The sequence below is a fragment of the Callithrix jacchus genome, chromosome 5 (assembly GCF_049354715.1).
Source record: "Callithrix jacchus isolate 240 chromosome 5, calJac240_pri, whole genome shotgun sequence".
Classification (NCBI taxonomy): Eukaryota; Metazoa; Chordata; class Mammalia; order Primates; family Cebidae; genus Callithrix; species Callithrix jacchus.
In genome coordinates this window covers 64,266,481-64,409,868 of record NC_133506.1, presented here as the reverse complement: position 1 = coordinate 64,409,868, position 143,388 = coordinate 64,266,481, and the positions used below count along the sequence as shown (strand labels likewise).

Below are 143,388 nucleotides of genomic sequence, written 5' to 3'. Positions count from 1 at the left end.
CTTTGAAGTTGGTGACTTTCGGATGTGGTCTCTGAGTGGGTGTCCTTTTCATTCATGTTGAGGCTGTTTCGTTTTTTAGTTTTCCTTCTGAGAATCAGCCCCCTCTGCTGCAGTACTGCTGGAGGTCCACTCCAGACCCTGATTTCCTGGGAATCTCCCACAGTGGGGCTGCAGAACAGCAAGGATTGCTGCCTGTTTTTTCCTCTGGTAGCTTTGTCCCAGAAGGGTACCCGCCAGATGACAACTAGAACTCTTCTGTATGGGGTGACTCTTTGGATATATACACAGGGGTCAGGGATCCATTGAGGAGGCAGTCTGTTCCCTGTCAGATCTCAAGTGCTGTTCTGGGAGCAATTGGGCAGGGGTATTTAAATCTGCTGCAGTGGAACTCACAACTGCCCCTTTTCCCAGGTGCTCTTTCTTGGGAAGGTGTGGCTTTATTTATAAGTCCCTGACAGGCTGCTGCCTTTTTTCAGAGATGCTCTGTCCATGCAGGAGGAATTCTAGTCACAGTCTGCCTGCAGAGGCATTGTAGAGCTGCCACCGGCTGCTTGCAGCTGCTGTGTAAACTTCTTTGTGCTTTTCTTTACACAGGTAAGATTAAAACTGCCTCGGTAATGACAGACACCCCTCTCCCATGGAGCTCGACCGTCCAGGATCAAGCTCAAACTGCTGTGCTGGCTGCAAAATTACCAAGCCAGTGGGGTTCAGTTTGCTGGTCTCTGTGGGGGTGGGACCTGTGGAGCCAAGTCACCTGGCTCCCTGCCTTCAGCCCTCTTTCTCTCAGCTGTCTCGCAGGTGCTCCAGTAGCCAGTTAAAACGTCTGCTCAGACTTGTGCTGGGAACTCATGGCGCTGGCTGAATCTGCTGCCCAGATTTGCCCTGGAAACCTGTGGCACCTGTTGGCATGTGGGGATCTTCTGGTCTGTGGGCTGCAAAGACTGCAGGGGAAGCGCAGTATCAGAACCAGAGCTCTGGAGTGGCCAGATGTCCCTGATGGCTTCCTTTGGGGGGGGATCCTCTGTCCCATTGCATTTCCTGGGTGAGGCAGTGTCCCACACTGCCTCAATACTGCCTCAGTTTGCCCTCCTTGTGCTACACCCACTGTACAACCAGTGCTATTGAGATGAACCCGGTACCTTGGTTGGAAGTGCGAAGATCACTCACCTTCTAGGTCACTCTCACTGGAAACTGGGTTCTGGAGCTGTTTCTATTCAGCCATCTTGGTGGAAGTCTATTTTATTTTATTTTAAGACAGGGTCCCTCTATGTTGCCCAAGCTGATAGCAAAGTCCTGACCTCAACCAGCCTCCCATCTTGGCCTCCCAAAGACTAGGATTACAGGCATGGAGCACCATGCTTTCATCACCAACTCACATGCTGAATGTTTCACTAGTTCATTTATTGCCTGTTTTACTCTACTAGTGTGAGGGCTACATGAGGAAAGGGCCTTTGTTTATCTCATTCACTGCTGTAGGCAAGTGTCTACAATGTATAAGTTGATTTTTTTTCTTTTAATTTAAATTTTGGGAAGCAGAAGACACCTGAGTGGACTCAGTGGCCGACAGGAAAAGGGAGTGCACCTTTGTGTGCACAAGAATGACAGGGAGACCAAGACAGAGACATGTCAGAGGACAGTTCCTGGAATAGGCTGAGAGAAAGGCAGGGTAAACTGGGAGGTTCCCTCTGGACATCAATTTTTTTTTAAGCTGGCAGGGAGGGAGGAGGTGCATGGGTGGAGAGGAGTGCCTGAAGAAGACCTCATTGGCTTCCATATTCTTCATGAAGTGACAGGTGAGGGGCTTCCTAGGAATAGAGGGCAGGGGAGGAGTGAGTCGAGGCTGTTGATGGTGGGCCTGGCGAAGTGTGCCAGGGAGAAGGGGTGAATGCATAACTGAGGCTGGACTCTGGTCATGACCCTTGCCTTGGCCTCAAGACTCACTAAAAACCAGTCTTCTCTAGTGAGCTGAGATCGCATTACTGCATTCCAGCCTGGAAACAGCGAGACTCCAGCCAAAAAAAAGACCAGCCTCCAGTCCCAATGTGCACAGCTGGACCATAAGCTGCTTCCTGGATGTGCCACCATTACAACTGAACCACAAATCCTGAGTCACCTCCTCCAGAAAGCCTGCCTGGATTCAGTGCCCATCTGACTGGGCTCCCGCAGCACCTAGTCTGCCCCTTCTATGTGACTTGCCTTTGCCTGCCTCTTATCACAGGTGTCTGTGTTCTTACCTGCCTTAGTGTGGGCTCTCAAAGGCAGGGCAAGACTGATCTATTTTAGAGGCTAGAGCAGGTGCCAGCAATGGCTGGGCTCTGCCAGGTCTGGGCAGGCCAGGTTCTCATGCTAGGCAGCAGGCGCTCTTTGTGGGCCCAACTTGGCATGACCACTGCTTCTGAGTGGCCAGGAGCTTCCTGGTAGCAGCCTGGTTCTGTTGGGCTGTTCCTCACTCCCTAGTTCCTTCCTCCCTCCCTCCCTTCCTGGAACCCTTCCCCATGTCCTCAAAATCCTGCTCCAGCACCAGCAGTTCCCTGGTTTTCGGCAGCCTCAGGGAATTCTTCCTTTTCCTTGCTCTAAGTAAGAGGCCTGATCCCCTGGGGACACTGCTGCCTTGCTGGCCCTTCCCTGGGCCTGAGTGGGGTAGGTCCTCCTTGCTTCTCATTGCCTCCCTTTCCCAGCTCATCATCCTTCCCTCCCCCATAAGGACAGTTATGTGCCATAAAACGATGTTTCGGTCAACCCAGACCAAATGTGCAATGGCACTCTCATGAGACTATAATGCAGCTGAAAGATACCTACGGCCCTGCCTAGTGACATAACAAGTTTAAACTGTAACATTGTGGTACAGTTTAAAAAGTACATTTATTAAAAATGATTTGTAATGCTATAGAAAATGAAAGCTAAAATATATAAAAAAAAATGTAGCATAGCCTAAGTGTCCAGTGTTTATAAAATCTACAGTTGTGCACAGTCGTGCCCCAGGACTTCGCCTTCACTCACCACTCACTGACTCACCCAGAGCAGCTTCCAGTCCTGCACGTTCCATTCATGGTAACTGTCCTAGACAAGCGAACTACGTCTAGGTACCATACTGTATTTTCATGTAGTGCCATACTATATTTATAATGTACCTTTCATGATATGTTTAGATGTGCAAATACTCATCATTGCACTACAGTGGCCAGCAGTGTTCACCGCAGGAGCGTGCGCCCAGGTGTGCAGCCTGAGAACAGTAGGCTGTGCCATAGAGCCTGGGTGTGTGGCAGGTACACTACTGAGTTCTGTGTGTGCACACTCTGTGATGTTTGCACAAAGACCAATTGCCCAAGAACAGAGTGACACATGAAGGGAATAAGGATCGAAGCTCCTGTACTCAGATTACACCCAGGGCCACACCCTTATGCACTGAAGACTTAGCTCCCAGTTCATGGGCACTTTCTCCTGCTGGGCGATGCCAATATGCACATAGAGAGCCCTCCTCACACTCTGGCTCTTGGTCCCTTCACCCCTAGAGACCTTGTCTCCACCCTCCGTCAGTCACCACTCCCACCAGTGTATTCTTGCCCTTGTCACTGCAGAAACTGTAGCTCCTCCATATTCCCCATTTGAAACTCCCATTTTGACCACTACTTTCCTTTTTCCAGCTGCTTCCCAACTCCAACACACTTCAGTAACTCCAAACATTCACTTTTGTGTCTCATCACCTTCTTGCAAACTTCCCCTTCTCTCAGCTGAGACGACATGGTCCAACCTGGCTTCCACCCTCTCTAACACCCTCCACTCCCTTGTCCCACTATTGATTGTACTCCCAGGGTTACACCCAGCTCCAATGAAACCTAGCCGCCCACTCCCTCTGCTCCTGCCCCCGGGTGCCTGAGCACAGCCAGAGAGAAACACACATGCCTTCTGGTCTCGCGTGATCATCAAGATCAAACTTCCAGTGGGCTGTGGAGGCTGTCCCACAAACCCACTCATTTCCTGAGTCCATAGATCTGCCAAAATTCTTTATTTTATTTGTTACCTTAACGTATATAACATTCTAAGCATGTTATGAATACTAACTCATTTAATTTTTATAAAACTGTGAATCTGTTCTGTAATAATCACCATTTCATAGCTGAGGACATGGCAGCACAGGAAGAGATGGAGGGACTTTCTGTGTAGCTCAGGCACCCAGCCCCGGAAGTGCTGCCCTGTCCCCAGGCAATAGTATCGTGCCTTCTCCTTCCTCCTTAAACCTCAAAACCTTCTCCAGCCTTCCTTATAGCTGCTGCCTTGCTTCCTATTTCAATTTGAAAATAGAAGCAGTCAAGAGAGAACTTTCCCTGAGTCCCACCCCCACCTCTCCCAGCTGCTTGCCTCTGTGCCTCCTCCCCCACTGTCTGCTGTTACTGTAGCTGGAGTGTCTGCACTCCTGTCAGGGGCGGCTTTTCTCCACGATGTCCACAGCTCCACCCTCAGCTCCTTTCCCAAGTGTCCTCTTTGCACACTGCCCATTTCCACCATTCAACTCTCCCGCATCTCACACCCCACATTTTTTCTCATTCATCATCTGTTCTGCTCTACTAGAGTGAGGGCTGCACAGGGGCAGGGATTCTGTACACCTTATTCACTGCAGATCCCAGCATCTGGAGCAGTACCTGGCACCTAGAAGGTGCTGGTAGTTCATGAAGTCAGTCATTTAATATGCATGCCAGGATCTGGCCTGGTGCTGGGGACACTGGGTGATTCAGACAGGTCCCTGCTTATACCAAGTTCATGGTTCTGTGGGGTAGACAGACATATTACATGGTCCTGTGGGGGAGACAGACGGGAAGTCAGAACCAAGGAGAAGTGAATGTTCTTGCTGAAGCCTCCGATGTGCAGTAGCTCTCTGCTGAGGGTCAGAAAGGAAACAAACAGTCAAAGCCACATACTGGGGAGGCAGGCAAGTGAAGGGCAAGGGAGGGCCACAGCCTTGTGCTCATAGAGAAGAGTTGCATGATGAGCACCTGCCACCTGCCTGAATGCAGGACTTTACACATAGTGGGAATTTAATAAGTCTTGGCAACATGAATTTGAAATATGTACCAAAGGACATACACTCTAAACCCTGAATTAAAAAATCTAAAAGCTAGGCCAAGTGTGGTGGCTCATGCCTACAATCCCAGCACTTTGGGAGGCCAAGGCAGGTGGATCAGCTGACAGCAGGAGTTTGGGACCAGCCTGGCCAACATGGTGAAATCTTGTCTCTACCAAAAATACAAAAATTACCCAGGTGTGATGGTGGGTGCCTGTAATCCCAGCTACTTGGGAGTCTGAGACAGGAGAACTGCTTGAATGCAGGAGGGGAAGGTTGCAGTGAGCCAAGATCGTGCCACTGCACTCCAGCCTGGGCCACAGAGCAAGACTCCATCACAAAAAATATACACAAAATAAAATAAAATACATTTAGAGATCTAAAAGCTAAGTCAGTAATTTCAACAGCCAGCACAAGCACAGATTTGTAAAATAAAAGGTTGAGGTTATAGCAACAGGTGGGAAAGCAAGTGAAGAGAATCAGTGAAGGTCTCAAAGCAGAGCTTCTCACACTTTAATGTACATATGAATCACCTGCAATCTTGTTAAAGTGCATATTCGAATTCAGTAGTTCTGGGGTGGAGTTCAGAGCCTGCGTATCTAACCAGCTTCCAGGTGATGCTGTTATATGGGCCACACTTTGAGTAGCCAGGTCTTAGGAGTGAGTCATGCTTCCATTGCAGGTAATGGTTCTCAAGGCTAGCTGCCCATTAGAATTGCCTGTGGAGCTTTTGACACCTCAGATCAACAGAACCTCTGGATATGGAGTCCAAGCATTGATATTTTGTAATATTCAGTCAAATTCTGAAAACCTCAATTTAAGGGGCAAAAGAGAATGGTATGGTAAATAAAAATGAGGTTGCCCCAAGGATTTAGGACACCTTGAATAAGACTCAGAAGTAGGAAACAGAGGAAGGAGGAAGGTAGGGCTATGCCTGAGAATATAGGGGGACTGTCGTAGAGCAACAGGAGAGCCCCCAGGTATGAACTGTGTAGCTAGCAGAACATTCTAAAGACAACAAATAGAAGATGGCATTTGACCATTCCATGAGCACCTCACTAAAGGACTCTGGGTAGAAGTGTGCTCTGGCACACAAACACAAAAAATTGCCAGTAAACCATGAGCACCAAGACTTAAGTGACTGGAAGATAGGAGATCAGCAGAAAAAGAGTTAAAAAAGTCTACCCACAAATTATCTCAATAAAAGATTTAGCGATATGACACAAAAGGAACAAGTGGATTCAACAATGCAGGGAGGGGGTAAAGCGGGGAGAGGGGTTGCTTTAGTCTGTTACATGGGAATGTAAGGTAAGAAATGGCACACTTGTTCACCAAGGGCATTCTGTCCAGTCCTCCGTTTTAATGGTGGTACCAAGAGATACAGGCATGGAAGACCATGATAGTTATGATAGCTGCGGAAGCATCTGAAGTGATTTAATTAAATTTACAGCTTTACCATCCGTGAATTTATTAAAGTCACTTAAAAAAATCTGCTTTGAAACTATACAATTTCAGAACAACAGATGCCACATAAATCACCTGTTTTCTTTTTGTGACAGGGTCTTGCTCAGTCATCCAGGTTGGTGTGCAGTGGTGCAACCATAGCTCACTGCAGCCTGGAATTCCTGAGTTCAAGCAATCCTCCTGCCTCAGCCTCCTGAGGATATGGAATGACAGGCATTTGCTACCACGACTGATTTTAAAACTTTTGTAGAGATGAGATCTTGCTATGTTACCCAAGCTGGTTTACCACTTGTTATACAAATTATTTTCCTTTTGTTATAAGATAATGCTTAATATTTGAGGAGTTCGTCCAAATTGAGATTAGGTGAATAAATCTTTATCTTAATTATCCATGCTCTTAAATGCTTTGAAGAATATGATTATATATATATATATATATGCTTAGGCTGTATTTCCTGACTAAAGAGTTCTAAAGTTTTACAATATTCATATATGAAAGTGACTCCAATTTCTTGAAAATTTTGTCTTCTGGATGTTTTCTAGTTCAGTTATCTTCGAAGCTGTGGGGAATAGAATGATACACCTCTCACGTTCTCCTCATGGACAGTATTATAATTTCTGCTAGGCTTCTAATAATTTCCAACTGTGGAGGAACGTGGGTGAGGTTTCCCAAGCACCAAAATAATTCTAAGATCCCTCTTCTGGGGCCAGGCGTGGTGGCTCATGACTGTAACCCCAGCACTTTGGGAGGCTGAGGCGGTCAGATCATTTGAGGTCAGGAGTTTGAGACCAGCCCGGCCAACATGGCAAAACTCCATCTTTGCCAAAAATATAAAAATTAGCCAGGCATGGTGGCATGTACCCGCAATCCCAGCTACTTGGGAGGCCGAGGCAGGAGAATCGCTTGAACTAAGGGGGCAGAGGTTGCAGTGAGCCAAGATTGTACCACTGCACTCCAGCCTGGGCAACAGGCTGAGTGAAACTGTGTCTCAAAAAAAATTTTTTTTAAAGAGACATAATTCTCAGGAGTTCTCAAGTAAAAATAATATTGAGGTCACTTAGACATGACCTTGGCCAAAGTGAGGTGGGAGAGGTATGACATGTACTTGTGAGGAATGAAGACAGAAGAAAAATTAGAAGCTGTCATATAAGGATCAAAAGAATCCAAAGAGAAGGAAGAGATAGCACACTTCAAAACAGGAACAAGAAGAGAAACAGTCAGGTGTGATGGCTTACACCTGTAATCCCAGCACTTTGGGAGACTGAGACAGAAGGATTGCTTGAGCCCAGGAGTTTGAGACCAGCTTGAGCAACATGGTGAGACCCTGTCTCTACAAACAATTAAAAGAAAAAAAAAAAGCCAGGCATGGTGGCACACTCCTGTAGTCCCAGTTACTTGTGAGGCTGAGATGGGAGGAAGATAACTAGAGTCTGGGAGGTTGAGGCTGTGGCGAGCTGTCACTGTACCACTGCACTTCAGCTTGGGTGACAGAGTAGATCCTGTGTCAAAAACAAACAAAACGGGAAATAAAGAAATAGGTGATAACAAAAGGTGACTGAGGCAACTGCTTCAAATGCAGGAAATTCAAAGTGGAGAAACAAAGTGGCTGGCAGTGTCAGCAGGAGGTGATGAAGACCAAGTGATACAGTATCCTGGAGCAGTGTACTCAAGGTATGATCTTCGGGCTGCTGCCAGTCCACAAACTGGTATGCTGCTCGTCCTGCTCTTCCACCAGATGGTATAGAAATGGAGAGTGACCTTTGAAACACTTTAGAGAAATCTGGCAGAGTGATTTTATGTCTATTGAATCTAATAATAAAAACTGTAGCCTTGTAATTTATATATCTCTAGTTTATTTTTTCATTTCACTTTTCAGTTTTTATATTTAAAAAAAAAAACAAACCTGGTCCGGCCAGGCACAGTGGCTCATGCCTGTAATCCCAGCACTTTGGGAGGCAGAGGTGGGTGGATCAAAAGGTCAGGAGTTCAAGACCAGCCAGGCCAATATGGTGAAACCCCATCTCTACTAAAAATACAAAAATCAGCTGGGTGTGGTGGTGGGCGCCTGTAATCCTAGCTACTCAGGAGGCTGAGGGAGAAGAATCACTTGAACCTGGGAGGCAGAGCTTGCAGTAAGCTGATATTGTGCCACTGCACTCCAGCCTTGGCAACAGAGTGAGACTCTGTCTCAAAAAAAAAAAAAAAAAAAGCTTAAAGTTTAGGTGAGAAAGTTCTGGAGGAAGGATTTCATCACCAATATTACCACTGTTACTTTTAAATGTAAATCTTTATAAATGCAAAAAACAGGAGCAGTTTCAATGTCCCAACAGTACCAAAAATGGTTATTTAATTAAATTATGATATATCCACTCAAGAAAAACATGCATCCTTACAAATTATAATTACAACATAGAAAAATGCTCATCACAGGCTGGGTTGTAGTGGCTCACACTTGTAATTCCAGCATTTTGCAAGGCTAAGGTGGGTAGATCACTTGAGCTCAGGAATTTAAGACCAGCCTGGGCAATATAGTGAGACCTCATCTCTATAAAAAATAAAAAAAAAAATCAGCCAGGCATGGTAGTATATGCCTGCTGTCCCCCCAGCCACTAGGGAGGCTGCAGTGGGAGGATGGCTTCAGCCCAGGAGGTGGAGGTTACAGTGAGCAGAGATCATGCCATGACACTCCAGCCTGGGTGACAGAACCACAACCTGCATCCAAAAAAAAAAAAAAAAAAATTCATGACAATATTAAGTGTAAAAATAAAATAAAATAAATATTAAGTGAAAAAATAAATTAGAAAATTGCATGAGCTGGGTGATGTGGTGTGAGCCTGCAATCCCAGCTACTCAGGAGGCTGAGGCAGGAGGATTACTTGAACCTAGTGGTTAACAGACAAGTCTGGCAACAGAGTGAGACACTGTCTCAAAAAAGAAAACTGCATGACTATCATGACAATATTTACATAAAGTATTTATACAAATGGCCAAAGACTTGAAAGTAATATGCAAAAATAAATAAATGAATTCTAGATATAGGATTCTGTAATATAGCCCTTTAAAAAATAAATTTAACAAAAACTTCAAATGACTTTATTATAATTTTATTTTATTATTTTATTTATTTATTTTTTGAGACAGAGTCTCACTGTTGATACCCAGACTGGAGTGCAATGGCATGATCTCGGCTCACCGCAACCTCCACCTTCTGGGTTCAAACAATTCTCCTGCCTCAGCCTCCCGAGTAGCTGGGACTACAGGCACGCACCACCATGCCCAGCTAATTTTTGTATTTTTAGTAGAGACGGGGTTTCACCGTGTTGACCAGGATGGTCTCGATCTCTTGACCTCGTGATCCACCCACCTCGGCCTCCCAAAATGCTGGGATTACAGGCGTGAGCCACCATGCCCAGCCTATAATTTTAAAAAATATTAAGTCCTTTGCCTGGGGGTGGTGGCTCATGCCTGTAATCCCAGTACTTTGGGAGGGCAAGGCAGGCAGATCACTTGAGCCATGAGTTCAAGACCAGTATGACCAATATAGCAAAACCCTGTCTCTACTAAAAATACCAAATAAATAAATAAAAGTCCTTAAAAAGTTTATTTTTCCATTTCACTTTTCAGTTTTTGTATTTAAAAACGAACTGGTCTGTCCAGGCACAGCAGCTCATGCCTATAATCCCAGCACTCTGGGAGGCCAAGGTAGCATTTGTCTTCTGCAATGACATGAGTATCTGAGCTCAGATGGTCATCTTTATAAAGCTGTGGGTGTTGTGGCAGTACCAACAGCTATCTGTACCCTCTTAATGGATGGAAACACTGATATAAAGAACCAGTTGTCTAAAACTTCTTATCAAGGCAGTATAGGAATCACAATCACAATCAGGGGTACCAGCTTCCAATTAAGCAATCATATCACTTAACCAAGCTCTAATTCCAGCTTCTTCTGTAAGGAAGGGGTTTGATGGATATGATCTCTTCTTGACTCTTGCTAACAATTCGGGAAGCATTCACTATGTTTTGTTAAGTGAATGGGTAGGAAAAGGGTTTCAAAACAGTGGCAAAGCTCCTGCTCTTAGGAAGCTTATAATCTTTTGGGGTAAAACTTACAAATATGCCACAACTAGAAGACCTTTATTCTCATTTTTATTATTATTCTTTTCGAGGTACAATCCTGCTCTGTTGCCCAGGCTGGAGTGTAGTGGTGAGATCTCAGCTCACTGCAACCTTTCCTCCTGGGTTCAAACAATTCTCCTGCCTCAGCCTCCTGAGTAGTTGGGATTACAGGTGTGCACCATTATGCCCAGTTAATTTTTGTATTTTAAGTAGAGATGGGGTTTCACCGTGTTGGCCAGGCTGGTCTCAAACTCCTGACCTCAAGTGATCTGCCCACCTCAGCTTCCCAAAGTGCCGGGATTACAGGCATGAGCCACTGTACCTGGCCATGGAAGGTAATTACTAATCCAGTAACTAAAGGAATAAGGAATAATCAAAATGGCCTCAGTCAAAAATGCTGACCAAGTTTTGGCAGACAAATCAACCTGTGTCCTATAAAGAGGTGACAGCCGTGGACTGTCCAAGAGGAAGAAAGAAGAACTTCAGGGCTGCATATTCCCCTTGCGTGAAAATAGTACATTGAAGAATGTGGAATGAGAATGGGGGGTTGCAAGTAGGGACACTCGGTGCCAACCCTGGGTATTAGGCTAAAAGTTTTTATTTTTATTTTTATTTTTTATTGCACTTTAGGTTTTGGGGTACATGTGCAGAGCATGCAATACAGTTGCATAGGTACACACATGGCAGTGTGTTTTGTTTGCTTTCTCCCCTTCACCCACATTTGGCATTTCTCCCCAGGCTATCCCTCCCAACCTCCCCCTCCCACTGGCCCGCCCCTTTTCCCCCCAATAGACCCCAGTGTTTAGTACTCCCCTCTCTGTGTCCATGTGTTCTCATTTTTCATCACTCGCCTATGAGTGAGAATATGCGGTGTTTCATTTTCTGTTCTTGTGTCAGTTTGCTGAGAATGATGTTCTCCAGATTCATCCATGTCCCTACAAACGACACAAACTCATCATTTCTGATTGCTGCATAATATTCCATGGTGTATATGTGCCACATTTTACCAATCCAGTCTATCATCAATGGGCATTTGGGTTGATTCCGGGTCTTTGCTATTGTAAACAGTGCTGCAATGAACATTCATGTGCATGTGTCCTTATAGTAGAACGATTTATAGTCCTTTGGATATATACCCAGTAATGGGATTGCTGGGTCAAATGGAATTTCTAATTCTAAGGCCTTGAGGAATCGCCACACTGTCTTCCACAATGGTTGAACTAATTTACACTCCCACCAACAGTGTAAAAGTGTTCCTTTTTCTCCATATCCTCTCCAGCATCTGTTGTCTCCAGATTTTTTAATGATCGCCATTCTAACTGGCGTGAGATGGTATCTCAATGTGGTTTTGATTTGCATCTCTCTGATGACCAGTGACGATGAGCATTTTTTCATATGATTGTTGGCCTCATATATGTCTTCTTTCGTAAAGTGTCTGTTCATATCCCTTGCCCACTTTTGAATGGGCTTGTTTGTTTTTTTCCTGTAAATCTGTTTGAGTTCTTTGTAAATTCTGGATAACAGCCCTTTGTCAGATGGGTAAACTGCAAAAATTTTTTCCCATTCTGTTGGTTGCCGATTCACACTAGAGACTGTTTCTTTTGCTGTGCAGAAGCTGTGGAGTTTCATTAGGTCCCATTTGTCTATTTTGGCTTTTGTTGCCAATGCTTTTGGTGTTTTGGTCATGAAGTCCTTGCCTACTCCTATGTCCTGAATGGTTTTGTCTAGATTTTCTTCTAGGGTTTTTAATGGTGCCAGGTCTTATGTTTAAGTCTTTAATCCATCTGGAGTTAATTTTGGTGTAAGGTGTCAGGAAGGGGTCCAGTTTCTGCTTTCTGCACATGGCTAGCCAGTTTTCCCAGCACCATTTACTGAACAGGGAATCCTTTCCCCATTGCTTGTTTTTGTCAGGTTTATCAAAGATTGTATGGTTGTAGATATGTTGTGTTGCCTCTGATGCCTCTGTTTGGTTCCATTGGTCTACATCTCTGTTTTGGTACCAGTACCATGCTGTTTTGATTACTGTAGCCTTGTAGTATAGTTTGAAATCCGGTAGTGTGATGCCCCCCGCTGTGTTCTTTTGCTTAGAATTGACTTGGCTATGTGGGTTCTCTTTTGGTTCCCTATGAAGTTTATGGTGTTTTTTTCCAGTTCTGTGAAGAAAGTCAATGGTAGCTTGATGGGTATAGCATTGATTCTGTAAATTACTTTGGGCAGTATAGCCATTTTTACAATATTAATTCTTCCTAACCATGAACATGGAATGTTTCTCCATCTGTTTGTGTCCTCTCTGATTTCGTTGAGCAGTGGTTTGTAGTTTTCCTTGAAGAGGTCCCTTACGTTCCTTGTGAGTTGTATTCCAAGGTATTTTATTCTTTTTGTAGCAATTGTGAATGGCAGTTTGTTCTTGATTTGGCTCTCTTTAAGTCTGTTATTGGTGTAGAGGAATGCTTGTGATTTTTGCACATTGATTTTATATCCTAAGACTTTGCTGAAGTTGCTTATCAGTTTCAGGAGTTTTTGGGCTGAGGCGATGGGGTCTTCTAGGTATACTATCATGTCGTCTGCAAATAGAGACAATTTGGCTTTCACCTTTCCTATTTGAATACCCTTTATTTCTTTTTCTTGCCTGATTGCTGTGGCTAGAACTTCCAGTAATATATTGATTGGAGTGGTGACAGAGGGCATCCTTGTCTAGTGCCGGATTTCAAAGGGAATGCTTCCAGTTTTTGCCCATTCAGTATGATATTGGCTGTTGGTTTGTCATAAATAGCTTTTATTACTTTGAGATATGTTCCATCGATACCGAGTTTATTGAGGGTTTTTAGCATAAAGGGCTGTTGAGTTTTGTCAAATGCCTTCTCTGCATCAGTTGAGATAATCATGTGGTTTTTGTTTTTGGTTCTGTTTATGTGGTGAATTACGTTTATAGACTTGCGTATGTTGAACCAGCCTTGCATCCCCGGGATGAATCCTACTTGATCATGATGAATAAGTTTTTTGATTTGCTGTTGCAATCAGCTTGCCAATATTTTATTGAATATTTTTGCATCTATGTTCATCATGGATATTGGCCTGAAGTTTTCTTTTCTTGTTGGGTCTCTGCCGGGTTTTGGTATCAGGATGATATTGGTCTCATAGAATGATTTGGGAAGGATTCCCTCTTTTTGGATTATTTGGAATAGTTTCAGAAGGAATGGTACCAGCTCCTCTTTGTGTGTCTGGTAGAATTCGGCTGTGAACCCATCTGCACCTGGGCTTTTTTTGTGTGGTAGGCTCTTAATTGCTGCCTCGACTTCAGACCTTGTTATTGGTCTATTCATAGTTTTGGCTTCCTCCTGGTTTAGGCTTGGGAGGACACAGGAGTCCAGGAATTTATCCATTTCTTCCAGGTTTACTAGTTTATGTGCATAGAGTTGTTTGTAATATTCTCTGATAATGGTTTGAATTTCTGTGGAATCTGTGGTGATATCCCCTTTATCATTTTTTATTGCATCTATTTGGTTGTTCTCTCTTTTATTTTTAATCTATCTGGCTAGTGGTCTGTCTATTTTGTTGATCTTTTCAAAGAACCAGCTCTTGGATTTATTGATTTTTTGGAGGGTTTTTCGTGTCTCTACCTCCTTCAGTTCAGCTCTGATCTTAGTTATTTCTTGTCTTCTGCTGGGTTTTGAGTTTTTTTGATCTTGCTCCTCTAGCTCTTTCAATTTTGACGATAGGGTGTCAATTTTGGATCTCTCCATTTTTCTCATATGGGCACTTATTGCTATATACTTTCCTCTAGAGACTGCTTTAAATGTGTCCCGGAGATTCTGACATGTTGTGTCTTCGTTCTCATTGGTTTCGAAGAACTTTTTTATTTCTGCCTTCATTTCATTGTTTATCCAGTCAACATTCAAGGGCCAGTTGTTCAGTTTCCATGAAGCTGTGCGGTTCTGGGTTGGTTTCTGCATTCTGAGTTCTAACTTGATTGCACTATGGTCTGAGAGGCTGTTTGTTATGATTTCAGTTGTTTTGCATTTGCTGAGCAGTGCTTTACTTCCAATTATGTGGTCAATTTTAGAGTAGGTGTGATGTGGTGCTGAGAAGAATGTATATTCTGTGGATTTGGGGTGGAGAGTTCTGTAAATGTCTATCCTTTGCTTGCTCCAGGTCTGCGTTCAAGCCCTGCATATTTTTGTTGATTTTCTGTCTGGTTGATCTGTCTAATATTGACAGTGGAGTGTTAAAGTCTCCCACTATTATTGTGTGGGAGTCTAAGTCTCTTTGTAAGTCGTTAAGAACTTGCCTTATGTATCTGGGTGCTCCTGTATTGGGTCCATATATGTTTAGGATCGTTAGCTCTTCTTGTTGTATCGATCCTTTTACCATTATATAATGGCCTTCTTTGTCTCTTTTGATCTTTGTTGCTTTAAAGTCTATTTTATCAGAGATGAGAATTGCAACTCCTGCTTTTGTTTGCTCTCCATTTGCTTGGTAAATCTTCCTCCATCCCTTTATTTTGAGCCTTTGTGTATCCTTGCATGTGAGATGGGTTTCCTGGATACAGCACACTGATGGGTTTTGGATTTTTATCCAATTTGCCAGTCTGTGTCTTTTGATTGGTGCATTTAGTCCATTTACATTTAGGGTTAATATTGTTATGTGTGACTTTGATACTGCCATTTTGATGCTAGCTGGCTGTTTTGCCCGTTAGTTGTTGTAGATTCTTCATTATGTTGATGCTCTTTAGCATTTAGTGTGATTTCGGAATGGCTGGTACTGGTTGTTCCTTTCTATGTGTAGTGCCTCTTTCAGGAGCTCTTGTAAATTTTTGTCACTCAGTGACAAAATCTCTGAGTACTTGCTTGTTCGCAAAGGATTTTATTTTTCCTTCACTTCTGAAGCTCAGTTTGGCTGGATATGAAACTCTGGGTTGAAAGTTCTTTTCTTTAAGAATGTTGAATATTGGCCCCCACTCTATTCTGGCTTGTAGAGTTTCTGCCGAGAGATCTGCTGTGAGTCTGTTGGGCTTCCCTTTGTGGGTGACCCGACCTTTCTCCCTGGCTGCCCTTAGTATTTTCTCCTTTATTTCAACTTTGTTGAATCTGACGATTATGTGCCTTGGGGTTACTCTTCTTGTGAAATATCTTTGTGGTGTTCTCTGTATTTCCTGCAATTGAGTGTTGGCCTGTCTTGCTAGGTGGGGGAAATTTTCCTGGATAATGTCCTCAAGAGTATTTTTCAGCTTGGATTCATTCTCTTTGTCACATTCTGGTACACCTATCAAACGTAGGTTAGGTCTCTTCACATAGTCCCACATTTCTTGGAGACTTTGTTCATTACTTTTTGTGCTTTTTTCTCTGATCTTGTTTTCTCATTTTATTTCATTGAGTTGATCTTCGACTTCTGATATTCTTTCTTCTGCTTGGTCAATTCGGCTATTGAAACTTGTGCATGCTTCGCGAAGTTCTCGTATTGTGTTTTTCAGCTCCTTTAATTCATTCAGATTCCTCTCTAAGGTATCCATTTTTGTTATCATTTCGTCAAATCTTTTTTCAAGGTTCTTAGTTTCTTTGCATTGATTTAAAACATGTTTTTTTAGCTCACAAAAGTTTCTCATTATCTACCTTCTGAAGTCTAATTCCGTCATTTCATCACAGTCATTCTCCATCCAGCTTTGTTCCCTTGCTGGTGAGGAGTTTTGGTTTTTTCTAGGCGGTGAGGTGTTCTGGTTTTGGGTGTTTTCCTTTTTTTTTTTGCACAGGTTTCTTTCCATCTTTGTGGATGTATCCACCTGTCATCTGCGTAGTTGCTGACTTTTCGATTGGGTCTCTGAGTGGACACCCAGATTGTTGATGATGAAGTATTTCTGTTACTTGGTTTTCCTTCTACCAGTCTAGCCCCTTCGCTGTATGACTGCTGAGGTCCACTTCAGGCCCTGCTTGTCTGGGGTGCACCTATAGCATCTGCAGAACAGCGAGGGATGCTACCAGTTACTTTTTCTGCTATCTTTGTCCCAGAATGATGCCTGCCAAATGTCAGTCTTTTGGATATAGTGGGGTCAGGAAGCTGCTTGAGGAGACAGTCTGTACTTTATAGGAGCTCAAGTGCTCACCTGTGAGCTCTGTTGTTCATTCAGGGCTGTTAGTCTGCTATGTTTAATTCTGCTGCAACATAACTCATAAAAAAACCCTTTTTTTCTCAGATGCTCTGTCTGGGGGGAAGGGGTTGGGGCTTTCCTTGTGAGTGTCTGCCTCACTGTCCTGCCCAGCTAGGAGGCAGTCTAGTCACTATTTGCCTGCCGAGGCTCTGCCCTGCTGGTGTGAGGTTCGCCCTATTGCTGCAGGCTCTGCCCTTCTGCTGCGGTCTCCACCCTGTTGCCATGGGCTACGCCCTGCGGCAGAGTCTCTCTGTTGTACCGGGTTGCCTCGGCTACAGCAGGCTGCATCAGCAATGGGCGTGTACCTCAGTAGGGGCTGATTTCCTCGGTAATGGCAGACTCCCCTTCCCCACGGAGCTGTGCTTTAAGAAAACCTCCTCACCGGGAGCGTTTGGAGTCGCCGTTTTGTTTGTCACACTGCGCTACCCCAAACGCTGTGTCCCTGGGATTTTCTGGGCTGGCTCTCTGTCCAAATCCCGTTCAGTCTCAAGTTCAGCCCTCTCAGGTCTCAGTTTGCCGGTTCAACAGGGCACCCTTAACAGTGCGCTTTTGTATGGAGCGCTGTGGAGTGCCTCTGCGCTCCGGTGCGGGCCACAGCCACACCGGCTGCCGGCTACACCAGCCAAGACCTCTGCCTGGCATCCCACGTCTCTTTTATACCTGGGAATTTCCCCATTCTCTGGGCAACTAAGATCCGTCTGGAAATGCATCCCTGACTCACCCCCTCCGCGCATCCAGCAAGAGCTTCCTGGGTTTTTCTCACAGCGCCATCTTGAGTCCTCCCCCAGGCTAAAAGTTTTTTTAAATTATATTTTAAAAGATTTTTTTAAATTGAGACAAGCTTTCACTATGTTGCCCAGGCTGGTCTCAAACCCCTGAGCTCATTGTGCTCCACCTGCCTTGGCCTTTCAAAGTGGTAGGATTACAGGTGTAAGCCACCCTGCCTGACCAATATTAGGCTAAATTTAGATCTTACATGGAAGGAAAGATGGGCAGTAAAGAAGGACTATAAGGAGTTGGTAAGTAACTTAGGCAGAGAAATGAAATAATAAAGTATATATTTTACTTGAGAACACTTCCCAAAATATATTCAGAAAGAAAGAATTATTTCGGATAAAGAAGACTATTTCTGGTGCACAGGGACTCTTCTTTAATACAGTAGTCCTCCTTTATCTGTGGTTTTGCTTTCCATAGTTTCAGTTACCCATGGTCAACTATGGCCCAAACATATTAAATGGAAAATTCCAAAAATAAGCAATTCACAAGTTTTAAATCTTGCACTGTTCTGAACAGTGTGATGAAATCTCACACAATCCTGCTCCTTCTTGCCTGGAAATCATCTGTTTGTCCAGCATATCCATGCTGTCTATGCTACTAACCGGTTAGTCACTTATGAGCCATCTCAGCTGGATGAACTATCATGGTATCTCAGTGCTAGTGTTCAAGTAACCCTTATTTTACTTAACAATGGCTCTAAAGTGCAAGAGTAATGATTCTGACAACTTAGATATATCAAAGAGAAGCCATAAAATGCTTCCTTTTGAGAAAAGGTGAAAATTCTTACATAAGGAAAGAAAAAAAAAATTGTATGCTAAGGTTGATAAGATCTACAGTAGAAATGAATCTTCTGGCCACATAAAGAAATGTAAAGAAGGAAAAAGAGTGGCCAGGCTACGGTGGCTCATGTCTATAATCCCAGCACTTTGGGAGGCCAAGGCAAGGGGATCACCTGATGTCAGGAGTTCGAGACAAGCCTGGACAACATGGTGAAACCCATTATCTACTAAAAACACAAAAATTAGCTGGGCATGGTAGTGGGCACCTGTAATCCCAGCTACTCAGGAGACTGAGGCAGGAGAATCAACTTAACCCAGGAGGCTGAGGTTGCAGTAAGCTGAGATTGCGCCATTGTATTCCAGCCTGGACAACAAGAGCAAAATTCTGTCAAAAAAAAAAAAAAAAAAAAAAAAAAAAGAAAGAAGGAAGGAAGGAAGGGAGGGAGGGAGAGAAAAGAAATGGTCAGGCTGGGCAGGTGGCTCATGGCTGTAATCCCAGCACTTTGGGAGGCTGAGGTGGGCAGATCACAAGGTCAGGAGTTCGAGACCATCCTGGCTAACATGGTGAAAACCCATCTCTAGAAATAATTAAAAAAGAAAAAAGAAAAAGAAAAGAAATGGCCAGCATGAGCACCATTCCATCCAAACTTTGTCCTAGTCACTACACCCGTAGTTATGCTGCCAAAAGGAAAGGCTGTCAAGCATAAGGAAAGGAAATGGTGCTAAGAAACTTCAGAAACCTGCATCTGAAGAAATCTGGTAGAGGAATCAGTAATTGGAAGACAGATACAGATTGCAAACATTATTGTGAGGCCTCCAGGAATCCTTCAGGAGAGGAACCTGTGCGTAAGGTACAATTCCCTACTTCTGACACCCCACAGACTGCCTGCCATGGGGCAAAGCAGCAGCTGGTAAGTTATAAGAGGCCCCAACCCATGGCTTTTTCCACTGAACAAAAGGAAATTTTGTTTCCTGTAAATGTCCCAAGGGAAAGGCAAGGAGTTATGGGAGTTGGGTTTATAAAGCATGACAGTCTCAAATCCTTAACAGTCTTTCCTAATCAGCACTGCCAAATGAATCAAATTTCTCTTGTTGGGGTCAAAATCTAATTGAAAAATATAAATTAGAGCACAATAATTTTCTTTATCATATAGTATTTTCCTTCCTCCCTCACTATAAGTCAAATAACCTTTAGATGAAACATTAACACTAACAATCTGGCTTTTCAGTGAAATCAAATGCAGAATGCTCACTGACCACTGACAAATGGGCTGTGCTGTGCTTATGCTCTCAATTTGGCAGTGACTGAGGAATAAAAATGTCAGTCAAGGAGGCAAGACAAGTTCCTGAAGGAAAGCAAGCTTTGCCTTCAGCTGCCACAATATGACGGGGGCTACTTACATGGTTTCTGTCCTGGGACAGCAGCAATACCCTAAGGCTTTTCATGCTCGAGCTTCTATCCAAAATGTCAATTGCTTTATCAAGATCATCTTGGTTTTTCAGCAGGATGGAGAGCTGTGATACAAGACAGAGAAAAGGGAAATAATATAAAACAGAAGTCTATCTCAATGTTTCACTTTGCAGAAATAAACAAAAAATAAAAATAAGTTTGGAGGAAAATAATCTCATTGGGTACTATGGGGTCTTAAAAGATCTAGTTGAAACTAAAGAGACTTTTTTTTCTCTAATATACAATTCAATAATTTGCAGTACCTTTACATAGTTGTGCAACCATCATCATAATCCAATTTTAAAACATTTCCAAAACTCCAGCAGGATATCTAGTGCCCATTTATGGACTCCTCCTTCCCACCTCCAAACCCAGGCCACCACTACTCTACTTTGTGTCTCTATAGATTTGCCTTTTCTGGACATTTAATTCCATTTAGAATCATACAATTTATACATACTCATTTCAATTCATAAGGATTCAATCTTTTGCATCTAGCCTCTTTCACTTAATGTTTTTTAGTTCATCCATGCTGAACACACCTCAGTACCCGGTTGTGAGATACTTTCTGAGAAGAGCTTCCTCTCCAAAAATACCATGTACTTCAAAGCATCATATCACAAACAGTTATAGCCCCAATATTCTTTTTTTGGGGGGAGGAAGGGAGGAAGGCAGGAAGGGAGGGAAGGAGGAAGGGAGGAAGGCAGAAAGGGAGGGAAGGAGGAAGGGAGGGAGGAAGGAAGGGATGAAGGAAGGAAGGAAGGGAGGAAGGGGGAGGGAGGGAAGGGAAGGAAGGAAATCAAGCAATGAGAAGACATTGCTGACCTGGATCTAGAGGTTTACAAGTTTATTTCTTTTTTTTTTCTTTTTTTTGAGAGAAGGAAAGAAAAAAATGAGTAAAGGAGAGGAAGAAAGAGGAAGAGAAAGAGGGAGGGTGAACGGAAATATTGCTTTATTCTTAAAAAAAATGGGTATTAATAATGGCCAATCAATGTTTCATTTAAACCTATGAGTAGGTGTGATGTGGTATTGACAAGAATGTATATTTTGTGTATTTGAAGTGGAGAGCTCTATAAATATTTATTAAGTTTACTTGTTCTGGATCTGAGTTCAAGTCCTTGATATCCTTATTAATTTTCTGTCTCATTGTGTCTAAGTCTCTATGTATCTGGGTGTTAGGATCGTTAGCTCTTGTTGTTGCATTGATCCTTTTACCACTATATCTTTGTTGCTTTAAAATCTATTTTATCCGCTACGAGAATTGCAACTCCTGCTTTTTATGTATTTATTTATTTATTTTTTCTCTCCATTTGGTTGGTAAATCTTTCTCCATCCCTTTGTTTTGAGTCTTTGTGTATCCTTGCATGTGAAACAGGTCTGGATGTAACATGCCGTTGGGTTTTGGCTGTATCTTTTGATTGGGGGATTTAGTCGATTTAAATTTAGGATTACTGCCATTTGATGTTAACTGGCTGTTTCATCCATTCGTTGATATAAATTCTTCTTTATGTTGGTGCTCTTTACTTTTTGGTATATTTTTAGAAAGGCTAATACTGGTTGTTTCTTTCTGTGTGTAATGCTTCTTTCAGAAGCTCTTGTAAAGCAGGCCTGGTGGTAATAAAATCTCTGAGTTCTTGCTTGTTCATAAAAGATTTTATTTTTCCTTCAGTTGTGAAGCTTAGTTTGGCTGGATATGAAATTCTGGGCTGAAGGTTCTGTTCTTTGAGGATGTTGAATATTGGCCCCCACTCTCTTCTGGCCTGTAGAGTTTCTGCTGAGAGATCTGCTGTAAGTCTGATAGGCTTGCCTTTGTGGGTAACCTGACCTTTCTCTCTGGCTGCCCTTAGTATTTTCTCCTTCATTTCAACCCTGGTGAATCTAATGATTATGTGCCTTGGGGTTGCTCTTCTTGAGGAATATCTTTGTGGTGTTCTCTGTATTACCTGGGGTTGAATATTGACCTGCTTTGCTAGTTTAGGAAAATTTTCCTGAATAATATCCTGAAGGGTATTTTCCAGCTTGGATTCATTCTCTCCGTCACATTCAGGTACACCTATCATACATAAATTTGGTCTTTTCACATAGTCCCACATTTCTTGGAGACTTTGCTCATTCCTTTTTATCCTTTTTTCTCTAATCTTGTCTTCTCGTTTTATTTCATTAAGTTGGACTTCAACCTCTGATATCCTTTCTTCTGCTTGAACAATTCGAGTGTTTAAACCTGTGCATACTTCTCGGAGTTCCTGTATTGTATTCTTCAGTTCCATTAATTCACTTATATTCCTCTCTAAGTTGTCTATTCTCAATAGGATTTCATCAAACCTTTTTTCAAAGTTCTTAGTTTCTTTACATTGGGCTACAACATGTTCTTTTAACTCACAGAAGTTTCTTATTATCCGTTCCCTGAAGCGTGATTCTGTTATTGGGATGCGCTCGTTCTCCATCAAGCCTTGTTCCATTGTTGATGTGGAACTGTGATCATCTTTAGAGGGAGAGGCGTTCTGATTTTGAGTATTCTCAGCCTTTTTACGCTGGTTTCTTCCCATAATTGTAAATTTATCCTCCTGTCGTCTTTGAAATTACCAACTTTCAGATTAGGTCTCTTGAGTGGATGTCCAAGTTGTTAGTTCCCAGGGCCAGAACAGCGGCGTTAAGACTGGTGGTGCTTTTCTGCCCAGGATTCTCCTGTCTGGCTTCCTTCTTGTGTCCGTAATAGGAGACTCTGCCTTCCCGGGGCTCCAAACCTCGGTCAGAAGGGGAACCAGTCTCATTTACTCTGCGCCGAGGTGCCATCACAGCCGCTGCGCTGGCCTCAGGAGTTGTGCTGGGGACCCGTGTGGGTCCTCCAAACCTCGGTCAGAAGGGGAGCCAGCCCTGTTTACTCTGCTCCAAGAGCTGCCGCACCAAGGTGCCAGCAAAACTGCTGCACCGGCCACAACAGTTGTGCTGGCGACCCGTGTGACTCCTCTACTGGGGATCTTCTGCTCCTTGAGCGACCAGAATTTGTCTGAAAGTGTGGCGTCCTCTAGTTCTCTGTGCTTTCACTGAGAGCCGCAATCCTGAGATGTTAGCAATCAGCCATCTTGGATCGTTCCCAAATGTCCTATTCTTTTCCAAATTAAGCATCAGAATCCTGTCCCACTCTATCTCCAATTGCACTGACATTAATAGAACAAGCAGAAAAGGAACAGGACGGGTAGAGGGATGGTCGGAGGATGAAAATTGTTACACAAATAAAAACACAAATTTAGACTGCATAGGATGGTTTAATATCTTTCTGTTTAAGGGCAAAGTCAATGACTAGAACCTGTAAACTACCTCCTCCATTCTCATGGAGGTTTTCCCCCTTTGCTTAGCACTTCTGTCTCCTGTCGCCATATGAAGGACGTGTATGCTTTCCCTTCCGTCATGATTTTAAGTTTCCTGAGGCCTCCCCAGCCATGCTGAACTGTGAGTCAATTAAACAATTAAAGCTTTTTTCTTTATAAATTACCCAGACTTGGGCAGTTTCCTACAGCTGCATGAGAGCAGACTAATACATTCATATGTTTCAATGAAGTATTAAATAGGAGGTCCCTGAGGGTACAAATAAGCTTCACTCACTGCAAAAAGCAGAGCATGTTATGAATATTTCATATTAAGAGATTCACAAAATGCAAAAGTATGCCTCGCCTATGACCTAGCAAATGTCAGATCTTATTGTTATTTGGAGATGGAGTCTCACTCTGTTGCCCAGGCTAGAGTGCAGTGGCACAGTCTCAACTTGCTGCAACCTCCACCTCCTGGGTTCAAGCGATTCTCCTGCCTTAGCCTCCTGAGTAGCTGGGATTACAGGTACATGCCACCACACCCCACTAATTTTTATGTTTTTTTTTTTTAAAGGAGAGACAGGGTTTCACCATATCGGCTGGTCTTGAACTCCTGACGTCAAGTAATCTGCCCACTTTAGCCTACCAAAGTGCTGGGATTACAGGAAAGAGCTACAACGCATGGCCAAATTTTATACATGTATGGTAAACACAAAATCAAGCAAAAGTCCAACTAGTTTATTCAGTTCCCAATTTATAATACAAGATTTTTTTCTGATACAGCATCTTCCTCTGTCACCCAGGCTGGAGTGCGGTGGCTCGATCTCGGTTCACAGCAACCTCCATCTCCCAGGTTAAAGTGATTCTCCTGCCTCAGCCTCTCAAGTAGCTGGGATTACAGCATGAGCCACCATGCCCGACTAATTTTTGTATTTTTTATATAGACAGGGTTTCACTATGTTGCCCAGGTTGGTCTTAAACTCCTGAGCTCAAGCAATCTGCCCACCTCAGGCCTCCCAAAGTGTTGGGATTACAGGCATGAACCACCACGCCTGGCTAAAAACAGTATATATTTAAAATAAAATCTCAAAACTACTTATGGAATGGGGGCATGTTCTGAAAATCATATTACAGTGCAAAATAATTTCTTCCTGGGTGACATTCAAAGTGGGAATAAAAAATAATTGTTGGGAAGGGAGTTAAATAAATTGGAGTAGATGTTAACTTTCAAAAAACCAAGTAGCTGGGCATAGTGGCTCACACCTGTAATCCTAGGAGTCTGAGGCAGAGGATCACCTGAGTCATGAGTTTAAGACCAGCCTGGGCAAAATAATGAGACCCCATCTCTACAAATTTTTTTTTAATTTTGGTGGCACATGCCTGTAGTCCAGTTACTAGGGAGACTGAGGAGGGAGAATCACTTGAACACAGAATGTAGAGGCTACAGTGAGCCATGATTGCACATCACACTCTGGCCTGGGCAACAAAGTGAAACCCTATCTCAAACCAAAAACAAAAGCAAAACCCACAGTGACATATTACTTTACACCTACTAGGATGGCTACTAAGAAAAATAAGAAAATAACAAATGTTGGTAAGAATGGGGGAGAAACTGTAGCCCTCATTGATATGGTTTGGCTGCATCCCCGCCCAAATCCCATCTTGAATTATAGCTCCAATAATCCCCACAAAGGAAAGACTTTAGTGTCATGGCAGGGACCTGGTGGGAGGTAACTGAATCAAGGATGTGGTTACCCCCATCCTGCTGTTCTCCTGATAGTGAGTTCTCATGAGATCTGATGGTTTTATAAGAGGCTTTTCCCACTTTGCTTGGCACTTCTTTCTCCTGTCGCTATGTAAAGGATGTGTTTGTTTTCCCTTCCATTGTGATTGTAAGTTTCCTGAGGCTTCCCCAGCCATACTGAACTGTGAGTAAATTAAACCTCTTTCCTTTATAAATCACCCAATCCTGGGCAGTTTTTACAGCAGAGTGAGAACAGACTAATACACTCATACATTGCTAGTGGGACTGTAAATTTGTGCAACCATTATAGAAAAGCTGGCCAGTTCCTCAAAAAGTTAGAGTTATCTTATGACACAGCAATTCTACTCCTAGTATATACCTTACAGAATTGAAAACATATGTTCATGTAAACACTTGTACACAAACATTCATAGCAGCACTATTTAATCACCAAAAAGTGAAAACAACCCAAATGTCTATCAGTAGATGAACAGATACACAGAATGTGGTGTATCTGTAAATGGAATATTTATTATGCAGTCATAAAATAGAATGAAGTACTGACAACATGCTATAACACAGATGACCCTTGAAAACGTATGCTTAGTGAAAGAAGCCAGATAAAAAAGACACATAGTGTATGATTCCACTTACATGAAATGTTCAGAATAGGCAAATCCAAAGAGACAGAAAGATAAGTGCTTACCAAGAGCTCGGAAGAGGACAGAAAGGGGAATAACTGCTAATGGGTATAGGGTTTCTCTTCGGAGTGATAAAAATGTTCTGCAGACTGGGTGCAGTGGCTTATGACTGTAATCCCAGCACTATGGGAGGCTGAGGCAGGCGTATCTCTTGAGCTCAGGAATTTGAGACCAGCCTGGGCAACATGGCAAAACGCTGTCTCCATAAAAGATACAAAAAAATTAGCTGGGTGTGGTGGTATGTGCCTATAGTCCTAGCTACGTGGCGGGGGCTGAGGTGGGAAGATCGTTTGAGTGCAGGAGGTCAAGGCTGCAGTCAGCCGTGTTTGTGACACTGCACTTCCAGCCTGGGCAACAGAGCAAGACTCTGTCTCAGAAAAAGAAAGAAAATGCTCTGGAATTAGACAGCGGCATTGGTTACACAACTCTATCAGCATACTAAAAACCACTGAATGGTATACTTTAAGAGGATAAATTTTGTATCTCAATAAAGGTATAATTACAAAGACATAAATAAAATAAAATCTCAATAGAGTTTTCATTTGGGATTCTCAGATTCTCACAGTGCAGGGTTTAAAGGGCAAAGAAAAGAAAGGAATTGAGGGATTTTAAATTAATCAAATATAAGTTAGTCAATTCCTGATCATTGACATTAGCAGACATCATTAACATGAGACATGTATGAACTAAAATAAGAACAATGATTTATATTTGGCTTTAGAATATAGAAATATCAGGAATTCTTAATGGAAATACTAACTAAAAAAGACTACTAAATCATCCAGAAAAGTCTTTACTAACCAAAGAACTTTTTTTTTTTTGAGATGGAGTCTCACTCTGTAGCCCAGGCTTGAGCAGTGGTACAATCTCAGCTCACTACAACCTCTGCTTCCCAGGTCCTGGTTCAAGCAATTCTCCTGTCTCAGCTTCCCAAGTAGCTGAGATTACAGGTGTGCACCACCATGACCAGCTAATTGTTTTTGTATTTTTAGAAGAGACGGAGTTTCACCATGTTGGCCAGGCTAGTCTTGAACTCCTGACCTTGTGATCCACCTGCCTTGGCCTCCCAAAGTGATGGGAATACAGGCATGAGCCACTACACCTGGCCAAGAACATCTTATTTAATGGTGATTAGCTAACTGACTTTAGCCTCACTTTCATACACAATTACTAAACCTTGGACTGCACTATGTGAAATTTTTTTAAGTTCTGTGGATTTGACATTTATATTTTGGGGATTCTAATACCTTATATCTAAAATTTGTTAGTTTATATAGTTTGAAATATTTGCATCGGTATTATTAACTAGGGAGTTAGTGACTTCTTTTCCAAATTTTCTGTATTTCTAAAATCTATCCAAAAAACCAAAAGATCAGAGGGTTTTATTTTAGTAAGTTATTTGACAGTAGCTGTATATTTTGTAGGAAGGGGACCAGAGAGTGTTTCAGCAAAAAAATCTCAGCACCTGAAGATTTCACTCCTAAACCACAAAGAAAAATTTTAACTCCTCATCAAATAAAATAAAACTACACAGTGATGATCTGACTCTCAAAGGGTCATGATATTTCCCAGCTTTCTTGTCTTGTAACCCTAACTCAGTTTCCTCAAGGTACACCTTCTTTACTCAGCATAAATACACTGTCTTTCAGACTAGTGCAAAGCACCAGCCTAAGCTAATTGTAGCCTTTAATATTTTTCTTAGAGCTGGGAAAGCAGCCCAGAAACTAATATTCAAAAGAACTCCTTCCTGAGTGATATTCAAAGAAGAAATAAATAAGGACTGTTGGGGTGGAGTGAAGAGGAGGAGGAGTTTAAGAATTTATTGGAGCCGGTGCTAACTTTTGAAACAAATAAGCTCCAATCAGAAGTTAAACTATGAGAGATGAACCCAGCATTTATAACTGTAACAGATGATCTACTCACTGGTTTGTCACACCTCCCTAGCCCCTGCTGAACCCTCTGCTTCTTGTTAAGGCTGTGCTAGGGGCAAAAAAAGATACTCTTACAAAATGAAAAGGAGGCAATATAAGCCCTGTAGACCTAGTATCATACCTTATTCCACCATGGAATATTAGAGCTATTTGAACTGAATAAGTAGGGGGAATGGAGATGGCTGAGTAATCTCCCATGTAGTAAAAAACAGAAATCCTGAAGTTTTTGGAATTAAGAAAAGGGGGTATAGAAAATGAAAACCTGCAAATGATTTTAGAGGAACAAGCTTTAAAAGGCTCTGTTAAACACAGAGAGAAAAGTAGGCATCTGTCTCTCTTGCCCCTGCCCCATCCATCTACTTTCTCACCTCATTGTTCATGTAATGTAAATCAAGAGGTTGTCCAAATACTGTTGTTACCTTGTGTTCCACATCTTCGTATTTCACAGGCCGGCTGAATGCTATAATTCTGAAAAGAAACAGAAAGGCTGGTTAACTGTATACTTAAAATGTAGGGTTTAGAAACAATGGTCTGAATATATTCTTCCTTTCTTCTAAACATAGGATTCTCTGTTTTCTTTCACTCGGTTTGCCTGGTCCCTATTGTTTCCTTTTTCCTCTTCTCTACCTTTACCTTTTCACCCTCTGAGCATCTGTCAGGTTTGACAATGGTACTCATAACTATTGCTCACTCCCAACCATTAATCTACCACTTCAGCTTAGACTCTTCTGCCAATGACAGAAGAGGCCACTAGAAACTATGTTCCAACAATGAGAACATACATACACATGAAGAGGGAACAATACACCCTGGGGATGTTGGGACTTGAGGAGGGAGAGCATCAGGAAGAACAGCTAATGCATGCTGGGCTTAATACATAGGTAGTGGATTGATCAGTGCAGTAAAACACCATTGGACACATATACCTATGTAACAAACCTGCGCATCCTACACATGTACTGCAAAACTTAAAAGTTAAAAGAGAGGGCACTGTAGGACCAACTCAGGATTGCAGCTCCCAGTGAAACCACAGATGGTGAGTGAACGCCGCATTTCCAGATGGATCTTTATTGCCCACAGACCAGGAGATTCCCAGGTTTAGGAGCCCCACAGGCCGCCAGCATGGCTGTCTGGGCTGGCGCAGCTGTTTGGGTCGGGGCTGCAGCGCAGTGGCACTCTGTACAAAATACACTGGTTTGGTTGCCTTGTTAAACTGGCGATTGGAGATTTCAAAAGGCAGATTAGCACATTCATCCGATTAAACAGGACTTAAACAGAAAGCCAGGCCAGGAGATTCCCGGGCAGCAACGTGGTTGCAGCCAGTGCAGTGGGTCGCTGCATGGGAAATCACACAGATCCCAGCGTCCTTTCAGCAGGCGACTGGAACACCTGGAAAAGAGTCAACCCTTCAACTTAAAAAAGAAAAAAAGGGCTGTGAGGCAGGGAGCCAGGTGATCAGGCTCGGCGGGTCCCAGCCCCACAAAAACAAACAAAACAGCAATTGGAAATGCTCGGGGTTGAGAGTTCCACGGCAAGCACAGCTGAACCCAGGACGGTGCAGCTCGGAGGGGGAGGGGTGTCCGCCATTACCGAGGCACTCAACCCCTACGGAGGTACACTGCCATTGCTGACGCACCCTGCCATTGCCAAGGCAACCCACCATAACAGAGAGCGTCTGCCACTACAGAGGCGGGCCATCATCACCATGGCAGCTCTAACCACACCCATATAAACAGGACTACAGGGAATCACACACGGCAACAGGTCAGAGCCCACTGCAGCAGGGCGGAGCCCGGGGCAGTAAGGTGGAGGCCATGGCAACAGGGCAGAGCCCACAGCAGCTCAGCATAGCCACTACAGGCAGGCAGTGATTAGACTGTCTCCTTGCTGGGCAGGACAGTGCAACGGATACTCATAAATAAAGCCCTAACTCCCCGGGATAGAGCACCTGAGGAAAAAAAAGGGGCTTTATGAGATCTGCTGCAGCAGACTTAAACGTACCTGCCTAGCAGCCCTGAATGAACAACAGAGCTCACAGCTCAGCACTTGAGCTCCTATAAAGTACAGACTGTCTCCTCAAGTATAAAGTACAGACAGTCTCCTCAAGCAGCTCCCTGAGCCCCGCATATCCAAAGAGTCACCTCACAAGACTGATATTTGGTGGGCATCATTCAGGGAAAAAGATAGCAGAAGAAGAAATGGGTAACAACCTTTACAGTTCCGCAGCTGCTACAGGTGTACCCCAGGAAAGCAGGGCCTGGAGTGGACCTCAACAGTCCTACAGCAGAGGGACCAGATTGTTAGAAGGAAAACTAAAAAACAGAAATACTTCATCATCAACAATCTGGATGTCCACCCAGAGACCCAATCTGAAAATCAGCAACTACTCCAGACGACAGGTGGATAAATCCACAAAGATGGGAAGAAACCAGCACAAAAAAAAGGAAAACACCCAAAACCAGAACACCTCACCTCCTACAAAGGACCACAACTCCTCATCAGCAAGCGAACAAAGCTGGACGGAGAATGAGTGTGATGAAATGACAGAATCAGACTTCAGAAGGTGGGTAATGAGAAACTTCCGTGAGCTAAAAGAATATGTTCTAACTCAATGCAAAAAAACTAAGAACCTTGAAAAAAGATTTGACGAAATGATAACAAGAATGGACAACTTAGAGAGGAATATGAGTGAATTGAAGGAGCTGAAAAACACAACACGAGAACTTCGCAAAGCATGCACAAGTTTCAACAGCCGAATTGACCAAGCAGAAGAAAGGATATCAGAAGTTGAAGATCAACTCAATGAAATAAAATGAGAAGGCAAGATTAGAGAAAAAAGCACAAAAGAGAATGAACAAAGTCTCCAAGAAATGTGGGACTATGTGAAGAGACCTAATCTACGTTTGATAGGTGTACCTGAATGTGATGAAGAGAATGAATCCAAGCTGGAAAATACTCTTCAGGATATTATCCAGAAAAATTTCCCAAACCTAGCAAGGCAGGCCAATATTCAAGTCCAGGAAATACAGAGAACACCATAAAGATATTCCGCAAGAAGAGTAACCCCAAGGCACATAATCGTCAGATTCATCAGGGTTGAAATGAAGGAGAAAATGCTAAGGGCAGCCAGAGAGAAAGGTCAGGTCACCCACAAAGGGAAGCCCATCAGACTCACAGCAGATCTCTCGGCAGAAACCCTACAAGCCAGAAGAGACTGGGGGCCAACATTCAACATTCTTAAAGAAAAGAACTTTCAACCCAGAATTTCATATCCAGCCAAACTGAGCTTCAGAAGTGAAGGAAAAATAAAATCCTTTGCGAACAAGCAAGTACTCAGAGATTTTGTCACTGAGTGACAAAAATTTACAAGAGCTCCTGAAAGAGGCACTACACATAGAAAGGGACAACCAGTACCAGCCATTCCAAAAACATACCAAATGCTAAAGAGCATCAACAAAATGAAGAATCTGCATCAACTAACGGGCAAAACAGCCAGCTAGCATCAAAATGGCAGTATCAAATTCACACATAACAATATTAACCCTAAATGTAAATGGGCTAAATGCACCAATCAAAAGACACAGACTGGCAAATTGGATAAAAAGCCAAAACCCATCAGTGTGCTGTATCCTGGAAACCCATCTTACATGCAAGGATACACAAAGGCTCAAAATAAAGGGATGGAGGAAGATTTACCAAGCAAATGGAGAGCAAAAAAAAAGCAGGAGTTGCAATTCTCGTCTCCGATAAAATAGACTTTAAAACAACAAAGATCAAAAGAGACAAAGAAGGACATTACATAATGGTAAAAGGATCGATACAACAAGAAGAGCTAATGATCCTAAATATATATGGACCCAATACAGGAGCACCCAGATATATAAGGAAAGTTCTTAACGACTTACACAGAGACTTAGACTCCCACACAATAATAGTGGGAGACTTTAACACTCCACTGTCAATATTAGACAGATCAACCAGACAGAAAATTAACAAGGTTATCCAGGGCTTGAACTCAGACCTGGACCAAGCAAACCCAATAGACATTTACAGAACTCTCCATCCCAAATCCACAGAATATACATTCTTCTCAGCACCACATCACACCTCCTCTAAAATTGACCACATAATTGGAAGTAAAGCACTCCTCGGCAAATGCAACATAACTGAAATCATAACAAACAGTATCTCAGACCATAGTGTAATCAAGTTAGAATTCAGAAACGAACTCAGAACTGCACAGCTTCATGGAAACTGAACAACTGGCTCTTGAATGTTGATTGTATAAACAATGAAATGAAGTCAAAAATAAAGAAGTTCTTCAAAACCAACAAGAACGAAGACACAACATACCAGAATCTCTGGGACACATTTAAAGCAGTCTCCAGAGGAAAATATATAGCAATAAGTGCCCATATGAGAAGAGTGGAGAGATCCAAAATTGACACCCTATCATCAAAATTGAAAGAGCTAGAGGAGCAAGATCAAAAATACTCAAAACCTAGCAGAAGACAAGAAATAACTAAGATCAGAGCAGAACTGAAGGAGGTAGAGACACGAAAAACCTTTCAAAAAATCAATAAATCCAAGAGCTGGTTTTTTGAAAAGATCAACAAAATAGACAGACCACTAGCCAGACTGATAAAAAAGAAAAGAGAGAACAACCAAATAGATGCAATAAAAAATGATAAAGGGGAAATCGCCATAGATTCCACAGAAATTCAAACCATTATCAGAGAATATTACAAACAACTCTATGCACATAAACTAGTAAACCTGGAAGAAATGGATAAATTCCTGGACACCTGTGTCCTCCCAAGCCTAAACCAGGAGGAAGCCAAAACTATGAATAGACCAATAACAGGGTCTGAAGTTGAGGCAGCAATTAAGAGACCACACAAAAAAAGCCCAGGTGCAGATGGGTTCACAGCCAAATTCTACCAGACAAACAAAGAGGAACTGTTACCATTCCTTCTGAAACTATTCCAAATAATCCAAAAAGAGGGAATCCTTCCCAAATCATTCTATGAGACCAATATCATCCTGATACCAAAACCCGGCAGAGACCTAACAAGAAAAGAAAACTTCAGGCCAATATCCATGATGAACATAGATGCAAAAATCTTCAATAAAATATTGGCAAGCCGATTGCAACAGCAAATCAAAAAACTTATTCATCATGATCAAGTAGGATTCATCCCGGGGATGCAAGGCTGGTTCAACATACGCAAGTCTATAAACATAGTTCACCACATAAACAGAACCAAAAACAAAAACCACATGATTATCTAATTGATGCAGAGAAGGCCTTTGACAAATTCAACAGCCATTTATGCTAAAAAGCCTTAATAAACTCGGTATTGATGGAATGTATATCAAAATAATAATAGATATTTATGACAAACCAACAGTTAATATCATACTGAATGGGCAAAAACTGGAAGCATTCCCTTTGAAATCTGGCACTAGACAAGGATGTCCTCTCTCACCACTTCTATTCAATATAGTACTGGAAGTTCTAGCCAGAGCAATTAGGGAAGAAAAAGAAATAAAGGGTATTCAAATAGGAAAGGAGAAAGCCAAATTGTCTCTATTTGCAGACGACATGAAATTATATCTAGAAGACCCCATCGTCTCAGTCCAAAAACTCCTGCAACTGATAAGCAACTTGAGCAAAGTCTCAGGATATAAAATCAATGTGCAAAAATCACGAACATTCCTATACACCAATAACAGACTTAAAGAAAGCCAAATCAAGAATGAACTGCCATTCACAATTGCTACAAAGAGAATAAAATACCTAGGAATACAGCTAACAAGGAACATAAGGGACCTCTTCAAGGAGAACTACAAACCACTGCTCAACGAAATAAGACAGGACAAAAACAGATGGAGAAACATTCCATGTTCATGGCTAGGATATGAACAGATGCTTTACAAAAGAAGACATACATGAGGCCAACAACATATGAAAAAATGCTCATCATCACTGGTCATTAGAGAGATGCAAATCAAAACCACATTGAGATACCATCTCATGCCAGTTACAATGGCGATCATTAAAAAATCTGGAGAGGATGTGGAGAAATAGGAACACTTTTACACTGTTGGTGGGAGTGTAAATTAGTTCAACCATTGTGGAAGACAGTGTGGCGATTCCTCAAGGCCTTAGAATTAGAAATTCCATTTGACCCAGCAATCCCATTACTGGGTATATATCCAAAGGACTATAAATCGTTTTACTATAAGGACACATGCACACGAATGTTCATTGCAGCACTGTTTACAATAGCAAAGACCTGGAACCAACCCAAATGCCCATCAACGATAGACTGGACTGGGAAAATGTGGCACATATACACGATGGAATATTATGCAGCAATCAAAAATGATGAGTTCATGTCCTTTGTAGGAACATGGATGAATCTGGAGAACATCATTCTCAGCAAACTGACACAAGAACAGAAAATGAAATACCACATATTCTCACTCACAGGTGGGTGATGAAAAATGAGAACACATGGACACAGGGAAGGGAATACTACACACTGGGGTCTATTGGGGGGAATAGGGGAGGGACAGCAGGGGGACGGAGTTGGGGAGGGATAGCCTGGGGAGAAATGCCAAATGTGGGTGAAGGGGAGGAAGGCAGCAAAACACACTGCCATGTGTGTACCTATGCAACTATCTTTCATGTTCTGCACATGTACCCCAAAACCTAAAATGCAATTAAAAAAAGAAGTTTGATTGCAATAGCAAAAGACGGAGAAAAGCCTACACATCAATCAATAGGAAATTGGTTAAGAACATTGAACATCTATAGAATGAAATAATCTACACCCAGAAAAGTAAGAGAGTAGACGTTCCTGCACTGATGCAGTCTTTATCCCAAGATTAGGGCTGGGTTAGGATGTTAGAGACCCGAGGAGCTAAAAAGATTAAGGTACCCTGTCCCACCCCACATACATACATACATACATACATATGTCTAAAATTTAAAAAAATAAATCATAAGTACTTTATAAATGTTTAAATATGGGTTTAAAAGTTCATTTAAAATATTTTTATTAAAGTAGAATATCTCTGAAATGATACCCAATCAATGGATATATTAGATTTCTAGGGCTGCTGTAACAAATTACTACACATGTGGTGGTTTCAAATAAGAAAAATTTATTGTCATGCCATTCTGGAAGCAGGACTACTGAAATCAAGGGTCAGCAGATTGCTGTCTTGCCATGGCTCTAGCAGAGAAGACTTCCTTGACTTTTCCAGCTTCTGGTGGCATTTGGCATTCCTTAGCTTGTGTCAACACAACTGCAATCTGTGCTTCCATATTTACATGGCCTTCTTCCCTGGGTCTCTCTGTGTCTTAAATCTCTCTCTTTCTTAAACCTTTCTCTTAAAACACCAGTCATTAAATGTAGGGCCCAGCCTAAACTCAGGATAATCTCATCATGAGATCCTTAGGTTAATTACATCTTTAAAGACCTTATTTCCAAATAAGGAAACATTCACTTATACCAGGGGTTAGGATGGCACATATCTTTTTGGGGCAAAAAGATTGAACCCACTATAATGGATAACAGTGAGTTCCACTGGGAAGGTGGGGGTTCGGGAGTGGGAGATGAAATTTTCACTGTGTATTCTTTTGGACTATTCACATTAAAAAATATCTTCCTTATTTGCAAACTATGCATCAAACAAAGGTCTAATATACAGAATATATAAGAAACTTAAATAATTCTATAAGCAAAAATAACCCTATTAAAAAGTGGGCAAAACACATGAACAGACCTTTCTCAGAAGAAAGAAATACAAGTGGACAGGAAGCATACGAAAAAATACTCATCATCATTAATCAGAGAAATGTAAATAAAAAGCACAATGAGATACCATCTTACACGAGTCAGAAAAGCTATCACTAAAAAGTCAAAAACCAACAGATGCTGGCAAGTCTGCAGAGAAAGGGGAACATGTATACACTGTTGATGGGAATGTAAATTAGTTCACCCACTGTGCAAAGCAATTTAGAGATTTCTCCAAGGTCTCAAAACAGATCTACCGTTCCACACAGCTATCCTATTATTGGGATTTGCCCATCAAAAAGACACATGCACTCATATATTTATTGAGGCACTCTTCACAATAGCAAAGACGTGGAATCAACCTAGGTGCCCATCATTGGCAAATTGGATACAGAAAATGTACATACACACCATGGAATACTACACAGCCATAAGAATTGAAATCATGCCCTTTGCATGGATACAGCTGGAGGTCATTATCCTAAGTGAATTCATGCAGGATCAGAAAATCAACTACTACATGTTTTCACTTATAAATGGGCACTAAACACTGGCTATACATGGATATAAAGAAGGGAGCAATAGACATTGAAAACTACTGGTCTCTGACCAGGACTGCAACCTCTCCTCTGGCCCTGCTGCCTCTGCTGCTCCTCTGTCCCAGGGTCTCCTGAGAATAGGAGGACCAGGGCGGCAACTCCAGGGAGCTGTTGCTTGCCTTTAATTCCAAGGAGGATGGCCCGGCCTATGTGACCTAGTATGTGGCCACCTTCCACCGCTGCACCAGGGTTTGGGTGTGGGGGTGGAAGATGGGGTGAGTGGAGATGGTGCAGATACCATTTCCTCTCTGACCTCAGTCTCTCCTCTGTAAGGGAAAGGTGGGATGAATGTCTTTTAGGACCCTCTGCCCACCTGGCAAATCTTGGTGCAGTCTTGAGGACTGCAGGCCGGGTGGCGGGGGAATGGGGATGGTCAGCCTTTGTGGGTTGCACTGGGGCTCGCTGTTGTACTGTGTGTGGGAAGGTTCACAGGGGTGGGAGACTGAGAGGCACAGACTGGGTGAGCAGAGCATGCTGGTGTTGCCTGCCCCTGTTTCAGACACTTGGTGCCAACTTGGCACAGTGGATGAGAAACTCAAGAGCTGGAGCACGCTCAGGCACCAGGTAGAGAAGCTTGCTCTTACTGTGCCTTCTGACTTGGTGGGGAGACCTGGGCAGTGGATGGTGTGTGGTGGGGTCCAGAAGAGACGGCACCGCCTGAGACTGCTGGGATGGGAGGACGCAGACTACGGGACGACAGGCCATTTCTTCAAGCCACAGAACTCACGCTGTAATGCTGCATCTCTCTGAGTAGAAGAAAATAGCAAGGTAGGGGGAAGAGTCCGGGATATTCTCAAGGCCCAGTGGTGTCCTTGGGGCTCCAGCAGGGAGGGGAGCTTGCTGGTCCAGGACAGAGGAGGCCCTGCCTGTTAGCTCGAATCCCAGAGTCTGCGCCGGGCACCACAACTCACTTGGCACTCTGCTGAGGGCACTGGGGAGGGTTTCGTAAGTAGCTCTTCAGCTCCTGGCCCTGCGGTGGTGGGAGCTCCTGCCTGGAGTTGGGCAGGGGAAGAAGGGCACCGGTTTTCTCCAACTCTAACTTGCCCAGGGCTTGGCTGAAGTTTCCCTTGCCTGGGCTTGGAGAGGGACCTGGGGTGAATCCTGGCTTCACCTCACTAAGCTGTGTGATGCCTGGCAAGTCACTTAACCTCAAGTCTCCATTTCTTTATCTCTAAAACAGAGGGGAGAATCTTCCTGAAGCGTTGTTGTGAAGACTCCATGGCAGTGCATGGGGCATGAAGGGAAAGGGGTTTTGTTGACCACTGAGTCATCTCACTATGTAAGCCCAGGAAGAGATCTCTGGCAGGAGGGAGTCGTGTCCCTGCCTGCAGTGTTCCCTGCTGGTGGCACTCTTTTTGCTCCAAACTGCAGCCTCTACGGCAGAGGGGAAAATCCTGCCACTCACAGCTGCCCACCTGCCCTACTGCTGGTGTGCTCTGGGGCTGCGGAATGTCAGGCCCTTACTCAGCTCGCAGCACCCAGTTCCTTGTTTCCTGAGCCTTTCACCTTCTAGAGGGATGTTGTGGGGGTGTGGCCTGGATAAGAAGGGGCATTTCAAATCACCACTGCCCCAAGACAACTGTCCTGGAAGTAGCGTGTGTGCCTCCAGGGACATGAGTAAGCAGAGGCTGCACTAACTACCTGAACCAAAGACATAAGGCTACTACTTCCCTGGTTTAGCTTTGGAACAGAAACCTGCTTAGTGCTTTTATTCATTAATTTAATGGATATGTTGTGGGAATAGAAATTAGAATGAAATTACTTTTGGCAAGCAGAAAAGGATTTTGGACTATTCTTTTTATTTTAATCATGAGAAATTGGGGGCCAGAGAGAGGAGTTATACCTCTGGGACATTAGAAATAGGCTTCCAGAACTTTCACCGCATTGTAGAGAGTACCCTCCCAATTCACCAGGTTTTCATTGACTGGCGGTATCTTAGATGGGTCTTTGAATCACAAGTGGGAGATCAGCAAATGAAGGTGACACGGGAATTTAGAGGGTAGCATGAACAAAGGTACATAGCTGGGGAAGCCAGAGGTGAAGTGTAAGGAGCACATGTCTGCAATTCCTCATCCATCTTCTGAAATGCAAAATGCTCTAAAAACCCAGAGCGGTTTGCAATGTTCACAACGGTTGTACCTGACCTGAACTTCCATGAGGTTATGTCTGATCTTTATTGACTCCATGTGTGTGATTGTGCATGTTCGTATATTCTGCTGCATGCATTACAGTGGGCATCCCTGGACTCCTCCGAGAAGACTCCCTGATGGCCCATTCCTAGCCTTCCGGTATCCAAGCCAGTTTTGGGTAAAGGGCATGGACCCTGTTCTTCTCTGGTGGGAGTCCGAGGCATACACATACAGAGTTGTGGGAGAAGAGGATGCAGAGATGAGTGGAGGTAGGGCCACAGAGGAGCATGGGGTCTGGACTTGATCCATTAGGCTGTGGGAGCCACTGAAGGTTCTTGAGCAGGTGTGTCTGCTTGAAAACAGTTGGAACAGATAAGAACCAGGACCAAACCAGTCGGCTGTAGACAGTGGCTGCTGTAGTTAGGTTTGTTTGTCCCTGCAAATCACATGTTGAAATGTGATCCCCATTGTTGGTAGAGTGGCCTAATGGGAGGTTTTTGGGTCATAGAGGTGGATTCCTCATGAATGGCTTGGTGCCCTCTTAGCATAGACGACTGAATTATTACTCCGTTACTTCCTGTGAGAACTGGAAACAAGAGTGAGTCTCTGTTGTTAAAAAGAGCCTGGCACCTCCCTCCCTCCTCTTTGCTTCCTATCCTGCCCTGTGATCTCTGCACACACCACCTCCTCTTGGCCTTCTGCCAAGGTTGTTCAGGGCTAAATAGCTACTGTTTGTCAAGTCCTGTGGGACCATGACAGGGATTGACAGGGTCGCTGCCCTTGGGAGCCCTTGGTCTGGGTGGGGAGGCTGACAAGTCTATGCCTTCCGTCAGTCTGCCCGATACCCATGAAACATGTGCCTACTGTGTGCTGTAGAGGTGAAGCTGCAGCAGCCCCAGACCTTTCCCCTGAGCTCACAGGGAATGCTGGCACAGTTGACTGCATGGGGCAGCATGCTTGGCACACTGCGGGGGACACAGAGAAAAAGTCTGCACAGTGCCAGATACAGACAGGAGCCCCACAGGCCAGGGCAGCTTCTCAGCAGAAGCAGCCTGTGGCCCTCGCCAGAAGCAGATACTGGCACCATGCTTCCTATGTGGTCTGCAAAACCATGAGCTAAATAAACCAATTTTCTTCATACATTTCCCAGCCTCAGGTGCTTTCTGTTGCAACACAAAAGGGCTAAGACTTTTGTGTCACTTAGAAGGTCAAGGCTATGTGGCCTTTATTCTTCTTCATGTTTGAGATGGGTTGGCTTTTCTCACTCAGTCATACCTTCTGCCTGCATTTGCAGAGCATCCAGCTGGGAGCTTTACACAACTACCTCTCTAGGCCTTCCCAGCATGCGTGTTCCATGGGTATTGTGGTCCCTACAACACAGAGGAGATATTTGACGTTCAGAGAGGTTGAGTAACTGACACATGGGTACACAGCCAGCAAATATTGGATCTGAGATTCAGGTCCACAATTTCTTGGCTCCAAGGCCTGTGAATTTTTCCCTCTGCATGGCCTTTGGAGGGGGACCAGGGAGGGCATAGAATGGGGAGCAGGTGACTAATTCTGATTAGAGGAGGCAGAGGTGTAGTTTTTGGGCCAAGCCTCCAGGGGTGACCAGGCCTGGGTTGGGCCAATTAGGAGCAAGGTACAAGTGCAGAGGAGAGCCCGTTGTTAAGTGAATCCCACAGCTCAAGTTTTACCTGAATGCCACATTTGGAAGTGCTGGATAAACTATGTTGATGCTAATAGCTGACCTACATGTGTTTTTTATTTGTTTTTGGTCTGCATTTGGCAACTTCTCTTCATAGTCCACTATATTCTGTTGTGAGCCTTTTGTTTTAATTCATATTTGTAAATGGAGATGAAATGAACAGACCCTATACATAGGGTTTGTTGGGTTTTGTTCATTTCATCACTTTTCTCCTCCCTTGGAGCCTGTGTGGTGGTGTGGAAGGAGCAGACCCACCACCTGCAGATGGAGTGTATGCACCCCGCCTGCAGGACCAAGCTGCATGCCAGGGCTGCCTCCCAATTCCTGCGTGTCTTTCATCGCTCCCTTCCAGGTTTCCTTGTGACGATGTAGAATGACAAGCTGGGCCAGGTGAGCCACCTCTCTGGACATGGCACTTCCTGAAAGGGCTGGGCCACCACATATATGCTGGGGACTGTTCTTAGTGTGCTCATTGCTGAAAATCAGGAGACAGCAAACACATACTGAGCATTTTTCAGGTATCATGCATGGTTACTGCTGGCCTTCTGTATAGACTGTCCTTTAAACCTGACTGTGCCCCGATGGCACATCCATCTGCATAGTAAAGATGACAAGACTGAAGTTTAGAAGAGAACAAACAGACAGCGAGGAGTGGAGCTGAGGTCAGACCCAGGGGTCTGCCTATCAGCCCTTGGACTTAGGGCTCATTGGATACTTCACAATAATCTCATGCATCTGCTGCCTGTAAGAACCTGTAGAAACAAGGTCCTGGGTCATCTGGTGGAGCCTGAGTCATTTTGTAAAAGAATGACTGAAGATCTAAAATGCTTTTAAAGCTGCAGCTAACCAGACCCAACTAAGATCTCTTCTTTTGGAAGGATGGCACTTTTGTGTGTGCTTGCATGCGTGTGTGTGTGTGTATGTGTGTGTACGTGTGTACGTGTGTGTGCATGTGTATATGTGTGTACGCGTGTATGTGTATGTGTGTGTACATGTGTGTATCTCTGTGTATGTGTACGTGTATTTGTATGTGTGTTTGTGTGTGTACGTGTCTGTGTGTATGTATGTGTATATGTGTGTACATGTTTGTACATGTGTGTGTATGTGTGTAGTGTGTGTACGTGTGTATATGTGTGTATGTGTGTGTATGTGTAGTGTATGTGTGTATATGCGTGTGTATGTGTGTATGTGTGTGTATGTGTGTGTATGTGTATGTGTGTGTAGTTTATGTGTCTATTTGTGTGTATGTGTAAGTGTGTATATGTGTGTACGTGTGTGTATATGTGTGTGTACGTGTTTGTATCTGTGTGTATGTGTACGTGTATTTGTATGTGTGTGTATTTGTGTGTGTACGTGTCTGTGTGTATTTATGTGTATACGTGTGTGTACATGTTTGTACATTGTGTATGTGTGTAGTGTATGTGTGTATATGTGTGTATGTGTGGTGTACGTGTGTGTATGCATGTGTATATGTGTGTATGTGTATTTGTGTGTACGTGTGTATGTGTGTGTGTACGCGTGTGTAGGTGTATGTGTGTATGTGTGTATGTGTATTTGTGTGTGTATGTGTGTGTGTGTGTGTGTGTGTGTGTGTGGTGAGGGGTCACTTCTCTCTCCTGGCTGTCAGTCACATCTTTGGTGTGGGGGCAGAAAGAGGACTGGATAGTTGAGGACTTTTGTCCTCCCATATCCTCACCCTGGACGAAGTGCTTCGAATGAAAATCTTAAAAGCCTTCTTTGTTTTTGCTTCTGCCCCACCTCCCAGCCCAATCCGTTCCCTCGCCTCTAAGTTGATGACAAGATGCAGTTCTCATTTTCACACTGATTCTCAACATGGCTGGGGTGCTTTTCAGCCTCCTGCAGACACTGAGGCCCAGAGTGGGACAGGCTCTTGCCCGAGGTCACACAGCATGTGACTGGCAGGGTCACAGTTTGACCCACGTCTCCTAGCCCCACTGCTGTCCCATGGCTGAATCAGCTCAGCATCCAGGGGCTGAAAGCTACTGCTTGCCAAGTCCTGTGGGGCCATGATAGGGATTGACAGGGGCTCTGCCCTTGGTCTAGTAGGGGAGACTGACAAGTCAATGCCTTCCATCAGTCTGCTCAACACCCACTAAACAAGGGCCTTCTGTGTGCTGCAGAGGTAAAGATGCAGCAGCCTCAGACACGTTGCCTGAGCTCACAGTGACTGCTGGCACAGTGCACTATGGGGCAGCATGCTTGGCAGGGTACAGGAGACACTGAGAAGGTACCTGCATAGTGCCAGATACAGGCATGAACCCCACAGGCCTGCGCAGCTTCTCAGCAGAGAGGAGGCTAAGTAAAAGGCTGCAGACATTTGACATCCAGAGCCAGGCTTTGGCATCACACCAGCCTTGATTCAAATCTCACCCAGCCCCTTACCAGCTTGTCTAACTTTGGGTGAATCCCTTCACCTGAGCCACTGAGCCTCCATCCTCTATCTGAAAGCCTGGCACAATAATGGGAACAGTCATTTCAGGACCAAATTAGATCTTGAAGTATTTAAGCAATGCTAAAGACAGAAACTCCCTGAGGTGTGGGCAGGTGAAGGAGCCTCTTGGGGTTACTGAGGCATCTAGAGTCTAGCTGTGGCAGGAAGTGTTACCACCTCTAGATCAGAAGTGTAAGGAGTGGAAATTGTTTTCCCTCTGTCTAGCAGGAGCTGGCAGCATGGAGGAGAGGCTGTCCACAGGGTGTCGCCCAGAGTTTGACAGTGGTGGCCCCTGTAAACAGCAGGGAGGGAATGGAGCAGATGCATTGTCATCCCCCAAACTCCTGCTGGTGCCTCACACTGGCTGAGCACAGCTGGAAGCTGCTGGGAGGGCCCCTGGTGCCTCAGTCTGCGGGGTCAGTCTCCTAGCACTGAGCAGAGAAGAGAAGGTGGAAAATGGATCTGGGGACACACAGAATTGCCAGTGCTGTCACATCAAGATTTGGTCATGGAGTCAAGAGCCTGAGTTTCACTCCTTGTCCAGCCTTCCCAGGGCCTTGGCACTGGCTGGCTCCCCAGATGATATGCCAAGTTCAAAATCCTTCCTAAAACAACTGGCTGTGCAGATATCTGAAAGTTCTGTGCTCCCATCCTGATCAAGGTGTCAGAAAACCCCGGGTCCTAGTCTGTCATCCAGTCCCCAAGAGGAAATCTGCCAGGACAAGGTAGGAGGAAGCTGCGCTGAGATGTCAGGATGCGTTTGATCAGGTGGGGCTAAAGCTGTGGCAGTGTTTGCTTCTCTGCTGGGAAACAGCTTGAGAAGAGTCTCCCAGCCTCTATGGCTTCTGCAGGCCATGAAATTTCCCCATGTCATGTAGGGCAAGTAGATTTAGCTCAGCTGATGTGGGGCAGGGCATGGCTGGGGGTTGTACTAGGGATCTGCCCAGTATCATGCAGGATCATCCGCTACAGAGATCATCCACTGCAGGTTCCAGGGGATACTCTGGGCAAAGACTCCTCTGTGCTCTGCTCCTCACCATCTGAGCTAAATTCACTTGCTGTGTCCTGGCCTCTGCTCCCTGTCTTGGTCCCTATCTCACAGTTCTAAAGAACTCAGCATATTCTACTGACCACTTCTTTTCTGTCCCATCCCCACACCCTGCAGCCCTGCTCCCTGCCTTCCTGTGGCCTCATGAATGCAGAAGATCTTACCTGGTCTTCTATTCCACTTTCCAAAAGTTCTTGTTTGCCTCTTCTCCCCACATGGAAGGGCCCAGTGGCCACACTTGCTTTTGGGAGAGGGTACCTCTCTGGGGCAGAGGGACCCCAGGTGGTTGTGACTACCAATGCTCTGCAGACAGGACTGGATCCCTTAATGGACAGACACATCCCTGCCTGGGCTGCCTCCCTACATGCCTTGTCTCCTGTCTCTCCTGCTCCATTTGCCTTCAGGGTGGTTAAGGCTTTCTGGGGCTCCCTGCATGGACCAATCTGTGTGTGCCTTCCAGGCCTTTCCTCCGACCATTCTCTGCCTGGTGTGCCCTGGTTATGGACAGGGATGAAGAGAGGGAAGGAGGGAAAGAGGGAGGAGAGGACAAGGACATTCGCCTTTCCTGCCTGGTCCTCAGAGGTGGCATTTACTGAGTCAGGAATGACTGAGAATAAAGCCGCTCTGAGGAGATCAGGAGTTCTAGGTGGACCATATTGAGTTTCAGATGCTCAAGGTGTGAGTTCTGGAGCTCACTAGAGACAATGCCGCATGGTGCCAGGACTCACATCTCAGGGTGAGCTCAGTCTCCATTCCTTCCAGTGCTTGTGGGGTTTCAGAAAGCCACTTCCCTTTCTGAGCCTCAACTTCCTCAGCTATAAAATGGGCACAGTTACCCCATCCTGTCCTTCTCACTGGTCGTTTTGGGATTCCAATGAGGTGAAGAAGGTATGATCCTTTTACAACTGCAAGGCTGGAAAGCTTCTGAGCTCCTGTCACTGACAGATCAGAGCTCGTGGTTAGGGGTGTAGAGAGGGTGTGTGTTGTGGGCCATCATCCAACAAAGGTTTTGGCAACAGAGGTATAGGGTCTGGCCAGTAGGAGGTGCTAACCCCGTCTAGGCAGCCAGTGGAGAGGTTAGATGGTTTCTGAAGGAAGAACCTGCCTCTCCCCACCCCAGGCCAGGCTTCTCTAGTGGAATCCCAGAGACCCCAGCCTTCTACTCCAGCACCTCGGAGACCTCCCAGAGCTGGTCAATGTCACAAATGGGGAGACACTGGGCAGAGAGGCACTAATCCAAGCAGGAGAGTGAGAAGGCCATGCCCTCCAAAGTCATTTCCCAGTACTGCTCTTACTAAGTACCACACACTCAGGAGCAACAGAAGCTGATTCTCTGTAGTGCTAGAGGCCAGAGCCCGAAATCAAAGGGTCACAAGGGCTGTGCTCTTCCTGGCCCTCAAGGGAAGATTCCTCCTTGCCTCTCCCACCTTCTGGTGGCTGCAAGGCTCCTGTCTCAGCTTCCAGCTTCACATAATCTGCTATGTGTGTGTCGCTCTCCTTTTCATTGTCTCATAAGGACACTTGTCATTGGATTTAGGGCTCATTGGATACTTCAGGATAGTCTCATCTGGGGATTCTTAATCAAACCTGCAAAGACTCTTTTCCAAATAAGGTCACAGACCCAGGGTCTGAGGGTCAGGATGTGAGCATATCTCTCGGGCAGCCACCATTCTATGGCTTGCGGGAAGCAGAGGGTGTGGGATGAACAGGTGTGGAGCCCCTTCTGGAGTCATATCAATGGCTTGGCTGGCGAATGCCCTCTCTAAGCTTCTGGGCTGACCTGGAGCAGGGTGGCAGGGCAGGCTGGCAGCCCCCAGGCAGCTTCTCTAGGTGTGGAGAGGCCACACCGCACAGGGTGACAAGCATGGGCTCTGGAGCTGCCTGTCACTCTCAAACCCGGACTCAGTGCTCTTGTATGAGCTATTGGCCCTCTCTGAGCCTCAGGTTCCCATGCAAATGGAAGGTAATTACAGCTTCCATTGGGTAGTGGGGTTTGGAGGGTTATGTGATCTGTTGCTGTAGTAGCATTTATCTGTATCTTTCTATTGAAAGTAAGGTGCTATGATTTCAACCCTTCTTTCTTCCTTTCTCTTGTTGAACCTTAATTTCCTAAGCACCCCTGTGTGGCAGGCACCATATTAGGTACTGGGGATACCAAGGTGAATGAGACAGATTCTGTCTCTGTCACTCCTGCCTTATTTGGCCCAGTGTCTGGTCACGTCTTCTGTCACTCAGAGGCAAAGGGGGTGTGGCCTGAGACCTTATCCAATCAGTATCGCCGAGATGGGTTCTGACCAATCAGGCTCACACATGGAGAGGACTAACGGCTTCAGGCATATGCCTGGGCAGTCCCCTCTCGCTGTGCCCGGATGTGCAGGTCCCATCGTCACTGCTGTGTCCTCGCTCCTTCAGGCCCAGCCTATGTGGCCCTGTGACCCGCAGGTATTGGGAGATCCATGCGTAAGATGCCAAGGCCTCCTGGAAGCCTAGAAATGGTGAGTTAGCAGGGCATGGTGTCCTAGGAGGGGGCAGGGATGGCTAGAAGTGATTGAAACCGCCTGATGCAGGACCCGGGTTCCCTCAGGCCTCAAGATGGCGGCTGGGCCCACACTGGGACCAGCATCCCGCGTCCCGCGTCCTGTCCCGACCTTGCACGGCGATGTCGCCCTGTCCACAGCCCTTTCTTGCCAGGAGGGCGAGGGTGGGCCAGAGTGTCCCTGGGAGAGCTTCGCCTTGGGATGTGGGGTCCTGCGAAGGGAGCTGTTGTCCAGGGTCCCTTGTCCCTTCTTTCCCTCGTTAAACCTTAAAGGACATCACCACAAAAGTATTAAAGAACTTATTATAGCAATGAGCGGTTCTAGAATCGTCCAGCACCGAGCATGGCTTGTCCAATCAGCTGTCCAGCCAGGTGCACAGGCAGAGAGGACTAGCGCCTTAGGGCATGTGTCCCGGCCTTCGCCTCTCACTGTGCCGGGATCTCCAGGTCCCGTCTTCACTGCTGTGTCCTCTGCTCCTTCAGGCCCAGACTCTGTGGTCCTGTGTTGGAGGTCACAGGAGGGGCTTGAAGGAGAAGGCTTTATAAGGTGCATGAAGATGGAAATACAATTCAGTAATTGATTGGAAACAGTTATGTAGTTGTCTTATCTATACAACTGAGGTGGAAATTTTCTGGTTATGTAATCAGAGGTTAATTGGTGGTTTGTGGTGGGTTAAGCCTGAATTTTGTTTCCCTCTGGTCAGTGGAAGGTGCTAAACCCATCTAGGCAGCCAGTGGACAGGGAGGGGTTAGATGGGCTCTGAAGGAAGAATCTGTCCCACCCCATCCCAGGCCAGGCTTCTCTAGTGGAATTCCAGAGACCCCAACCTTCCACTTCAGCACCTCGGGGACCTCCCAGAGCTGGTCAGTGTCACAAATGGGGAGACACTGGGCAGAGAGGCCCCAGTCCAAAGTGCGGTTCAAGAATCATCCAGCAGTTGCATGTGGAAGTAATTTACAAGAAATACATTTGAGTTAGATTCTGTTTTTTAACTATAGGAACACAGGGCACTAGAAGCTACCTCAGTCTAATTGCCTGCCATTTAATTATTGTAATGCTCCCCAGGGGACTGGTTTTCCCTTTCATTTTCCAAATGTGTCTCAAGCAGGGTCTCAAGTCCAATCCCCTGTACCCCCAGTCTAACTCTGGATTACAATAACATACAAAATTTCCAGATCCTTCTGACATTCCCAGATGCCAATTTCCCCTCTGTGATTAACAAGATTATCAACTGTGTGTCTTTTATTGTACATTTCAGACACAGTATTTTAATTATTTTTTTACAAAGTATTAGATGGAACTTTGTAAAATATTTGTTTTCTGTTTGTAAACATTTCACAGAAAAGCAGAGAATAATCCCCTGATACTACCATAAACAAATCTCTGTGCCTCTCCTTTTATCTTCCTTAGGTGCAGACTTCTTATCAGAAAGCCTTTGGGTTGAGGTTTTCCTTTGAAAACTTGACAGGATGATGTGTTCTCAGCCCCCTCCTGTATTTTCCTGGTTCTGGGCTTCAGTACTATCTGGGGATGGCGTGTGTAGTGCATATCAACCCCTGGGTTATTTCCTCACAGGGAACAACCTGGGAGGTATGGAGTGCAGCATCTCAAGGGAGCAGGTGGAGGCTCTGGGGCTGAGAGGAGTCTCCTGGTATATGATACCTCCAAAAAGCTAACCCCTCAGGACATTCAGTCTTCACTGAACCCAGCTTCCATTTGGTGGAGACACATTGTTAGCCAGCCAATCAAGTGCTGGTTTTCAGGGAAAAAGAGAAAAATGATTCCTGCCTTCTGGATTCTCTTAGCTTTCTGAAAGGAAAAAAAGTATCTCAAAGGACAAGGAAAACCCATCCTAATGAGATGGTGCAAGAACCTGCAAAGTAAAAAGCACCTGGGTCTTTCATCCACTGGGTGTGTGTCCTGGGAGGGTGGTCACTGCGCACATCAGTGAGCAGGATGGGGATGGGAGGATCTCTCAGTTATTGGATGACCTGACTTCACATGTTAGACATATTTGTGTTGCAGTCAGCACTACCATCACCTGGTTTTGTCACCTTGAAAGAATTTGCTCACTTATTTCAACATCAGTTTTAAAACTGTAAATTGCATTTTATTGGTAGAACTTGAAAGGGAAGACAACATTTACAAAGGGCTAAAAGAGGCGAATTCAAGAAAACATTACATACCTAGTCAGGTGTTCCAATTGTTAAAAAAATCTGATTTACCTATTTTCTTTTCTAGAGATAGTTTAGGAAGTGTCTCAGTCTGTTCTTTCTTGGGGGGTGATTTCAAATAAAATCCCAGGGCTTAGTTTTGGGAATGATACCGAGGAAAAGAATAGTGAAAATCCCTCCTCCATTAAGACTGTATGACTTGAATACATTTCCGTAAGAAAATGTGGTAGATTAATTGATGAATGGCATAAATTCATTAAAACATCAGTTCCTTTTTGCAGTGTGAATTTGTGACAGTAGATATCTCTGTCCTATGTCTGTTATCTTAATTTCTGAGCTTAATGCTAAATTTTATTAGATGGACTTGACACCTCCTATAAGTGTCCCTGTGTGACTCATTGTTTTCTAAATGAGTTGTTGTGGAATAATTATATGTGGATTGTCTGAAAGGGATAAATGCTTCTGCTTTTCTTGTGGAGGTAAGAAATGTAAGCGCATTAAAATCCCTTACATATAAACACTGTGTTTAAGTGATTCTGCTGAATTTTTCAAACACTGGATATTTTCTTATTTAAAATTAAATGAAGCCTAACTGGGAAGTTGGAGTCTGATGACCTCAAGCTAAGGCCAATATTGAGTTTGCAATAGGAGGTCATTGGAGGCCCAGTTAGTTCTTCCTGGGGAGCCTCCACTGTAAGTGTCCCAACCTGGTCCTCCAACCATGGAAGAGGGCATTAAACTGAGAGAAGCTAGAGAGGTCTGGGAAACTAGGTATCCAGAGGCAGATGCATTCGGGTTTGGGGTGGAAGGGGATTGAAAGGGTTGTTCTGAGGGTGGACTTGTTATTTTTCTTGGGCTGTTTCTAGACTTTGCCCAATAAAACAAAGTCAGGATTAGGTAAGAAGTTATTTTCAAAGGAGTATTTCAACAGGGGGAAATGCCAACTGTAAGGTATTCGAAGATCTCAAAGGTTAGGCAGACAAGGGCTTTCCTTCACAGGGAAGAACAGACAAGATTAGAATGAAGATTGGAGGGGAAAGTAAGGAGGTAGGATGGCAAAATAGATTCCAGATCAGAGAATGTTTCACCCTAAAGTCAGTGTGTTCTTAGAATGGACATGCAGTGAGGTTGTGTGTTGACTCAGACTGAGGGCAGGACCTTGGGGAGGTTGAGGAACTTAAACAAGTTCAGTGACCTTGGGGAGGGAGAGGAACTTAAACAATATTTATATAAGAAGCATTTGTTTTCACCACTGAAGACAAAATTGTTCAACTGATTCTTTATGAGAAGAAAGATGTAAATTTGCAGAATGTGTGTGTGGCTATGTGACAGGTAAAAAGGGAGAATCATCTAAGTCATAACTGGAGGGGTGTTGTGTTTCTTTTTATTAAGCTGTTCCTGGAGGGCACAATGGATGGGAATGCCATTAATCACAGCTGTTGGCCAGGATTACCTAGGAGCCCCATCTTTCCCCACCACTTTTCTTTGTCCTGTACATCTCTTCCTTTTGTCTCTTCCTAAGTCGTGTCTCTTAATATAAACTGGTATACATAAAGGCAGTGTCTCTCTGAGTTCTGTGAAAAGCTCGATCAAATTATTGAACTGGAAAGGGGATTATGGGAGTTTCCAATTTAGAGGCATTAGCTCAGATATATAGATGGGCCCTCAGGGCTTGTGACTGGTATCTATAGTAAGGGCATTGTGAGGGACTGAGCCCTGAAGTTGGGGCCTATGCTGCCTCTGGATGTTGTCAGAATTGAAATGTAGATGCGAAGTTGGTGTTGGAGAATTGCTTGGTGTTCAGCAAACTCCATAGATTTGGTGTTAGAAGAGCATCAAAGGGGCCTGGGCTTGAGACTCTGGGTGTCTGGGGAAGGGCAGCTCTGCTCTTCTGCACACAGCCTGTCATAAGCACATGATTCTGTATTTGTGGGTCTCCTCCCAGGGAGAGAGGGGACTGAGAACTTAGAGGAAAGGAGTGCTGAGAACAGGTCCTCTCCTCCCACAGCTGCAGTTGCATGATTCCGCCCACTAGGGAACATCCCACTGTGTCTTTTAAAATAGACACACATTTGTTTAGAATAAAGCTCATTTTAAAAGCAGAAAAAACTAGGATTAAATTCAGCAATAAAGAGTGATGATGAGTAAAAGATACTGAGTATCTTTTCTTTGATAGAAAACTGATATCTAATGTGATGACCTAATATTTGGAGGCTGTAGTACTTACATTGCAAAAGCAAGAACAGTCTAGTGCATGAACCAAACAGTGGAATGTGCAGCCGTACCTTACTTTCTGTTTATTTTTTATTTTATTTTTTTTTTTGAGACGGAGTTTCGCTCTTGTTACCCAGGCTGGAGTGCAATGGCGCGATCTCGGCTCACCGCAACCTCCGCCTCCTGGGTTCAGGCAATTCTCCTGCCTCAGCCTCCTGAGTAGCTGGGATTACAGGCACGCACCACCGTGCCCAGCTAATTTTTTGTAATTTTAGTAGAGACGGGGTTTCACCATGTTGACCAAGATGGTCTCGATCTGTTGACCTCGTGATCCACCCGCCTCGGCCTCCCAAAGTGCTGGGATTACAGGCTTGAGCCACCGCGCCCGGCCACTTTCTGTTTATTATGTAAGAACAGTTAGCATAGTTGTGTGTAGTCTTTAGTAGACAACTGCATCCGTGTCAACAGTATCACATACAAAAGTGTGAATATAAGGTCACAATATTTATTTTGGAGAAACTCCTGAAGTAGTAATTTCAATATCAATATTATTTGCTATTTTGAAATATGAAGTATTTTAACTTAAAGTTACAGATAATTTAAAAAATACCACATACATTGCAACTAGTCTATTAAAAATATTTATAATTATTTATATCTACTATCTAAAGAAAATTCACTACCACATTTTTACTGTAGACATTAGTCTGACAAACTGTTTAATTGATCCCATACGTATAATTATATGTCAGCAAGATTTTGGAGTGTGTTCTTTCATTTTACTAAATTAGGAATGCAGCTATTACAGAACAAATAAATGCAGGTGATGCAGCCACCCAAGCATCATAACAGCTCTTCATTAGCATTGTTGTAAGCTCAGATATAATCATCTAGATGAACAAAGTCAGCTTCCAATTCTTCATCAAAAAGTGCTGGTGGAGAGGCTGTGGAGAAAAAGGAACACTTTTACACTGTTGGTGGGAGTGTAAATTAGTTCAACCATTGTGGAAGACAGTGTGGCGATTCCTCAAGGCCTTAGAAATAGAAATTCCATTTGACTCAGCAATCCCATTACGGGGTATATATCCAAAGGACTATAAATCGTTCTACTATAAGGACACATGCACACGAATGTTCATTGCAGCACTGTTTACAATAGCAAAGACCTGGAACCAACCCAAATGCCCATCGATGATAGACTGGACTGGGAAAATGTGGCACATATACACCATGGAATATTATGCAGCCATCAGAAATGATGAGTTTGTGTCGTTTGTAGGGACATGGATGAATCTGGAGAACATCATTCTCAGCAAACTGACACAAGAACAGAAAATGAAACACCGCATATTCTCACTCATAGGCGGGTGATGAAAAATGAGAACACATGGACACAGGGAGGGGAGTACTAAACACTGGGGTCTATTGGGGGGAAAAGGGGAGGGCCAGTGGGAGGGGGAGGTGGGGAGGGATAGCCTGGGGAGAAATGCCAAATGTGGATGAAGGGGAGAAAGGAAGCAAAACACACTGCCATGTGTGTACCTATGCAACTGTCTTGCACGTTCTGCTCATGTACCCCAAAACCTAAAATGCAATAAGAAATTAAAAAAAAAAGTGCTGGTGGAGGTTGTTAGATGTGTTTCAATATAGATGCCCAATCCAATGGCCAGCAGGTGAGAGTTTAGCAGAGACGGAAGAAAAACTTTAAGAAATTATGCTAAGCATATTTTCCCTTTGTTCATAACAATCGCTTCTCATGTCGAGAATGTACTTTAGGTGTTTAAAGGGGAACTGCTTCAGAGGAATATTTTCTGGCCAACTTGACTAATCTCATATCTAACCTGAGTTTTTCTTTAGGATACTTTTCAGCTTCTTTCTTTTCTCCATACTCTCTTCCTCAGAGCGAGAGCTGCTTTCTCTCAAATTCTTTGGGTATCTGTTTCAGAAGGCTTCTTAGTGTCTCTTGGTGCCTTTGAGAGGTGGGCTGTCATAGTGACAAACCTTGGAACTGCTCTATCAAGACTCATGCTGGGAATCTAGCAGTCTTTTTTCTCTGTCACCCTCATAAACAGAAACGGAGGCTGAAACTCCCCTGTTGGCATTATTGGGAAAATAAAATTCTACCCAGGAGTCCTGCAGGCTCTTCTCCTGCAGCTTAGGGGCCCCACTCTATGATGTAGCATTCAGGTGCAGCTGTGACATTTGGAGTTCAAATGGGATATAGGCTGCCAGCTGTGGGTTGTGCCTAATTGGCAGGTAATAGGGGTCAAGAGAGGTCACAGGCTGCCCAGAGAGGGCAAGCAGGGGTACTGCAGGCCAGTGCTCAGGGATAGGGACCCATTGCTTTGAAGTGTAAATAGCCAAGAAGATAACAAATTGTTCAATAGCATCTGTAGGAGAGTCAGGGCCTACCTTCAGCGGGGGTGCCTCCAAGTTGCAAAACTACTTCCTGTCATAAAGATAGGGAAAGTTTATTATTTTTTGAATATGGCCAGTTAGCATACACAGATGCCCACCCCCCATTACCAGGTGAATTTAGGGTGAATTATATATGACAAATGGTGCTGTCAAGTCCTCCACTTGTGGACTAATGATAGTGACCTTCTTTCTATTTTTGCACTCTCATAAGCAGATTGCGTGTGATGCATGTCACATTCTGGTTTATTTGTGTGATACAATAGCTTTTTTTCTGCTCTATTATCATGAAGCTTTTCTGAGGTTTCCCCAATTTTGCTTTTAATTATATTCTCCAAACACTGTCCAGAATTGCCAGACATGATAGAAACATAAAGTTCACACCACACTTCTCGCTGGAGGAGTCTTTACCTCTCAGGCTTGCAGCCAATCCACAATTATGCTACAAAAATCATGTTGCCCCCTAAATACGCAATCATGTCTCTGTGTATGTGATATCTATGGTCCTCCACAGTCACTTTTAGAGAGTTTTCAGACCATATTTATTCATACTCCATTCTACCTCTTTCAGTATCCCCAGTGTTGTCAGACCTGGAACTGATCCAGAGACCACAGGACCCAGGGACCCAATCAGGATGACACAGGTGCATTGAGTAGATATGAGAAGAATCTCAACTTTCTTTTTCCTGTTCTTGTCCAAATGTGCACACATGTGCAAATAACACCCGCTGCTTTCCTACTTATCCAAGACCTAAAAGTGTGCTCAAATTCTGATTTCAGGTCTTGAGATTTGAGAAAAGAGAAAAAATTTTCTTTGACGAACTCAAATATTAGGCCCAAAGAGACATTAAAATGAGGCCACAATCATGTCCTACTGCCTGGAGCTATGCATTCATCTCTTGAAACTGCTTGCTATCGCCACACATAGCTATACATTAACCTAATAATCTCACACTGGACACTACACCCAATACCTATAGCTTAACAGTAGTAATGCTATTTCTGTAAATCAATAAGAATTCCTCACAAGCAACTCTGTCTCAGCCCACGAACTGTCCTTTACTTTTGCCTTTACATATCCACATATAACTGCTGCTAATTGAAGTGTATATTCAGGGCAGCTTGAATCTATGTTCCCAGGTTGCAATATTCAAGCTTTGCCCAAATAAACTACTTCTACAAATGTTGCCTCAGATTTTTCCTTTTCAGTCAACGTATTATTTACAGTGTGCAGCCTCTATGAGGGATTCTCTCCTCTGGTTTTACTGTGCTTGCTGTAACATCAAAGAATGCAGAGTCAGATGGATCCCACCTAGAATCTGCGCCTAAGAGCTGGTCACCATGTGGGATTTTAAAAAACCAGGCTGGACTTTGGATTGAGAATATACAGAAAACCCACAAGAGATGCTTTGTGCATAGTGAGGTCAACATTGACATCTTAAAATTCCCCTTTCAGAGTGTGGCCCTTTGAGCTTTCCAGATCTTGTCCAGTGACCTGCTGCAGATAAGTGGGAGGCTCCTGATGTAAATAGAATTAGAATCTGATGGCAGAAACTATAAGTGTAAACAAACATCTTTAAACCAAAATAAAAATTCCCAACCATCTGAATGGACTCCTCCTCTCAGTCAGAGCATTCCAAAGTAAACCTGAAAAGATTAGTTCCGGCCATGACAGGAAGGGTGGGCAGGTCAGACATGCCTCATTATGCCTTCTTCCCTTGGGAATTCAGAAAAAGCCAACCAACATTAACATCAACACAGACCTTTGGTCTGATAAGAAACATTTACACATATTTGAAGCCTCTGACCAGGAGGCTTCATCTGCATTATAAATCTGTGATCTGCACAACCCCTTATGACCTACACATTGCTTTCTATTGATAATAACTCTTTCAACCAATTGCCAATCAGAAAATTGTTAAATCTACCTATAACCTGGAAGACCTGGAAGACCCTGGTTTGAGTTGTCCTGTGTTTATGGACTGATCCATTGTATATCTCAAATGTATTTGATTGACGTCTCATGTCTCCCTAAAATATGTAAAACCAAGCTGCACCTAGGCCACCTTAGGCACTTGTTCTCCAGGTCCCCTGAGGGCTGTATCACAGGCCATGGTCACTCCTATTTTCCTTATAATAAATCCATTCAAATGCTTTATGAGTTTAACTGTTTTCTTTCACTCTGTTTTTTGAAATATATATTTTATTGCGTTTTAACTTTTGGGGTACATGTGAAGAACATGCAAGATTGTTGCATAAGTACATACATGGCAATGTGGTTTGCTGCCTTCCTCCCCATCACCTATATCTGACATTTCTCCCAATATTATCCCTCCCCAACTCTTTTGCCTCCCCGGCATGAAGCCTACTTGATCATGATGGACAAGCTTTTTGATGTGCTGTTGCAATCGGTTTGCCAGTATTTTATTGAAGATTTTTGCATCTATGTTCATCATGGATATTGGCCTGAAGTTTTCTTTTCTTGTTGAGTCCCTGCTGGGTTTTGGTATCAGGATGATGTTGGTCTCATAAAATGATTTGGGAAGGATTCCTTCTTTTTGGATTGTCTGGAATAGTTTCAGAAGGAGTGGTAGCAGCTCCTCTTTGTATATCTGGTAGAATTTGGCTGTTAAGCCATCTGGACCTGGGCTTTTTTTGGTCGCTAGGCTATTCTGCTGAAACTTCAGTCCTTGTTATTGGTGTATTTAGGGTTTCGACTTCTTCCTGGTTTAGGCTTGGGAGGATGCAACTGTCCAGGAATTTATCCATTTCTTCCAGGTTTCCTGGTTTATGTGCATAGAGTTGTTTGTAGTAATCTCTGATGGTAGTTTGTATTTCTGTGGAATCCGTGGTGATACCCCCTTTATCGTTTTTTATTGCATCTTATTTGATTATTCCCTCTTTTCATTTTTATTAATCTGGCTAGCAGTCTGTCTGTTTTGTTGATCTTTTCAAAAAACCAGCTCTAGGATTTATGATTTTTCCAAGGGTTTTTTGTGTCTCTATCTCCTTCGATTCTGCTCTGATCTTAGTTATTTCTTGTCTTCTGCTAGGTTTTGAGTTTTTTTGATCTTGCTCCTCTAGCTCTTTCAATTTTGATGATAGAGTGTCCATTTTAGATCTTTCCTTGCTTCCCATGTGGGCATTTATTGCTATATATTTTCCTCTAGACAGTGCTTTAAATGTGTGTCCCAGAAATTCTGGTATGTTGTGTCTTTGTTCTCGTTGGTTTTGAAAAATATCTTTATTTCTGCCTTCATTTCATTGTTTATCCAGTCAACATTCAAGAGCCAGTTGTTCGATTTCCACGAAGCTGTGCGGTTCTGAGTTAGTTTCTGAATTCTGAGTTCTAACTTGATTGCACTGTGGTCTGAGAGACTGTTTGTTATGATTTCCATTCTTTTGCATTTGCTGAGGAGTGATTTACTTCCAATTATGTGGTCAATTTTAGAGTAGGTGTGATGTGATGCTGAGAAGAATGTATATTCTGTGGGTTTGGGGTGGAGAGTTCTGTAAATGTCTATCAGGTTTGCTTGGTCCAGGTTTGAGTTCAAGTCCTGGATATCCTTGTTAGTTTTCTGTCTGGTTGATCTGTCTAATATTGACAGTGGAGTGTTAAAGTCTCCCACTATTAGTGTATGGGAGTCTAAGTCTCTTTGTAAGTCATTAAGAACTTGCGTTATGTCTATGGGTGCTCCTGTATTGGGTGCTTGACTGTTTTCTACAACACATCTTAGCAGTGAGGGGTCAATGTCACAAAATAATTAGAGCCATCACCCCAACTACACCTACCTGTAAAATGTGATACTAGGATAGAGTATTCTTGTCCTTCCTCTTCCCTAAGAACTAGCTAATTAGGATGAGTGATATTGCATCCGGATCCAAGTTCTGGAGCTCCAACTGGACGCTTCAATTTTCTATTTAGAGTTAGCTTGTGTCCCTCTTGCCTGGATTACCATGTGGCTATCAGCCCAGGGTCACTGAGAACCCTCTCACAATGGCCTGTGAGTCTTTGAGACATTTGAGGATGTCCTGTGCAGACTTGGGTCAGGCTGACAAGGTTCTGGTTCCATCTCAGAGTAAGATAAGTGAGGCATCCATCATTTCTTTCTTTCCTCATGGAACCAATCTCCTTGGTTGGTACCTGGAGGAGACTTTCTCCAGTTTCTTGGTACTTTGGTGAAAAACAACGAGAAGGTCTGGAGACTCAAACTGATAAACCAATTGTCTCTACTTAATATGCCGTTAGAAAAATAAGTGAAGCAGTCATGTTCCCTACCATCCAGGAACTTTAAGACTGGAGCAACTACATAAATGGCTGAATTCAGCATCATGTGATCAGTACAAGAAAGGAAGTGTGCAGGAGACTTGGGCTTCATTGGGGCCATGTCCCTCATGCTGTTGTGACTTCTGATCTCACCACCTGAAGGGCTATTTGTGCACAGAAGGATTGTGGTTGTTGTTGCTATTTCTAGTGTTTTTACCTTGCTGATAATACGTATTTAGCTTCTAATAAAATATTCCTAGAAAACCCTAAGGGTTTTGGTTAAATTGTTTGGTATTGTATGTTATAAAATAGACAAAGAGGTAGATAAAATAAATGAAAACTACACAAACTCGTATTTAAGTTTCTCTCGGGTAGGCTTAGGAAAGAGAACTGGAGATTCCCCAGGAGCTTTGAGAACATAATTCTACGTAGGACCCCCTCACTGCTCTGGTCTTGTCCAGATTCACCCTATTCTGGGGCCTCATCCAGGCATGGAATCTCTCCTCGCAGAACTGATTAGAGAAGATCAGAGTTTTGGGTGGTGGCTCTTGCTGCCTCTCCAGAGCTTGTGCTTAAAATTTCCTGAAACTCAAACGTAGATAAATGGGAGCAATTAAATTATGTTTTGGAGCCTTAATTTCTTTCTTTTTCGTTGAAACCAGGGCTTGTTGAGACTGGGCTTGTTCCATCCTGCAACCTGTGTTCTATTTTTGCAGATCCAGTAGTTGCTCAACAAGTCACAAGAAAGTAAATACAAACATAACAGTGAAGAATCTCTCAGAACTACACTTTACCCTTCCTTTCTATATTCCTCCTGTCTATATTTATCTTTCATTCTATATATTTTCTTTTCAAAATCAATGATGAGGAAACAGAAAAAGAAATAAAAATTCTGGGCCCTTCGTCTAAATTCTGGGCATTGTTGAACACTTACTCCCCAACTCCCAGGATGTTATGAGGATTAAGTCACATAATGTGAGCTTCCCAGGACAGTGTTCCATGTTGTACTTCTCAGCACATAGTACCTGCTTAACAAACATTTCATCAATGAATGTGTGCATATTATTTTCCAAACGCAGACTTACTTGCTGCTTTTGCCACTCTCCGAATCTTAAAATGCCAGCAAAGAATGTGATCTTTCAAGATGGAGATTGATTGTCTTCATTTGGATCATATATACTGTGACAACAGTGTTGGGTGTATGGGTCTCTGTGCTGTGCGTGCTTTCTCTAGCTGAATGCTGCTAATAGGTCCAGGGGGAGCAACATCAGTATTGACAGGACCTTTCAAAACCTGCAGAATCACATTATATATGGGGGTACTAAGTTTACCAAATGATTTACCTGCACGGTGAAGCTGGAGAGACCGTGCTTGGCTGAGTGGTTCTCAGCCCAGGCTTCTAATTAGGATCATATGGCCAATTTGAAGAAATCCCTTCGTTTGTGCTCTCCCTCAGATTCTGTCTGTTGATCAGGGTTGAAGCATCCATGTTGTTTTAATTAAGTGCTGAGTGTAACTCAGAGGTGAGTCCAGGGTCAAGCACAAGGGGTTCAAGATAGATTCCTGAGAGTTGAATTCAACCTTTGCTCCAGAGAGAGGTCACAGGGCCTCCTCTCTTGGGTTTGGTAGGGAAAAGTCAATACAGCACAGAGTACCATTGCAGCAGCAGAAATTTCTGGCATCTGTGCTAGGTGAAGGCACCTGAGGACAAGAAAAGAGAAACTTACATTTTGATCTTCATGGAGTGGCTCATAGTTCTCAAATGTCTTATGTCGCAAAAGACAGAAGGGGTGGACTTTTTCTGAACATCTAGGTCCTTCTGCCTGTGGTTGTGATTATAGCAGTTGAATAGGTTGTGCTGACACTTATAAAGTCATATTCTCAAGATGCAGATGTGAGTTTTCCCAAGAAACCTGTGAAGGAATTCCAGAGGAGGAACAAGAGGAAGAAATGGCTTGTTCTCAGGTGAATGTGTCTCGAATTGAGCTGTATCCACTCTGTTTCTTGGAATTCCATGTGTTTGGAACTTGCAAACCTTTACTCCTCCAATTAGGTCATTCCTCCTTAATGAATTTGTTTCAACTACTTTTTTCTCTTTTCTTCTAATAGTCAGGAGCTTCTGAAAAAAATGTTTCTTTGCTGTATACCATATACCAAAGCCTTCTCCATATTGTCTTTATCTTGCCTTCTTACATGCCATGCAGAATTCTCACCATGAATTCATGACCCGCAATATTTAAAATATTCCCTTTATGCCTCTGAATGTGGGAAGGTGTGGATATCCAAGATTCCTATTGGAGAAGTGCTGGAATCTTTGTAGATTAGTGAAGAAGGAGAAGATGTACTCTTTAGGTTCCATCTGTGTGCTCCATCAGCTTTATGCAGAAAAGGATTAAGAAAATTCACATTTAAGTGGAATGGCATTTATTGCCCAGATTTGTTTTCAGAACTTTCAGGTTCCAAGAAAAATAATTTGGAGATACTTTCTCTCTTGGATGCTAAGGAAAGACTATTAAGTACACTATTAGAGATTACAGAACATGGGCGCTATCTGTAGCTTGGACTTTTTATAAAATTTATTTTTTGGTGATTAGATTCAGATTATAGCTTACTTGCTTTTTTGGGAGGCCAGTATCACAGCAGTGTCGATGGGTCCTCTGCCTCAGCATAAAATAAAAATTTGTCCTGCTATAGTTGATGTTAATTTCATTCACTTGGATAAAGAGCTCTCTGACAGATTTTTCTGCTATAGAATTAATTATTTTCCCCTTTATAATATACTATCTTGGGAGTATTTACTGGCTGATATGTTTAAACCATCACATTTAATTTGGAAGCTCCCCTATCTTCTTAGATTCTTGTTGCATATGCCTTTCTTTGGAAAATGAAGGCTCTCTTTGTTTCCTGGTCAGAAATACTGGAATAAACACAGGCTCTGTCACTCACTGGATGTGTAACACAACATTCTTCTTAGGCAAGAAACATTAGCATCTCTGGTGAGCTTGTTAGAAATTAAGAAACTCAGGCTTTATCACAGAATGCCTGAAACAAAATCTTCATAACAAGATCTCCAGTCCATCTCTGTGCACATTAAAATTTCAGCAGTACCATCTACCCCACCATGAGTTTTTCATCTGAAAAACATGTACAACTTATTCTGTATGGCATAAATGTAGCAATCAAAATGTACATGTCTGTGTTCATGCTCTTAATTTTATATTTTATTATCCAGAAATGTATACGCTGATACATTGGTGTTACAGATCTTATTCCATACTCTTTACTCAGGAAGAGAATATTTCTATGTTGAAAAATATTTTATTAGGTGACTCTGGTCAGTCACATGAGTCACAACCAGTTCTCTTTTTTCATCTTGTGACAAATTAAGAATCATGCCCATGCCACTTGACAAGTATGTGTTTGTGTACATTTTGTTTTGTTTTTCAGGGACTGTTGACATTCAAGGATGTGGCCATAGAATTCTCTCTGGAGGAGTGGCAATGTCTGGACACTGCTCAGAAGAATTTGTATATGGATGTGATGTTAGAGAACTACAGAAACCTGGTCTTCCTCGGTGAGGATAACTTCAATACGTTATTCCTAATATACCACAAGGGTTTCATTTCCTTTCTTGGTAGTATTTTTTTTTGTCATTTCTGCTTTCCATGAATGAGTTTTAGATTTCTGCCTTCAAGAAAATCTTGGAGATTTGTTGTTGTAGAAAAGAAATTCTCAAAAATACTCCACCTTTACATGCACTTTCCCCTTTCCTGAACTGATCTGTGTCTTTTACTGTAGTTGGTAAATCCAGAAGTTTACTGTCTTAAAATATTGTTGCCCACAGATGAAAATCCAATGGCCACCACGAATTTTTGATTCAGAAATACTGGGTAGTAGAGGTAAAGACCCAGAAATTTAAAACATTTCCTAAATATTTTGGAGGTTCTCCCATGAAACAGGATTTGGGGATTTTCTGGACTTTTATTATGTCCTCTTTTCCCTACTAAACATAGTGCTATGCTGGTAATTGGAAAATCCCAGCAACAGTTATATTACTTTTTTTTTCCTTTTAAAAAAAATTATACTTTAAATTCTGGAGCACATGTGCAGATCTTGCAGGATGCAGGATTGTTGCACAGGTACACACATGCCATGGTGGTTTGCTGCCTCCATCCCCGGTCACCTACATCAAGCATTTCTTCCAATGTTATCCCTCCTCAACCATTCCACCCCTTGCTATCCCCCCCAGCTCTCCAACCCCCAAAAGACCCCAGTGTATGATGTCCCCCTCTCTGTGCTCATGTGTTCTCATTGTCACCCACCTATGAGGGAAAATATGTGGTATTGGTTTTCTGTTCTTGTGTCAGTTTGCCAAGCATGATGGTTTCTAGATTCACCCATGTCCCACAAAGGACATGAACTCATCTTTTTATGGCTGCATAATATTCCATGGTGTATAAATGCCACATTTTCTTCGTCCAGTCTATCATTGATGGGCATCTGGGTTGGTTCCAGGTCTTTGCTATTGTAAGCAGTGCCGCAATGAACATACCTGTGCATGTGTCTTTAAAATAGAATGATTTATAATCCTTTGGATATATACCCAGTAATGGGATTGCTGGGTCAAATGGTATTTCTATTTCTAGATCCTTGAAGAATTGCCACACTGTCTTCCACAATGGTTGAACTAATTTACACTCCCACCAACAGTGTAAGAATATTCCTGTTTCTCCACATCCTCTCCAGCATCTGTGTTGTCTCCAGATTTTTTTTTTTAATTTTTTATTGGATTTTAGGTTTTGGGGTACATGAGCAGAGCATGCAAGACAGTTGCGTAGGTACACACATGGCAGTGTGCTTTGCTTTCCTTTTCCCCTTCACCCACATTTGGCATTTCTCCCCAGGCTATCCCTCCCCACCTCCCCCTCCCACTGGCCCTCCCTTTTTCCCCCCAATAGACCCCAGTGTTTAGTACTCCCCTTTCTGTGTCCATGTGTTCTCATTTTTCATCACCCACCTATGAGTGAGAATATGCAGTGTTTCATTTTCTGTTCTTGTGTCAGTTTGCTGAGGATGATGTTCTCCACATTCATCCATGTCCCTATGAGTCTCCAGATTTTTTAATGATCGCCATTCTAACTGGCGTGACATGGTATCTCAATGTGGTTTTGATTTTCACTTCTCTATTGACCACTGATGATGAGCATTTTTTTCTTTTCCTTCTTTTTTTTTCTTTTTTTTTTTTGAGACAGAGTTTTGCTCTTGTTACCCAGGCTGGAGTGCAATGGCGCGATCTCGGCTCACTGCAACCTCCACCTCCTGGGTTCAGGCAATTCTCCTGCCACAGCCTCCTGAGTAGCTGGGATTACAGGCACATGCCACCATGCCCAGCTAATTTTTTTTTTTTGTATTTTTAGTAGAGACGGGGTTTCACCATGTTGACCAGGATGGTCTCGATCTGTTGACCTCATGATCCACCCGCCTCGGCCTCCCAAGATGAGCATTTTTTTTCATATGTTTGTTGGCCGCATAAATGAATTCTTTAGAAAAGTGTCTGTTATGTCCTTCACCCAGTTTTGGATGGGTTTTTTTTTTTTTTCCATGTAAATCTGCTTTAGTTCTTTGTAGATTCTGGATATTAGGCCTTTGTCAGACATGTAGCTTGAAAAATTTTTTTCCCATTCTGTTGGTTGCCGGTTCACTCTAATGATGGTTTCTTTTGCTGTGCAGAAGTTCTGGAGTTTAATTACATCCCATTTGTCTATTTTGTCTATTTTGGCTTTTGCTGCCAATGCTTTTGGTGTTTTAGTCATGAAGTCCTTGCCTGTGCCTATGTCCTGAATGGTTTTGCCTGGGTTTTTTTCTCCAGTGTTCATGGTTTAGGTCTTTTGTTTAAAATGTTAATCTATCTGGAGTTAATTTTGGTGTAAAGTGAAAGGAAGGGGTCCAGTTTCAGCTTTCTGCACATGGCTAGCCAGTTTTCCCAACACCATTTATTAAACAGGGTACCCTTTCCTCATCGTTTGTTTTTGTCAGGTTTGTCAAAGATCACATGGTTGTAGATGTGTGGCGTTATTTCCAAGGCCTCTGTTCTGTTCCATTGGTCTATATCTCTGTTTTGGTACCAGTACCATGCTGTTTTGATTACTGTAGCATTGTAGTATAGTTTGAAGTCAGGTAGCATGATGTCTGCAGCTTTGTTCTTTTTGCTTAGGATTGTCTGGCCTATGCAGGCTCTTTTTTGGTTCTATACAAAGTTTAAGGTGGTTTTTTCCTATTCTATGAAGAAGGTCACTGGTACCTTGATGGGGATAGCATTGAATCTATAAATTACTTTGGGCTGTATGGCCATTTTCACGATATTGATTCTTCCGAACCATGAGCATGGAATGTTTTTTCATCTCTTTGTGTCCTCTCTTATTTCATTGAGTAGTGGTTTGTAGTTCTCCTTAAAGAGGTCCTTCACATCCTTTGTTAGTTGTATTCCTAGGTATTTTATTCTCTCTGTGGCACTTGTGAATGGAAATTTGCTCATGATTAGGCTTTCTCTTTGTCTGTGTTTGGTGTATAGAGATGCTTGTGATTTTTGCACATTGATTTTGTATCCTGAGACTTTGCTGAAGTTGCTTATTGGCTTAAGGAGATTTGGGACTGATTCTAAATGTACAATCATGTCATCCGCAAATAGAGTTAATTTGGCTTCCTCCTTTCCTATTTGAATACCCTTTATTTCCTTTTCTTGCCTGATTGCTCTGGCTAGAACTTCCAAAACTATGTTGATTAGGAATGATGAGAGAGAGGGCACCCTTTTCTAGTGCCAGTTTTCAAAGGGAATTCTTCCAGTTTTTGCACATTCAGTATGATATTGGCTGTGGGTTTGTTGTAAATAGCTTTTATTATTTTGAGATATGTTCCACGGATACCTAATTTATTGAGAGTTTTTAGCATAAAGAGCTGTTGAATTTTATCGAAGGCCTTCTCTACATCTATTGAGATAATCATGTGGTCTTTGTCTTTTGTTCTGTTTATGTGGTGGATTACATTTATAGACTTGGGTATGTTGAACCAGCCCTGCACCCCTGGGATGAAGCCTACTTGATCATGATGGATAAGCTTTTTGATGTGCCATTGCATTCAGTTTGCCAGTATTTTATTGAAGATTTTTGCATCGATGTTTATCATGAATATTGGCCTGAAGTTTTCTCTTTTAGTTGTGTCTCCGCCAGGTTTTGGTATCAGGATGATATTGGTCTCCTAAATGAGTTAGGGAGGATTCCCTCTTTTTGCATTGTTTGGAATAGTTTCAGGAGGAATGGTAGCAGCACCTCTCTGTATGTCTGGTAGAATTCAGCTGTGAACCTGTCAGGTCCTGGACTTTTTTTGGTGGTAGGCTATTAATTGCTGCCTCGACTTCAGACCTTATTATTGGTCTAGTCAGAATTTCACCTTCTTCCTGGTTTAGTCTTGGGAGGGTGTAAGTGTCCAGGAATTTCTCCATTTCTTCTAGATTTACTGGTTTATGTGGATAGAGTTGTTTGTAGTAATCTCTGATGGTAGTTTGTATTTCTGTGAAATCAATGGTGATATCTCCTTTATCATTTTTCATTGCTTATGTTCAATTCTTCTCTCTTTTCTGTTTTATTAGTCTGACTAGCAGTCTGTCTATTTTGTTGATCCTTTCAAGAAGCCAGCTCCTGGATTTATTGATGTATTGAAGGGTTTTTTGTGCCCCTATCTCCTTCAGTTCTGCTCTGATCTTACTTATTTCTTGTATTCTGCTAGCTTTTGACTTTTTCTGATCTTGCTCCTCTAGCTCTTCAATTTTGAGAATAGGGTGTTGATTTTAGATCTTTCCTCACTTCTCATGTGGGTATTTAGTGCTATAATTTTCCTTCTAGACGCTGCTTTAAATGTATCCCAGAGATTCTGGTATGTTGTGTCTTCGCTCTCCTTTGTTTTGAAGAATATCTTTATTTCTGCCTTTATTTCATCGTTTATCCAGTAGTCCTTCAGGAGCAGGTTGTTCAGTTTCCATGTTGCTGTGTGGTTTTGAGTGACTTTCTTAATCCTGAGTTCTAATTTGGTTTTACTGTGGTCTGAGAGACTGTTTGTTATGATTTCCATTCTTTTGCATCTGCTGAGGAGTGATTTATATCCAATTATGTGGCCAATTTCAGAGTAAGTGCAGTGTGGTGCTGAGAAGAATGTATGTGCTGTGGATTTGGGGTGGAGAGTTCTGTAAATGTCAATTAGGTTCACTATTGATCTGCATTCAAGTCGTAGATGTCCTTGTTAATTTTCTGTCTTGTTGATCTGTCTCATATTGACAGTGGAGTGTTAATAGTATTGTGTGGGAGTCTAAGTCTCTTTGTAGGTCAGTGGGAACTTGCTTCATGTACCTGGGTGCTCCTGTACTGGGTGCATATATATTTAGGATAGTTGGCTCTTCTTGTGGCATTGATCTTTTTACCATTATGTAATGTTCTTTTTTGTGTCTTTTGATCTTCGTTGGTTTAAGGTCCGTTTTTTTCAGGGACTAGAATTGCAACCCCTGCTTTTTTTTGCACTCCATTTGCTTGGTAAATTTTCTGCCATCCCTTTATTTTGAATCTCTGTGTGTGTCTTTGCACGAGAGATGGGTCTCCTGAATACAGCACACTGATGGGTCTTGGCTTTTTATCCAATATTCCTGTCTGTGTCTTTTAATTGGGGCATTTAGCCCATTTACATTTAAGGTTAATATTGTTATGTGTGAACTTGATCCTGCCATTTTGATACTAGCTGGTTGTTTGGCCTGTTAGTTGATGCAGTTTCATCATTGTGTTGTTAGTCTTTACCATTTGGTACATTTTTGCAGTGGCTGGTACTGGTTGTTCCTTTCCATATTTAGTACTTCCATCAGGAGCTCTTGTCAGGTAGATCTGGTGGTGCCAAAATCTCTCAGCAGTTTCTTGTCTGTAAAGGATTTTATTTCTTTTTCACTTATGAAACTTAGTTTGGCTGGATATAAAATTCTGGGTTGAAAGTTCTTTTCTTTAAGGAAGTTGAATATTGGCCCCCACTCTCTTCTGGCTTATAGGGTTTCTGCTGAGAGATTTTCTGTGAGTCTCATGGGCTTTTTTAAATGGGTAACCTGACCTTTCTCTCTGGCTTCCCTTTACATTTTTTCCTTCATTTCAACCCTGGTGAATCTGAGGATTATGTGTCTTGGGGTTGCTCTTCTTGAGGAATATCTTTGTGGTGTTCTCTGTATTTCCTGGATTTGCATATAGGACTGTCTTGCTAGGTTGGGGAAGTTCTCCTGGATAATATCCTGAAGAGTGTTTTCCATCTTGGATTCATTCTTCTCATCACATTCAGGTATGCTGATCAAATGTAGATTATATCTTTTCACATAATCCCATATTTCTTGGAGTTTACATTCATTTCTTTGTATTCTTTTTTCTCTTTTCTTGCCTTTTCATTTTATTTCATTGATTTGATCTTCAGTCTCTGATATCTTTTCTTCTGCTTCATCAACTCATCTATTGAAACTTCTTTATGTCTCATGAAGTTCTCATGCTGTGTTTTTCAGCTTCATCCAGTCATTTATGTTCTTCTCTAAGCTGATTATTCTAGTTAGCATTTCATCTGAACATCTTTTTAAGGTTGTAATTTCTTTGCATTGGGTTAGAACATGTTCCTTTAGCTCAGAGAAGTTTGTTATTACCCACCTTCAATCTCAGTCTCCATCCTATTTTGTTCCCTTGCTGGTGAGGGGTTGTGATCCCTTGGAGGAGGGGAGGCCTTCTTGTCTTTGGTGATTTTATCCTTTTTGTGCTGGTTTCTTCCCATCTTCATGGATTTATCGACCCTTGATCTTTGAAGTTGCTGATTTTGGATGGGACCCCTGAGTGGACGTCCTTTCTGTTGATGTTGAAGCTATTTATTTTTGTTTTGGAGATGCCTTGCCCAGCAAGAAGGGAGTCTAATCACAGTCTGCCTTCAGAGGCACTTCTGGGCTGCCATGGGCTCAGTCTAGCTTCCTCTGGCTTTTGCTTACACAGGTAAGATTAGATCCACCTCGGTAATGGTGGACGCCCTTCTCCCCACTGAGCTCGATGGTGTGGATGCCCTTCTCCTCACTGAGCTCAATTGTCCTTGGTGGAGCTCAAACTGATATGCTGGTTGCAAAACTCTCAAACCAGAGGGTTTCAGATTGCTGGTCTTTGTGGGGGTGGGACCTGCCAAGCCATATCACTTGGCTCCCTGCTTTCAGCTCCCCCTCTTTCTGGGGAGCAGGAAGCTTTGTCTCGCAGGTGCTCCATGCACCAGCAAAAATCTCTGCCCAGGTTTTCACTGACAGCCTGTGGTGCCTGCCAGAGCAGCTGCTCATATCTGTGCTGGTGACTCTCGGTGCTTGTCAGCCTAGTGAGGATCTCCTGGTTTGTGAGTTGTAGAGAACTCGGGAGAAGTATAGCATCTGAACTAGAGTGCTGGCTGGGAGACATCCCCAGTGGCCTCCATTCGGTAGGAGGGGAGTCCTCCAGCCAGTTGCACTTCCCGGGTGAGGCAGCATCCCACCCTGCCTCAGTTTACCCTCCATGGGCTACAACCACTGTCCAGCCAGACCCATTGAGATGAACCTGATACCTTGTTTGGAAGCGCGGAGATGCTCTTGTTGGGAACTGTGCTCTAGAGCTGTTCCTATTCAGCCATCTTGGCAGAAGTCCTTATGCTATGTTACTTTTTAAAATAAAACAGGTATTGCTGTCTCTAAGCCAGAGCTGATCACCTGTCTGGAGGAAAGGAAAGAGCCTTGGAACGTGAAGAGACCTGAGACAGTAGCAGAACACCCAGGTAGGTGAGAATGAATGAAGCAGATGACACAGACAAGAGTTCCAATGTCAATGAGGAAGCCAGACCTTAAAATGTGATTTGGGAGGCCTGTGCTTCAATGGAAAAAGTTTGTGAGAAGCCTGGGTTTCTTTCTCTTATTCTCATGAAGGGGCACCTTCTGTCTCATGCTTTTAAGTTCTTTATGGATTCTACTTTCCTTTAGTGATCGTCCTTCAAGTTTACCTTGAAAGGCAAAGTCATTTTCATGATATGTCCTTACATATCATGAAAGGGACTGCATGATCTGATTGCTTTTTCATTGCCTTTAGAGGCACACAAATATATTTGTTGAGGAACTATGATAAGCCATCTTACATTTCCCTTTTGAATCATGGCTGAAATATGTGAGGATAGTAGTAATATTTGCATTTGGTTTAGAGATTTCAGGAACACCAAGGACAGATATTATGAGTTTTCTGCTTTAATATTTTCTTAACCTGTGGAGGTTTCAAATGTGTTTCTATGGAAATTCATACTTAGTACTTTCATCAGAGTACTAAGCATCTGTGAAAATATTTAAAAATCTGTTGTTTTACTTTACATTTGTTTAGTATGAACCAAATGTGGTCATTTAAACTCTGTATGCCCTAATTCCTCAACTGTAAGATAGTTTAATTTATCTACTTTCTACATTTCTGAAATATGTTATGCCATTAGGGAGCGTAGAACATTGCTGAGCACATATTAGAGTCCCATGTGTGACCTTATTTTTAATAACCATTATTTTGTAATTTTATCTTTAATATAAAGTTTACCAGCACTGTGTCATTCCCGTGTCTGTGTATATGTGTATCTGAATATGTATTGTGGATTTTTTTTACAAATTACAATTGTATAACTATATATTTATTGTGTACAATGTCATGACTTGCTATGTGTATACACTGTGAAATAATTAGTACAATCACATTAATGGACATATCTACTCTTAGTACCTTTTGTTGGGTAATGGAAACACCTGTTTATTGCCTTAGCAAATTTTAAGCATACAAAACATTGTTAAGAATAGTTATGAAGCTATATATTAGATCCTGAAAACTTACTCATCTTATGACTCAAAGTTTGTATCCTTTGAACATTTGTTCATTTTCTTCACCTCCAGTCCCTGGCAGCTACCATTGTACTCTGATTTTATAAGTTCAGCCTTTTCAGATCCCTCATATAAGTGAAAAAAACTGTTTCTCCTTATGTGTCTATCTTATTTTACTTAGCATAATGTCCTTTAGGTTCATCCATGTTGTTGAAATGGCAAGATTTCATTATGTTTTATGGCTGAATAATATTCTATTGTTGGCGGGGTGCAGTGGCTCACGCCTGTAATGCCAGCACTTTGGGAGGCCAAGGTGGGTGAGTCGCGAGGTTAGGAGTTCGAGACCAGCCTGGCCAACATGACGAAACCCTGTCTCTACTAAAAATACAAAATTTAGCTGGGCGTGGTGGGGGTGCCTGTAATCCCAGCTACTTGGATGGCTGAGTCAGGAGAATCACTTGAATCCAGGAGGTGGAGGTTGCAGTCAATTGAGATCATGCCATTGTACTCCAGCCTGGGTGACGAGAGCAAGACTCCATCTCAAAAAAATTTCTATGATCTATTTAGGCCGTATTTTCTTTATCCAGCAAGCATTCATAAACATGTAGGGATTTTCATATCTTTGCAATTGTGAATAATGCAATGAACTTGGGAGTGCAAATGTTTCCTCTAAATGCTTGCTTCTTTTCCCCCTTGATTATATACACAAAAGTGGGATTGCTAGATTGTCTGGCAGCTCTATTTTTAAGATAACATTGACATTGGTTTTTATAATGACTCCACCAATTAAAAACTCTCCAAGAGTATACAGAATATTTTTTCTTCACATTCTTATCAGTAATTGCTATATTTCTTTACACATATATGTGTGTATATATGTGTGTGTGTATATGTGTATGTATATATGCTCATATATAGATGGATATATCTAGACAACTCCATTCCATTCTAACAGATGTGAGGTGATACCTCATTATGATTTTGATTTTCAGTTGCCTGATGATTGGTGATGTTTTCTACATTTTTATATATTTGTTGGCCATTTGTATGTCTTCATTTAAAAATATCAATTCAGTCTTTTTCCTATTTTTCACTTGTGTTATTATTATTATTATTATTATTTTAGCCTTGGATTTGCTTAGTTCCTTATTTTTTGTATATTAGTCTCTTATCATGTATATAGTTTATAAGTATTTTCTCCCATATCATAAATTTCTTATTTTATTTTTCTATTTTCTGTGCAAAAGCCTTTTAGTTTGATACAGTTTTGCTTGTTCATATTTCCTTTCCTTGCTGTACTTTTGGTGTCGAGGCAAAAAAAAAGAAAATATTGCCAAGATGATCAAGGGAATTTCTTCCTATGTTTTAGGATTTTTAAGGATTCATGCTTTATATTTCAGTCTTTAATCCAAGATAATTTTCATATGGTGTAAGAAAAAGAATCTAATTTCAGTATTTTGCTTGTGGGTATCCAGTTTTCCCAGATCCCAGTATTGAAGAGACTATACATTTTGCACTGTGTATTTTTGGTGCACTTGTTCAGGGTTGACCTTATATGCATGGGTTTATTTTTGGGCTCTCCATACTATCCTGTTAGTTTTTGTGTCCATTTTTCTGTGCTTACCATTCCTTTTTTCTTAGTGTAGTCTTCAAATATAGTTTGAAATAATAAAATATGATGTCCTTTTGCTTTGTCTTTTTCCCTCAAGATTACTCTAGCCATTCAAAGTCTATTGTACTTTTATATACATCATAGGATTATGGCGAAAAAATGCCACTGGAATTGTGATAGGGACTTCATTGAATCTATAGATGATGTTGGATAATATGGTACTTTAACAATATTTATTGTTCCAGTCTATAAATGTGGGATATTTTTACATTTACTTGTGTCTTTTTCAGTTTCTTTCATCAATACCTCAATACCTCCTATCTTTCAGTATAAAGATCTTTTACCTCCTTGTTTAAATTCGTTCCTGAGAAATTTATTATTTTAATGCTATTGTAAATGAGATCGTTTTCTTCTTCTTTTTTAATCAGGTAGTTGGATATTAGTGTATGAAACCATAACTGATAATTGTATCTTATATTTTCCTAGTTTATGGAGTACATTTATTAGCTTAGATTTTGGTGTACTATTTATAGTTTTCTGTATATAAGATCATGTCATCTACAAACAGCAACATCTTTTCTTGTCTGCAACTTGAATGCCTTTTAAAAAAATTTTACTTGAGAAATTCTGTCACATACTTGCAGTGCTATGTTAAAATTGACAGTGGGCATGATAGAGCCTTTCATTGGTGTCTGTAAATCTGAAGAAACAATGACCTTTTCACGTTTTAGAAACTGATTTCAGGAGGTAAAGACCTTCTCTTGTTGGTTCCCCCAGGGAATGGGATGCCCTCAGGGTTTGTAGTGAATAGGGGTTGTAGCTGGGTCTCAAGGCTGCTGGGTCTGCCTTCAGTTGCCTTGTTACCAAGGCCTTGGGTGATTGTGATCCCTGTCTTATTCCTGGGCAGACTGGATTTCCTTCAGACTTGGATCTGCAGTGGAGACACAAGGGCAGATGTCTGCAGTGGGGTCTGCATGTGGTGGACCTTATTATCAGAGTGTGGATGAGTGTGTGGCTCCCACTGAGGACCTGGGACAGTTTTCCCAGGTCACTGTGTGGGTTGCTAAATGGGCAGGACTGGCCATGTACTGTGACAAAGGAAGCTAGAACTGAGTCACCAAACTGTTTCAGGGACCACAGTAAAGTCCAGGGTCTGCAGGCCTGCCTCCATGGCTATAAAAAGGGGTCTCCTCCAAGGTCTCTGTACAGACAAGACCACTCCTGGACTGTGCCTGAGTTTCAGATGGTTACAGAGTCTGTTAAGTATTCTCAATGGGATCAAGTTGTGTGGACCATTTCTTGGTCTGTAGCCAAGACCAAGAGTCCTCTTGTTTGCCACCTGAATGAGAGGGCCTGCCTTCCGAAAAGGATGCTTCTCAATCTTGAACTTTAGGAGCGTTTCACAACATTACCCCTGGATCCCAAAAGTTTCTTAAAGGCACTTTTTTGACATGGGGTCTTGCTATCTCTCCAGGCTGGTCTGGAACTCCTGGCCTGAAGCAATCCTTCCGTGTCAACGTATCATTTAGTTGTGATTACAGGTGTGAGCCATGATCACTTTCTCATAAAGACACTTTTGTCAGGGATAACCAACATATTTTTTGTGCCGTGGGATCATATACAAGATGGGCACTGTCTGTTTCAACACTGTACTGAGGTCACTTTCCCTGTATTATTTTCTATTTCAGATTTGTTATTTTGTATTCAGACATTCAGAACAATATGCCAGAATTTACATGTTACACCTGAAGTGAATAAGATAATCACTAGGCACCTCATATATACCAAAATAGTCACTTGTAAACTTTTGACTGCAGGCAAAAAGGAATCATAGGATTTCTGCCCAATTTCTTGAATCTACATCTAAATCTTAATATGATTTATTTGCAGGTATTTATTTTATATATCAGTGACTCTCACTATATTTTACAAAACATATGTAGTTATTTTTATTTAGAAATGTAACACTGTTCTATGCTTCTAAAGGTTAAATTACAGCACTATTATTTTGTGTTAGTATAGCATCAACATATTAAAAACATATTAAAAGTCACCTCTCATGCTTTTAAATGCTCTAATAAATATTTTGTTAGAAACTTTTGTTTATGCTATAGTACGGTTTCTATGAAGTTTTACTGCCATACACTCCATACCAATAATTTAAAATACCTGCTTTCCATGAGTGCACACAGTTGAGAATTGTAGTTATCTAGACAAACACTTTTTAAATCCTCAATGTTGCATTCCCGATTTTATGGGTAAATATTTATTTTGAAATTTCATATTTTTTGTGTAGGGTTTCTGTCATCAGTTTATTGTGCTTGTATTGTTTTAGTTATGTCATAATTTTAGAGAATCTGCAACTCTGCATGTACATTTTAAGTTAGTGTGGGGTTTAATTAAAAGATAAATCAGCCATATGTTTATCAGTTAAGTTGTATGTGTATGTGATTTTATCTGTAAATGTGACCCTAATTTTGGTTATGGCTGATCTTCTGTATTTCTTTTCTTGGTTGATTTATCCTGTTTGGGTGAGTAGTAGTTATTTAAGCTATTTTTCACTTATTTTCACCATGTGTTTAATGAAGATATATTTTCTTTGCACAAGAGAAACATTTTTGTGATTTGAAGGTAATTTTTGGAAAGGCTTATAGTTCTGTATGGCTTTTAAGTTATCTGTTTAAAAAAGTTTAATTGTCATGAACATACAGAGCATAAAATTTGTCATCTTAATTTTTTTAAGTGTATGCTTTATGGCCAGGTGTGGTGGCTCTTGACTGTAATTCCAGCACTTTGGGAAGCTGAGGCAGGAACATTGCTTGAACCCAGGAGTTTGAGACCAGCCTGGCTACATATGGAGAACTGGTCTCTACAACAAATAAGAAAATGTAGCTGGGTGTGGTGGCATGTGCCTCTGATTTCAGATACCTGGGAGGCTGAGGTGAGAGTATCACTTGAGCCTGGAAGTTAGAGACTGCGACTGTGGTTACACCACTGCACTCCAACCAGATTGAGACCCAGTCTTTAAAAAGTGTACATTTCAGTCATGATAAGTATATTCACATTGTTATGCAAAAGGCCTCTAGAATTTTACATTGTGCAAAACTAAAACTCCATACACATTAAGTAACAACTGCCCATTTTACCCTCTCTCCAGCCCTAGACAAACACCCTCCACTCTCTGTTTCTGAGTTTGACTACTTAAGATATCTAATATAAAGGAGATCAGATAGTGTCCATTACTTTGTCACTGGCTTATTTCAGTTGATGTAATATTTTCAAAGTTTATTTTAAAATGTGACAAGACATCCCCTTTTAACAGTGAGTAATATTTCCCTGTGTGTATATGGCACTTTTAAAAAATGTGTTTGTCGGGGGACATAGAGACTGCTTCTGCCTTTCGGTTTCTGTGAATAATGATACAACAAACACACGTTCCAATGTTTTCCAGGTCAGGTGTTGCATATTTGGATATAGATTCACAGGTGGAATTGCTGGATTCTATGATGCTTTCCTTTCTAATATTTTGAGGAACATTCCTAATATTTCTATGAGAGCTACATTATTTTTCAAAGAGTTCATATGGGTTTTAATTTCTTCACATCCTCAACAGATGTCATATTTCTTTTAAAATTTCTAATGGCCAGTCTAATGGCTATGAGGTGATTTTGTTTTGAATTTATCTACAAATTAGTAATTTTAAGCATCCTTTCAAATGCTTTTTGCTGTTTTTATGTCTCTTTTGGAAAAATGTCAGTTCAATCCTTTGCCTATTTTTAAATCAAGTTATTCAATTTGTTGATTTTTATTAATTACTTATGATTTTATTAACTACTATCACATGTGGTTTGCAAATATTTTCACCCATTTCTTAAGTGGCATTGTTATTCCACTAAGCGTTTTCTTTGATATGCAGAAATTTTGAAGTTTAATGTAGTTCAGTTTTTCTGTTCTTTTTTGCTCATGAATTTGATGTCATATCCAAGAAACCAGTATCAAGACCAATGTCATATCTTAGTCCTGAATTTTCTTCTAAGAGTTATATTATTTATATTTTTTAAAGGTTAACTATTTTGTTAAAAAGATTTTTAGTATATGGTCCAAGGAAAGAATCCAACTTAAATTTTTCAGTGTAGATATTCAGTTTTCAGCATTCTTTCTCTTTGTTTGAGTAGCACGTTGTTTTTCTTCTTGTAGCTTCATTCCATTTTGGTCAGAAAACGTACATTGTATGATTTTTGTTATCTTAAATGTAATAAGGCTTGTTATGTGCCTTACCAGAATGTACCAGGCGTGATGAAGAATATGGTGTATTCTGTTACTTGTGACTGGAGAGTTCTGTACGTGTGTGTTAAGTCTAGCTGGTCTACGATAGGGTTTGGATGTTTGTCCTCTCCACATCTCATGTTGAACTGTGACCCCCAGTGTTAGAGGTGGGGTCTAGTGTGAGGCATTTGGGCCATGGGAAAGAATCCCTCATAAATGTCTTGGCACCATCCCTTTGGTAATGAGTGAGTTCTCAGTCTCTTAGTTCACACGAGAGCTGGTTGTTTAAAGGCATTCAGCACCTCTGCCTCGCACATGCTCCCTCTTTCACCGTGTGACATGTTTGGTCCTCCTTTGCCTTCTGCCATGATTCTAAGGTTACTGAGGCCCCCACCAGAAGCAGATGCTTTCACCATGCTTCTTTTATAGTCTGCAGAACTGTGAGCCAAATAAACCTTTCTATAAATTACTCCATCTCAGTTATTCATTTACAATAATGCAAAATAGACTATTAAAGTCTACATTGTTATCCAAGTTTTCTCTTATTTATTTTCTACTTGATCAACATTTCTTTCCTCTAGTTTTATTTTCTGATCAAACTTTAGGATTTTAAAATAAGTTTCTACAAAACAATGTAACATTGGGATTTTTATAGAGATCATTTTGAATTTGTTCACCACTGTGGGTTATATTGACATCTTAACAAAATTAAGTTATTTGACCCTTGAGCAAGAATATGTTGAAGAGTATGTTTAGTTTCCTACTTTGTGGTCTGATTTTTCTATTCATTACTGATTACTGATCTTGATGTTTGCAGTTACTATGTTGTTGTATATTACTTGCTTTGTGTCTGTTAATATTTGCTTCATACATGTGGGAGCCTGATTTTATAGTTGCATATACATATAGATAGTTATAACAGATACAAATTCCTAGTAAGTAGACTCATTTTACCATTATATAATATCAGTCTTTGCCTCTTTTGCATGGATTTTTAAAATTCTGCCTTCAGCCTATGACTAGAGTGAGTCTCTTGTAGATTGTCTATTTTAAAATCTTGTTTGTTTAGCCGTTTTATTTCTTTAAGTAGTTTAAACTGATTATATTGAAACAATTTATTTAAAAAATGAATGTACTACTACTATTTTAGTTCTTATTGTTTTCTCTTTTTCTTGTAGATCTGTTTTCCTTCATCTCCTGTTTGACTGCCTTCATTTTTATGTAGATTTTTTAATGACATGCTTTGATTATTTTCTCATTTTATTTTCCATAGTTTTTTTATTTTATTTTATTTTATTTTATTTTTTATTGGATTTTAGGTTTTGGGGTACATGAGCAGAGCATGCAAGACAGTTGCGTAGGAACACACATGGCAGTGTGCTTTTCTTTCCTTCTCCCCTTCACCCACATTTGGCATTTCTCCCCAGGCTATCCCTCCCCACCTCCCCCTCCCACTGGCCCTCCCCTTTTCCCCCAATAGACCCCAGTGTTTAGTACTCCCCTTTCTGTGTCCATGTGTTCTCATTTTTCATCACCCGCCTATGAGCGAGAATATTCGGTGTTTCATTTTCTGTTCTTGTGTCAGTTTGCTGAGAATGATGTTCTCCAGATTTATCCATGTCCCTACAAAGGACATGAACTCATCGTTTTTGATTGCTGCATAATATTCCATGCTGTATATGTGCCACATTTTCCCAGTCCAGTCTATCATCGATGAGCATTTGGGTTGGTTCCAGGTCTTTGCTATTGTAAACAGTGCTGCTATGAACATTCGTGTGCATGTGTCCTTATAGTAGAACGATTTATAGACCTTTGGATATATACCCAGTAATGGAATTGCTGAGTCAAATGGAATTTCTATTTCTAAGGCCTTGAGGAATCACCACACTGTCTTCCACAATGGTTGAACTAATTTACACTCCCACCAACAGTGTAAAAGTGTTCCTTTTTCTCCACATCCTCTCCAGCATCTGTTGTCTCCAGATTTTTTAATGATTGCCATTCTAACTGGCGTGAGATGGTATCTCAATGTGGTTTTGATTTGCATCTCTCTAATGACCAGTGATGATGAGCATTTTTTCATATGTTTGTTGGCCTCATATATGTCTTCTTTTGTAAAGTGTCTGTTCATATGCTTTGCCCATTTTTGAATGGGCTTGTTTGTTTTTTTCCTGTAAATCTGTTTGAGTTCTTTGTAAATTCTGCATATCAGCCCTTTGTCAGATGGGTAAACTGCAAAAATTTTTTCCCATTCTGTTGGTTGCCGATTCACTCTAGTGACTGTTTCTTTTGCCGTGCAGAAGCTGTGGAGTGATTAGGTCCCATTTGTCTATTTTGGCTTTTGTTGCCAATGCTTTTGGTTCCCAACACCATTTATTAAACAGAGAGTCCTTTCCCCATTGCTTGTTTTTGTCTGGTTTATCAAAGATTGTATGGTTGTAGATATGTTGTGTTGCCCCTGATGCCTCTGTTCTGATCCATTGGTCTATTTCTCTGTTTTGGTACCAGTACCATGCTGTTTTGATTACTGTAGCCTTGTAAAATAGTTTGAAGTCCAGTAGTGTGATGCGTCCTGCTGTGTTCTTTTTGCTTAGGATTGACTTGGCTATGCAGGCTCTCTTTTGTTTCCATATGAAGTTCAAGGTGGTTTTTTCCAGTTCTGTGAAGAAAGTCAATGGTAACTTGATGGGGATAGTGTTGATTCTGTAAATTACTTTGGGCAGTATAGCCATTTTCACGATATTGATTCTTCCTAATCATGAACATGAAATGTTTCTCTATCTGTTTGTGTCCTCTCTTATTTCATTGAGCAGTGGTTTGTAGTTCTCCTTGGAGAGGTCCCTTACGTTCCTTGTAAGTTGTATTCCTAGGTATTTTTGTCTCTTTGTAGCAATTGTAAATGGCAGTTAGTTATTGATTTGGCTTTCTTTAAGTCCATTATTGGTGTAGAGGAATGCTTGTGATATTTGCACATTGATTTTATATCCTGAGACTTTGCTGAAGTTGCTTATCGGTTTCAGGAATTTTGGGGCTGAGGCGATGGGGTCTTCTAGGTATACTATCATGTCGTCTGCAAATAGAGACAATTTGGCTTCCACCTTTCCTATTTGAATACCCTTTATTTCTTTTTCTTGCCTGATTGCTCTGGCTAGAACTTCCAGTACTATATTGAATAGTAGTGGGGAAAGAGGGCATCCTTGTCTAGTGCCGGATTTCAAAGGGAATGCTTCCAGTTTTTGCCCATTCAGTATAATATTGGCTGTTGGTTTGTCATAAATAGCTTTTATTATTTTGAGATACATTCCATCGATACCGAGTTCATTGAGGGTTTTTAGCATAAAGGGCTGTTGAATTTTGTCAAAGGTCTTCTCTGCATCAATTGAGATAATCATGTGCTTTTTGTTTTTGGTTCTGTTTATATGGTGAATTATGTTTATAGACTTGCGTATGTTGAACCAGCCTTGCATCCCCGGGATGAATCCTACTTGATCATGATGAATAAGCTTTTTGATGTGCTGTTGCAGTCAGCTTGCCAATATTATATTGAAGATTTTTGCATCTATGTTCATCATGGATATTGGCCTGAAGTTTTCTTTTCTTGTGGAGTCTCTGCCGGGTTTTCGTATCAGGATGATGTTGGGCTCATAAAATGAATTGGGAAGGATTCCCTCTTTTTGGATTATTTGGAATAGTTTCAGAAGGAATGGTAACAGTTCCTATTTGTGTGTCTGGTAGAATTCGCCTGTGAACCCATCTGGACCTGGGCTTTTTTTGTGTGGTAGGCTCTTAATTGCTGCCTCGACTTCAGACCTTTTTATTGGTCTATTCATAGTTTCAGCTTCCTCCTGGTTTAGGCTTGGGAGGACACAGGAGTCCAGGAATTTATCCATTTCTTCCAGGTTTACTAGTTTATGTGCATAGAGTTGTTTGTAATATTCTCTGATGATGGTTTGAATTTCTGTGGAATCTGTGGTGATTTCCCCTTTCTTGTTTTTTATTTCATCTATTTGGTTGTTCTCTCTTTTCTTTTTTATCAGTCTGGCTAGTGGTCTGTCTATTTTGTTGATCTTTTCAAAAAACTAGCTCTTGGATTTATTGATTTTTGAAGGGTTTTTCGTGTCTCTATCTCCTTCAGTTCTGCTCTGATCTTAGTTATTTCTTGTCTTCTGCTAGGTTTTGAGTTTTTTTTATCTTGCTCCTCTAGTTCTTTCCATTTTGACGATAGGGTGTCAATTTTGGATCTCTCCACTCTTCTCATATGGGCACTTATTGTTATATATTTTCCTCTAGAGACTGCTTTAAATGTGTCCCAGAGATTCTGGTATGTTGTGTCTTCATTCTCGTTGGTTTTGAAGAACTTCTTTATTTCTGCCTTCATTTCATTGTTTATACAATCAACATTCAAGAGCCAGTTGTTCAGTTTCCATGAAGCTGTGCATTTCTGAGTTCGTTTCTGGATTCTGAGTTCTAACTTGATTGCACTATGGTCTGAGAGACTGTTTGTTATGATTTCAGTTGTTTTGCATTTGCTGAGGAGTGCTTTACTTTGATTTATGTGGTCAATTTTAGAGGAGGTGTGATGTGGTGCTGAGAAGAATATATATTCTGTGGATTTGGGGTGGAAAGTTCTGTAAATTTCTATTAGGTTTGCTTGTTCCAGGTCTGAGTTCAAGCCCTGGATATCCTTGTTAATTTTCTGTCTGGTTGATCTGTCTAATATTGACAGTGGAGTGTTAAAGTCTCCCACTATTGTGTGGGAGTCTAAGTCTCTTTGTAAGTCATTCAGTACTTGCCTTATATATCTGGGTGCTCCTGTATTGGGTCCATATATATTTAGGATCGTTAGCTCTTCTTGTTGTATCGATCCTTTTACCATTATGTAATGTCCTTCTTTGTCTCTTTTGATCTTTGTTGCTTAAACTCTATTTTATCAGAGACCAGAATTGCAACTCCTGCTTTTTTTTTTTTTTGCTCTCTATTTGCTTGGTAAATCTTCCTCCATCCCTTTATTTTGAGCGTTTGTGTATCCTTGCATGTGAGATGGGTTTCTAGGATACAGCACACCGATGGGTTTTGGCTTTTTATCCAATTTGCCAGTCTGTGTCTTTTGATTGGTGCATTTAGCCCATTTACATTTAGGGTTAATATTGTTATGTGTGAATTTGATACTGCCATTTTGATGCTAGCTGGCTGTTTTGCCCATTAGTTGATGCAGATTCTTCATTTTGTTCATGCTCTTTAGCATTTGGTATGTTTTTGGAATGGCTGGTGCTAGTTGTCCCTTTCTATGTGTAGTGCCTCTTTCAGGAGCTCTTGTAAAGCAGGCCTGGTGGTGACAGAATCTCTGAGTATTTGCTTGTTCACAAAGGATTTTATTTTTCCTTCACTTATGAAGCTGAGTTTTGCTGGATATGAAATTCCGGGTTGAAAGTTATTTTGTTTAAGGATGTTGAATATTGGCCCCACTCTCTTCTGGCTTGTAGGGTTTCTGCTGAGAGATCTGCTGTGAGTCTGATGGGTTTTCCTTTGTGGGTAACCTGACCTTTCTCTCTGGCTGCCCTTGGCATTTTCTCCTTCATTTCAACCCTGGTGAATCTGACGATTATGTGCCTTGGGGTTGCTCTTCTTGTGGGGTATCTTTATGGTGTTCTCTGTATTTCCTAGACTTGAATATTGGCCTGCCATGCTAGGTTGGGGAAATTTTCCTGGATAATATCCTGAAGAATATTTTCCAGCTTGGTTTCATTCTCTTTGTCACATTCTGGTACACCTATCAAATGTAGGTTAGGTCTCTTCACATAGTCCCACATTTCTTGGAGACTTTGTTCATTCCTTTTGGCACTTTTTTTCTCTAATCTTGCCTTCTCATTTTATTTCATTGAGTTGATCTTCGACTTCTGATATCCTTTCTTCTGCTTGATCAATTCAGCTGTTGAAACTTGTGCATGCAGACCCAACAAGAAAAGGAAACTTCAGGCCAATATCCATGATGAACATAGATGCAAAAATCTTCAATAAAATTTTGGCAAGCTGATTGCAACAGCAAATCAAAAAACTTATCTGTCATGAACAGGTAGGATTCATCCCGGGATGCAAGGCTGGTTCAACATACACAAGTCTATAAACGTAATTCACCACATAAACAGAACCAAAAACAAAAAGCACATGATTATCTCAATTGATGCAGAGGCCTTTGACAAAATTCAACAGCCCTTTATGCTAAAAACCCTCAATAAACTCGGTATCGATGGAAGGTATCTCAAAGTAATAAAAGCTGTTTATGACAAACCAATAGCCAATATCATACTGAATGGGCAAAAACTGGAAGCATTTCGTTTGAAATCCGGCACTAGACAAGGATGCCCTGTTTCCCCACTCCTGTTCAATATAGTACTGGAAGTTCTAGCTAGAGCAATCAGGCAAGAAAAAGAAATAAAGGGTATTCAAATAGGAAAGGTGGAAGCCAAATTGTCTCTATTTGCAGACGACATGATAGTATACCTAGAAGACCCCATCGCCTCAGCCAAAAAACCCCTGAAACTGATAAGCAACTTCAGCAAAGTCTCAGGATATAAAATCAATGTGCAAAAATCACAAGCATTCCTCTACACCAATAACGGACTTAAAGAAAGCCAAAGCAATAACTAACTGCCATTTACAATTGCTACAAAGAGACAAAAATACCTAGGAATACAACTTACAAGGAACGTAAGGGACCTCTTCAAGGAAAACTTCAAATCACTGCTCAACGAAATAAGGGAGGACACAAACATATGGAGAAACATTCCATGTTCATGGTTAGGAAGAATTAATATTGTGAAAACGGCTATACTGCCCAAAGTAATTTACAGAATCAACGCTATCTCCATCAAGTTACCATTGACTTTCTTCACAGAACTGGAAAAAACCACCATGAACTTCATATGGAACCAAAAGAGAGCCCACATAACCAAGTCAATTCTAAGCAAAAAGAACACAACGAGAGGCATCACACTACTGGATTTCAAACTACTACAAGGCTACAGTAATCAAAACAGCATGGTACTGGTGCCAAAACAGAGATATAGACCAATGGAACAGAACAGAGGCATCGGAGGCAACACAACATATCTACAACCATACAGTCTTTGATAAACCTGACAAAAACAAGCAATGGGGAAAGGATTTCCTGTTTAATAAATGGTGTTGGGAAAACTGGCTAGCCATGTGCAGAAAGGAGAAACTGGACCCCTTCCTGACACCTTACACTAAAATTAACTCCAGATTGATTAAAGACTTAAACATAAGACCTGGCACCATAAAAACCCTAGAAGAAAATCCAGGCAAAACCATCCAGGACATAGGAGTAGGCAAGGACTTCATGAACAAAACACCAAAAGCATTGTCAACAAAAGCCAAAATAGACAAATGGGACCTAATGAAACTCCACAGCTTCTGCACGGCAAAAGAAACAGTCACTAGAGTGAATCGGCAACCAACAGAATGGGAAAAATTTTTTGCAGTTTACCCATCTGACAAAGGGCTGATATCCAGAATTTACAAAGAACTCAAACAGATTTACAGGAAAAAAAACAAACAAGCCCATTAAAAAATGGGCAAAGGGTATGAACAGACACTTTACAAAAGAAGACATATATGAGGCCATCAATCATATGAAAAGATGCTCATCATCACTGGTCATCAAAGAGATGCAAATCAAAACCACATTGAGATACCATCTTATGCCAGTTAGAATGGTGATCATTAAAAAATCTGGAGACAACAGATGCTGGAGAAGATGTGGAGAAAAAGGAACACTTTTACACTGTTGGTGGGAGTGTAAATTAGTTCAACCATTGTGTAAGACAGTGTGGCGATTCCTCAAGGCCTTAGAAATAGAAATTCCATTTGACTCAGCAATCCCATTACTGGGTATATATCCAAAGGACTATAAATCGTTCTACTATAAGGACACATGCACACAAATGTTCATTGCAGCACTGTTTACAATAGCAAAGACCTGGAACCAACTCAAATGCCATTTGATGATAGACTGGATTGGGAAAATGTGGCACATATACACCATGGAATATTATGCAGCAATCAGAAATGATGAGTTTGTGTCGTTTGTAGGGACATGGATGAATCTGGAGAACATCATTCTCAGCAAACTGACACAAGAACAGAAACTGAAATACCACATATTCTCACTCATAGGCGGGTGATGAAAAATGAGAACACATGGACACAGGGAGGGGAGTACTAAACACTGGGGTCTACTGGGGGGAAAAGGGGAGGGTCAGTGGCGGGGGAGGTGGGGAGGGATAGCCTGGGGAGAAATGCCAAATGTGGGTGAAGGGGAGAAAGGAAGCAAAACACACTGCCATGTGTGTATCTATGCAACTGTCTTGAATGTTCTGCCCATGTACCCGAAAACCTAAAATGCAATTAAAAAGAAACTTTTGCGTGCTTCACTAAGTTCTCGTGTTGTGTTTTTTAGCTCCTTCAATTCATTCATATTCCTCTCTAAGTTGTCTATTCTTGTTATCATTTCCTCAAACCTTTTTTCAAGGTTCTTAGTTTCTTTGTATTGATTTAGAACATGTTCTTTTAGCTCACGGAATTTTCTCATTACCCACCTTCTGAAGTCTGATTCTGTCATTTCATCACTTTTATTCTCCGTCCAGCTTTGTTCCCTTGCTGGTGAGGAGCTGTGGTCCTTTGTAGGAGGTGAGGTGTTCTGGTTTCGGATGTTTTCCTCTTTTTTGCGCTGGTTTCTTCCCATCTTTGTGGATTTATCCACCTGTCATCTGAGTAGTTGCTGATTTTTCGATTGGGTCTCTGAGTGGAGGCCCAGATCATTGATGATGAAGTATTTCTGTTTCTTAGTTTTCCTTCTAACAGTCTAGCCCCTCTGCTGTAAGACTGCTGAGGTCCACTCCAGGCCCTGCTTGCCAGGGGTACACCTGTAGCAGCTACGGAACAGTGAGGGATGCGGCCAGTTTCTTCTTCTGCTATCTTTGTCCCAGAAAGATGCCCGCCAAATGTCAGTGTGATCAGTCCTTTTTGAGGTGACTCTTTGGGTATATGGGGGTCAGGGAGCTACTTGAGGAGACGGTCTGTACTTTATAGGAGCTCAAGTGCTGAGCTGTGAGCTCCATTGTTCATTCAGGGCTGCTAGGCAACTACGTTTAAGTCTGCTGCAGCAGAACTCATAAAACCCCTTTTTTTCCTCAGATGCTCTGTCTCTGGGAGTTAGGGCTTTATTTATGAGTATCCGTTGCACTGTCCTGCCAAGCTAGGAGGCAGTTTAGTCACTATTTGCCTGCCGAGGCTCTGCCCTGCTGCTGTGGGGTCCACCCTGTTGCCGTGGGATCGGCCCTGCTGACATGGGCTCCTCCCTGTTGGCAGAGTCTCTCTGTTATGGCGGGTTGCCTCGGCAACAGCAGGCTGCATCAGCAATAGGCAAGTACCTCAGGAGGGTCGGAATGTCTCGGTAATGGCAGATGCCCCTCCCCCACCGAGCTGCACTGTCCTGGGTTCAGCTGTGCCCACAGTGAAACTCTCAACCCTGAGCATTTCAAATTGCCGTTTTGTTTGTCCCTGTGGGGGGTGGGACCCGTCGAGCCTGATCACATGGCTCCCTGCCTCAGAGCCCTTTTTTTTTTAAGTTGAACGGTTGACTCTCTCCCAGGTGTTTCAGTTGCCTGCTGAAAGGGCACCGGGATCTGTGTGGTTTCCCATGCAGCTACCCACTGCGCCGGCTCACAGTTCACTTGCCGGGAATCTCCTGGCCTGGCTCACTGTCCAAGTCCCGTTTAATCAGATGAATATGCTAATGTGCCCTCCCAAATCTCAAATTGCCAGTTTAACAGGGCACCCAGACCAGTGCGTTTTGTGTGGCAGCTGCTGCGCTGCTGCGCCACCCAAAACAGCTGCACTAGCCGAGACAGCTGTGCTGGCGTCCCGTGTCTCTCCTACACCTGGGAATTTCCCCATTCTGTGGGCAAGAAAGATCCATCTGGAAATGTGGCGTGAACTGACCCTCTGCGTCTTCACTGAGAGCTGCAATCCTGAGTTGCTTCTATAGCGCCATCTTCCCCCCAGTAGTCATATTTATTTATATTATACTTTAAGTTCTGGTGTTCATGTGCAGATCTTGCAGGATTGTTACATAGGTATACACATGCTATGGTGGTTTGCTGCCTTTATCCCCTTGTCACCTACATTAGGTATTTCTCCTAATGTTATCCCTCTCCAATCTCAGCAGTCCCTGTTATCCCTCCCCTAGCCTCCCACTCCCCTACAGACCCTAGTGTGTGATTTATTCTTTCCTGTGCTCATGTATTCTCATTGTTCAAAACCTGTCTATGAGTGAGAACATATGGTGCTTGGTTTTCTGTTCTTGTGTCAGTTTGCTGAGAATCCTGGTTTCCATATTCATCCATGTCCCTACAAAGGAAAGGAACTCACCCTTTTTGTGGCTACATAGTATTCCATGGTGTATATGTGCCACATTTTTTTTTCCAGAATATCATTCATGGGCATTTGGGTTGGTTCCAGGTCTTTGCTATTGTGAACAGTGCCACAGTGAACATACGTGTGCATGTGTCTTTAAAATAGAATGATTTATAATCCTTTGGGTATATGTCCAGTAATGGGATTGCTGGGTCAAATGGAATTTATATTTCTAGGTCCTTGAGGAATCACCACACTGTCTTCCACAATGGTTGAACTAATTTACACTTTCACCAACAGTTTTAAAGTGTTCCTATTTATCCACATCCTCTCCAGCATCTGTTGTCTCCAGATTTTAAAAAATATATATTTTATTGTATTTTAGGTTTTGGAGTACATGTGAAGAACATGCAAGATTGTTGCATAGGTACATACATGGCAGTGTGGTTTGCTGCCCTCTCCCCATGACCTATATCTGACATTTCTCCCCATGTTATCCCTCCCCAACTCCCCACCCCTCGCTGTCCCTTCCTTAGCTCCCCCCAACAGACCCCAGTGTGTGATGCTTCCTTCCCTGTGTCCATGTGTTCTCACCCACCTATGTTCAATGCCCACCCATTTGATTTTGGGTCAAATGGAATTTCTATTTCTAGGTCCTTGAGGAATCGCCACACTGTCCTCCACGATGGTTGAACTAATTTAAACTCCCACCAAGAGTGTAAAAGTATTCCTATTTCTCCATATCCTCTCCAGCATCTGTTTCCAGATTTTTTAATGATTGCCATTCTAACTGGCATGAGATGGTATCTCAATGTAGTTTTGATTTGCATTTCTCTAATGACCGGTGATCATGAGCATTTTTTCATACGTTTGTTGGCCTCATATATGTCTTCTTTTGTAAAGTGTCCATTCAGGTCCTTTGCCCACTTTTGAATGGGCTTGTTTTTTTCTTGTAAATCTATTTTAGTTATTTGTAGATTCTGGATATTAGCCCTTTGTCAAATGGGTAGATTGCAAAAATTTTTTCCCATTCTGTTGGTTGCTGATTCATTCTAATGACTGTTTCTTTTGCTGTGCAGAAGCTGTGGAGTTTGATTAGGTCCCATTTGTCTATTTTGGCTTTTGTTGCCAATGCTTTTGGTGTTTTTGTCATGAAGTCCTTGCCTATGTCTATGTCCTGGATGGTTTTGCCTAGGTTTTCTTCTAGGGTTTTTATGGTGTTAGGTCTTATGTTTAAGTCTTTAGTCCATCTGGAGTTAATTTTAGTGTAAGGTATCAAGAAGGGGTCCAGTTTCTGCTTTCTGCACATGTCTAGCCAGTTTTCCCAGCACCATTTGTTAAACAGGGAATCCTTTCCCCATTGCCTGTTTTTGTCAGGTTTGTCAAAGATCAGATGGTTGTAGATGTGTGATGTTGCCTCTGATGCCTCTGTTCTGTTCCATTTGTCTATATCTCTGTTTTGATACCAGTATCATGCTGTTTTGATTACTGTAGCATCGTAGTATAGTTTCAAGTCAGGTAGTGTGATGCCTCCAGCTTTGTTCATTGTGCTTAGAATCAATTTGGCTATGTGGGCTCTCCTTTGGTTCCATACGAAGTTTAAAGTGGGTTTTTCCAGTTCTGTGAAGAAGGTCATTGGTAGCTTGATGGGGATAGCATTGAATCTACAAATTACTTTGGGCAGTATGGTCATTTTCATGATACTGATTCTTCTTAACCATGAGCATGGAATGTTTCTCCATCTGTTTGTGTCTTCTCTGATTTCATTGAGCAGTAGTTTGTAGTTCTCCTTGAAGAGGTCCTTTACATTCTTTGTTAGCTGTATTCCTAGGCATTTTTTTCTCTTTGTAGCAACTGTGAATGGCAGTTCCTTCTTTATTTCGCTCTCTTTAAGTCTGTTACTGGTGTATAGGAATGCTTGTGATTTTTACACATTGATTTTGTATCCTGAGACTTTGCTGAAGTTGCTTATCAGTTTCAGGAGGTTTTGGGCTGAGAGGATGGGGTCTTCTAAATATACAATCATATCATCTGCCAATAGAGACAATGAATTCGTCCTCTGCTATTTGAATACCCTTTATTTCTTTTTCTTGCCTGATTGCAGTGGCTAGAACTTCCAATACTGTATTGGATAGGAGTGGTGAGAGAGGGCATCCTTGTCTAGTTCCAGATTTCAAAGGGAATGCTTCCAGTTTTTGCCCATTCAGTATGATATTGGCCATGGGTTTGGGATTTGTTGAAAATAGATTTTATTTAAAATTTTCAGATACGTTCCATCAATACCTAGTTAATTGAGAGTTTTTAACATAAAGCGCTGCTGAATTTTGTCAAAGGCCTTCTCTGCATCTGTTGAGATAATCATGTGGCTTTTGTGTTTGGTTCTCTTTATGTGGTGAAATATGTTTATAGACTTGTGTATGTTGAACCAGCCTTGCATCCCTAGGATGAAGCCTACTTGGTGATGATGGATAAGCTTTTTGATATGCTGTTGCAATCAGTTTACCAGCATTTTTTTGAAGATTTTTGCATCTATGTTCATCATGGATATCGGCCTGAAGTTTTCTTTTCTTGTTGAGTGTCTGTCAGGTTTTAGTATCAGGATGATGTTGATCTTATAAAATGATTTGGGAAGGATTTCATCTTTTTGGAATGTCTGGAATAGTTTCACAAGGAGTGGTACCAGCTCGTCTTTGTATGTCTGGTAGAATTTGAGTGTGAACCCGTCTGGACCTGGGCTTTTTTTTTTTTTTTTTTTTTTTGGTGGGTAGGCTATTAATTCTGCTGAAACTTCAGCCCTTGTTACTGGTATATTTAGGGTTTTGACTTCTTCCTGGTTTAGGCTTGGGAGGATGCAAGTGTCCAGGAATTTATCCATTTCTTCCAGGTTTCCTGGTTTATGTGCATAGAGTTGTTTGTAATAATCTTTGATGGTGGTTTGTATTTCTCTGGCATCTCTGGTGTTAGCCCCTTTATCATTTTTATTGCATCTATTTGATTATTCTCTCTTTTCTTTTTCATTAATCTGGCTAGCAGTCTGTCTGTTTTGTTGATCTTCCCAAAAAAACAGCTCCTGGATTTATTGTTTTTTCCAAGGGTTTTTTGCATCTCTATCTCCTTCAGTTATGCTCTGATCTTAGTTATTTCTTGTCTTCTGCTAGGTTTTGAGTTTTTTGATCTTGCTCCTTTAGCTCTTTCAGTTTTGATGATAGGCTGTCGATTTTAGATCTTTCCTTGCTTCTCATGTGGGCATTTATTGCTGTATATTTTCCTCTGGTCACTGCTTTAAATGTGTCCCAGAGATTCTGGTATGTTGTGTTTGTTCTCGTTTGTTTCAAAGAACATCTTTAGTTCTGCTTTCATTTCATTGTTTATCCAGTCAACATTTAAGAGCCAGTTGTGAGTTTCCATGATGCTGTGCGGTTCTGAGTTAGTTTCTGGATTCTGAGTTCTAACTTGATTGCACTGTGGCCTGAGAGACTGTTATGATTTCCATTCTTTTGCATTTGCTGAGGAGTGATTTACTTCCAATTATGTGGTCAATTTTAGAGTAGGTGTGAAGTGGTGCTGAGAAGAATGTACATCCTGTGGATTTGGGTGCAGAGTTCTGTAAATGTCTATTAGGTTTGCTTGGTCCAGGTCTGAGTTCAAGTTATGGATATCCTTGTGAATTTTCTGTCTCATTGATCTGTCTAATATTGACAATGGAGTGTTAAAGCCTACCACTATTATTGTGTAGGGAGTCTAAGTCTCTTTGTAAGTCATTAAGAAATTGCTTTATGTATCTGGGTGCTCCTGCATTAAGTGCATATATATTTAGGATCATTAGCTCTTCTTGTTATATTGATCCTTTTACCATTATGTAATGTCTTTCTTTGTTTCTTTTGATTTTTGCTTGTTTAGAGTCTATTTTATCAGAGACTAGGATTGCAACTTCTTTTTGTTGCTATCCAGTTGCTTGGTAAATCTTCCTCCATCCCTTTATTTTGAGCCTATGTGTGTCCTTGCATGTGAGTTGGGTTTCCTGGATACAGCACACCAATGGGTTTTGACTTTTTATCCAGTTTGCCATTCTGTCTTTTGATTGGGGCAGTTAGCCATTTACATTTAGGGTTAATGCTGTTATGTGTGAATTTGATCCTGCCATTTTGATGCTAGCTGGTTGTTTTGCCTGTTAGTTGATGCAGTTTCTTCATTGTGTTTACGTTCTTTACCTTTTGGTATGTTTTTGCAGTGGGTGGTACTGGTTGTTTCCTTCCATGTTTAGTGCTTCCTTCAGGAGCTCTTGTAAGGCAAGTCTGGTGGTGATGAAATCACTCAGCAATGGCTTGTCTGTAAAGGTTTTTATTTCTCCTTCACTTATGAAGCTTAGTTTGGCTAGATATGAAATTCTTGGTTGAAAGTTCTTTTTTTTTTTTTAAGAATGTTGAATATTGGCCTCCACTCTCTTCTGGCTTGTAGGATTTCTGCTGAGAGATCTGCTGTGAGTTTGATGGGCTTCCCTTTGTGGGTTACCTGACTTTTTTCTCTGGCTGCCCTTAGCATTTTTTCCTTCATTTCAACTCTGGTGAATCTGCCAATTATGTGCCTTAGGGTTGCTCTTCTTGAGAAATATCTTCATGGTGTTCTCTGTATTTTCTGGATATGAATGCTGGCTTGACGAGGCTGTCTGTCCCTTGTCTGCCTTGCTAGGTTAGGGAAGGTCTCCTGGATAATATCCTGAAGAGTGTTTTCCTGCTTGGATTTATTCCTCTCGTCACATTCAGGTACACTGATCAAGCATGGATTAGGTCTTTCACATAATCCTGTATTTCTTGGAGGCTTCATTGGTTTCTTTTTACTCTTTTTCCTCTTTTCTTTTCTTGCCTTGTTTCATTTCATTGAGTTGATCTTCAATCTCTGATATCCTTTCTTCTGCTTGATCCATTCGGCTTTTAAAACTTGTGTATGCCTCACCAAGTTCTTGTGCTGTGTTTTTAAGCTCCATCCAGTCATTTATGTTCTTCTCTAAATTGGTTATTCTAGTTAGCATTTCATGTAACCTTTCCTCTAGGTTTTTAGTTTGTTTCCATTGGGTTAGAACACGTTCCTTTATCTCAGAGAAGTTTGTTATTACCCACCTTCTGAAGCTTTCTTCTGTCAATTTGCCAAACTTATTCTCCATCCTGTTTTGTTCCGTTGGTGGTGAGGAGTTGTGATCCCTTGGAGGAGGAGAAGAGTCCTGGTCTTTGATGATTTTATTTGTTTTGCACTGGTTTCTTTCCATCTTCATGGATTTGTCTACCTTTGATTTTTGAAGTTGGTGATTTCAGATGGGGTCTCTGAGTGGGCATCCTTTCTGTTGATGCTGAAGCGATTTCCTTTTGTTTTTTAGTTTTCCTCCTAGCAGTCCGGTCCCTCTGCTGTAGGACTGCTGGAGGTCCACTCCAGACCCTGGAAATCACCCGTGGGGGCTGTGGAGCAGCAAGTGTTGCTGCCTGATATTTCCTCTAGTGGCTTCATCCCTGAAGGGTATTCGCCAGATGTCATCTTGAGCTCTCCTATATGAGGCATCTTTTTGGTTATACAGGGATGAGGGAGTTGCTTGAGGAGGCTGTCTGTCCCTTGTCTGCCTGCAGAGGCGCTACTGGGTTGCCAGTGACTCATTCCAGCTGCTGTATTACCTTCTTGTGGCTTTTGTTTACACAGGTATGATTAGAACTGCCTCAGCAATGGCAGACGCCCTTCCCCCCAACAGACTTGACCATCCTGGGTCGAGCTCGAACTGATGTGCTGGCTGCAAAACCCCGAAGTGAGAGGGCTTCAGTTTGCTGATCTTTGTGGGGGTGGGACCTGCCAAGCCGTATCAGCTGTCTCCCTGTTTGCAGCTCTCCCCCTCTTGCCAGGGAGCAGGTAGCTCTGTCCCGCAGGTGCTCTTGGCAATAGTGGAAACTTCCACCCAGATCTGTACTGACAGATGGTGCTGGGCTGGACATGTCTATTGCTTAGATCTGTGCTGGACACGTCTGTCGCTTAGATTTGTGCTGGTAACTCACAGCACTTTCCAGCCCGGCATGAATCTCCTGGTCTGTGGGTTGCAGGGGCTATGGGAGAAGCACAGTATCCGAACCAGAGTGCCAGGGGTGGGGGAAAGTCCTTGATTCTCTGGCCAGTTGCACTTCCTGGGTGAGGCAATGCCCTGCCCTGCCTCTTTTTCCCTTCTTGGGGTGCACCCACTATCCAACCAGTCCCATTGAATTAAACCTGGTACCTCAGTTGGAAATGCAGAGATCACTGACCTTCTGTATCTCTCTCTCTGGGAACTGTGCTCTGGAGCTGTTCCTATTCAGCTCTCTGGGTGGAGGATCCCCTCTCTCCTCTCTTGTTTTGCAATTTTATATTTCTGTCTTTTATACGTTACAGTATGCTTCTTCCCATCAGTTAATTGTTTTTAGTTTATATTTTATATTATAATTCTATTTTGAGATGGAGTATCACTCTGTCACCTAGGCTGCAGTGCTTTGACATGATCTCTGCTCACTGCAAACCCTACCTCCTGGGTTCAACTGATTCTCCTGCCTCAGCTTACCGAGTAGCCGGGATTTCAGGTCTGCACCACCATGCCTGGCTGAATTTTGTATTTTTAGGAGAGACAGGCTTTCACCGTGTTGGCCAGGCTGGTCTCTAACTCCTGACCTCAGGGGATCCTCCCATGACAGACTCCCAAACGGCTGGGATTACAGGCATGATCCACCATGACTGGCCATTTATATTATAATTTTGTAAGGCAATATTCAACTGTACAATTTAAGACAGTGTGAGGCAAAAGTCAAATATGAGTCAGCCATATGTCTGTTCCCAATATAATTAAGTCTGTGTTTATTAGCTTGCATATATACTCCCCCTGTACTGTTTATGACTTGTATATTCTGTTGTTTGGTTGGTTTTTGCTGGTGTTTTATGCTGCCTAGGTGAGTAGTCATAGAAATTATACAAATTTCAATATCTGTTTGTCAACTTAGATTATTTTCGTGTGGGAGAAACACTTGTGATTTGAAGATAATTTTAAAAAGCATCATAGCTCTGTATCTCCTTTATATATTATTATTTATTTCTGAGACAGTCTTGTATTGTTTATTTATTATTTTTTATTGTACTATGGGTTCTGGGGTACATGTGCAGATCATGCAGGATTGTTGCATAGGAACATACATAGCAAGGTGGTTTGCTGCCTTCATCCCCCGTCACCTAAATCTGGTATTTCTCCCCACATTATCCCTCCCCACCCTCCCCACTCCCCGCTGTTCCTCCCCTAGCATCCCTCAACTGACCGCAGTGTGTGATGCTCCCCTCCCTGTGTCCACATGTTCTCATTGTTCAACATCTGCCTATGAGTGAGAACATGCAGTGTTTGGTTTTCTGTTCTTGTGTCAGCTTGCTGATAGTGATGGTTTCCAGATTCATCCACGTCCCTACAAAAGACACAAACTCATTTTGTTACAGCTGCATAGTATTCCATGGTGCATATGTGCCACATTTTCTTTTCTTTTTTTTTTTTAATTTTTTATTGGATTTTAGGTTTTGGGGTACATGAGCAGAGCATGCAAGACAGTTGCGTAGGTACACACATGGCAGTGTGCTTTGCTTTTCTTCTCCCCTTCACCCACATTTGGCATTTCTCCCCAGGCTATCCCTCCCCACCTCCCCCTCCCACTGGCCCTCCCCTTTTCCCCCCAATAGACCCCAGTGTTTAGTACTCCCCTTTCTGTGTCCATGTGTTCTCATTTTTCATCACCCACCTATGAGTGAGAATCTGCGGTGTTTCATTTTCTGTTCTTGTGTCAGTTTGCTGAGGATGATGTTCTCCAGATTCATCCATGTCCCTACAAACGACACAAACTCATCATTTCTGATGGCTGCATAATATTCCATGGTGTATATGTGCCACATTTTTCCAATCCAGTCTATTATCAATGGGCATTTGGGTTGATTCCAGGTCTTTGCTATTGTAAACAGTGCTGCAATGAACATTAGTGTACATGTGTCCTTATAGTAGAACGATTTATAGTCTTTTGGATATATACCCAGTAATGGGATTGCTGGGTCAAATGGAATTTCTATTTCTAAGGCCTTGAGGAATCGCCACACTGTCTTCCACAATGGTTGAACTAATTCACACTCCCACCAACAGTGTAAAAGTGTTCCTATTTCTCCACATCCTCTCCAGCATCTGTTGTCTCCAGATTTTTTAATGATCGCCATTCTAACTGGCGTGAGATGGTATCTCAATGTGGTTTTGATTTGCATCTCTGATGACCAGTGACGATGAGCATTTTTTCATATGATTGTTGGCCTCGTATATGTCTTCTTTCGTAAAGTATCTGTTCATATCCTTTGCCCACTTTCGAATGGGCTTGTTTGTTTTTTTCCTATAAATCTGTTTGAGTTCTTTGTAAATTCTGGATATCAGCCCTTTGTCAGATGGGTAGACTGCGAAAATTTTTTCCCATTCTGTTGGTTGCCGATCCACTCTAGTTACTGTTTCTTTTGCCGTGCAGAAGCTGTGGAGTTTCATTAGGTCCCATTTGTCTATTTTGGCTTTTGTTGCCAATGCTTTTGGTGTTTTGTTCATGAAGTCCTTGCCTACTCCTATGTCCTGGATGGTTTTGCCTAGATTTCCTTCTAGGGTTTATATGGTGCCAGGTCTTACGTTTAAGTCTTTAATCCATCTGGAGTTAATTTTAGTGTAAGGTGTCAGGAAGGGGTCCAGTTTCTGCTTTCTGCACATGGCTAGCCAGTTTTCCCAACACCATTTGTTAAACATGGAATCCTTTCCCCATTGCTTGTTTTTGTCAGGTTTATCAAAGATTGTATAGTTGTATGTATGTTGTGTTGCCTCCGGTGCCTCTGTTTTGTTCCATTGGTCTATATCTCTGTTTTGGTACCAGTACCATGCTGTTTTGATTACTGTAGCCTTGTAGTATAGTTTGAAATCCGGTAGTGTGATGCCCCCCGCTGTGTTCTTTTTGCTTAGAATTGACTTGGCTATGCGGGCTCTCTTTTGGTTCCATATGAAGTTCATGGTGGTTTTTTCCAGTTCTGTGAAGAAAGTCAATGGTAGCTTGATGGGGATAGCGTTGATTCTGTAAATTACTTTGGGCAGTATAGCCATTTTCACGATATTAATTCTTCCTAACCATGAACATGGAATGTTTCTCCATCTGTTTGTGTCCTCTCTGATTTCGTTGAGCAGTGGTTTGTAGTTCTCCTTGAAGAGGTCTCTTATGTTCCTTGTGAGTTGTATTCCAAGGTATTTTATTCTTTTTGTAGCAATTGCGAATGGCAGTTCGCTCTTGATTTGGCTTTCTTTAAGTCTGTTATTGGTGTAGACGAATGCTTGTGATTTTTGTACATTGATTTTATATCCTGAGACTTTGCTGAAGTTGCTTATCAGTTTCAGGAGTTTTTGGGCTGAGGCGATGGGGTCTTCTAGGTACACTATCATGTCGTCTGCAAATAGAGACAATTTGGCTTCCACCTTTCCTATTTGAATACCCTTTATTTCTTTTTCTTGCCTGATTGCTCTGGCTAGAACTTCCAGTACTATATTGAATAGGAGTGGTGAGAGAGGGCATCCTTGTCTAGTGCCAGATTTTAAAGGGAATGCTTCCAGTTTTTGCCCATTCAGTATGATATTGGCTGTTGGTTTGTCGTAAATAGCTTTTATTATTTTGAGATACATTCCATCGATACCGAGTTTATTGAGGGTTTTTAGCATAAAGGGCTGTTGAATTTTGTCAAATGCCTTCTCTGCGTCAATTGAGATAATCATGTGGTTTTTGTTTTTGGTTCTGTTTATGTGGTGAATTACGTTGATAGACTTGCGTATGTTGAACCAGCCTTGCATCCCTGGGATGAATCCTACTTGATCATGATGAATAAGTTTTTTGATTTGCTGTTGCAATCGGCTTGCCAATATTTTATTGAAGACTTTTGCATCTATGTTCATCATGGATATTGGCCTGAAGTTTTCTTTTCTCGTTGGGTCTCTGCCGGGTTTTGGTATCAGGATGATGTTGGTCTCATAAAATGATTTGGGAAGGATTCCCTCTTTTTGGATTGTTTGAAATAGTTTTAGAAGGAATGGTACCAGCTCCTCCTTGTGTGTCTGGTAGAATTCGGCTGTGAACCCGTCTGGACCTGGGCTTTTTTTGTGTGGTAGGCTCTTAATTGCTGCCTCAACTTCAGACCTTGTTATTGGTTTATTCATAGTTTCAGCTTCCTCCTGGTTTAGGCTTGGGAGGACACAGGAGTCCAGGAATTTATCCATTTCTTCCAGGTTTACTAGTTTATGTGCATAGAGTTGTTTGTAATATTCTCTGATGATGGTTTGAATTTCTGTGGAACCTGTGGTGATTTCCCCTTTATCATTTTTTATTGCATCTATTTGGTTGTTCTCTCTTTTATTTTTAATCAATCTGGCAAGTGGTCTGTCTATTTTGTTGATCTTTTCAAAAAGCCAGCTCTTGGATTTATTGATTTTTTGAAGGGTTTTTCATGTCTCAATCTCCTTCAGCTCAGCTCTGATCTTAGTTATTTCTTGTCTTCTGCTGGGTTTTGAGTTTTTTTGATCTTGCTCCTCTAGCTCTTTCAATTTTGACGGCCACATTTTCTTTATCCACTCTATTGTTGATGGACATTTGGGTTGGTTCCAAGTCTTTGCTTTTATGAACAGTGCCACAGTGAACATGCATGTGCATGTGTCAAACGATTTATAATCCTTTGGACATATACCCAGTAATGGGATTGCTGGGTCAAATGGAATTTCTATTTTTAGGTCCTAGAGGAATTGCCACACAGTCTTCCACAATGGTTGAACTAATTTACACTCCCACCAACAGTATAAACGTGTTCCTATTTCTCCACATCCTCTCCAGCATCTGTTGTCTCCAGATTTTTTAATGATCGCCATTCTAACTGGTGTGAGATGGTATCTCAGTGAGGTTTTGATTTGCATTTCTCCAATGACCAGTGATGGTGAGCATTTTTTCATGTTTGTTGGCCTGATACATGTCTTCTTTTGAAAAGTGTCTCTTTCACCCACTTTTGAATGTTTTTTTTTCTTGTAAATCTGTTTTAGTTCTTTGTAGATTCTGGATATTAGCCCTTTGTCAGATGGGTAGATTGAAACATTTTTTCCCATTCTGTTGGTTGCTGGTTCACTCTACTGATAGTTTATTTTGCTGTACAGAAGCTCTGAAGTTTAATTTGATCTCATTTGTCTATTTTGCCTTTTAGTGCCATTGCTGTTGGTGTTTTAGTCATGAAGTCCTTGCCTATGCCTATGGCCTGAATGGTTTTGCCTAGGTTTTCTTCTAGGGTTTTTATGGTGTTAGGTCTAATGGTTATATCTTTAATCCATCTGGTGTTAATTTTAGTATAAGGTGTCAGGAAGGGGTCCAGTTTCTGCTTTCTACACATTGCTAGTCAGTTTCCCAACACCATTTATTGAACAGGGAATCCTTTCCCCATTGCTTTTTTTTTCAGCTTTGTCAAAGATCAGATGATTGTAGATGTGTGGTGTTGCTTCCAAGGCCTCTGTTCTGTTCCATTTGTCTATGTCTCTGTTTTGGTACCAGTAGCATGCAGTTTTGATTACTGTGGCCTTGTAGTATATTTTGAAGTCAGGCAGCGTGATACCTCTAGCTTTGTCTTTGTATTGTTTGTTTGTTTATGAGACAGTCTCATATTACTGATTGTTTGTTTGTTTGTTTGTAGATTTATTGTTTTTGAGATAAAGTCTCACTCTGTTGCCCAGGCTGGAGTCTAGTGGTGCGATCTCAGCTCACTGCACTCTCCACCTCCTGGTTTCAAGCAATTCTTTTGCTTCAGCTCTCTGAGTAGCTGGGACTATAGGCATGTGCCACCACGCCTGGCTAATTTTTTGTATTTTAGTAGAGACTGGGTTTCACTGTGTTTCCTAGCTCAGGCAGTCCTCCCGCCTTGGCCCACCAAAATGCTAGGATGACAGTCATGAGCCACCACGCCTGTTCTATTGTTTATTTTTAATTATCACAAACACATAACTTGAAATTTTCATTCTGAAATATATTTAAATATTCAGTTAATCATGCCAACCAAACTGACATTGTTACACAACATATCTCTAGAATGTTTTCATCTTGCAAAACTAAAACTCAGTACACGTTAAATTACTACCCATTTCCCCCACTGCCTGGCCCTCTACAAACACTACTGTTTTTTCTGTGTCTAATATTGCAACTGATTTAGATATCTCACATAAATGGATTAATACAGTCTGTGTCTTTCTGTGGGTAGCTTATTTTGTTTTGCATAATACCATCGTGATGTATCTTTATTATAGCTGTTAGAATATTTTCTGCTTTAAAAAAAACAAGTAATATGCTGTTATTTTTATATTCCATGTTATATTTATCCATTCATTTGTGGAGGGAAATTCGGGTTGTTCTAATCTATTGGCACTCATTAATAATGCTGTAATCAGTATGGGTGAGCAATAGCACTTCATGTGCTTCATGTGACCATGCATATGAGAGTTTATGTTTGTGCTGCATTATGTTTTATGGGTATAGTTGTTCACCTATATGCCCATACTAGACTGTTTTAATATAGTTTATTATACTTGTTGAAACATTTCCTATTCTTTAAAAACTGAGTAACCTGCCATTATTTTTATATTCTAAATTATATTTATCCATTCATTTAGTGAGGTAATTTGTGTTGCTCTCACCTACTGGCTGTCATTAACAATGCTGTAATTGGTAGGAGTATGCAAATAACTATTCATGTGATCACATATGTGAAAGTTTATATTTGTGCTGCATTATATTTCATTGGCCTAGTTCATTTATGAACACATTTATGCTCATATTAAACTGTTTTAATTGCTGTAGGTTTGTAATTTGTTTTGAAATCAGGGACTGTGATACCTCCAACACTGTTCCCGTTTTTTTTGTTGTTGTTTTTGTTTTTGGGTTTTTTTTTTTTTTTTTTTGAGATGGAGTTTCCCGCTTGTTACCCAGGCTGGAGTGCAATGGTGCGATCTCGGCTCACCGCAACCTCCGCCTCCTGGGTTCAGGCAATTCTCCTGCCTCAGCCTCCTGAACAGCTGGGATTACAGGCACATGCCACTATGCTCAGCTAATTTTTTGTATTTTTAGTAGAGACGGGGTTTCACCATGTTGACCAGGATGGTCTCGATCTCTTGACCTCGTGATCCATCTGCCTCGGCCTCCCAAAGTGCTGGGATTACAGGCTTGAGCCACCGCACCCAGCCACTGTTCCCGTTTTTAAAGATGGTTGGCCACTTCAGTTTGTCTTGAAATTTTATGTGACTTTTGGGTTGTTGTTTCTATTTCTGCAAAAATGGAATGAGACTTTTAAAAGGAATTGCATTGAACCTGTAGATCACATTGGGCAGCGTCGGTGGGCATTTTCCCAATATTAATTATAGCAACTTTTGAACAAGAGAATGTTCAAGCGAGAGTTTCCATGTATTTGTGAATTTTTCACTGTTCTTCTAGTTATTGACTTACACATTCAGTCCATTTTGGTTACAAATAATCTGTAATTTTCTTAACATTTCAATTTTAAGAAACTTTTGACTTCTTTTTGTGGCCCAACAAGTGCCCTGTTGAAGAGAATTTTTATGAGCTATTGAGAAGGGCATGTAACCTCATGTCATTGAGGTGTGATTTCTATGCCTCCATAAGGCATAATTTTCCTATACTGCTCTCAATTCCTCTGCTTTCTTATCAACATTTATTATTTTATTATTCATTACTGAAAGATATTCAAATATTCTTTTACTTATCTGTTGCTTCAAATCTGTTCATATTTGCTTTATATATTTGAGAACCATGTGAGACGACAGACACACACACACATAAATAATGTGTATTATACACACATTTGTCATAGGTTCCAGTGAATGAACCCCTTACTTATTGTTTAATGTCCTTTATGCCTCTTGTGACTTTTGATTTAAAGTATATTTTATAAAATATGATAATTTTTAACTTAAAGTATATTTCTGGTAATATAATTTTGACCTCTCCTGATCTCATTTGATTGGTATCTGCAGAGGATGACTACTTCCATCCTTCCAGTTTTAGTCTCTTTTCATCATTTGATAGAACGTGACTCTTGTAGACAAGCACAGTTGGTTTTGTCTTCTAAATATTTTTATAAATATCTTTATTCAGTGTATGTCTTTTGATTTGGAAGTTTATTCAATCACTATTTAAATAAATTTGTGAAAAAGAAGTACTTACTATTGCTATTTTATTTTGATTTCTTTAGCTTTTTCTTCTTTGTTTTCCTTTGTGTCTTTTTGATATTTATGCTGATATGCTTTCACTGCTTCATTCTTTTCTTTTGTGTATTTATATAGGCATTTTCTCTGTGTATACTTTGGCGATTATATAAAACATAAAGTTACAATAGAATATTTTAATCGCATAAAAATGTAACTTGAGGTGCATACCAAAATTTTTCCTTGTTACATCTGGCCACAACTTCCATGTTACAGATGTTAATTGTATCTTATGTATCCATTGACAGATATTTATGATTATTTCTATGCTTTTATCTTTAAATTTTTAGAGAGTAATTAAAACTTTTGAGCATCATGATGCTAATGCTACAGAATTTTCTTTTGTGTATGTGCACATATTTTTTAGGTAATTACATGTTGTTTTCTAGTATAATTTTTTTTCAATGAAAGTGATTCTTTATGTTAGTTTTCATGTGTGTGTGTGTGTGTGTGTGTGTGTGTGTGTGTTTGTTTTTTGTGGTTTTTTTTGAGACAGAGTCTCACTCTGTTGCCAAGCATCAGGCTGGAGTGCAGTGGCGCAACCTTGGCTCACTGTAACTTCCACCTCCCTGGTTCAAGCAATTCTCCTGCTTCAGCCTCCCAGGTAGCTGGGACTACAGGTGCATGCCACCATGCCCAGCTAATTTTTTTTGTATTTTTATAGAGATGGGGTTTCACTATGTTGGCCAGGATGGTCTCGATCTCTTGACCTCATAAAGTGCTGGGATTACAGGCTTGAGCCACCTCACCCGGCCTATATTAGTTCTTGGAAGGCAGGTGTAGTTTCGATATACTTTTCAGCATTTGGTTTTCTAGGAAGACCTTTTTTTCATTTTGTAGGACAGTTTTGCTAGTTATCTTATCATTGCTTGAAAGTATTTTTCAGCAGTTTGACTGTATCTCACAATTCTCTTCTGGCCTGTAAGGTTTCTGTTGACAAAGTCAATGGTTGTGGGAGAACACTTAAAAAAGACACATCACTTTTCTCTTTCTGCTCTCAAGTTTCTCAGCTTGTCTGACTTTTAAAATTTTGGCTTGCACATGTGTCTTGTTATGGGTTTATTTGTATTGTAGTTGGAGTTTGTTGAGCTGCTTGATTTTTTCACATCTCTTTTTCTTACATTTGAGAATTTCTCAGTCATTTCTTTTTGTATTTTTTTCACCTCCAAATTTGTTTCTTTTACATTTTAACTTTTTGTTTATAATATCATTTTCCTGATTTTGTTTAGTTGTCTAGGTTTCCATTTCACTCACCAAACATTATTCAGGTTATTTGAATTTTTAAAATTAATTTATACATCTCCTGTTTTATAGTTTTTTTCTGTAATTTTTTTAAACTTTTTTGATTGGACCATGTTGTCCTGAAATTTTGCACGCATTATATTCCTTGATTGAGATTTGGACCATAAGAAGAAGCTACGTGTCACAATCTTTATAATGTGGCTTTATCCTTATGGAATCTGAAAGCAATTGTCTGGGCTAGAGATTCTGAAAGCCCCTCAAAACTGTGGTTAGTACGTGTCTGGATTCATATGATTGTTTTTCAGTTAAAGTCCATGTTTCTTCCTTAGAGTCTGCCATCATTTGCTGCACTTTCTAACTCTCTGTAGTGAAGTCTCTCTGCTGCTGTAACAATCATTTACCAGTGGTCTCAGCATACCCAAGCTGTCTTTCCAGTGTATACCACTATTTTTTTTCAGTAGTCTGTTACAGGAGACAGATCTCAAAGCCAGAAGTAAGTATATATTTGTGAAAGGCTTTCTCTTTTAAGGAAAAGGCAAGGTGATGGCAGTTTACTCCTAAATGAACCATGCTGTACTGAAGAGGAGGAAAGATTGCCTTGGGTAAATGTAATAAACTCCTTCCCCTTCTATGTAGCTTTTTGCATTGTCCTCAGCTGAGTACCTGGAAACACTAAACTCATTTATAGAGTTTCCAAACAGGCATTTTAGTCGGCATGTTTCTGTTACATATGTATGTCTATGAAGAAATTAGGGCCTATGGTATTTTGTTACACCATCTTGCAAATATACTTGATATAATTTTATATGTTAGACTTACATAGTGTATTTATCTAAGTCTAGTTTTGTGGTAATTTGTTATTTTTATTTTTTGCAGCTGTGCAGCCTCATTTCAAAGAAGAGCTTTGGCCAGAGAAAGGCCCAAAAGATTTATTGCAAAAAGCCCTACTGAGAAGACATAGAATACATGGATGTGGGAATTTACAATGCAGGAAAGGATGTAGAAGTGTGAGTAAGGTGCAGAAAGGGTGTTATAACAGACTTAACCAATCTTTGTCAACTACACCTAGTAAAATATTTAAGTTTAATAAATGTATAAAAGTCCTTAGTAAATTGTCAGATTTAAATACACATAAAATAAGACATACTGGAGAGAAGCCTTTCAGATGTAAAGAATGTGGCAAATTTTTTCCCATGTTGTCACTCCTGACTCAACATCAGAGAATCCATCCTAGAGAGAATTCCTACAAATGTGAAGAATGTGGCAAAGCCTTCAAATTGTCCTCAAACCTCATTGAACATGAGAGAATTCATACTGGAAAGGAACTCTACAAATGTGATGAATGTGGCAAAGCTTTTGTACAGTCTGCAAGCCTTATTATACATAAGAGAATTCATACTGGGGAGAAACCCTACAAATGTGATGAGTGTGGCAAAACCTTTAAGAGCATCTCATACCTGAAAAAACATAAGAGACTTCACACTGGGGAGAAACCCTACGAATGTGATGAGTGTGGCAAAACCTTTAAGATCATCTCATACCTGAAAAAACATAAGAGAGTTCACACTGGGGAGAAACCCTATGAATGTGAGGATTGTGGCAAAACCTTTAAATGGTTATCACCCTTTACTAGACATAAGAGAATTCACACTGGAGAGCAACCTTCCATTTGTAAAGAATGTGGCAAAGCCTTTACACAAGCCTCATGTCTTAATAGTCATAAGAAAATTCATACTGGAGAGAAACCCTACAAATGTGAAGAATGTGGCAAAGCCTTTACGTGGTGCTCAGGCCTTACTAGACATAAGAAGACTCACACTGGAGAGAAACCCTATAATTGTGAAGAATGTGGCAAAGCCTTTAAATATTCCACAAGTCTTAATCAGCATAAGAAAATTCATACTGGAGAGAAACCCTACAAATGTGAAGAATGTAGGAAAGCCTTTAAGTGTCATTCATCCCTTACTAAACATAAGAGAATTCATACTGGAGAGAAGCCCTACAAATGTGAAGAATGTGGCAAAGCCTATAGGTGCTCCTCAAACTTTCAAAAACATAAGTTAAGTCATACTGGAGAGAAACCCTACAAATGTGAGAATTGTGACAAAGCCTTTAGATGGTTCTCAAACCTTACTAGACATAAGATAATTCATACTAGAGAGAAACCTCACATTCCCAAGGAATGTGGCAAAGCCTTTAAACAGTCCTAACACCTTAATGGATGTAAGAATATTCACACTGGAGAGAATCCTTGTAGATGTGACGAATGTGGCAAAACCTTTAAGCGGCTCTCACACCTTACTAGACATAAGAGGACTCATACTGGAGAGAAACCCTATAATTGCGAAGAATGTGGCAAAGCCTTTAAATACTCCTCAGACCTTAATGAACATAAGAAAAGTCATACTGTAGACAAACCCTACAAATGTGAAGAATGTGGAAAAGCCTTTAAGTGTTGCTCATCTCTTATTGAACATAAGAGAATTCATACTGGAGAGAGACCCTACAGACATAAAGAATGTGATAAAATCTTTAACTGGGCCTCCAGCCTTCGAAAGCATATTATGATTCATACTGGCAGGAAATCTTACATATGTGAAGAATGTGGCAAAGCCTTTCAGTCTTTCTCAAGCCTTTATAATCATAAGGGACTTCATTGAGAGAAACTCTACAAACCTCAAAAATGTGACAAATTTTAATCCAGAACTCAAACTCTTCTAAACATAAATCATAATGGAGAGGAATCATTATAGAAATGTGATAAATGTTACATAGCCTCTAAATGGTTGTTACATATTACTGTACAAAGGAGCATTCATACTGGAGAGTGCCCCTACCAATACAAAGAAAGGGATATTGCATTTAGCCAGTACTCACACCTTGTAGTACATGAAAGCAGTTACACTTGAGAAATATTGTACAAATACAAAGAATGTGGCAAAGCCTTCAACATCTGCTTAAATCCCACTCAACTTTAAATAATTCATACTTGATTAAAGCTTTATACATGTAACTCGGACATTTTAGAAAATACAAGCCTTTAAAGTAAATGAGAATATTGATTCTGAAGATAAACGTTAAAACTATAAAGAGGGTGCAATCATTTTACTTTGATCACAGATTTTATTTTACACATATTTTATGCCAGAAGAAAACCCTGAGGAAGCTTCTAAAACTTTGTTAAACAACAGAAAATTTGCATTGGAGAGAAACCCTACAAATGTAATGAATGTGGAAAAACATTTGTTCCAAAACTACAGCTTAGACGAATGAAAAATACAGCTCAGACAGATGAAATACCCACATTCCCACATTCGACAAAATCAGAGTGTTCTGTATAGAAAATAATCCAAAGCTAAAACTGTTATATAAATTAATTTTAAAAGGAGATTAATTTTGAAAAGATATATCTACATTCAAAGTATATTCTTTTTTCATTGAAGTTTCGAATTTTCCATTGAATATTAGAATTTTTGAAAGGCATATATTGATCCAATTCAGCTTTCAGATACCTTCATGCTTTCCCTTTATTCCTGTTATTCATATAAAAACACTGAACCAACAACTGTTGCCACACTGGAGCTATGAGAGGTTATCTTGTATTAGGTGGGCACCATTCATGAACTATGCCATGGATGAGGGACTACACTGAAATCCAAGATCCATGATGAAAATCTAAGTGGAGAAGTTCTTTTTGGTTGATGTAAGCCTTGTAAGGGATGCATGAGGTAGATGGTCAGAGTAACATTTATCTGCATTTTAATGAGAAGGAAACATTTCACATTTTTGTAGTAAATTGTTTTACCAATTGCAGTTTTATGTGATACACTGCAGTTAGTGTGGAGACACTTTTTTTGAGATTATTTGTGAACTTAATTTGTTTTGAATTAAAAGTTTCTTTAATGTATTATGACTACAAGGCATGTAATGAAGTGTTATCTGGCCACCAACATTAAACTGTCCTATCTTACTCAAAGGTGCAAAAGACGATAACAATATATTATTTGGTTACACAGAGAAGTGATATCTCCAGTAATCCCAGTTGCCAGTGGTTTTAAATTACAAAGAACTTGAAGAATATTGCTCCCATAGGTTGTATTTGTATTTAAAGGTAAAGTTATTTTGAATTTTTGTGAGTATGTAGTTGATGTATATATTTATGAGCATATGAATCAGACTGTTCTGTATATTTTGTTATAGTCATTTTGATATATTTTGAGGTATATTTTGATATAGTCATTCCATGTGTACTAATCTCATCAGAGTAAAGGAGATATGTATCACCTCAAGCATTTACTCTTTGTGTTACAAACAATTCAGTTATACTTGTTATTTTTTAAATATACAACTAAATTTTTGTTGACTGCAGGGTTACTATGATCATAATGAAAATAGTTCAATTAAAATCTATGTATTTTTGAATCCTGAATATTAACAAAATTTGTAGTGTATTTTTATTTGAACATGTGTCCTCTCTGCCTAAAAACATATACACATATACAGACTTTTAGTTTTGATTTATATAGAGTTAAATGTACAAACACGTAACTCTAAATATAATCTTTAGATATAAGAGAATTATGAGGCAAGTAATTGTGCTCATGTGCATGTGTGTTTACCTATTTTGAAAAGAAAAGAATAATGAAAGAAAACAGTTTTCATAGCATTGATAATTTACTAGAAAACTAATGGTATGAATTGTTCATGTGTCCCCAGCCAAATCTCATGTCTAATTGTAATCCCCAGTGTTGAAGGAGGGGCTTTGTGGGAGATGATTTGTTGAATCATGGGGACTTTGTTCACCTTGCTCTTCTCATGATAGTGAGTGAGTGCTCATGAGATCTTTTCAAAAAATGTGCAGTGCTCACACCTTCTCTTTCTCTTTTTCTTTCTCTCGCCCTGTACATTGTGCCTCCTTCCCCTTGCCTTCTGCCATAATTGTAAGTTTCCTAAGGCCTCCTAGACCATGTGTTCTGTACAGCCTGGGGAACTGTGAATCACTTAAACCTCTTTTCTTTATAAATTAGTCTGTCTCAGGTAGTTCTTTATAGCAATATGAAAACAGTCTAATACAACTAGCAACTTTAAAGATTCTCAGAGCAAATTTGTATTGTATGTTTTGCATTGCACTTATTTTCATAAAATATTATGGCTCATGATTCAGAATCTGCCCATACAAATTATCTGTCATTATTTCCATGCCACTCATGCTAGAATTATAATTTTTTTTCTGTAATATAATTGTTTAGTGAAGTATTCTTTATGTGGACTGGCCAGGGATTATAAAAACAATTTTTATGAAATTTAGAAGTGCACAAGAAAAAAATAATTTTTGGATGCAAATAACTCTACAATAATTGTATTAAGTTCTATTTCACTGTCTTATGAGCTACATGTGGACCATGAGCATTTCTATTAAAAACACAAATGAAAATATAAAATGTGGCTTAAAAGTATCAAAAGCAGAGAGGGAGAACCTCACAGCAAAGCTCCCGTCACAGCTGAGTGTACCCAGCAGTTGTTGCTGGGCTTTCCTGTGGGTGGACAGAGCTTGGGCTGTGGCCCTCTGCTGTTGCTCACTGCTGATGAGGGCAGAGAGCTGCTTGGTGTCTCAGGACTTCTGCCTAACAAGCCTTGGCTCTTCCAAGAGTTTCCCTCCAGTGGGGAAGTAATACTCCCAGCCTCATGTCCACCCCTCATGGGGAGCCATGCTCAGTGCCTGGGGATGAGGGCCCTGGGTCCACAAACTGGGAGTCCATCTGGCCTCTGCACATGGCTGCCTCCCAGACCCGCAATTGCTGGCAACCCTAGACCAGCCATTCTCAGCCAGGTTGCTATATAATGGTGGGCCCACATCACAGGGCTCAGGAGTCCCCCAGGACACAATTGTCCACCCACAGGACCCTGCCTCAAAGTCTCAGGTTCTCATGTAAGGAAGGATGATGAGGGGACAATCATGCCTTTGACTTGTCCTGTATCTAAACTGGGCACAGTTCCCTGTACTCCACATATGTTACCTCATCAAATAGGAACCCCATGCTGGATATAGCACAGGGAGGTTAAGCAACTTGCCCAAGGTCACACAGCCAGGAAATTGAGCAGTTGGGATTTGAACCTTATTCTCACCATCACCCGGTCTAGAGCCACCCCGGACACAGGCTTTTGTTGCCCCTGATGTGCTTGGCTCCTCTCTCTCTAACTTGGCAGGGCACCATCCTTGAAAGTCTTTGCCTTATCGTCATGAAATAATCTATATCAGTCCATTTGCACATTGCTATAAAGAACTACTGGAGACTGGGAAACTTATAAAGAGTTAATTGAGTCAGTTTTGCATGGCTGGGGAGGCCTCAGGAGACTTACAATCATGGCAGAAGGGGAAGCAGGCATGTCTTACATGGAAGCAGTGAGAGAGAGTGAATGTGTGCAGGAGGAACTGTCAAACACTTATAAAACCATCAGTTCTCATGAGAACTCACTATCATGAAAACAGCATGGGGGAAACTTCATCCATGATCCAGTCACCTCCCACTAGGTCCTGCCCTGGACACATGGGGTCATGGGGTTTACAATTCAATATGAGGTTTGGGTGGAGTCACAGAGCGAAATCTTATCACCACCCAAAGATGTTGACTCTCATTCTGGCTGTTAGCAATTAAAATGGCTGCGGGCACTGGCCTGGCCTCTCTCCCTGGCTCTGAGGGACCATTGAGCCTTGAGTTCAGAATTGGATCAGCCATAAGTGCTGGGTTGGCCATGGAACAGAGGGTGTTGACCTCTTGGGCTCCTCCATGGGACCACAGGTCTCCAGGGGCCAGCAGGAGAGTGATCCAGGCCCTGGCAGGAGGAGACCCACCAGTATGCAGCTCTATCACCAGTGAAAGTCTGTCTCCAGCAGGAGCTTGCTGGCCTTGCTGCAGTCTCCGAGGGCCTCAGTTTGTCCAGGATGTGCATCACCACAATCCTTAGGACACCAATGATGGAAACCAATTATTTTGATTTGGTGGCGCAATTCCAACCTCAGGGGAAAATGTGATCAATATGGAGAGGGCTTGATAATAAAATCCACACATCCATGTTTGCATGCAAGTGTATGACACCCTGCACAATATCTACATGAAGCTACGAGAAGAAAATTGGCTATTTCCTGAGGGCTTGTTGTGGTTGCCACATCCTCTCAGCCCTTCTACCCCCACATGGTGATATGCAGCATCTCATGGCTTATGCTGGGTTGCACTGGGCTTTTGAGTGGAGACAACTGATTATGTAGGCACCTTGGGCCTCCCCACACTGGAGTTCTTTAACCTTATTTTAGAAGATAAAAGCAACCCATTACATAAATAAATGCTTGTTACTTTAAAAAGTCAATGCACATTTTTATGAATAAATCCACACATCAGTACACTGCTCTTTGTCAAGCACATGTACCATCTCGTTGCCAGTTGCCCCTGTTCAGAGAGGTGAGCTGCATGGGATTTGTCTCCAGCGCAGGGACACCTAAAATTCATCAAGCTTGTCCAGTTCCCTCTTTATTCCTGTCCTTCAGGAGATAGGGTTCCTCCTCCCTACTTATTTAAGAGGATATCTGGCTGCTGGGGCCCTGTGCTGAGGGGTGCTGTGGGGCCATGGGACTCCTCTTTAGTGCTGGACACCCCCCTCCTTGCTCACCAGAATGAAAGCATTCAGGGGAATTTCCACTTGCAACCAGAAGAGGAGACTCCTTCATGGTCCTTCTAGGGATTCCCTCAGATGCCCTGTCCTACACTAGCCCCTGTAAGAGAGCAGACCCCAGGATACTGGTTGTTCCTGGACAGACATCCCTCTGTCCTGCACCAGGCTGGCTGTCTGCCCTTGACGGAAGCCTGGGGAACAGGGCCAGGTCAGAGTACCCAGGACTGCACAGCCTGCTCCCAAAAACAAGAACAACTGAGGGGCTCAGAGAGCTGGGGGGCTGACAGCTGAACACAGGCTGGAGTCTTAAGGACAGGATAACTAGTGATGCAGAATAATTATCCTGTCCTTAAGACTCCGGTAAAACTCTATTTAATTTCTTTCAAACAAGGCTGTGTGTGTGTGTGTGTGTGTGTGTGTGTGTCTGTGTGTGTGTGTGTGTGTTTTTGAGCATATGTGCAGATGTTAGTTTTCTGCATTTTGTGTTTTGCTTATAAACAAGACACATGGATTGCTCACAGCTCTGGAGGCTGGAAATCTGAGGTCAGAAGGCTGGGAGGGCCAGGTTTCAGTGATAGCTGCCCTCTGGTTTTGGATGGGCACCTTCTTACTGTGTCCTGATATGGTGGAAAGAGAGCTGTGTCATTGTTCTGTGTGTGAACAGATGTTAATGTACCCGAATGTATGGAAATGCATTCATGTGCATATGGATGTTAGTGTGAGTGTCAGTCCTGTACATGGCTGGGTATGTGCATATGTGAGTAAGCCTGGTCTGCATGTCTGTTAATGTGTCAGGTGTGTGTCACTGTTAGTTAATGATGTGTGTGCATGTGTTGGTGTGTCATTTGTCAGGTGTGTATTAGTGTTGTCAATGAATGTGTGTGCATGTGTTAGTGTGTGTCAATGTATCAGGTTTGTGTCAGTGTTGTCAGCGAATGTGTGTTAGTGTGTCTGTGTCTATCACTGTGTGCTGTCAGTGAATGTGTGTGCATGTATGTGTGTTAGAGTGTGTGACGCTGTGTCAGGTGTGTGCCAGTGTTGTCAGTGAAGGTATGTGTCAGTTTTTTTTTTCCTTTTTTTATTTTTTATTGCATTTTAGGTTTTGGGGTACATGAGCAGAGCATGCAAGACAGTTGCATAGGTACACACATGGCAATGTGTTTTGCTTCCTTTCTCCTCTTCACCCACATTTGGCATTTCTCCCCAGGTTATCCCTCCCCACCTCCCCCTCCCACTGGCCCTCCCCTTTTCCCCCGAATAGACCCCAGTGTTTAGTACTCCCCTCCCTGTGTCCATGTCTTCTCATTTTTCATCACCCACCTATGAGTGAGAATATGCGGTGTTTCATTTTCTGTTCTTGTGTCAGTTTGCTGAGGATGATGTTCTCCAGATTCATCCATGTCCCTACAAACGACACAAACTCATCATTTCTGATGGCTGCATAATATTCCATGGTGTATATGTGCCACATTTTTCCAATCCAGTCTATTATCAATGGGGATTTGGGTTGATTCCAGGTCTTTGCTATTGTAAACAGTGCTGCAATGAACATTCGTGTACATGTGTCCTTATAGTAGAACAATTTATAGTCTTTTGGATATATACCCAGTAATGAAATTGCTGGATAAAATGGAATTTCTATTTCTAAGGACTTGAGGAATCGCCACACTGTCTTACTCAATGGTTGAACTAATTTACACTCCCACCAACAGTGTAAAAGTGGTCCTTTTTCTCCAAATCCTCTCCAGCATCTGTTGTCTCCAGATTTTTTAATGATTGCCATTCTAACTGGCGTGAGATGGTATCTCAATGTGGTTTTGATTTGCATCTCTCTGATGACCAGTGACAATGAGCATTTCTTCATATGATTGTTGGCCTCATATATATCTTCTTTCATAAAGTGTCTGTTCATATCCTTTGCCCATTTTTGAATGGGCTTGTTTGTTCTTTTTCTTGTAAATCTGTTTGAGTTCTTTGTAAATTCTGGATGTCAGCCCTTTGTCAGATGGGTAAACTGCAAAAATTTTTTCCCTTTCTGTTGGTTGCCGATTCACTCTAGTGACTGTTTCTTTTGCTGTGCAGAAGCTATGGAGTTTGATTAGGTCCCATTTGACTACTTTGGCTTTTGTTGCCAATGCTTTTGGTGTTTTGTTCATGAAGTCCTTGCCTACTCCTATGTCCTGGATAGTTTTGCCTAGATTTCCTTCTAGGGTTTTTATCGTCCCAGGTCTTGTGTTTAAGTCTTTAATCCATCTGGAGTTAATTTTAGTGTAAGGTGTCAGGAAGGGGTCCAGTCTCTGCTTTCTGCACATGGCTAGCCAGTCTTCCCAACACCATTTGTTAAACAGGGAATCCTTTCCCCATTGCTTGTTTTTGTCAGGTTTATCAAAGATTGTAGAGTTGTAGATATGTTGTGTTGCCTCCGGTGCCTGTTTTGTTCCATTGGTCTATATCTCTGTTTTGGTACTAGTACCATGCTGTTTTGATTACTGTAGCCTTGTAGTATAGTTTGAAATCCGGTAGTGTGATGCCCCCCGCTGTGTTCTTTTTGCTTAGAATTGACTTGGCTATGCGGGCTCTCTTTTGGTTCCATATGAAGTTCATGGTGGTGTTTTCCAGTTCTGTGAAGAAAGTCAATGGTAGCTTGATGGGGATAGTGTTGATTCTGTAAATTACTTTGGGCAGTACAGCCATTTTCACGATATTAACTCTTCCTAACCATGAACATGGAATGTTTCTCCATCTGTTTGTGTCCTCTCTGATTTCGTTGAGCAGTGCTTTGTAGTTCTCCTTGAAGAGGTCCCTTACGTTCCTTGTAAGTTGTATTCCTAGGTATTTTATTCTTTTTGTAGCAATTGTAAATGGCAGTTCGTTCTTGATTTGGCTTTCTTTAAGTCTGTTATTGGTGTAGACGAATGCTTGTGATTTTTGCACATCGATTTTATATCCTGAGACTTTGCTGAAGTTGATTATCAGTTTCAGGAGTTTTTGGGCTGAGGTGATGGGGTCTTCTAGGTATACTATCATGTCGTCTGCAAATAGAGACAATTTGGCTTCCTCCTTTCCTATTTGAATACCCTTTATTTCTTTTTCTTGCCTGATTGCTCTGGCTAGAACTTCCAGTACTATATTGAATAGGAGTGGTGAAAGAGGGCATCCTTGTCTAGTGCCGGATTTCAAAGGGAATGCTTCCAGTTTTTGCCCATTCAGTGTGATATTGGCTGTTGGTTTGTCATAAATAGCTTTTATTACTTTGAGATACGTTCCATTGATACCTAGTTTATTGAGGGTTTTTAGCATAAAGGGCTGTTGATTTTTGTCAAAGGCCTTCTCTGCGTCAATTGAGATAATCATGTGGTTTTCGTTTTTGGTTCTGTTTATGTGGTGAATTATGTTTATAGACTTGCATATGTTGAACCAGCCTTGCATCCCCGGGATGAATCCTACTTGATCATGATGAATAAGTTTTTTGATTTGCTGTTGCAATCAGTTTGCCAATATTTTATTGAAGATTTTTACATCTATGTTCATCATGGATATTGGCCTGAAGTTTTCTTTCCTTGTTGGTTCTCTGCCGGGTTTTGGTATCAGGATGATGTTGGTCTCGTAAAATGATTTGGGAAGGATTCCCTCTTTTTGGATTATTTGGAAGAGTTTCAGAAGGAATGGTACCAGCTCCTCCTTGTGTGTCTGGTAGAATTTGGCTGTGAACCCATCTGGACCTGGGCTTTTTTTGTGTGGTAGGCTCTTAATTGCTGCCTCGACTTCTGACCTTCTTGTTGGTCTATTCATAGTTTCAGCTTCCTCCTGGTTTAGGCTTGGGAGGACACAGGAGTCCAGGAATTTATCCATTTCTTCCAGGTTTACTAGTTTATGTGCATAGAGTTGTTTGTAATATTCTCTGATGATGGTTTGAATATCTGTGGAATCTGTGGTGATTTCCCCTTTATCATTTTTTATTGCATCTATTTGGTTGTTCTCTCTTTTCTTTTTAATCAATCTGGCTAGTGGTCTGTCCATTTTGTTGATCTTTTCATAAAACCAGCTCTTGGATTTATTGATTTTTTGAAGGGTTTTTCGTGTCTCAATCTCCTTCAGTTCAGCTCTGGTCTTAGTTATTTCTTGTCTTCTGCTGGGTTTAGAGTTTTTTTGATCTTGCTCCTCTAGGTCTTTCAATTTTGACGATAGGGTGTCAATTTTGGATCTCTCCATTCTCCTCACATGGGCACTTATTGCTATATACTTTCCTCTAGAGACTGCTTTAAATGTGTCCCAGAGATTCTGGCATGTTGTGTCTTCATTCTCATGGGTTTCGAAGAACTTTTTTTTTCTGTCTTCATTTCATTGTTTACCCAGTCAACATTCAAGAGCCAGTTGTTCAGTTTCCATGAAGTTGTGCGGTTCTGGGTTGGTTTCTGAATTCTGAGTTCTAACTTGATTGCACTATGGTCTGAGAGGCTGTTATAATTTCAGTTGTTTTGCATTTGCTGAGCAGTGCTTTGCTTCCAATTATGTGGTCAGTTTTAGAGTAGGTGTGATGTGGTGCTGAGAAGAATGTATATTCTGTGGATTTGGGGTGGAGAGTTCTGTAAATGTCTATCAGGTTTGCTTGCTCCAGGTCTGAGTTCAAGCCCAGGATATCCTTGTTGATTTTCTGTCTGTTTGATCTGTCTAATACTGACAGTGGAGTGTTAAAGTCTCCCACTATTATTGTGTGGGAGTCTAAGTCTCTTTGTAAGTCATTAAGAACTTGCCTTATGTATCTGGGTGCTCTTGCATTGGGTCCATATATGTTTAGGATCGTTAGCTCTTCTTGTTGTATCGGTCCTTTTACCATTATGTAATGACCTTTTTGTCTCTTTTGATCTTTGTTGCTTTAAAGTCAATTTTATCAGAGATGAGAATTGCAACTCCTGCATTTTTTTGCTCTCCATTTCCTTGGTAAATCTTCCTCCATCCCTTTATTTTGAGCCTTTGTGTATCCTTGCATGTGAGATGGGTTTCCTGGATACAGCACACTGATGGGTTTTGGATTTTTATCCAATTTGCCAGTCTGTGTCTTTTGATTTGTGCATTTAGTCCATTTACATTTAGGGTTAATATTGTTATGTGTGAATTTGATACTGCCATTTTGATGCTAAATGGCTGTTTTGCCCATTAGTTGTTGTAGATTCTTCATTATGTTGACGCTCTTTAGTATTTAGTGTGATTTTGGAATGGCTGATACTGGTTGTTCCTTTCTATGTGTAGTGCCTCTTTTAGGAGCTCTTGTAAAGCAGGCCTGGTGGTTACAAATCTCAGTACTTGCTTGTTCTCAAAGCATTTTATTTTTCCTTCACTTCTGAAGCTCAGTTTGGCTGGATATGAAATTCTGGGTTGAAAGTTCTTTTCTTTAAGAATGTTGAATATTGGCCCCCACTCTCTTCTGGCTTGTAGTGTTTCTGCCGAGAGATCTGCTGTGAGTCTGATGGGCTTCCCTTTGTGGGTGACCCGACCTTTCTCTCTGGCTGCCCTTAGTATTTTCTCTTTTATTTCAACCTTGTTGAATCTGATGATTATCTGCCTTGGGGTTGCTCTTCTTGCGGAATATCTTTGTGGTGTTTTCTGTATTTCCTGCATTTGAGTGTTGGCCTGTCTTGCTAGGTGGGGGAAATTTTACTGTATGATGTCCTGAAGAGTATTTTCCAGCTTGGGTGCATTCTCTTCGTCCCCTTCTGGTACACCTATCAAATGTAGGTTAGGTCTTTTCACATAGTGCCACATTTCTTGGAGACTTTGTTCATTCCTTTTTGCGCTTTTTTCTCTAATCTTGGTTTCTCGTTTTATTTCATTGAGTTGGTCTTCGACTTCAGATATTCTCTCTTCTGCTTGGTCAATTCGGCTATTGAAACTTGTGCATGCTTTGCGAAGTTCTCTTATTGTGTTTTTCAGCTCCTTTAATTCATTCATATTCCTCTCTAAGTTATCCATTCTTGTTATCATTTTTTCAAATCTTTTTTCATATCTTTTTTCAAGTTCCTTAGTTTCTTTGCATTGATTTAATACATGTTCTTTTAGCTCACAAAAGTTTCTCATTATCCACCTTCTGAAGTCTAATTCCATCATTTTGTTACAGTCATTCTCCGTCCAGCTTTGTTCCCTTGCTGGTGAGGAGTTTTGGTCCTTTCTAGGAGGTGAGGTGTTCTAGTTTCAGGTGTTTTCCTCCTTTTTGCGCTGGTTTCTTTTCATCTTTGTGGATTTATCCGCTTGTCGTCTGCATAGTTGCTGACTTTTCAATTGGGTCTCTGAGTGAACACCCAGATTGTTGATGAAGAAGTATTTCTGTTACTTGGTTTTCCTTCTACAAGTCTAGCCCCTTCGCTGTACGACTGCTGACGTCCACTCTAGGCCCTGCTTGTCTGGGGTGCACCTATGGCAGCTGTGGAACAGTGAGGGATGTTCCCAGTTTCTTTTTCTGCTATCTTTGTCCCAGGATGATGCCTGCCAAATGTCAGTCTTTTGGATATAGAGGGGTCAGGGAGCTGCTTGAGGAGACAGTCTGTGCTTTATAGGATCTCAATTGCTGAGCTGTGAGCTCTGTTGTTCATTCAGGGCTGTTAGGCTGCTATCTTTCATTCTGCCACAACAGAGCTCATTAAAAAAAAACCTTTTTTTCTCAAATGCTCTGTCTTGAAGGGTTCGGGCTTTATTTTTGGATGTCTGTTGAGGTGTCCTGCCCAGCTAGGAGGCAGTGTAGTCACTGTTTGTCTGCCGAGACTCTGCCCTGCTGTTGTGTGGTTCGCCCTGTTCCTGCAGACTCTGTTCTGCTGCAGTGTCCACCACTGGCTACGCCCTGTGGCGGAGTCTCTCTGTTGTAGCGGGTTGCCTCGACAACGGCAGGCTGTGTCAGTCATGGGCGTGTACTCAGTAGGGGTGGGTTGCCTCGGCAACGGCTGGCTGAGTCAGCAGTGGGCGTGTATCTCAGTAGCGGCAGGTTGCCTCGGTAATGGTGGATGCCCCTCCCCCACAGAGCGTCTCAGGGTCCGTCTGCATGGGGAGCGTTTGAAATCGCGGTTTTGTCCGTCCCACTGGGCTACCCCAAACACTGTGTCCCTGCAATCCCCTGGGCTGGCCCACTTTCCAAGTCCCGTTCAGTCTCAAATCCAGCCCTCTCAAGTCTCAGGTTGCCAGTTCAACAGGGTACCTGGACAAGCGCGCCCTGTGGGGAGCGCTGGGTAGGGCCGGCCGCCGCCAGCCCAGCTGTCAGCTTCACCAGGCGGTACCTCTGCCTGGCGTCCCGCGTCTCTTTTATACTTGGGAATTTCCCCGTTCTATGGGCAACAAAGATCAGTCTGAAAATGCAGCTCTGACTCACCTCTCCGTGGATTCAATGAGAGCTTCAATCCTGGGTTGTTCTCACAGCGCCATCTTGAGTCCTCCCCATGTGTCAGTTTTGTACGTATGAATAGGTGTTACTATGTTGCATGGGTTGGCATGTTGGTGCATGTGTGTGTGTTACTGTGTATGAGTGTGTCAGGCATTCATGTGCACACATTCATGTGGTGCACATATTCATGTGGTGTCAGTGTATATGTGTTAGCATATGCACATGTGAGTATGTGTGCATCAGTGTGTGTGCATGTGTGTCAGAGTGTTGTGTCAGTGCACATATTGCACATCAGTGCGTATCACTATGCTCAGGTCTGTGTGTTTTAGCATAGGCATGCATGTCAGCGTATCTTAGTGTGTGCGCATGGTTCTATATGTGTGTTAGTGTGGGCATGCATCAGTGTGTGTTAGTGTTTGCACACAAATGTCAGTCCACGTGCATTTGGGATTTCCGGTGGGACCCCCTCCTGGCACAGACTGACCTTGGAATTCCACCCAGTGCTCCTTGCTGTGGCCTCTGCCAGGAGGAATCTGAATAAGTGCCATCACCAGAAGATGCCTGAAATCTGATAAACTGGCCTGACCAGAAATTTAATGGCCACATAAAAGGCTTTTTAATTTTTCCTTTAAGATTTGGCAAGTGCTTTGTTAGAAAAATGTGGTCATGCATTTCTGTAAACATACAGATGGGATTGGCCTTCCATGGCCTTCTAGCCATGAGCTCTCAGCTCCTATAGGCAGTGGGTCAGGGCTGGCCTGGGCTGTGGGGAGGCCAGAGTAGCCCTGTGCAGTCAGCTCCTGCATGACTGCTGATTGTGTGCTGTGCTCCCACTGGCACACGGCCACAGTCAAAGATTTCTAGTAAACTCCATCTATTCACCCCCAGAGGAGCCCCATGATGGTCAGGTGGTCTGCACAATATGGAGTCTTTTGTCCAGAGGGAGGGGAGCACCCAGAGACCTCCTACATTACCAGGAGGATAAATCACCTTGACGGGGGATGGTGGGGGCAGATTTCAGCCCTGCCCATCACAGCCCACACACTAGGGCTCCTTCAGTATTTCAGCAAGAAGCACCTAGGTACCCACCCCGTTGTTTCACCAGCTCCAGCCCCCCTAGCCCCAGACCTGCCCTGCAGACACCCACACCCTCCAGCCTCACTCCATTTTGGGGTCCAGTGGGTCCCCTTTCCTCCCTCCTCAGGGCTGTCATAGATGAGGCTGGATGGCACCAGACAGGCCACCACATATTGACCATGAACAGGACAACTGCAAGGACAGGAGATGCAAAATTCACATTGTGTGGCTGGAAGGTTGAAATTCATTTTCCCAGGAAAGTTCTCTTTTGCAAATCAGGGAGGATGGACCGAACCCAAACCTGACCACTGCACCTCAGCATGGTGGGCAGTGAGCCACAGCTCCAATTCTCACCCAGTCATCCCATTCAGAGTTTTTAGGTCCCACTCCAAATCATCAACTTCAAAGATAAAGATAGATAAATCCACAAAGATGGGAAGAAACCAGCGTAGAAAGGATGAAAACATCAAAGTCCAGAATGTCTCTCCTGCCCGGATGGATGATGCTGAACCAGCAAGAGAACAAAACGTTTCAGAGAATGATTTGGACGAGCTGACAGAAGGAGACTTCAGAAGATGAGTAATAACAAACTCCTCTGAGCTAAAAGAACATGTTCTAACCCAATACAAAGAAACTAGGCAAAAAACGTATACATCACAATCAAGTAGGCTACATCCTGCGAATACAGCACTGGTTCAACATACACAAGTCTATAAATGTAATTCACCACATAAACAGAACCAAAAACAAAAACCACATGATTATTTCAATAGACACAGAGAAGGCTTTTGACAAAATTCAATAGCCTTTAGGCTAAAAACATTGAATAAACTCAGTATTGACGGAACATATCTCAAAACAATAAAAGTTATTTATGACAAACCCACAGCCAATATCATACTGAATGGGCAAAAACTGGAAGCATTCCCTTTGAAATCTGGCACTAGATGAGGATACCCTCTCTCACCACTCCTATTCAATATAGTATTGGAAGTTCTAGCCAGAGCAATCAGGCAAGAAAAAGAAATAAAGGGTATTCAATTAAGAAAGGACGAAGTCAAATTGTCTCTATTTGCAGACGACATGATGTATATTTAGAAGACCCCATTGTCTCAGCCCAAAATCTTCTGAAACTGATAAGCAACTTCAATAAAGTCTCAGGATACAAACTCAATGTGCAGAAATCACAAGCATCCCTATACACCAATGTATACATACACAGACATAAAGAGAGCCAAATCAAGAATGAACTGCCATTCACAATTGCTACAAAGAGAATAAAATACCTAGGAATACAACTAACAAGGAATGCGAAGGACCACTTCAAGGGGAACTACAAACCACTGCTCAATGGAATAAGAGAGGACACAAACAGATGGAGAAACATTCCATGCTCATGGTTAGGAAGAATCAATATCGTGAAAATGGCCATACTGCCTAAAGTAGTTTATATATTCAACACTATCCCCATCAAGCTACCTATGACCCTCCCCACAGAACTGGAAAAAAACACCTTAAACTTCATATGGAACCAAAAGAGAGCCCACATAGCCAATTCAATTTTAAGCAAAAAGAACAAAGCTGGAGGTATCATGTTACCTGACTTCAAACTATACTACAAGGCTACAGTAATCAAAACAGCATGATACTGGTACCAAAACAGAGATAAAGACCAGTGGAACAGGACAGAGGGCTCGGAGGCAGTGCCATACAGCTATAACCATCTGATCTTTGACAAACCTGACAAAAACAGGCAATGGGGAAGGATTCCCTGTTTAATAAATGATGTTGGGAAAACTGGCTAGCCATGTGCAGAAAGCAGAAACTGGACCTCTTCCTGTCACCTTACACTAAAATTAACTGCAGATGGATTAAAGACTTAAGCATAAGACCTAACACCATAAAAACTCTAGGAAAAAACCTAGGCAAAACCATTCAGGCCATAGGCATAGGCAAGGACTTCATGACTAAAACACCAAAAGCATTGGCAACAAAAGCCAAAATAGACAAATCGGATGTAATTAAACTCCAGAGTTTCTGCACAGCAAAAGAAACAATCATTAGAGTGAACCGGCAACCGGCAACTAGCAGAATGGGAAAAAATTTTTGCAAACTACCCATCTGACAAAGAGCTGATATCCGGAATGTACAAAGAACTAAAGCAGATTTACAAGAAAGAAAACAAACAAACAAGCCCATTCAAAAGTGGGTGAAGGATATGAACACTTTACAAAAGAAGACATACCTGAGGCCAACAAACATATGAAAAAATGCTTATCATTACTGGTCATTAGAGAAATGCAAATCAAAACTACATTGAGATACCATCTCATGCCAGTTAGAATGGCGATTATTAAGAAATCTGGAGGGAGAGGACTCAAGATGGCGCTGTGAGAACAACCCAGGATTGGAGCTCTCGTTGAATCCGCAAAGAGGTGAGTCCGAGCTGCATTTCCAGACTCATCTTTGTTGCCCACAGAACGGGGAAACTCCCAAGTATAAAAAAGACACGGGACGCCAGGCAGTAAGTCTGCCTGGCGAAGCCAGCAGCCGGGGCGGTGGCAGCTGGCCCTACCCAGCAATCCCCACAGGGCGCGCTTGTCCGGGTGCCCCGTTGAACCAGCAACCTGAGATTTGAGAGGGCTGGACTTGAGACTGAATGAGACTTGGACAGTAGGCCAGCCCAGGGGATTGCAGGGACAGAGCGATCGGGGTACCCAGTGGGACGAACAAAACCGTGATTTCAAACTATCCCGAGCAGACGGTCCGAGACGCTTTGTGGGGGAGGGGCGTCCACCACTACCGAGGCAACCCGCCCAAAACTGAGATACACGCCCACTGCTGACCCAGCCAGCCGTTGCCAAGGCAACCCGTCCCTACTGAGATACACGCCCACTGCGGACGCAGCCTCCCGTTGCCGAGGCAACCCGTCCCTACTGAGATACACGCCCACTGCTGACGCAGCCTGCTGTTGCTGAGGCAACACGCTACAAGGAAGAGACTCTGCCGCAGGGCGTGGCGGAGATGACAGCAGAGCCTGCAGGAACAGGGCAAATCACACAACAGCAGGGCGGAGACGCAGCAGGCAAACAGTGGCTAGTCTGCCTCCTAGCTGGGCAGGACACCTCAAAGGACATCGAAAAATGAAGCCCGAACCCCCCAACACAGAGCATTTGAGAAAAAAAGGGTTTTTTTTAATGAGCTCTGTTGAAGCAGAATCAAATATAGCAGCCTAACAGCCCTGAATGAACAACAGACCTCACAGCTCAGAAATTGAGCTCCTAAAAAGAACAGACTGTCTCCTCAAGCAGCTCCCTGACCCCTCTATATCCAAAAGACTGACATTTGGCAGGCATCATCCTGGGACAAAGATAGCAGAAAAAGAAACGGGTAGCAACCCTCGCTGTGCCACAGCTGCTAGAGGTGCACCCCAGACAAGCAGGGCCTGGAGTGCACCTCAGCAGTCGTACAGCGAAGGGGCTAGGCTGGTAGAAGGAAAACCAAGTAACAGAAATACTTCATCATCAACAATCTGGGTGTTCACTCAGAGACCCAATCGAAAAGTCAGCAACTACACAGACGACAAGCGGATAAACCCACAAAGATGGGAAGAAACCACCGAAAAAAGGAGGAAAACACCCGAAACCAGAACACCTCGCCTCCTAGAAAGGACCAAAACTCCTCACCAGCAAGGGAACAAAGCTGGACGGAGAATGACTGTGACGAAATCACGGAATTAGACTTCAGAAGGTGGATAATGAGAAACTTTTGTGAGCTAAAAGAACATGTATTAAATCAATGCAAAGAAACTAAGGAACTTAAAAAAAGATATGAGGAAATGATAACAAGAATGGATAACTTAGAGAGGAATATGAATGAATTAAAGGAGCTGAAAAACACAATACAAGAACTTCGCGAAGCATGCACAAGTTTCAATAGCCGAATTGACCAAGCAGAAGAAAGAATATCTGAAGTCGAAGACCAACTCAATGAAATTAACCAAGAAACCAAGATTACAGAAAAAAGCGCAAAAAGGAATGAACAAAGTCTCCAAGAAATGTGGGACTATGTGAAAAGACCTAATCTACATTTGATAGGGGTACCAGAAGGGGATGAAGAGAATTAATCCAAGCTGGAAAATACTCTTCAGGACATCATCCAGGAGAACTTCCCCCACCTAGCAAGACAGGCCAACACTCAAATGCAGGAAATACAGAGAACACCACAAAGATATTCTGCAAGAAGAGCAACCCCAAGGCACATAATTGTCAGATTCAACAAGGTTGAAATAAAGGAGAAAATACTAAGGGCAGCCAGAGAGAAAGGTCGAGTTACCCACAAAGGGAAGCCCATCAGACTCACAGCAGATCTCTCGGCAGAAACACTACAAGCCAGAAGAGAGTGGGGGCCAATATTCAACATTCTTAAAGAAAAGAACTTTCAACCCAGAATTTCATATCCAGCCAAACTGAGCTTCATAAGTGAAGGAAAACTAAAATCCTTTGTGAACAAGCAAGTACTCAGAGATTTTTTCACCACCAGGCCTGCTTTACAAGAGCTCCTGAAAGAGGCACTACACATAGAAAGAAACAACCAGTACCAGCCATTCCAAAATCACACTGAATGCTAAAGAGCATCAACATAATGAAGAATCTACAACAACTAACAGGCAAAAGAGCCAGCTAGCATCAAAATGGCAGTATCAAAGTCACACATAACAATATTAACCCTAAATGTAAATGGACTAAATGCACCAATCAAAAGACACAGACTGGCAAACTGGATAAAAACCCAAAACCCATCAGTGTGCTGTATCCAGGAAACCCATCTCACATGCAAGGATACACAAAGGCTCAAAAGAAAGGGATGGAGGAAGATTTACCAAGCAAATGGAGAGCAAAAAAATGCAGGAGTTGCAATTCTCATCTCTGATAAAATAGACTTTAAAGCAACAAAGATCAAAAGAGACAAAGAAGGCCATTACATACTGGTAAAAGGATCGATACAACAAGAAGAGCTAACGATCCTAAACATATATAAATCAAATGCAGGGGCACCCAGATACATAAGGCAAGTTCTTAATGACTTAAAAAGAGACTTAGACTCCCATACTATAATAGTGGGAGACTTTAACACTCCACTGTCAATATTAGGCAAATCAACCAGACAGAAAATCAACAAGGATATCCAGGGCTTGAACTCAGACCTGGAGCAAGCAAACCTGATAGACATTTACAGAACTCTCCACCCCAAATCCACAGAATATACATTCTTTTCAGCACCACATCACACCTACTCAAAAACTGACCATATAATTGGAAGTAAAGCACTGCTCAACAAATGCAAAACAACTGAAATCATAACAAACAGCCTCTCAGACCATAGTGCAATCAAGTTAGAACTCAGAATTCAGAAACCAACCCAGAACTGCACAGCTTCATGGAAACTGAACAACTGGCTCTTGAATGTTGACTGGGTAGACAATGAAATGAAGGCAGAAATAAAGAAGTTCTTCGAAACCAATGAGAACGAAGACACAACATGCCAGAACCTCTGGGACACATTTAAAGCAGTCTCTAGAGAAAAGTATATAGCAATAAGTGCCCAGATGAGGAGAATGGAGAGATCCAAAATTGACACCCTATCGTCAAAATTGAAAGAGCTAGAGGAGCAAGATCAATAAAACTCAAAACCCAGCAGAAGACAAGAAATAACTAAGATCAGAGCTGAACTGAAGGAGATTGAGACACGAAAAACCCTTCAAAAAATCAATAAATCCAAGAGCTGGTTTTTTGAAAAGATCAACAAAATAGACCACTAGCCAGATTGATTAAAAATAAAAGAGAGAACAACCAAATAGATGCAATAAAAAATGATAAAGGGGAAATCACCACAGATTCCACAGAAATTCAAACCATCATCAGAGAATATTACAAACAACTCTATGCACACAAACTAGTAAACATGGAAGAAATGGATAAATTCCTGGACTCCTGCATCCTCCCAAGCCTAAACCAGGAGGAAGCTGACACTATGAATAGACCAATAACAAGGTCAGAAGTCGAGGCAGCAATTAAGAGCTTACCACACAAAAAAAGCCCAGGTCCAGATGGGTTCACAGCCGAATTCTACCAGACACACTAAGAGGAGCTGGTACCATTCCTTCTAAAACTATTTCAAACAATCCAAAAAGAGGGAATACTTCCCAAATCATTTTATGAGACCAACATCATCCTGATACCAAAACCCGGCAGAGACCCAACAAGAAAAGAAAACTTCAGGCCAATATCCATGATGAACATAGATGCAAAATCTTCAATAAAATATTGGCAAGCCGAATGCAACAGCAAATCAAAAAACTTATTCACCATGATCAAGTAGGATTCATCCCAGGGATGCAAGGCTGGTTCAACATACGCAAGTCTATAAACGTAATTCACCACATAAACAGAACCAAAAACAAAAACCACATGATTATCTAAATTGATGCAGAGAAGGCATTTGACAAAATTCAACAGCCCTTTATGCTAAAAACCCTCAATAAACTCGGTATCGATGAAACGTATCTCAAAGTAATAAAAGCTATTTATGACAAACCAACAGCCAATATCATACTGAATGGGCAAAAACTGGAAGCATTCCCTTTGAAATCTGGCACTAGACAAGGATGCCCTCTTTCACCACTCCTATTCAATATAGTACTGGAAGTTCTAGCCAGAGCAATCAGGCAAGAAAAAGAAATAAAGGGTATTCAAATAGGAAAGGAGGAAGCCAAATTGTCTCTATTTGCAGACGACATGATAGTATACCTAGAAGACCCCATCACCTCAGCCCAAAAACTCCTGAAACTGATAAGCAACTTCAGCAAAGTCTCAGGATATAAAATCGATGTGCAAAAATCACAAGCATTCGTCTACACCAATAACAGACTTAAAGTAAGCCAAATCAAGAACGAACTGCCATTCACAATTGCTACAAAAAGAATAAAATACCTTGGAATACAACTCACAAGGAACGTAAGGGACCTCTTCAAGAAAAACTACAAACCACTGCTCAACGAAATCAGAGAGGACACAAACAGATGGAGAAATATTCCATGTTCATGGTTAGGAAGAATTAACATCGTGAAAATGGCTATACTGCCCAAAGTAATTTACAGAATCAACGCTATCCCCATCAAGCTACCATTGACTTTCTTCACAGAACTGGAAAACACCACCATGAACTTCATATGGAACCAAAAGAGAGCCCGCATAGCCAAGTCAATTCTAAGCAAAAAGAACACAGCGGGGGGCATCACACTACCGGATTTCAAACTATACTACAAGGCTACAGTAATCAAAACAGCATGGTACTGGTACCAAAACAGAGATATAGACCAATGGAATGAAACAGAGGCACTGGAGGCAACACAACATATCTACAACTATACAATCTTTGATAAACCTGACAAAAACAAGCAAGGGGGAAAGGATTCCCTGTTTAACAAATGGTGTTGGGGAAACTGGCTAGCCATGTGCAGAAAGCAGAAACTGGACCCCTTCCTGACACCTTACACTAAAATTAATTCCAGATGGATTAAAGACTTAAACATAAGACCTGGCACCATAAAAACCCTACAAGGAAATCTAGGCAAAACCATCCAGGACATAGGAGTAGGCAAGGACTTCATGAACAAAACACCAAAAGCATTGGCAACAAAAGCCAAAATAGACAAATGGGACCTAATCAAACTCCACAGCTTCTGCACGGCAAAAGAAACAGTCACTAGAGTGGATCGGCAACCAACAGAAAGGGAAAAAATTTTTGCAGTTTACCCATCTGACAAAGGGCTTATATCCAGAATTTACAAAGAACTCAAACGGATTTATAGCAAAAAAACAAACAAGCCCATTCAAAATTGGGCAAAGGATATGAACAGACACTTTACGAAAGAAGACATATATGAGGCCAACAATCATATGAAAAAATGCTCATCGTCACTGGTCATCAGAGAGATGCAAATCAAAACCACATTGAGATACCATCTCACGCCAGTTAGAATGGCGATCATTAAAAAATCTGGAGACAACAGATGCTGGAGAGGATGTGGAGAAAAAGGAACACTTTTACACTGTTGGTGGGAGTGTGAATTAGTTCAACCATTGTGGAAGACAGTGTGGCGATTCCTCAAGGCCTTAGAAATAGAAATTCCATTTGACCCAGCAATCCCATTACTGGGTATATATCCAAAGGACTATAAATCGTTCTACTATAAGGACACATGTACACGAATGTTCATTGCAGCACTGTTTACAATAGCAAAGACCTGGAATCAACCCAAATGCCCATTGATAATAGACTGGATTGGAAAAATGTGGCACATATACACCAGAGAATATTATGCAGCAATCAGAAATGATGAGTTTGTGTCATTTGTAGGGACATGGATGAATCTGGAGAACATCATCCTCAGCAAACTGACACAAGAACAGAAAATGAAACACCGCATATTCTCACACATAGGCGGGTGATGAAAAATGAGAAGACATGGACACAGGGAGGGGAGTACTAAACACTGGGGTCTATTGGGGGTAAAAAGGGAGGGTCAGTGGGAGGGGGAGGTGGGGAGGGATAGCCTGGGGAGAAATGCTAAATGTGGGTGAAGGGGAGAAGGAAAGAAAAGCACACTGCCATGTGTGTTCCTACGCAACTGTCTTGCATGCTCTGCTCATGTACCCCAAAACCTGAAATCCAATAAAAAATTAAAAAAAAAAGAAATCTGGAGACAACTGATGCTGGAGAGGATGTGGAGAAATAGGAACACTTGTACACTGTTTGTGGGATGCTGGAGAGGATGTGGAGAAATAGGAACACTTGTACACTGTTTGTGGGAGTGTAAATTAGTTCAACCATTGTGGAAGACAGTGTGGTGATTCCTCAAGGACCTAGAAATAGAAATTCCATTTGACCCAGCAATCCCATTACTGGGTATATATCCAAAGGATTATAAATCATTCTACTATAAGGACACATGCCCACGAATGTTCATTGCAGCACAATTTACAATAGCAAAGACCTGGAACCAACCCAAATGCCCATTGATGATAGACTTGACAGGGAAAATGTGGCACATATACACCATGGGATATTATGCAGCCATCAAATATGATGAGTTCGTGTCCTTTGTAGGGACATGGATGAAACTGGAAACCATCATTCTCAGCCAACTGACACAAGAACAGAAAATCAAACACCACATGTTCTCGCTCATAGGCAGGTGTTGAACAATGAGAACACATGGACACAGGAAGGGGAGCACTACACACTGGGTTCTGTTGCGGGGGGGAATAGGGGAGGGACAGCAGGGGGTGGGCAGTTGGGTAGAGATAGCATGGGGAGAAATGCCAGATATAGGTGATGGGGAGGAAGGCAGCAAATCACACTGCCACGTGTGTACCTATGCAACAATCTTTCATGTTCTTCACATATACCCCAAAACCTAAAATGCAATTTAAAAAACCATACAAACTCTGTTTTGTACTCTGTTATGAAAAATATGCAAACTCTCAAAATACTCTGTTATAAACATACACAAACTCTATTTGTACTCTGTTATAAAAAATATACAAATTTTCAAAATACTGTTATAAAAATATACAAACTATTTGTACAGTTATTAAAAATATACACACTCTACTTGTACTTTGTTATAAACTCCGTTATATAAAATATACACTCTCTCAAAATACTGTTATAAAAAATATACAAAACCTATTTGTACCCTGCTATAAAAAATATAAACACTCTATTTGTACTGTGTCATAAAAAATTCACACACTCTATTTGTACTATTATAAAAAAAATACACACTCTCAAAATACACTGTTATAAAGCAATATACACACTCTTTTTGGACTCTGTTATAAAAAATATATGCACCCTATTTCTACTCTGTTATAAAAAATATACACAGGCTATTTGCACTCTATTACAAAAAGCAGTCTCTATTTTCATTCTGTTATAATGATATGCACACTATATGCTCTGTGATAAAAAATATATACACTCTCAACATCCCTGTTATATAAAATATACACCACCTATCTGTACTCTGCTATAAAAAATATACACACTCCATTTGTTCTGTTATTAAAAATATACAAACTCTCAAAATACTCTTATAAAAGATATACACACTCTATTTTTACTCTGTTATAAAAAATATACACACTATTTGTACTTGGTAATAAAAAATATACACAAGATATTTGTACTTTGTTATAAGATATATGCACACTATTTTTACTGTTATAAAAAAATACACACTCCATTTGTACTGTTATAAAAATATACACACTCCATTTGTACTCTGTTATGAAAAATATACACACTCTATTTGTACTGCTATAAAATATACACACTCTATTTGTATTCTAATAAATACACACACTCATAATACTGTTATAAAATTATGCACACACTATTTGTACTCTTATGAAAAGTATACACATGCTCAAAATGCTCATTAAAAAATATACACACTATAATTATACTATGTTATAAAAAATATACACACTCCAAAAATATTCAGTTATATAAAATATACACACTCTCTTCATACTGTTATGAAAAATATACACACTTTAAAAATAGTCTGTTATACAAGATATACATACTCTAGAAATAGTTAATAACATACACACTCTCAAAGTACTCTGTTAAAATAATATACACCCTCCCAAAATACTCTGTTATTAAAAATATATAAACTCTCAAATTACTCTATTATAAAAAATATACACGATCTCAAAATATTGTTATAAGAAATATACACACTCTAAAATACTGTTATAAAATATATACACACTCTCAAAATACTCTGTTATAAAATATATACACACTCTCCATTTACTTCTATATTCCTGACTTCTAACTGTATTGCAAGTCTGTAGTAATCATAACAGCATGGTATTGGTACGAAAACAGGGATATAGCTCAATAGAAGAGAACAGAGACCTCAGAAGTAATGCCACACATCTACAACTGTCTGATCTTTGACAACCTGACAAAAACAAGCTATGGGGAAAGAAATCTCTATTTAATAGATCGTGTTGGCAAAACTTCCTAGCTATATGAGTAAAGGTTAAACTGGATCCTTCCCTTCACCTTTTACAAAAGTTAACTCCAGATGGATTAAAGATTTAAACATAAGACATAACATCGTAAAAACCCTGGAAGAAAACCTAGGCAAAACCATTCAGGACATAGGCATGGGCAAGGACTTCATGATTAAAACACCAAAAGCAATGGCAACAAAAGCCAAAATAGACAAATGGGATCTAATTAAACTCCAGAGCTTCTGCACAGCAAAATAAACTATCATTAGAGTGAACCAGCATCCAGCAGAATGGGAAAATAATTTTTGCAATCTACCCATCTGACATAGGGCTAATATCCAGAATCTACAAAGAACAAATTTACAAGAGAAAAAACAAGCCCATGAAAAAGTCGGCAAAGAATATTAACAGACATTTCTCAAAAGAAGACATTTATGCAGCCAACAAGCATATGAAAAAAAGCTCATCATCACTGGTCATTAGAGAAATGCCAATCAAAACCACAATAAGGTACCATCTCACACCAGTTAGAATGGTGATCATTAAAAAATCAGGAGACAACATATGCTGGAGAGGATGTGGAGAAATAGGAACACTCTTACACTGCTGGTGGGAGTGTAAATTAGTTCAACCATTGTGGAAGACAGTGTGGCGATTCCTCAAGGATCTAGAACCTTACCATTTGACCCAACAATCCCATTACTGGGTATATACCCAAAAGTTTATAAATCATTCTGTTATAATAGCAAATGCACATGTATGTTTATTGTGGCACTGTTCACAGTAGTAAAGACTTGGAACCAACCCAAATGCCCATCAATGATACACTGGATAAAGAAAACCTGGATAAGAAAATGCACATATACACCATGGAATATGACGCAGCCTGCAATGAGTTCTTGTCATTTGCAGGGACGTGCATGAAGCTGAAAACCATCATTCTCAGCAAACTAACACAAGAACAGAAAATCAAACACCAAATATTCTCACTCATAAGTGGGTATTGAACAATGAGAATGCATGGACACAGGGATGGGAACATCACATACCACGGCCTGTGGAAAGTGGGGGAGAACTAGGGGAGGAATAGCAGGTTGTAGGAGGTTAGGGGAGGGATAGCATTAGCAGAAATACCTAATGTAAATGATGGGGTGATGGATGCAGCCAATCACCATCACATGTATACCTATGTAACAAACCTGCACGTTCTGCACATGTACCCCAGAACTTAAAGTATAATAATAATAATAGAGAAAAAGAATCCCATCAGGTCCGCTTAGCCAGAATCCCCAAGATGTTTCCTCTGAAGAGGTTTCCCATCCACTGAGCCCACCCTGCTCTCTGGCCATCAATTCCCACTTGCCGTTGCTGAATTCTGAGTGAGCCCAATCTCTCTCCCCAACTGCTGTGGCCCCGGTCAGACACTGCCCCCCACCTTAAATAAAGTCTTACTATTTTTCACACGCCATCAATAAAGTTTTAGCAGATCCACCACCTCTTAGCTGTGTGACCTTAGGCAAGTTATCTGACATGTCTGGGCCTCAGGATCCTCATCTGAAAAATGAGATGAATTCCATGCCATTGGATTAGCAGGAGACTCAATGAAAGAACTTCAACAAAGCATCAGGCCCAGAGCCTCAGTAGATGGCGGCTCCTTTCTCAGGCCATCTCGTAGGCTGCCTCCTGGCCTCACAGGTTTTGGTCATCAACAGCTGGATTCCCAAACATCTAGAATGTACAGACTGCCCATGGGCCTATATTCCTCCAGAACTTCCAGGGCTGATTCGAGTTCATTTTATTATTCATCAGGCTACGTATAAACTCTTTGTAATTATTGCTCCTTTCAATTATAAAATCAAGACACATTTACTAATTAAGGCTAAACAAAACTACAAAAACTAATAAAACTCCAATGAATAGCATTAATTTAAAGCAGTGGATGATGTTTTGCAGACACCAAATTGGTGTCTAAGGTGAGGAAGGAGCAGCCATGAGGGCCCAGGTTCTCTGGAGCTCAGCACCTGTCCCAGGTGCCAAGCAGTGACTCAGCTCCCCTCTGCTTACCACCCAGGCCCTGTGACGCCTGTCAGCACATTTCCCCATTCTCCTAAGAATACAAAAATTAGGCCGGTTGCAGTGGCCCATGCCTGTAATCCCAGCACTTTGGGAGGCCAAGGTGTGCAGATCACCAGGTCAGGAGTTTGAGACCAGCCTGGCCAACATATTGAAACCCCGTCTCTACTAAAAATACAAAAAATTGGCTGGGCATGGTGGTTCATACATGTAAATCCAGCATTTAGGGAGGCCAAGGCTAGTGGATCACAGGGTCAGGAATTCAAGACCAGCCTGGCCAAGACACTGAAGCCCTGTCTCTACTAAAAATACAAAAATTAGCTGGGCATGATGGCAAGCATCTGTAATCCCAGCTACTCAGGAGGCTGAGAGAGGAGAATTGCTTAAACCTGGCAGATGGAAGTTGCAGTGAGCCAGGATCGTGTGCCACTGCACTCCAGACTGGATGACAGAGTGAGCCTGTCTCAAACAAACAAACAAAACATATGTATACATATATAAAACATTAGCCAGGCATGGTGGTGAGCACCTATAATGCCAGCCACTCATAAGGCTGAGGCAGGAGAATTGGTCGAACCCAGGAGGTGGAGGTTGCAGTGAGCTGAGATGGTGCCACTACGCTCCAGCCTGGGAAATAGTGCGAGACTCCATTTCAAAAAGAAAGAAGAAAAATTAGCCAGGCATGGTGGCATGCACCTGTAATCCCAGCTACTTGCAACTGTAATCCCAGCCACTCAGAAGCCTGAGGCAGGAGAATCACTTGAACCTGTGAGGCAGAGGTTGTAATGAGGCAAGATCATGCCACTGCACTCCAGCCTAGGAGACAGGAGTAAAACATGTCAAAAAAAATAATAATACATAAGAGGGGGACTCAAGATGGCACGGTGAGAACAACCAAGGATTGAAACGCTTGGTGAATGCGTGGAGAGGGTGAGTCAGGGCCGCATTTCCAGACAAACCGTTGTTGCCCACAGAACAGGGAAATTCCCAGGTATAAAAGAGACACGGGACGCCAGGAAGAGGTTTTGGCTGGTGCAGCCAGCAGCCGGTGAGGCCGGCCACCGGCGCTATAGCACAGAAGCGCTACACAGCGCTCCGCACAAAGTGCACTGGTCTGGGTGCCCTGTTGTACCAGCAATCTGAGACTTGAGAGGGCTGAACTTGAGACTGAATGGGACTTGGACAGTGAGCCAGCCCAGGAGATTCCAGGAAAACAGCATTTGGGGTAGCGCAGTGGGACAAACAAAACGTCGATTCCAAATGCTCCGGGTGGAGAGGTTCCCTGAGGGCACAGCTGAACCCAGGACGGTGCAGCTCCGTGGGACAGGGGTGTCTGCCATTACCGAGGCAATCCGCCCCTACCGAGGCAATCCGCCCCTACTGAGGCACACGCCCATTGCTGACGCAGCCTGCTGTTGCCGGAGCAACCCACTACAACAGACAGAATCTGCCGCAGGGTGTAGCCCATGTCAGCAGGGCAGAGACTGCAGCAGCAGGGCAGAGCCTGCAGCAACAGGATGAACCTCACACCAGCAGGGTGGAGCCTCGGTAGGAAAATAGTGAATAGACTGCCTCCTAGCTGGGCAGGACAGCACAACGGACACTCACAAAGAAAGCCTGAACCCCCCCGAAACAGATCATCTGAGAAAAAAAGGATTTTTTTATGAGTTATGTTGGAGCAGAATTAAACATAGCAGCCTAACAGCCCTGAATGAACAACAGAGCTCACAGCTCAGCAATTGAGTTCCTATAAAGTACAGACTGTCTCCTCAAGCAGCTCCCTGACCCCTCTATATCCAAAAGACTGACATTTGGCAGGCATCATTCTGGGATGAAGATAGCAGAAAAAGAAACTGGTAGCATCCCTCACTGTTCCGCAGCTGCTATAGGTGCACCCCAGACAAGTAGGGTCTGGAGTGGACCTCAGCAGTCGTAAAGTAAAGGGGCTAGACTGGTAGAAAAAAACCGAGTAACAAATACTTCATCATCAACATTCTGGGCGTCCACTCAGAGACCCAATCGAAAAGTCAGCAACTAAACAGACGACAGGTGGATAAATCCACAAAGATGGAAAGAAGCCAGTGCAAAAAGGAGGAAAACACCCGAAACCAGAACACTCCGCCTCCTAGAAAGGACCAAAACTCCTCACCAGCAAGGAAACAAAGCTGGACAAAGAATGACTGTGATGAAATGATGGAATTCTACTTCAGTAGGTGGATAACGAGAAACTTTTGCGAGCTAAAAGAACATGTTTTAAATCAATGCAAAGAAACTAGGAACCTTGAAAAAATATTCGAGGAAATGATAACAAGAATGGATACCTTAGAGAGGAATATGAATGAATTAAAGGAGCTGAAAAACACAATACGAGAACTTCGCAAAGCATGCACAAGTTTCAATAGCCGAATTGACCAAGCAGAAGAAAGAATATCAGAAGTCGAAGATCAACTCAATGAAATCAAACGAGAAACCAAGATTAGAGATAAAAGCATAAAAAGGAATGAACAAAATCTCCAAAAAATGTGGGACTATGTGAAGACACCTAACCTACGTTTCATAGGTGTACCAAAATGTGACGAAGAGAATGAATCCAAGCTGGAAAATACTCTTCAGGACATTATCCAGGAAAATTTCCCCCACCTAGCAAGACAGGCCAACACTCAAATGCAGAAAATACAGAGAACACCACAAAGATATTCCGAAAGAAGAGCAACCCCAAGGCACATAATCGTCAGATTCAACGAGGTTGAAATATAGAAGAAAATACTAAGGGCAGCCAGAGAGAAAGGTTGGGTCACCCACAAAGGGAAGCCCATCAGACTCACAGCAGATCTCTCGGCAGAAACACTACAAGCCAGAAGAGAGTGGGGGCCAATATTCAACATCCTTTAAAAAAGAACTTTCAACCCAGAATTTCATATCCAGACAAACTGAGCTTTATAAGTGAAGAAAAAATAAAAACCTTTGTGAACAAGCAAGTACTCAGAGATTTTGTCACCACCAGGGCTGCTTTACAAGAGCTCCTGAAAGAGGCACTACACATAGAAAGGAACAACCAGTACCAGTCATTCCAAAATCACACTAAATGCTAAAGAGCATCAACATAATGAAGAATCTACAACAACTAACAGGCAAAAGAGCCAGCTAGCATCAAAATGGAAGTATCAAAGTCACACATAACAATATTAACCCTAAATGTAAATGGACTAAATGCACCAATCAAAAGACACAGACTGGCAAATTGGATAAAAATCCAAAACCCATCAGTGTGCTGTATCCAGGAAACCCATCTCACATGCAAGGATACACAAAGGCTCAAAATAAAGGGATGGAGGAAGATTTACCAAGCAATTGGACAGCAAAAAAAGCAGGAGTTGCAATTCTCATCTCTGATAAAATAGACTTTAAAGCAACAAAGATCAAAAGAGAAAAAGAACGTCATTACATAATGGTAAAAGGATCAATACAACAAAAAGAGCTAACGATCCTAAACATATATGGACCCAGTACAGGAGCACCCAGATACATAAGGCAAGTTCTTAATGACTTAGAAAGAGACTTAGACTCCCACACAATAATAGTGGGAGACTTTAACACTCCACTGTCAATATTAGACAGATCAACCAGACAGAAAATCAACAAGGATATCCAGGGCTTGAACTCAGACCTGGAGCAAGCAAACCTGATAGACATTTACAGAACTCTCCACCCCAAATCCACAGAATATATACATTCTTCTCAGCACCACATCATACCTACTCAAAAATTGACCACATAATTGGAAGTAAAGCACTGCTCAACAAATGCAAAACAACTGAAATCATAACAAACAGCCTCTCAGACCATAGTGCAATCAAGTTAGAACTCAAAATTCAGAAACCAACCCAGAACCTCACAGCTTCATGGAAACTGAACAACTGGCTCTTGAATGTTGACTGGATAAACAATGAAATAAAGGCAGAAATGAAGTTCTTTGAAACCAATGAGAACGAAGACACAACATGCCAGAATCTCTGGGACACATTTAAAGCAGTCTCTAGAGGAAAGTATATAGCAATAAGTGCCCATATGAGAAAAATGGAGAGATCTAAAATTGACACCCTATCGTCAAAATTGAAAGAGCTAGAGGAGCAAGATCAAAAAAACTCTAAACCCAGCAGAAGACAAAAAATAACTAAGATCAGAGCTGAACTGAAGGAGATTGAGACACGAAAAACCCTCCAAAAAATCAATAAATCCAAGAGCTGGTTTTTTGAAAAGATCAACAAAATAGACAGACCACTAGCCAGATTGATTAAAAAGAAAAGAGAGGAGGACTCAAGATGGCGCTGTGAGAACAACCCAGGATTGGAGTTCTCGTTGTGTCTGTGGAGAGGTGAGTCTGAGCTGCATTTCCAGACTGATCTTTGTTGCCCACGGAACGGGGAAATTCCCAAGTGAAGAGGAGACACGGGACGCCAGGCAGATATTCCGCCTGGCGAAGCCGGCAGCCGGGGTGGCGGCGGCCGGTCCTACCAAGCAATCCCCACAGGGTGCGCGTGTCCAGGTGCCCCGTTGAACCGGCAACCGGAGATGTGAGAGGGCGGGACTTGAGACTGAGCTAGACTTGGACAGCGGGCCAGCCCAGGGGATTGCCGGGACAGAGCGTTAGGGTTGGCCCAGTGGGACGAACAAAACCGCGATTTCAAACAAGCCCTGTGCAGACGGCCCGAGACGCTCTGAGGGGGAGGGGCGGCCACCATTACCGAGGCAACCAGCCCCAACTGAGATACAAGCCCATTGCTGATGCAGCCAGCCGTTGCCGAGGCAACCCGTCCCTACTGAGATACACGCCCACTGCTGACGCAGCCTGCCGTTGCCGAGGCAACCCGCTACAACAGAGAGACTCCGCCGCAGGGCGTGGCGGAGAACACAGCAGAACAGCAGAGCCAGGGCGAGCCTCACAACAGCAGGGCGGAGCCTCGGCAGGCAAACAGTGGCTAGTCTGCGTCCTAGCTGGGCAGGACCCCAACGGACATCCAAAAATAAAGCCCAAACCCCTCAACACAGAGCATTTGAGAAAAAAAAAGAGTTTTTTAAATGAGCTCTGTTGCAGCAGAATCAAACATAGCAGCCTAACAGCCCTGAATGAACAAGAGAGCTCACAGCTCAGCAGTTAAGCCCCTATAAAGTACAAACTGTCTCCTCAAGCAGCTCCCTGACCCCTCTATATCCAAAAGACTGACATTAGGCAGGCATCATCCTGGGACAAAGCAGAAAAAGAAACTGGTAGCATCCCTCGCTGTGCCACAGCTGCTAGAGGGGCACCCCAGACAAACAGGGTCTGGAGCGAACCTCAGCAGTCGTACAGCGAAGGGGCTAGACTGGTAGAAGGAAAACCAAGCAACAGAAATACTTCATCATCAACATTCTGGGTGTCCACTCAGAGACCCAATTAAAAGTCAGCAACTATGCAGACGACCAGAGGACAAATCCACAAAGATGGGAAGAAACCAGCGCAAAAAGGAGGAAAACACCCGAACCCAGAACACCTCGCCTCCTAGAAAGGACCAAAACTCTTCACCAGCAAGAAAACAAAGCTGGACGGAGAATGACTGGGACGAAATGACGGAATTAGACTTCAGAAGATGGATAATGAGAAACTTTTGTGAGCTAAAAGATCATGTATTAAATCAATGCAAAGAAACTAAGAACCTTGAAAAAAGATTTGAAAAAAGATTCGAGGAAATGATAACAAGAATGGATACCTTAGAGAGGAATATGAATGAATTAAAGGAGCTGAAAAACACAATACGAGAACTTCGCGAAGCATGCACAAGTTTCAATAGCCGAATTGACCAAGCAGAAGAGAGAATATCTGAAGTCGAAGACCAACTCAATGAAATAAAACGAGAAACCAAGATTAGAGAAAAAAGCGCAAAAAAGGAATGAACAAAGTCTCCAAGAAATGTGGGACTATGTGAAAAGACCTAACCTACATTTGATAGGTGTACCAGAAGGGGACGAAGAGAATGAATCCAAGCTGGAAAATACTCTTCAGGACATCATCCAGGAAAATTTCCCCCACCTAGCAAGACAGGCCAACACTCAATTGCTGGAAATTCAGAGAACACCACAAAGATATTCCGAAAGAAGAGCAACCCCAAGGCACATAATCGTCAGATTCAATAGGGTTGAAATAAAGGAGAGAATACTAAGGGCAGCCAGAGAGAATGGTCGGGTCACCCACAAAGGGAAGCCCATCAGACTCACAGCAGATCTCTCGGCAGAAACACTACAAGCCAGAAGAGAGTGGGGGCCAATATTCAACATTCTTAAAGAAAAGAACTTTCAACCCAGAATTTCATATCCAGCCAAACTGAGCTTCAGAAGTGAAGGAAAAATAAAATCCTTTGCGAACAAGTAAGTACTCAGAGATTTTGTCACCACCAGGCCCGCTTTACAAGAGCTCCTAAAAGAGGCACTACACATAGAAAGGATCAACCAGTACCAGCCATTCCAAAATCACACTGAATGCTAAAGAGCATCAACATAATGAAGAATCTACAACTAACAGGCAAAACAGCCACTTAGCATCAAAATGGCAGTATCAAATTCACACATAACAATATTAACCCTAAATGTAAATGGACTAAATACACCAATCAAAAGACACAGACTGGCAAATTGGATAAAAATCCAAAACCCATCAGTGTGCCGTATCCAGGAAATCCATCTCACATGCAAGGATACACAAAGGCTCAAAATAAAGGGATTGAGGAAGATTTACCAAGCAAATGGAAAGCAAAAAAAAGCAGGAGTTGCAATTCTCATCTCCGATAAAATAGACCTCAAAGCAACAAAGATCAAAAGAGACGAAGAAGGACATTACATAATGGTAAAAAAATCGATACAACAAGAAGAGCTAACGATCCTAAACATATATGGACCCAATGCAGGAGCACCCAGATACATAAGGCAAGTTCTTAATGACTTACAAAGAGACTTAGACTCCCACACAATAATAGTGGCAGACTTTAACACTCCACTGTCAGTATTAGACAGATCAACCAGACAGAAAATCAACAAGGATATCCAGGGCTTGAACTCAGACCTGGAGCAAGCAAACCTGATAGACATTTACAGAACTCTGTACCCCAAATCCACAGAATACACATTCTTCTCAGCACCACATCACACCTACTCTAAAATTGACCACATAATTGGAAGTAAAGCACGGCTCAACAAATGCAAAACAACTGAAATCATAACAAACAGCCTCTCAGACCATAGTGCAATCAAGTTAGAACTCAGAATACAGAAACAGACCCAGAACCGCACAGCTTCATGGAAACTGAACAACTGGCTCTTGAATGTTGAATGGGTAAACAATGAAATGAAGGCAGAAATAAAGAAGTTCTTCGAAACCAATGAGAACGAAGACACAACGTGCCAGAATCTCTGGGACACATTTAAAACAGTCTCTAGAGGAAAGTATATAGCAATAAGTGCCCATATGAGGAGAATGGAGAGATCCAAAATTGACACCCTATCGTCAAAATTGAAAGAGCTAGAGGAGCAAGATCAAAAAAACTCAAAACCCAGCAGAAGACAAGAAATAACTAAGATCAGAGCTGATCTGAAGGAGATTGAGACACGAAAAACCCTTCAAAAAATCAATAAATCCAAGAGCTGGTTTTTTGAAAAGATCAACAAAATAGACAAAACACTAGCCAGATTGATTAAAAAGAAAAGAGAGAACAACCAAATAGATGCAATAAAAAATGATAAAGGGGAAATCACCACAGATTCCACAGAAATTCAAACCATCATCAGAGAATATTACAAACAACTCTATGCATATAAACTAGTAAACCTGGAAGAAATGGATAAATTCCTGGACTCCTGTGTCCTCCCAAGCCTAAACCAGGAGGAAGCTGAAACTATGAATAGACCAATAACAAGGTCTGAAATTGAGGCAGCAATTAAGAGCCTACCACATAAAAAAAGCCCAGGTCCAGATGGGTTCACAGCCGAATTCTACCAGACACACAAGGAAGAGCTGGTACCATTTCTTCTAAAACTATTTCAAACAATCCAAAAAGAGGGAATCCTTCCCAAATCATTCTATGAGACCAATATTATCCTGATACCAAAACCCGGCAGAGACCCAACACGAAAAGAAAACTTCAGGCCAATATCCATGATGAACATAGATGCAAAAATCTTCAATAAAATATTGGCAAGCAGATTGCAACAGCAAATCAAAAAACTTATTCATCATGATCAAGTAGGATTCATCCCGGGGATGCAAGGCTGGTTCAACATACGCAAGTCTATAAACGTAATTCACCACATAAACAGAACCAAAAACAAAAACCACATGATTATCTAAATTGATGCAGAGAAGGCATTTGACAAAATTCAACAGCCCTTTATGCTAAAAACCCTCAATAAACTCGGTATCAATGGAATGTATCTCAAAGTAATAAAAGCTATTTATGACAAACCAACAGCCAATATCATACTGAATGGGCAAAAACTGGAAGCATTCCCTTTGACATCTGGCACTAGACAAGGATGCCCTCTCTCACTACTCCTATTCAATATATTACTGGAAGTTCTAGCCAGAGCAATCAGGCAAGAAAAAGAAATAAAGGGTATTCAAATAGGAAAGGTGGAAGCCAAAATTGTCTCTATTTGCAGACGACATGATAGTATACCTAGAAGACCCCATCACCTCAGCCCAAAAACTCCTGAAACTGATAAGCAACTTCAGCAAAGTCTCAGGATATAAAATCAATGTGCAAAAATCACAAGCCTTTCTCTACACCAATAACGGACTTAAAGACAGCCAAATCAAAAACAAACTGCCATTCACAATTGCTACAAAAAGAATAAAATACCTAGGAATACAACTCACAAGGAACGTAAGGGACCTCTTCAAGGAAAACTACAAAGCACTGCTCAACGAAATCAGAGAGGACACAAACAAATGGAGAAACATTCCATGTTCATGGTTAGGAAGAATTAATATCGTGAAAATGGCTATACTGCCCAAAGTAATTTACAGAATCAATGCTATCCCCATCAAGCTACCATTGACTTGCTTCACAGAACTGGAAAAAACCACCATGAACTTCATATGGAACCAAAAGAGAGCCCGCATAGCCAAGTCAATTCTAAGCAAAAAGAACACAGCGGGGTCCCTCACACTACCGGATTTCAAACTAATACAAGGCTACAGTAATCAAAACAGCATGGTACTGGTACCAAAACAGAGATATAGACCAATGGAACAAAACAGAGGCATCGGAGGCCACACAACATATCTACAACCATACAATCTTTGATAAACCTGACAAAAACAAGCAATGGGGAAAGGATTCCCTGTTTAACAAATGGTGTTGGGAAGACTGGCTAGCCATGTGCAGAAAGCAGAAACTGGACCCCTTCCTGACACCTTACACTAAAAATAACTCCAGATGGATTAAAGAATTAAACATAAGACCTGGCATGATAAAAACCCTAGAAGGAAATCTAGGCAAAACTATCCAGGACATAGGAGTAGGCAAGGACTTCATGAACAAAACACCAAAAGCATTGGCAACAAAAGCCAAAATAGACAAATGGGACCTAATGAAACTCCACAGCTTCTGCACGGCAAAAGAAACAGTCACTAGAGTGGATCGGCAACCAACAGAATGGGAAACAATTTTTGCAGTTTACCCATCTGACAAAGGGCTGATATCCAGAATTTACAAAGAACTCAAACAGATTTACAGGGAAAAAAACAAACAAGCCCATTCAAAATTGGGCAAAGGATATGAACAGACACTTTACAAAAGAAGACATATATGAGGCCAACAATCATATGAAAAAATGCTTCTCATCACTGGTCATCAGAGAGATGCAAATCAAAACCACATTGAGATACCATCTCACGCCAGTTAGAATGGCGATCATTAAAAAATCTGGAGACAACAGATTCTGGAGAGGATGTGGAGAAAAAGGAACACTTTTACACTGTTGGTGGGAGTGTAAATTAGTTCAACCATTGTGTAAGACAGTGTGGCGACTCCTCAAGGCCTTAGAAATAGAAATTCCATTTGACCCAGCAATCCCATTACTGGGTATATATCCAAAGGACTATAAATCGTTCTACTATAAGGACACATGCACACGAATGTTCATTGCAGGACTGTTTACAATAGCAAAGACCTGGAATCAACCCAAATACCCATTGATCATAGACTGGATTGGGAAAATGTGGCACATATACACCATGGAATATTATGCAGCAACCAGAAATGATGAGTTTGTGTCATTTGTAGGGACATGGATGAATCTGGAGAACATTATTCTCAGCAAACTGACACAAGAACAGAAACTGAAATAACCGCATATTCTCACTCATAGACAGGTGAAGAAAAATGAGAACACATGGACACTGGGATGGGAGTACTAAACATTGGGGTCTATTGGGGGGAAAAGGGGAGGGCCAGTGGGAGGGGGAGGTGGGGATGGATAGCCTGGGGAGAAATGCCAAATGTGGGTGAAGGGGAGAAAGGAAGCAAAACACAGTGCCATGTGTGTACCTATGCAACTGTCTTGCATGCTCTGCACATGTACCCCAAAACCTAAAATGCAATAAAATTTAAATAATAATAATAATACATAAAGAAAATGAAAGCATAAAATTTTTTAAATTCTTCCAGAGGCCACTAAGGACTCTTCTCCCCACCATGTATCTATGATTCCACATTTTCAAAGCACTAAACCAGTACAGTTCGGTGCAGATTCTTTTACCTTAGTATTTGCATCCACCATCAGAGCGGGGCACAGAGAGAAGGCAAAGGAGGCAACAAGCACTCCAGGACGGGGGACACAGTGACACAGGATAGGTTCCAGAGGAGGAGGTGAGGAGGCCCTGTGGCGTCGGGCAGCAGGAGCCTAGCACACTGTGGAAAGAGGTGGCCTCAGATGAAGCCAGAGGACCACAGAGGCATCACTACCAGCCTGTCCTGGTCCGGGGTAGGCCAGAGCACCAGGCATTAGTGGGCCCTCGCTGAGGATGAAGATAGCCTTAAGGGCCACAGGGTTCACCTTACTCGGCACTAGTGTGCGCCACGCTCTGTTCTCTCATCAGGAAATTGTTGCTGTTCCCCAGGGTTTCAAGTGCCAAGGCTGAGGCCCTGTAAGGTTAACCACCTGGGCCAGGGCTCAGCAGCCAGGGATGCTACCTGATTTGAAGGTGAGCTACCTCTAGAGCCCATGCTCAGCCTGTCTGCAGAGAGGGCCACAGGTCTCCACGCTGGGCCTCGAGTTCCTCCTGTGTGAGCTGCTCGGCCCCCAACTCTGCTGCTGCCTCCCAGACCTTGCCAGCTTCTTCCCTCTCCCCAGTACGGAGAGCCTGGGCCTGATCGAGGCAGCTGGGGCCATGACCCCTGAGTCATCTAGATGCTCAAATACTGAAATAGCACCAGGATGGTAACAAATGCCCTGAAGCCCCATCACCACTCCAACTCAACTCCCACCAAGTCCCTCCCTCAACACATGGGGATAATGCGGATTACAATTTGTGATGACATTTGGGTAGAAACATAGAGCCAAACCATATCACGTTTGAAAATAAAAATTGAGAAAAAAGGACTCAGGGTGGGACATAGTGCCCCCCCACCCCATATAATCTCAGCACTATGGGAGGCCGAGGCTGGTGGATCACAAGGTCAGGAGATTGAGACCATACTGGCCAACATGGTGAAAGCCAGTCTCTACCTAAAATACATAAATTAGCTGGGCATGGTGGTGTGTGCAGCTACTCAGGAGGCTGAGGCAGGAGAATTGCTTGGATCAGGGAGTCAGAGGTTGCAGTGAGCCAAAATTGCACCACTGCACTCCAGCCTGGCAACCGATTGAGACTCCATCTCAAAAAAAAAAAGAAAAGAAAAGAAAAAAAAAAAGACTCAGTAGGCATACTTTTACCTGGTATAGCAATACTAGTATTAGGGGGAAAATAGAACTGAGGGCAAAAACATTGAACAGGATAAAATAGTTCCAAGGATATATAATATTGGGATATGTTTCATAAACATCCTTTAGAGATACAGATCAAATAGGAAAAAAAAGAAAAAGAAAAAGCAGGAAAAGAAATCTATATAATACATCAAAAAGCTTGATTTTAAAGAATTATATCCCAAACAGAGAAGATACATACTTTTATACTATATATTGAATATTTGTGATAAATGTTCTCATACTATGTCATAAAGAAGACTCACTACATATCAAAAAAAAAAGTGGTAGATGCCAGGTTGTTTAATCACAGTGGAATTGAATTAGAAATCAGGCATCCCCTTAAAAGTTAGGAGAACAGAATTCCAACAATAATAACCTCTACCATGACCTGCTGGCATCAAAAAACAGAATCTATCAATGTATGAGTTAAAGAAATGTGAAAGTTATAAAATGTAGAAATATAACAAAATGCTTATCAAATTTTTTATAAGGTTTTTAAAAAAAATTTTTATTGGATTTTAGGTTTTGGGGTACATGAGCAGAGCATGCAAGACAGTTGTGTAGGTTCACACATGGCAGTGTGCTTTGCTTCCCTTCTCCCCTTCACCCACATTTGGCATTTCTCCCCAGGCTATCCCTCCCCAACTCCCCCTCCCACTGGCCCTCCCCTTTTCCCCCCAATAGACCCCAGTACTCCCCTCTCTGTGTCCATGTGTTCTCATTTTTCATCACCCGCCTATGAGTAAGAATATGCGGTGTTTCATTTTCTGTTCTTGTGTCAGTTTGCTGAGGATGATGTTCTCCAGATTCATCCATGTCCCTACAAACGACACAAACTCATCATTTCTGATTGCTGCATACTATTCCATGGTGTATATGTGCCACATTTTTCCAATCCAGTCTATTATCAATGGGCATTTGGGTTGATTCCAGGTCTTTGCTATTGTAAACAGTGCTGCAATGAACATTCGTGTACATGTGTCCTTATACTAGAACGATTTATAGTCTCTTGGATATATACCCAGTAATGGGATTGCTGGATCAAATGGAATTTCTATTTCTAAGGCCTTGAGGAGTCGCCACACTGTCTTACACAATGGTTGAACTAATTTACACTCCCACCAACAGTGTAAAAGTGTTCCTTTTTCTCCACATCCTCTCCAGAATCTGTTGTCTCCAGATTTTTTAATGATCGCCATTCTAACTGGCGTGAGATGGTATCTCAATGTGGTTTTGATTTGCATCTCTCTGATGACCAGTGACGATGAGCATTTTTTCATATGATTGTTGGCCTCGTACATGTCTTCTTTCGTAAAGCGTCTGTTCATATCTTTTGTCCACTTTTGAATGGGCTTGTTTGTTTTTTTCCTGTAAATCTGTTTGAGTTCTTTGTAAATTCTGGATATCAGCCCTTTGTCAGATGGGTAAACTGCAAAAATTGTTTCCCATTCTGTTGGTTGCCGATCCACTCTAGTGACTGTTTCTTTT

At 41.7% G+C, this 143,388-nt stretch overlaps 1 protein-coding gene across 3 annotated transcripts; it reads left to right on the top strand.

Annotated features, from left to right (window-relative positions):
- The first annotated feature begins 45,563 nt into the window (after positions 1-45,563).
- Positions 45,564-105,060, top strand: LOC100401127 (zinc finger protein 679-like). 3 transcript variants are annotated; one of them, XM_035299289.3, is made up of 4 exons: positions 45,564-45,711; positions 60,271-60,397; positions 67,567-67,662; positions 101,497-105,060. In XM_035299289.3, exons 1-4 carry the CDS (start codon positions 45,673-45,675, stop codon positions 102,828-102,830), a joined length of 1,596 nt encoding a protein of 531 aa, XP_035155180.1. In that variant the 5' UTR covers positions 45,564-45,672; the 3' UTR covers positions 102,831-105,060. The 3 variants fall into 3 exon arrangements, with proteins under 3 accessions (XP_035155180.1, XP_054111518.1, XP_035155181.1); XM_054255543.2 differs by lacking the exon at positions 60,271-60,397; XM_035299290.3 differs by lacking the exon at positions 101,497-105,060 and having other exon boundaries at positions 67,567-67,670.
- Positions 105,061-143,388: the final 38,328 nt, after the last annotated feature.

Bases quoted from the DNA above. Each gene is read 5' to 3' on its own strand.
- LOC100401127 (XM_035299289.3), top strand. From the start codon at position 45,673: ATGCGTAAGATGCCAAGGCCTCCTGGAAGCCTAGAAATG. The intron at 45,712-60,270 runs GTGAGTTAGCAG...TTTGTTTTTCAG, and splicing joins CTCCTGGAAGCCTAGAAATG to GGACTGTTGACATTCAAGGA. The intron at 67,663-101,496 runs GTAGGTGAGAAT...TATTTTTTGCAG, and splicing joins GACAGTAGCAGAACACCCAG to CTGTGCAGCCTCATTTCAAA.